General features: G+C 37.6%; 4 protein-coding genes and 1 long non-coding RNA gene across 11 annotated transcripts in view; 2 read left to right on the top strand and 3 right to left on the bottom strand.

Moving 5' to 3' along the window:
* FMN1 (formin 1) overlaps window positions 1-49441 on the top strand; it is a 143882-nt gene extending 94441 nt beyond the window's left edge. Inside the window, exons 13-17 of the mRNA XM_082059382.1 lie at window positions 4757-4849; window positions 24230-24281; window positions 27430-27579; window positions 39417-39501; window positions 40570-49441. Coding sequence (XP_081915508.1) covers window positions 4757-4849; window positions 24230-24281; window positions 27430-27579; window positions 39417-39501; window positions 40570-40614 — 425 coding nt within the window. The 3' untranslated portion in view covers window positions 40615-49441. The remainder of the gene's footprint in view (window positions 1-4756; window positions 4850-24229; window positions 24282-27429; window positions 27580-39416; window positions 39502-40569) is intronic.
* Window positions 49442-62577: 13136 nt separating this feature from the next.
* Window positions 62578-73264, bottom strand: GREM1 (gremlin 1, DAN family BMP antagonist). Of its 3 annotated transcripts, none has more exons than XM_082058203.1 (2): window positions 73059-73264; window positions 62578-66273 (listed from the first exon to the last, which is right to left on the bottom strand). In XM_082058203.1, exon 2 carries the CDS (start codon window positions 66270-66272, stop codon window positions 65718-65720), a length of 555 nt encoding a protein of 184 aa, XP_081914329.1. In that variant the 5' UTR covers window position 66273; window positions 73059-73264; the 3' UTR covers window positions 62578-65717. The 3 variants fall into 3 exon arrangements, with proteins under 3 accessions (XP_081914329.1, XP_081914330.1, XP_081914331.1); XM_082058204.1 differs by lacking the exon at window positions 73059-73264 and adding an exon at window positions 71278-72175; XM_082058205.1 differs by lacking the exon at window positions 73059-73264 and adding an exon at window positions 71993-72031.
* On the top strand, window positions 72801-93088 carry LOC309442387. The gene is made up of 5 exons (XR_014184597.1): window positions 72801-72948; window positions 76284-76412; window positions 77498-77695; window positions 81858-81989; window positions 90664-93088. It is a non-coding gene; the product is annotated as an uncharacterized lncRNA (long non-coding RNA).
* On the bottom strand, window positions 89851-119465 carry SCG5 (secretogranin V). 4 transcript variants are annotated; one of them, XM_082058200.1, is made up of 7 exons: window positions 119286-119316; window positions 118698-118795; window positions 117800-118032; window positions 103043-103192; window positions 100098-100210; window positions 94398-94451; window positions 89851-90751 (listed from the first exon to the last, which is right to left on the bottom strand). In XM_082058200.1, the coding sequence occupies exons 3-7, from the start codon at window positions 118011-118013 to the stop codon at window positions 90656-90658; spliced, it is 627 nt and encodes a 208-aa protein (XP_081914326.1). In that variant the 5' UTR covers window positions 118014-118032; window positions 118698-118795; window positions 119286-119316; the 3' UTR covers window positions 89851-90655. The 4 variants fall into 4 exon arrangements, with proteins under 4 accessions (XP_081914326.1, XP_081914328.1, XP_081914325.1 ...); XM_082058202.1 differs by lacking the exon at window positions 118698-118795 and having other exon boundaries at window positions 119286-119465; XM_082058199.1 differs by lacking the exon at window positions 119286-119316 and having other exon boundaries at window positions 118698-118963.
* A 1650-nt stretch (window positions 119466-121115) lies between these two features.
* ARHGAP11A (Rho GTPase activating protein 11A) lies at window positions 121116-134194 on the bottom strand. Of its 2 annotated transcripts, XM_082058197.1 has the most exons (12): window positions 134053-134194; window positions 131419-131489; window positions 130982-131078; window positions 130205-130455; window positions 129545-129705; window positions 129294-129440; window positions 127550-127624; window positions 126808-126975; window positions 125491-125626; window positions 125023-125131; window positions 124115-124262; window positions 121116-123720 (listed from the first exon to the last, which is right to left on the bottom strand). In XM_082058197.1, the coding sequence occupies exons 1-12, from the start codon at window positions 134179-134181 to the stop codon at window positions 122144-122146; spliced, it is 3069 nt and encodes a 1022-aa protein (XP_081914323.1). In that variant the 5' UTR covers window positions 134182-134194; the 3' UTR covers window positions 121116-122143. The 2 variants fall into 2 exon arrangements, with proteins under 2 accessions (XP_081914323.1, XP_081914324.1); XM_082058198.1 differs by lacking the exon at window positions 127550-127624.
* Between the last annotated feature and the right edge of the window lie 9985 nt (window positions 134195-144179).

Raw genomic sequence — 144179 nt, 5'->3', positions numbered from 1 at the left:
CTGTTCTACATTTTTGTCAGATACTTTTGTCTCAGAAAACCTCACACCCCACTTCATGGCACTTCCGTCTCTGTTTGGTTCAAAGGCTTCTGTATTAGTCAACCCAGCTCTGGCTAAGGTGTTAGTGCTTGAACCTTCGTGTGCTGCAGTCATTGATACATGTACAGATTATCAATGTGTGTCCAAAAATGCAAATAAAATACTGCGTCTGAAACTTTTCTGGGTCCGTAGCAGCATAAGCACTTGCAGTTAGACACAATCAAAATTCTTATACTGTATTCCAAAGAAATCAAGATAAATCTCTTCCCTTCTTCTCCACATTTATTTAAAATTCTATCTGAAAAGAAACATTTCCTTGCAAGGTTATAGAAAAGTACAAGAGGTATAGATGACACAGATATAGTGGATTGTCATAAAGCTACTACTGTCATGTGCACACTTGCAGTAAATGTGTATGTAAGCTGCATGTAATAACAAGAGAATATAAGCAAATCCTGCAACAGTGCCCAACGGGCAAACATGTATCTCCTGTAACTTTTTGTTTAACTTGTGAAGTTGTTTGCAAGTAAGAAAATGTATCAAAGCAAAATGAAACAAGCTAAATCATGCAGAAGTTACATAGCACTTGCTGAATAATTTTAATTTGTGGATTTTATCTGAAGTTTATCAGATTCTTACTTGGATATATGAGCCCAAATGCAGTAACGGCCTTCTGCACCGTAAAAAATCACGGATCCTCTCAAACATAAATTTGGGGTTATTTAGTCATACATTGAATTCATTTGCATTATCGTTTCGAATTCCCATTGAAACAGAAAAGGTAAGGGTTCTAGAAAAGAATTATCAAATAGGAACCCTCCTGTCAAAGATACTCCTGCATTATAACAAGAAGATAAAATAGCAATCCTGGCAGTATAACCTGCCACGCTCTGAACAGCCAAGAGGAGGGGGTAGGTTTTAGCAGCTTTCACAGCGGCATAACTCACAGGGGATAGTGTCAGTGACAGGTTTATAGGAATTAATGGTGCTGATACTTGGTTTTGCTGTCAGGATGATTCCTGTAAATGCTACTGGTGGGTTCTGGCGAGTAAATAGTTAGTAATTTACTGTGATCAACACTAAACTATTTCTGATTTTGCATTCACTTTAAAAATAGTGCTCAAAAAATTCCAAATCCTGTCTGATTGACACTGAAATGCTCTTTACGTGAAAGTTTGTTTATGGGCACTGATTCTTTTGACAGATTTACAAGTGTCTGTGGACTTTTAAAGGAATATTGCCCAATAGGCATTAAGTGAGAGACATTCTATTTTGTAAATATTTTCACTTATATTGGGGATTTTTAAAGAACTTCTTGAGCCAAGTACTGCATTAAATCTGAAGACAGTGGCAAACTGATAATCAGCAGTTTCCAGTCTTGTTTTAATGTTTTGCTAATGGTTTCCATTTCTGTGGCCAAGATTTCCAGTGGGTGAAGTCTGATGTACATCCAAAAATTTGTAAGGGCTTTAAAATACTATTGCACACTTGCATTTTCTTTTTTTTCTTCTTCTTTCTTTTTTTTTTTTTTTTGTAATAGCTCATTTGGAAATAAACAATTTTCAAAGTAGCATATTACATTTAATTTCACTAACATACAATAGATACCAAGAAAATGAACCAAAAGTTTATTACAGTAATGGAGAATTTGCATCTGTTTGAACTCACTATTGCTGAAACAGGTTGTTTATTTTCTCAAATGATTATTTTGGAATGAAATGGGGAGAGAAGTGTACGTGTGGTGTGCTAGCTGTCAGATTCCTCAGAATTCCTTCAGATTTCTGAGAATTTCAAATTTATTCAAATATTCCATTTATCAAAATATTTCAGTGCAGTTGACTTTAAACAGAGTTAGTTAACCTTCAATTGCCCAGATACTTTTTTGCCTGTTTGTCAACCAAAAGTATAGGTTATTGAGTGAAGTATGACCTAAATTCAGAGTCAATTAAAGGAGGATTAAGCAGTACAGGGCAAATACATTACTCTTGTGATTTTCACTTCTTCACCCTTGGCCTTGACTCCTTTAGCTCAAAGCTATAACTTTCCCAGAGCCCTTCAGTCTATTTTGGCAGTTATCGAAAGAACTTCTGGAAGTAAACGGATAGATTTTAGTTTTAGATAGATATCATATAGATAAATATCAGCAGAGAGAATCATCCAAAGGTCTCTTTTTAAGGCTTTCCAATAACATAAATTCTTAGCATCTGCCAGCATTTACTTGACTTCTTTTGTCATTTTGCAAACTGGTGTCTTATTTCAGGTCATCTCAAACTTGAAGTTTCAAGCAGCACCCTGCTTCACTTATTCTATGGCATCTGCCTCATTTGCTTTTCTTCTCTGTGCCTGCCTTCCTACTCTTCCTCTCCCTTCATGACAATTGTTGATCTTCTTGTTAAGGATGTTAGGATTCTTCCTAAGAATTTATTACCCAAATGAGCTTTTTCTCTGTATGCTGGCACTTCTTGTTGTCCATATTTTGTTGTAGTTTTTCTCATCTGATTAAGGATAATGTTAGTTGTCTTGATTTAAAACAAAACAAAAAACAAAAACAAAAACAAAACAAAATCAAACAAACAAACAAACAAACAGGTTTTACATGTGCTAGTCATGGTCATTTAAATGCTTACATGGGACATATCTGAGTAGCCTTTCTAAACCTTGTGTTGCTAAAGCTTGTAGGAAGCTTTCATTACACCAGACAATGCATCAACAACACTATATGTTTGGGAAAACACCTTTCTAGACTATATTAGAGTATGTTTAGATAGAAATCTACTTCTGGATAGATTTATACAAAACTGATTATTATAAAATAATTATTGGATTGCAATTGGTGCAACCTTACCTGATTGTGATAATCATGTGCATTCTATAGTCATTTTGTACCAAATGCCTGGACAAAATATGTGTACTAATGCTTTTACATCCTTGTCATTTTATATTTATCTAAACTAATTTCTAAATATTGTCTTATATAATTTTCTGTAGATTTTTTTAAACACAAAAGAACCCACAAGCCTGTAGCTGCTACTTTGTTGAAACCTCCACTCAGAAAGTTAACAATACTGTCTCACTTATTTTGCTAGATTTTTTCCCCATACAATTCTAATATGTCCATCTTCTTCCAAAGTAAAGTGTTTCAATTTGCTTGAATAACTGTAGAGATCTCCTAATTCTACAAACATAAATGTGAAGGATACATAAATTTAGTTCAGTGTGTGAGAACAGTTGTGGAAAGTTCAGATTTTTAATTAAAAGAGGCACATATCGTAATATAATAATCTTTAAAAGTCATAAATATTTATCTGATTTCTGCTTTGTTTTGCTTCATTTATTAAAGATACATAACTGTGCAGATACTAAAAGACTGTCCCAATCTGTTATGTTTAAATTAATGCTTCATCCCACCTATTGTCTCGCATACAAACGAATATCCATTGACTTTACTCTGAACAGTTTCAAAGGTCTGCCTTATGCTACAGGTTGAAAGACTAGAGATTAATAATAAACTTAAGCTGTAGCCCAGGCCATTTTACATAAGTTCTGGAGCTCCCCAACAATGTCATAGTCAACAACGTACATAAATTGCGGAGGGGTGCTAAATGAAAATATACTGTGGGAACAGTTATATATTCAGTTTTTTTCTGTAGCAACTGTCCAAATGTATTTCTGTTCTCAATTAATTGAAAAGCTGTCTTTTTTAGTAAGTCCTGGTGGTCTAAGAGTATTATAGGCACACTACTAGTTGTACAATGAAACGTATGCATCTGTTTTCAACCTTCCATTGACTTTTTTCACTGCACTGCAAACTTACATTAATAGGACATTTTCATTTCATATTCTCAACTTCTGTTTCTGCAGTTTTGTATTATTTTAGCTGCAGTAAGTTGAATTATATAATGGTGGTAGCAATATTATGTGAATATGTTTCCTGCAGCCAAGCTGTAACTCTTGGATTTAACTCCAAAATACATTTCCATCTAAATTTAGCTTCCTGAGAACAAAGAGTTGTGGAAGAAAAAATCTTATAATAGTTCATAAATTCATTTTCTAAATGGAAGATAATTGCATTTGGATTTCTAGCAGTCTCATTTCATCTTAATATGGAACACTACAAAGTTTATTAGAATTTCTAGGAATGTTAAAATTCATTGGCAAATAATCTGGAGTTTTTAGAAACTGGCATGGCATCAGGTCTTGAGATGACAGATAGATTAAATAGTAAACAAATTGCAGTTAGATGTAAGTTAATTTTTTTAAAGACTTCTACTATTTCACATCATTGCCTGGAATTTGAATACTTAAGTAAAGCTGAATTCCTGCATCTTTGTTAGGAAAAATGGTTGAGTATAGGATGCCTGGCTCTGGTTGATTACAATCAGTCCAGATGTAATGCACCCTCCACTCAGCACAGAAAGAAAGCTTAGAGCTTTAAATACCATCTAGAATTTGTGTGTGAGGTACGCTCTGTTAGTAGTGAGTCTCCGCATGCAGCTGGATTTTTAGGACAAAGTCATTACTGAAGACAAATCCCACTCTTTAAACATGTATAGAATTTTCTATTTCTTATGCTAGACTGGTATTGGTATTTTTTATTTTAATGTAATTGCTAGATTCCTTAGGGCTTCTTTATTTCCATTTCCTCTAAACTAAAATGTTGACATCTACTTCCCGTAGACGAATTCTGCCACAAATGTCTCTCCACTTCTTTTTGTAGCCTCTGAAAAGCAGATGAAGTTAGTTTGCAGAGAGTCTTCTGAGGAGCATCTCCAGCCCTTCAAGGAGAAGTTAGAGGAATTCTTCCAGAAAGGTAACCGTACTTAACAAAACCAAAAACAAAACAAAACAAAACCCTTGGCTAATAGTGCAGTGGTTTACGAAGTTATATATAATGCAGGCTGCATTAAATATCTGTTGCCTCTGAAAATTTGAAAATTCCTTCTATCTGTTATGGGTTATGTTCCTAATGTGCCTTGTATATGTTAGAATAATGGTTATACAGATCTTGTACATCACTTTTCAAAGATAATTGTTCCTTTGATCTTACTCATTTCCTATTGATTATTTTCTGCTTTGTTCTTGATCATTATTTGTAGGCAAAATGAAAAAGATACTCATCATAGACCAAATTTGTCAGAAGGAATATAAAGCTTCAAGTTTATAAAAGACAAGAACGAAAAATACCCTTCTAGAGAAAGTCTATATATATATATATATATACAGGAAGTAATAGCCTCTTTTATCAAAAGTGTGGGCTTATGAACTGACTACTTCAGATTTAAAGATTTAGTTTTGTGTGAGACAGAAAGAGGCGTAAGGAACTGATTTACCACTGTAGAGTCTGGAGACAACCAGGGTGAGATCCAAGATACAATTCAATCATCAGTTCAAGAAAATGTAGCCGCAGGTTGCTGGCGTTGAATGGATCAGTCCAGCTCCATCCTCTTTCTCAGGCTGTGTGTTTTCTCACTACTGGCCAGAAAAGCACCAGAGCAGAGTAGTCAAAATTATAGACTTGTGTATCGATCTGGGTCATAACTCAATTTTGCCCAGGTCTTGCCAAGACTGTAACTGAATGGTGTCCCCCATGATTATATCACAGATTCTGTAATTCTTATTACACCTTGGATCTCCTGAGGAGTGTTGCGGTTATTCCAATAGGCAGCTAAGCACCACACAGATGCTCACTCACACCCCCTTGGTGGGGTTGGAACAAGGGTCAGAAAGGTAAAAGAGAGAAGACTCATGGGTTGAGATAAAGGCAATTCAATAGGGGAAAGCAAAAGCTGCATGCAGAAGCAAAGCAAAACAAGGGATTCATTCCCTACTTCCCATGGGCAGGCAGGTGTTCAGCCATCTCCAGGAAAACTGGGCTCCATCATGTGCAGCCACTACTTGGAAAGACAAATACCATGACTCTGAACTTCGCCCCTTACTCCTTCTTTCCCAAGATTTATTGTTGAGCATGAAGTCATATGGTATGGGTTATCCCTTTGGTCAATTTGGCCAACTGTCCCGGCTGTGGACCCTCCCAACCTCTTGTGCCTCCCCCAGCCTACTTTCTGGGGGTCACTATTAAAAATGGAGAAGGCCTTGATGTTGTGCAAGCACAGCTGAGCAATAGCTGAAACGTGGGTGGGTTATCAACACTGTTTAGGTCACAAACCCAATACACAGGACCATTCAAGCTGCTATGGAGAAAGTTAACTCCACCCCAGCTAAAATCAGCAGAAGGAACAGCAAAAGCATATTGTGACAGTCCCAAAAAATAAAGGCAACACAGCATCTAGTTCCTCCTGCACAAATGAGCTACCCTTCTTTCTGATGAAGGGAATATGATAAAAATGCCCAACCGATCTTGAAAGAAGAATAGTTCTGCTTTAGACAAAATCGTAATTCAAGTTTGCATTATCATTTCAAATAGAAAAACATATTCCTTCAACATTTGCCCTGTTTATGCCCATTGATGTGGAAACCGAGATATATTTATCATCGTCAACGTAGCAGAAAATTTTATCCTTCTGTGTGTGAATAACATATATTAAAAAAAAAAAAAAAAGAGCGGATATGTTTCTGCATGGTGTTTTGGGACAACGAGTTCTTTATAGAAATGAAATCTATTTGACCCTTTTTGGTGTTTCAGGTTTTTTGTGTTCTAGAATGAGCAAAACCACAGAGGTTACATACTTGTCCAATTTCTTATGTTCTCTTGTTCTCCTTTTGATTTATAGTATTATGTTTTATGGTGTCTAATCATATACATTTAATTTTGTCTAATTTCTCATCTTTTGACATTTCTGTTTTATCTAACTTTTTCTGAGATGACTTGGCTTTTTTTGTCTTATCCTCTAATTACTGACTCTTCAGAAATCCTTCAGAATTATTGACCCTATTTCTCCTTCAGTCACTTGATTGATTTGAATGTTTGTAATTGGTGACTGGTACTTTCTAAGGCGTTAGAATGGAAATCCTGTAAAATTCTACACTGAAGATAGCTAAAAATAACACAGAAACCCATCGTGATTTATGGTACTAGAATAGGCATCAGACAAATGTCAAGCTCAGATGTTCAGTTTAGGTAAGTGTCTGGAAACTCAGCTGCTTCTCTGAAGTCAGGAGTTAACCGATAATATTGTGCGTCCGTTAAGCATCTGCTTTCAGTTTTGTTTGTTTAAAAAACAGTTGTGGCTTGTTTAAGCAAATGTAAGAAAAAATTGTCTGTCATCTTTCTGCCAGCTCACAGCAAGTATCCAAAGCTCAGATGCTTTTCTGAAACTTCTGGCTTGAAGATAGGGCTGGAACTCATAGATATTCAGGTTTTTCTCACACACACAATTTCCCATCATTTCTAGTCAATGCTAAGTTGGAAATACTATAAGAAAAGAAAAAAAAAAAAACCAAACAACCAAAAAAAAACCAAAAAACACCACAACATATTGATTTGCTTAAACTGAACTGTTTACATTTCCTAATTACAATTAATAGCAATTAAATCTAATACTTGCTGTGTTGTAACAAAAAACATAGAGAGTGTTATGGAGACTGACATTCTAAAATGCTAGAGGGGATAAACTGTACTTCTGCTGATGTCAGTGCTGTTTTGTATAACTGGATGTTGGATGTAATGTAGCCTAATGCCTTCAACAGGGGATTAGGTGCCAGAACCTTTAGGTTCTCTTCCCAGTTTAGCTGCCTGACATGTGATGCTAGAGTAGTTGGTTAATCCTTTTTTCAGAGAGCACTTCACTTTTCTGGTACACAAAATGTTAAATAATTATTCTTGCTATTTTTTGTAGTGAAAGATAATCTTTATCAAGTACTTTGTGATTCCCACATGAAAGACATTATGTGTAAACTGTGTTAATACTTCATTAGCTGTATTTGATATGTCTGTGCCTTTTGAAAAGGGCTTAGATTATTCTCAAGGTGGAAATAATCTTTAGTAGATTTAATTATATTATATGCAACATATTATATTAGTTTTACTATGACACGGAGGCCTAAAAATTGCTGTAAATTAATACACACGTACTATATTTCTCATGGAATAACTGTATTTTTTTTCAGAAATATCTTCTTAATATTTTCCATTTAATTTCCCATGGTATGCAAAAAGAAGTTTGAAATTATGAAATTAATGGTTGGCTTGGATTGATCCTTAACGTATGAAATTCTTGCTCAGAATTGCTTAGAAGAAAACTCCTCTTTTGATACGAAGCTATTTCACACCAGAAAAATCAGAATAGTTGGATGAATATGAGAAAGATGCAAAATACTCTATATTGAAAAGGAGAAAACAAATTTTGGTTACTGCAGCTATGAAGCTCATTAGAAAGCATGCTGGCCAGTAGCCATTTATGTTAGTTTTTCATGACATTTTTTATTCTCCTGGTGCATTCTCTCAAGAATAATACAAACAAGAAAGAAAATTACATACAGGAGTAGGCAACTAGCCTTAATAAAATTTATTTCTTATTTTGCTGCTTGAGTATTTCATATTGTTTGTCTATTTTAATAAATGTAGAAATGCATAATACAGATTCATGAAGATGGTCTGGTCCCAAATTCCCCTTCATTGGTTCCAGGTCAGAAAGTATGTAAAAACTTTAATCTGGGCTCAATTTCCTCCCTCATATACTGGAATGTGCAAATCAAAAGGTCTTTCTGCTTCATAAGAGTTAACGTCGGAAGACCATAGCTGCCTCTCTTTATTTTTCTAAGAATAAAGAGGCATCTTGACAATGAAGACTTTGCTATTAAAGGAATTCTTTAGTTTACAGCAGAGTCTGGGAAGCAAGTTGTCTGATGTCAAGACAGCCTAGTTTTTGAAAATCATTAATAGTGGAAAGCAAAGCTGTCTGGGAAAGGCACGTGATACACGGAAGCGTCCAAAGTAATAAGCAGATGGAGAGGGAGGTATTTGTCAAATAGAGTAGATCTTTTGAGATTAATCTCATAGTAAAAGGAATTATTCTGTGTTTAGAATTCTAGCCTGGCACTTAGGAAGCATTGGTGAAGTTCATTGCTTTGCTACAACTGCTGTATGTTGTATACAACTTAAAAGATAAACGCTGTGTAGTCATGGGACTGCACAATAGAAAAACAGAGTCATAGACCAAGCTACTCACTGCAGCATTGTGTCAGGAGGTAGTGCATTTTTCAGAGAAGGTTAGCAACCACATGGAAAATGTCAGTAGATCTGATTCTGACTGCTGAGTAATTTCTTCTTGATAGTTTTAGCCAAGCTGCAGTAGCTACCTGGGCATGCATCCAGTCTATTGTTCTTTTTAATGTATTTCTGGTGCAGAACAGGAGCTTTGATCCACATTTCCTCATTTGCCTGTTGGAATGCACCATAGAGGATTGCTGAGTTAGTCCAGTGGGACAGAAAATAAGAAATAAACTCTAGTAAGCTAGCCCCCTTCACTTCTATGTTAACTACTTTCTGGTTTGTATCATTCTTGGGGGGATTATACCAAGAAATTAAGAAATGTTATGAAAAAACAATTACCTAGTGTACTGGCCAGAAACTCTGATCAAAACTGCTACAGTCTCAGGCATGAGAGTAGACAGGATAAAGAGGGGGACTTGTGTGATTCTGTAACATCCCTGGCTGCCAGAAAGGCAGAGAGCTTGTTCCTGGCCTTCTGAAACGTATGAATCTATTTCACATGAATTGTTTGATCCAGGTTACTACAACTACGTAAATAATCATTCCTTCCTTTCTCATGCATGTCCCCATGCCTTCATGCCTTTTTATCAGTTCCATCTTCCTAACTTTATTTCCAGAAAAATTATTTATTCTGTTTAAGTAACAAATTCTCGTTGAATTCTGTATTTTCTTACAAATGTTTTCAGAAGTAAGAAGCTGAAATGGTGATTCTTTATTGGGAATCACTGGTTTTTAGATGGCAGAGTTTTAAATGAAACCTTGTTGAAGTATATTTGACTTCTTTTAAACAAATAATTGAAAGCCTGAATCATTTAGATCAGGCGTGTCAAATTCATTTTCACCAGGGGCCACATCAGCCTTGCAGTTGCCTTAAAAGGGTCAAATGCAATTTTAGGACTGTATAAATATAACTACTCCCATGTAACTCCTCCTAAAATTATATTTGGCCCTTTGAAGGCAACTGCAAGGCTGATGTGGCCCCTGGTGGAAAATGAGTTTGACACCCCTCATTTAGATCTTAATTTCAAGCTAGTGTCCAGGAAGATACCTTATTTTTGTTGGTTTTCATTCCTGATATCCCTACTCAAATAATTCTGTTTTCATATTACTTGTTACCATCTTAGATTTATTTTCACCCAACTTTACTTGCTTCCATTTTCTTCCTCAACAATACACAAAATACCATTTCATAATAACTTTAATATAAGAAATTTATGCCACTGACTTTAACTATACTGTAATATATTTCAGCTGGCAGACTTCCAGTTTCCTGTTGATTATTTCCTGCTTGTTCCTGGGTATATAAACATTTCATCTTAAATTTTGTTGCACTATAGATGCTCATACTAGGTGATTTATTAACCCAGGGAAAGCAACCTTCATTTCTTAGTCTATAAGCATGTATTTTAAGTGTAGGAGGATGATAACATAATTTATTATATTACAGCAAAAAAAAAAAATGTATTTCCACTCCAAACTCTACTGCTTTTCGATCAAACCAGTCTATGAAGTACAAAGCAGGATGCTGGCACCATTTAGTAGTAGTCAATCAGAAGTCAAGAATACCTCAAGCCACTATTATCAGTACCGTTTTCACAATACAATAATATTTCTAATTTCTCTCTTACTGTCAACAGGATATACCTTTATAAATTTCAATGCAGTTGAAGATTAGGAATAAATTTACATTGGTACTTATTTCCTTTGAGAGTCTGCCACCATTATATTGTTGTTTTTAAAACAGATATAAAGATTATGTTTTAAGTCCCTGTTCATAGAAGTTTGGTAGAGCTTGCCTGTAATGACTTCCCAAAATATCAGCAACCCCCAAGAAATATTTAAAATTCTTGCTTCTCTGCAGTAAAAATATAGCTTTTCTCTCCAAGAAGAATACTAACAGAAAGGAAGAAAAATATTCTAAAACTGCATATGAAACTAAGTCATATACTTGTCTTTCCATTAGTGTTGTACTCCTCTACCTTAGTTTACATATCAGATTATGGTACTTGTGTTCCATTTTATTTGTCAAGCTCTTGAACATTTTAATGCTGAGTAAGTGCATCAAGAAAATAAAGAATAGTTTTTAAGAGCAGCGAATATCAGTAACAGCTGCCTTTTAAAATATGTAAACAACAGCAGAAGAGCAATAGCACTTACAAAGATCTTATAGTTGCCCTGATTTTCTGTTACCTGCAATTATGAAGCTGCTTCGGTCAGCCAAAAATATATCTCCATAAAGATAATCAGTTCTACAGGATGTCAGACTCTCTTGCAGATTCTGTGACTATCCAGTCTGTATATCAAATAGTTTCTTACTTTTGTGAATAAACTGTACAAATATGAAGACTTTTAACTTCAAAGCTTTATTTTCTGTTCTATTTATCATAACTGGTTTTTTTTTTTTCCCCTTCATTTTTTTTCACTGAGATGTTTTATTATCTCTGCCACACATATGCAGTTCTCACATTAAACAGTGTGGGAGGATATTTACGTCCAGTGTCAAACATGAAAAATATGTCATACTTCCTTGCAGTGATAATGTTTGCTTAAAACTTTTTATCCTTCCCAGCAATGACATTACAAACCAGGCAAAGTTTGTGTTTAGATGTGGAACGCTGTTTTATATGCCAGCAGCAGAATTACTTTAATCTTTCAAACTGTTTGTGACAGTCATAACTGTTTTCATCACTCAAAGATCGTTGTATTTAAACAGATGAAAGAGTGATTTACATAAATTGGCATGAGTCTGCAAAGCACAGAACCTTATGGTTGGTACTCTGAGATTGTATAGTTAGACAATAGCGTCAGTCCGTAAGACACCAAATAAGGTGTCCTGGAATGTAATTGCATCCATATGTCCCTAACTGATGCAATATTGACAGTGAACTGATTCAAAGAACAAGAATTTGCTCTGAAATGAATGTTTCCTCCTACACTACCAGAAGAATTACCAGCATCAAAGTCCTGAAAATTGATGTTAATTAAAACTATGACTTTTCAGGAAACCTTAAATTGATTATTTTTAAAACAGATACACATCAAATTGCCATAATCTGCTAAAAACTGCTAAAAAATCAGTTCCACTACATCATGACTTACTATCAAATTAGAGGGTTACACTCCCTTAGAATATGTAATATGAATGTAATTTAGAAGGACTTGTAATTAAAAATTCAGTGTCATCTTCTCTCGGAAGACAAGGAAAGAATCTTTTAGAGACAACAGTTCCTTCTATCTTCTTTTCAATTTGATTGTGTTATACTGAATTACTGTGGCTGCTGCAAAGTGACTGGCATTATATGAGAAATATTTCCTGTTAATAGCAACTGTGTGACATAATGAATGTCAGTTTGATACACTTTATTTAGTACAAAAAAATATGATATATATTGTAGTTATAAAATCTATACCTAGAATTATGAATACCTTTAGAATAACCACTATCAGCTGTCTGGAGTCTAACATTCTCTTTACATTCTCATTGAAACCCTCATTTTCTGTTCAATTCCACTAAATTTCTTCCAGTGCCTATATCACAGGTTTATAAGTAAACAGAGCCATAGATTATATATGTTGTTTTTTCACAGGGATCCTATTAGCCTATAATTTTAGACCAGCTGCTTTCTTCTTCTTTACTGTATTCTTATGAATTTCCTGTATGATTTCCTATTTATCTACTTATCTTCTTATGTCACTATTCTCTGTACTACGGTCAATGCCACTAGCAAGCAGTTTATCCGAATTTGCTTTGCTGTTTACATCCTTGTCTTGACCTATTTCTGCTGATATTTAAGGTCAGCAAACTAATAGAATTTAAATATTTGTCAAAGCTTTCCTTGGCAAGAAAACAGGATGCTCACCGATCAATTACTTTATATATTATATATCCAATGAGCAAGTGCTTACATATATGGAAGCTATTACTGGAAGGGAAGAGCAGAGTCAAGAACTGGAAAAAGATTAGATAGAAGAGATTAATGCGCTAAGCAAATACTGAAAAGCCTAAGCGCAGAAGATATTTTAATACCTACTGTCACACTGGTCACTCTCACCTTATGTTTGGTCCCCTGTATTCTGTAATTTCACACCATAGTCTTTGGATTAAGCTTTAAAATACCTTTCACTGCTACCTTAATACAAATCTATTATGACAAGAACATGCTTAATCTGATCTGCACTTATGTAGAATTTCTATGTAGACTTTTGTAATTTTGGTTAATTGATAATTTTTCTCAATAGTGTTTTGTACCTGTGCAAACACATGAATATCGTGTTTTAATGCTTTTAAGCATGATTGATAAAAATACTAGATGCTGAAAATTTCAGCAGGAAATTGGAGCTCTCTGGCTTAGGTTCTGTTATGGTATAAACTGTGTTTTCATTTTTTAAGCAATGATAACAGGCAAAATCTGTAGGCCAGACAGGAAATAGTCATCGGAAGGAAGCTTCTTTCTAAGAAAAAAATTGACACACAAATTTGTTAAAGAGGTTGTAGTAGAATCATTTGTTTTGAGAACAAAAGTAATCACAATGTTCATAGGGCAATCCTTAGAAATTTGAAGCTAGTTAAAAGACAAAGCACCAGGTTGCTACTAAGCTCTCAAAATTGGAGAATGACACAGTAAAAACACATGGATGATACAGTGTTGTAAGATTACAGTTATGATAAAAACCAGACTTCTCCTAAATGTAAGAAAAGCCTGATTTCAGGTCATCATTCAAACTCTCCTGCAACAACTTCTGTGATATCTTTGTGCCTAAATAGTCAGATGCCAGGGCAAGATATTTAAAGTTGCACCTTTGTCCTGAGAAAAGCCCTCATAGTGCTGCTTTGTGAACACCCTGACAGAGGTGGAGAAATCAGTAGTTGTCAGTATATCTTAAGATATATATGTATGGAGTTCATTGGAACAGTACTTCTTTCATGGCATGTAAATCAATTTAAGCTTTTTAGCATCAGCATTTTTCAGCTATCTAAACTTTGTCTCAAGTCAGCTATTTTGAAAGCATCTAAAAACTGTTTCTTAAAGGACTTCTGTGCAGCATATTTTAGGATACAACTATTTGTACAAAGCCTGTGTATAAAGTCTTTCATCTTGAGGATGCCTTACAATCTGAAAATTCCCTCCACAAACTGTTGCCAAAGTGTTGGTATCTGAGAGGGTCTAGTGCACTAGGATCAGCAGGGATACATGACTGGACACAACAGTGTAGCTTCTGTGGCCAAACAGAAAACTGTAAACATTAAATAATATGATGCTAAAGGAAAAACTGCCGTATAAAATGTATTTGGTTTTATTATCTTTACAATTATCAGTACAGTTTATCAGCAAATGTTTATAATATATTTCCTTACCTTGAGTTTTGCATAAAGGGTCTGACCCAGCATTGACTTAGAGTTGAGTGGGAATTGGAGAGGCATATTTACATTTCCCTAGATGTATTTGGGCAGTTCCTAGGACAGAGAATCCCCGAGCTTAATTAGGAGAGCTGATTCTACATTTCTGTTTGAAATAATGGTAGGGGAACTTTGACTTTTCTACCTTTTAAAAGCCAGTCATTTTCAGTGTAATGTAATTTGATATTGGTTTGCTTTTGATATGAGTTAAATTGTCTCAAGAGTTAAAATTTATCTTCAAATTTAAAAAAATATTTCCAGACTTTCAATAACAGTTCCAAATGTTTACATGCACTGGCAGGAGGGGGAAATCTGGATACTTCCAGCATAGAGTTCAACAGAAAATAAGCAAGGTGTAAAAAAAAGAAATAGATCAGGTAGATGCAGTAATAATTCTTGTTGTTTTCCCAGTCTTAGGCTGAGATAAAATGGGATTTTTTTTTTTTTTGTATACACGTTCATTTCTGTCATCATGGCAGTATCTGGTGCTTTCTAGGAATGAATTAAATGGCCTGGCTAACGTGTCACATACACTTCACTTTTCCCATCATCTTTTCCCATAAGGAGAATAGAAAGTACTTTATTTAGAAATTGAGATTTAAAAAAATATATATATTCTTCTATGTGTTTATTACAGAGAAGGCAAACTCAGAAAAAATGTATGCCTTTTACTTAAGTATAGTTTGGTGTTTCTTGTAAAAACATTGATTAATAGAATCCAAACAAAATACTTCTTAAAGTTAGTATCCTGTATTTCTGGGAAGAAGCAGAACTATTGCACGTCCAAGTTTGCCTCTTTTGCATTTTGTTTCAAATTGCAAATCTTTCAGACTAGTAGCTAGATACATTTTCCTGCACAAACCTAAGTTGTAGAACTTTGAATTAAAAACAATAATTAAATATAATGGTAGTATGAAATAATTTGTCAAGTATTTGTGATTTTATAGAGGAAATTCCTACATTTTTGTTTGGGAAATTATTGAGCCTATATTGTGATATATATATTTTTAACAATCTAACTATTTGTGTAGAATGTACGTTGTCCAAGAGAGGGGATTTTTCTATGGATGTGTTCTTAAAGTAGAAGTTAAATAAGACACACATGCTTTTTCATAAAGACATATGTGATTTTTGAGCAATATAATTTGTTTATTTCATACTTGTTCTGTCTTGTTTAACTCCCCCTATTTAAATTTCATGTTTCTCAAGCTTAAGGTTCCATACTAAATATGAATCTTTATAAACAGGAAGGTTGTTGGTTAAAAATTCAGAGTTTTATTGAAGAATTGTTTCTCTTTAGTATGGGGCATACACTTTTTTTTTCATAAACAAGGTCCTGATAGTTCTCCAAATTCAGTTTTGATTCAGTTATGATAAATACCGAACTTTAGAAACCAAACTATATCTGTTTCAGTGATGTTACTAGATAGATCTGGAGAAGTTTGCTGTATACTTTGTTATACTGATCTGTAGTTTTATAAGAAATTTTCAAAACAAGGAGTGTTCATTTGGCACATTTCACATCTCAAAAATGCAGTTATGGATGCTAAAAAATAAAATAATATGCAAAATCTTACTTTTAAATGTGAATATCTGATATCAACACTTAGATTTTATTGGGTTTTCATTTTTATTTGATTTACCCTTGAGTATGGTTAGCTGTGAGAATCAGTTTGCGCTTGTAATTCTCCTCCCCCATCCAGTGTATATGGCTGAACAAAAAGGGAAAGATGACTGTCATACTTCTAAGCAGCACATTTTTAGAAGGTCAGGATAATTTAATTCATTCTCAATAATGTAGTTTTTCTGTTCATGCTTTTTATTGACAGTCTTTGTTTTTTAAAGAACCTTCATTGCTTTCTTATTTAAACAAAAACGTAGCAAAGAAACAGATGTGTCCCATATAAAATATGCAATAAATCTTGTCTCACAAATTCTTTGCTCTGAACTTTCTGACAGAAACTGTCAAATATCCACTTTAATTCTAGTATAAAATGTTCACTTTGTGTCATGGCGCCAACCACCATATGCTGGAATAAAGTCAGTAACCAGCAATAAAAAAGGTAACATACGCACCTTTGAAACAGTACAAGCAATCAACAGTAAGAAAGGTCTATATAAATCTATGGAGAACTAATCTCAGCTTTGCCACTATCCTGCTGTGCATTTACAATGAGACTTTGCTCCCGACCACCAGAAGTGGCTTACTTTGCAGGAGAAGTGTATCCTAATGAGGGGAAAATGGATGGAAAACAAAGCCGCAGCTTTGAACCCCCCCACCCCCATCCTTTGGATCACCTAGAAGAGCATGTCCTAGTGTGTTCAAACATGTGGGGCCACTACGCTTCACGTCTTGCTGTACTTTAGCTATTCATGTGAAACCAATCTCGACTGAGCTCAATCAGCAGAAATGACTTTAGCTTCATAAATCATTGTTATCATTCCACAGGAGGAGGCAATGCTACGGCTTTTCTTTCCTGAAAGTTTTCAGGCCGCAAATTTCACAAGCTTTTCTGAAATTAGTTTCATTATATTTCTTTAATTATTCATTCTTTACTCACCAGGTTAGCTGCTGGTTCACTTTTTGTTTTTATATACTTCTTATGGTTTTGAGATGACCGCCTGCTCAATATTGCTTTTAATAATCATTCAACTGTTTTAAAGTGTTGTCCTTGGTATAAAAATGGGCTGATCCTTAAAGTTTTTACTTCTGCTTACAACAGGAGACTGTAGTTACAGATAATCTGGATAGTTGGTTTTCCCAAACACAGAACAGATTGGATTTACCCTTGTTCTGTTTGAAAGGATTAGAACTAATTTTTCAGTTCCATAAGCTGTTTAGATACATTTAGTCATCTCAAAAATTAATCTTGGAATTAGACCATAACATTATAAGAGTTTATGAAAAAGAAATTAGAATATATTTCTATAGTGTTTAAGTCTCAGTAGGCTTTAGAAAATATTTATTATTTGGAACTATGAGTGTGGGAGAATGAGGGATTAATGATTCTCAGTTGCATTTTAACAGAATGCAGTTTCAAATAATTTAATTGGAATAAATTGAAAAATGTAATGCTAATTTGTGCTTTGTTATTAATAACTCCAGAACACAGGAGAGTAAGACTAGTGTTAGTCCTAATATTAATGAAACTATTACCTTCTTAAGTAGAAGCTAACTGAAAAAATAGCTTTAATTTAACAATCCAGTCCCACAGAACATAATAGAAGCATCGTATAAAGAAACATATGTTTTCAGAAATATGGGACTTTGTGAAAATAATTATGAAAATTCTTTTCTTCACAGTTGGTTCTAATGTTCTGGTAAAATGATCTCCAACACTTTTTCTGGCACGTTTATGGACAGCATTATCACTTTAAAAAGAAAACATAATTTCCTAGGTTTTTTATTACCTATGATAATAAACACTTTCTTGAATGTGTTGCTTGAGTGTTGTGTGCCTCTGTATGTGTACAAATGTCTACAATGTGTTACGGCTATGTAATATTAAAAACACGGAATCTTTTTATAATATTTAACAATTTCTGTATGGTAAAAATTAATTAATCCTTACGCAGTACCTAAGACACAGATTGGTAACTAATATTCCTGATTAGTTGTGGAGAAATGTGTTTCTTAAGCAGGTTTCAGAGACTGCATGGAGACTCTTTGTACAATAGAAACATTGGTACATCTTCATTGCTGGATGTAGATTTCTTAGTTAAAACATAATTTTTATACCACTGCAAAGGAAAATAAACTTGTAAGGACTGTTTCAGGGAAGCGTGATTAAGACCTCATGGCAGCAAGTGTTCTGAAGATTGTTTTGAAAGGATTTAAAATGTCTATACCCATATTTAAACCATCTAAAAAATTGCATAGCCAAATCCCATGTTAAAAATGTGACATTTTCTAATTTCAAGAGGAGGTAAAGGAAGTGAGGCTTATGTGATCACGCTGCCCATTGATTGTTCCCCTGCAAATAATTTTTAATGCATGGCCAATTTTGACCAAATGTGTCAGAGTTAGAGCTCCTAAGATACTAAGCTCCTAAAATCCCATAAAAATATGTGGCAAAATAGACAAGAGTGACCCTATTAGCCTTCCAGGGAGAGAAAGACTGTATCATGAACTCAACCCTAATTAAACATTAATGAATCCATCTGGGAACTAACTTGAAAATACAGATCCACAGTAGGCCAAGTTTCATTGATTCCATTGCTCCCAGGCCTTCTTGCTTAACTGATACCATAGAAGAAACATCTCTTGATGGGCGCAGGTTTGTTTGTTTTGGGGAGTTTTGCATTCTAATATACTGGAATAGGAAAACTATGTTAGACACACAATGAAACATTTTCATTTCATTTCCAGGCTGTCTGTTGAATTCCATGAGTTTGAAAGGCCTACCAATTAGGAGTTAGTAACTAGTGGAAGAAAGTTAATCAAGTCATACAGATTAGAAAAATTAGTTTTTAGGAATATGTACGTTGAACACTTAAGATTTTTTTATAATTTCTGAAATATAAAATTTTAATAAGACAAAAAAGCTACTGCATGAGAATGGTGGATGGTAGCCACATGAAATAATTTGCAGTCATATTAAGTATGTATTTTTCAAATTTGAAGGTGAATACAATACAATGAAAAAAAGAGGAAAATGTTTCACACTTGTGTATTACCTCCTGTTCACTATGTTTATATCTTAAGTAATAAGAATCCTTTTATATAGTCTAACTTAAAAGTAATACTGTTTCTCAAAAGATATTTATGTTAAAAGTAACTCAATATAGTAAGGTAGAAACAGCAGAAAATTCAGGTTTTATGTATAGCTCTAGATAGATAGATTTTTTTATTGAGTATATCTCTTCCTAGAACAGGGTACAAGCCTCCTTTAGAATCTCTGAAACTTCATACTTTGCTAAAAATCTTTAAGGCTAATGAGAAAGCCTATTCAATAATTGGAATGTAAAGCATAAATGTCTGAAACGATGAAATTAATTTTTACTGTGACTAATTTCTGATAACTTTTATACCTTCTGTTACTATGTGCTTTATTATAGGATGTGTTTTCAGAAAATAAAACAGTTCTAAAATTGGATTTGATATTTATTAAATGTAAAACTTTATCCCAGTAGCATATAATACTAAATTAGAATTTAAATTTCCATGTCTTTAACAATTCCAAACCCCCAATTTCCATACTCAATGCCATACTTATTCTTGGTAGTCAAGCCATGTTTTCAAAATACAGTATATTCCAGTTTGATAATGGGGGGGAGGATAAGAAAAATTGAAATGAACAATTTTCTGTTTTTTACATTCTCTTGCATTCATATATGTATTTTTATTAATACTTTTTTAATTTGTGCTTGACATTCGTTAATTTGTTTAAAGGATTATTTTAATTTGATTTCCATTCCTTTAAAATTCACATTTCAAGAAAGCAGATTCTGGCAGTGTCAAGTAATGAACTAAACCTTTATGTATACAAATTGTTCATTTACAGCATTTGCAATGTATTCTATTTATGAGCTTCTTATGCAGGGCCTTATCTTTTTTCCAGACAGTAAGATAACACTAATAATATTAAATGGATGTAGATTATATGTTTGAACACTTTGCATAAATTGTTAGCCACATGCAATTGGCTTTGCTATCATCAGCTAAACGATAAAACCTCATACTACATTGAAAACTACAGATTGTTTAACATGATAAATTAAGTGGCTGGACACCTTATCTATAGTTAAAAAAATAACTATAGACTTGATTTTTATGCATAAAAACTGTCCAAATTATCCAATTGATCTGAATCTTAGGATTCATCTGAAATAATTTTTCTATATGGCTATGTGCTGTTGTACAGCATCTGGCTGGCATGGAGTTAATATTCTTCATAGCAGCTGGTATGGGGATGTGTTTTGGATATGTGGCTAAAAGAGCATTGATAACAGAGGAGTGTTTTGGCTATTGCTGAGCAACACTTGCACAGTGTCAAAGGTTTCTCTTTTTCTCATTCTGTCCCCACAGCAAGTAGGCCAGGGGTGGGCAAGATTTGGAAGGGAACCTGGGTAGCTGAATCAAACTGACCAGAGGGATATTCCGTGCATGTAATGTCATGTTCAGCAATAAAAAGGGCGGTGAAAGGAGTTTGGCAGAGGTAGTGATTGCTCCAGTGATGGCTGGGTATCAGTCTGCTTGTGGGAGGTGGTGAGTGATTGCCCTTGCATTACTTATTTTTTTTATTCCCCTTTGCTTCACTTATTGAACTGTTTTTATCTTGACCCACAAGTTTTTCTCACTTTTGCACTTCTTATTCTCTCCCCTGTTCCACTGTGGGGGAAGGAGGACAAATGAGCAGGTGGTTGTGTGGTACATAACACTGTCCAGGGTCAACCCACAATGACACTAAAACAACAATCCTCAGTAAAGCACACTTTCATTAGATTGTTCATGATAGTTATTTGCAGCTCAAAGAACTGCCATTTGCTAGCAAGCACACTTGCATGAAAAATTTGTTTTCCATCTTATTCCTTGTAGTCCAGTAAGTCTTGAGTAAATTATTTCCTAAAAATTAAGTCTATTTTAGAAAGTTTCACTTGTAACAGATCTAATGAAACTCAAACCAAAGAAGGCTAAATTCATCTTGCTGTTGTTCCTGCTGTTCTTTGTACTACTATAGTGTCTAGGAGTTTAAGCATGTCCAGAATTTTTTACAAAACCAGAGAACATCTATATTGCTTTTTATGATCCTCTCTAGTCTTTTTGCCCACCTAGAAGGTTTTGAGCTTTTTCTTCCATTCTGCATAGTCTGCATAGTTATTAAAAAGTTTCCCTTGTAGGCCAATTGTGCTTGAGGGTGGAGATTATATGTAGTATACTTTTAGCCATAGAGTCTTCTGAGTTCAGCTTCTGATACCCAAGTGTATCAGCAATGAATAGTTTCTAAGAGATTTGGGTCTTTGTTATCAAATGCTGGTATGTCTTCATTCTTAAAAAAGATTAAGAAAATATGATCTATTGATGCTTGTTCTCCTTACTCAGTAATGTCATAGAATTTGCCATTTGGCACACTGGAAAAAAAAAACCCAACTGAACCTCTCTGGGGATATACTTTTCTTCTTCAACTCTTGACTAAGGGGCTGGTATGTTTCTAGGATGGGTTTCATCTTTTGGCTACCTTTCAGCATGACTACTTAAGAGGTTTGAGTCTTGACTAATAAGGAAGGTGAGTTCTAGTGAGCCTAGAAAATATGGTAATAACCTTTTGTCACTGTTTTAACAGCCTCTGTCCAGGCTCTGTGAAGTTCAGAGAGAAATTTCATGAGGGGGTTTGTTTTGGTTTTGCATGTTCTGTTTTGTTGGGGGGTTTGTTTGTTTTTGTTTGTTGGGGTTTTTTCTTCATTTGTTTGTTTTTGTCCATGTCTTATCCTAGACTCTGTCTTAACTGTGGTTGGTTGGAAGACACGAGTCAGAAAACACCGATTTCCTTCCTTGTTGAGGAAAATACAATGTTTCATTGAAACTTCTAATGACATCGTTGATAGTTATTGCAGCTTGTAGACAGGGAGAAAAAGAGCAGGATATTACAAATTCTGAGTGGAGAATTACTTAGAAATTGCATGGAAGATTAGAGAATTGCCGTGGTTTCTTCTCTTACACATTATGTAGTATTTGTAACTCCTATTTACTTTGCCATTTGTTGCATAGAGTTGTTCATTTGTTTTCTTAACATGTTTCAACATTGAAATTTTAAATAAATGCTTTAAATAGTTCCTTGTTAGACATGCTTTGCCTAAATATGTAGAAAATACCATTTGTCATATACAGTTATTTTCTTCCTTCATCTTTTCCCTTCTATTGGTACATAAACACACACACTGTTATATTAATGTAAATGTAAACTTTGTATGTTTCTTCCTAGAAATCACACCTTTTCTTCTACTTTCTATTACAAATTAGAATTTCTTTCCTCTATATTCCCTTATTCTGTTCCTACAAAATTAAAAAACAGTAAATCAGGTCTTAGCACCTAACTATAAATATAGAAGCATGTTGTTCTTGTTATTTATTGTGTTCTTGTTCATGTGCAGAGATTTGAGGATATTCAATTTCTGTTATAGCTATGTTGGGAAATCTACCTTGCTTAACATTTTTTCATTTCCTTAAAAAACAAGAAAGAAATTATTAATGTCATCATAAAGTGTACAATTTTATACATAGTTCAGCTTTTATCCATCTTTACTTTTCTGTATGTAACTAAATTAGTATCATGATGAACCACCAGAACTCCAACCTCTGTTCCCTACTTTAATGCTATCATATGAAAGAGCTGTGGAAATAATTAATTAGTATAGTAGGCTAAATTTAGCAGAATTTCTCAGGAGCCTGAGATGAATACAACAAAGCAGAGCTGCCCTGTCTATTTTGATTGCAGCTATCTTGCCACCAAGATTCGAGGCAGAGAATTTAATGGTATAGAATTAATTGTTTTCCCTTCAAAGGGCACACAACATTGTTTCTGGCTTTTGCCAAACTGAAATAATCTGAATAAGAATTTCCAACAGACTTGCCCAATATAGGTAAGCATATGAGTTGAAATGAATTTGTTTTCTTAACAGCAAATGTTCTGAAGTAATCCAGTTTTTAAATTATTTTAACTGTCTTTGTACAAACCTCTGTTTCGGTAGCCTTATAATGAAATGGAATAATTCAGGATCAGTTTCTCAGTGACCTTGTCTGTGAACTCAAGTTTGTAACTGTATTTCAACAAGCCAATACACTCCTATAGACAGAGCAGCAGAAAATCCAGATCTTTGTATAAAGAAGTGTCTGAATTCTGTTTATATTAACATTTGCACTTATAGGATTATTCTAAGGTGGAATAGGAATAACATTTCCACGTTAGTCTTGTTTTACATATAGGGTATTCTTCTGCAGCTAAAGTTTCTCCACTGTATTAAGAAGAATTGATGAACATTTTGTGAAAAAACTAGGGCTTTTGCTTGAGTATCCAGCTTAGGAAACATTTTCAAAAATAGAGAATGCCCATCCTTTGAAAATTAAATCCTTTAAGTAGTTTGTGTGAGCATTCTGTAACAGGGGGACTCAGGTTCACTAGCCATATTTCACACTCTTGGCTGCTTTTTCCAAAAAATCATGTACATACCATACATTTAAAACTTAGTACATGTGTTTTCACTTTCCAGCTTCCTGAACAAAATGTGATAGTGGTGTGGAACAGTTGGTGTTAACTATGTTTGGTACCTGTTCAATTGCAATTGAACTTCCAATTATTTGCATCGCAAAAACAGATTTAAATTTGTAAGTTCTGGTCTGCAACAATAAAGAACCATATACAACAGTTTAATTATTTACTTTTTATTCAGATTAATGTCTACCACTATATATTATAGTATGGATTTTAAATGACTTTTCAAATCTAATAAATTGTATTGTACATCAGAAGCATTCATTTAGGTTCAAGAAATAAATAAAAATCTAAAATTAGCATATTTAGTGTACAACCTATCCAATTTTGAATGTATAAGATGTTTAATCTGTGGAAGCTCTAAAACAGTAAGGCAATAATTTGTCTCTTTGAAATGTTTTTCATTGGCAGCTAAAGAAGAATGTAAAAAAGAAGAGAGCAGTTTGGAAAATGCACAAAAATGGTAAGGTTTTTGCTAGAGTTTTCTAACAGTTTATTTTGGTCAAAGATGTTACTGATCTTAGGAATTACACTAAATAGGAAAAAGAATCTGTACTTCAAAGAAGTAATATGCTTTCTGAAAAAATTTTATGTAGTCTTCCAGGAAACATTTGAGTTGAATTTTTAGCCAAATGATGTACGGTGTTTGAGGTTTTAACTACTGTCAACATTGAATTGAATCAGTGTTTTACAGAATATTGTAATAATTGATTAACTACTTAATGTATTTCATCACTGAACATCTTCAGCACTCAGGCTATTGAACACAGTGTACTAAGGAACTAATGAAATCCTAATGTTTTTATTGCCTGAATATCTCTGCCTTACTTAAGCCAAAGGAGGCACAACAGGGGAAGAAGTGGCAGAAATATATTTTTAGATGGATAGTATAATATTTTATGTTAGTATTTCTAATAAACTTTGTTTACCGAATGACAGTTTTGTGAGAGTGAAGGATCTGTCTTTAACCTTGTTCACGTTACTTATGGAACTGCTATAAATCAATCAATAAATCAATATTCTTCATGGGCACCAAAGCCAGATCTGTGCTAATCTGGGTTTTTATGTTACTTTTCTGAGCCCAGAGTCACTCCAGCTAGCTGAGGCACGTAGGTTAGTCTTCCCAGGCAGCCAAGAAAAGAGAGGTGGCCACCTCCCAAATGCAGTTCAAGTCTCAGGTGAACTGCTTCCTTTTGCTTGCAGAAGATGTCTGAATTGGCTGAAGCAGTGGCTGACATCAGCTGGGGCTTTACCTCTTAATTTCATTTGTCAAGGGTGGCTAGCTTGTTTGCTTTCTATCTAGCTACAAACCTACCTTTTGTAGTGCAGTCTCTTTCATATTCTACCTGCTTTGTAGCCTTTCTGGAGCAGAGTAGACTCTCCAGGGTGTGGATGGACACTTAATTTGCAGTTGGCATAGGGCATTAGCTGCTTGATATGAACTTTGGGTTTTTCAGTTGCTAACTAAACATCCATTTAAATTACTGCTAAAAAGATGTGTAACATTTGAAAGTCAGAAAGCAGCCTGGGAAGCTGGATTAAGCTGGGTGCAAGCAAAACAGTGCTACTGGGGGAGGGCTGAAGATGAAACATGAAGAGGGGGTCAGGAGTAAGTGTCAGGATGAAGGCACAGTGGGAGAGAGGGTGCAGAAATTCAGGATCTCAGAGCATTCGGAGACAACTGTATCAGCTGCAAGCTTGGATGGAGAAGGGTTCTGTTAGGAAGGAGTGAGCACGATGTTACTGGGGCTGCTGTTACATGAAGAGAACCTGAGAAGAGAGTTTCTGGTCTTGCAGTTCCTGGCTCAGCTGTCCTGGTCAAGGGCTGTGAGCAGCTGAGGAATATTAAGCCCCAGTGAATGTGATGGAAATTATATTGCCCAGTAGATATAAACTGTTTTAACCATGTGATTATGACTAGGATAATTTAGTATTTTTAGGGTTTGAAATCCCAGAATGTTTTACACAAATATTTAAAGCTGTATTAGTTTTTTCTTTATTTATTTATTTTCTCTTTGTAGTGTCACTACAGGGCTCTTCGACTCTGAATGTTATGGGCTTATTCATATTTCCTTGTGATTCCTTTACCATGGATCACCAAATAACTTGAAATATAGTCACATGTTTCATACAAAACCTATGTAAGAAATTTAAAAAGTTAAGGTTATCATATATGAGGATTTTAAAAGCTATTATATTACTAGCTCACCTTGAGCAATGTGTGATATCCTTCAGCATGTCCTAGAAGGTGTATCCATCTTTAAAGTATCAAAAAAACAGAGCATACTGGCTCATGTGGCTAAAATCCAAGCTTCTCTACTTTGAGGGTAACTGTATTTTTCAATGGTTACTTTATATTCTTCAAGCCTAGCGAAATGCTTGAATCTCAACCTAAGGCACAAACCTTGACCCTAACCTTGACAATTTCATACAAAAAAATGTAATGTGTACTATGCAAATGCAAGTATAAGTTAAGAAAGGAATATTTGATGAAGCTACATCTGTTGCTCAAGTAACATCTGTTGAATAGTTGGGAACTCCTTACAAGTCTTTAAAATACCTCGCATTGATTTTATTTTCAAGATTTACTCCTCCCCTGTTCTAGTTTTAGGACCTATTGCCAACTATAAAGAAAAATATACCTCTGTTTTGCTTAAATAAAATCAATATTTTAAGAAAAATCGGTTATTTTGAAATATGTTGTTACCTTTCTCTTTAAATTACAGTATTATTTTTCATAAGTAGCACCGAATATTTCAGGACTTTTGCATCTACTTTACAGAGAAAAGTGATTCAACCTTTACAAAAGTAAACGTACTTTTGTTTTGCTTAGATAAGTCTTCATGTACTTAGTCATGTGAATCATTCCATTTTACCTATGCAAAGCAGTGTCATAAAGGTTAAAAATGCCCAATCAGTTAAAATGCTATCAGAATTATTGTCTATAATAAAAAAAAGACTTTGTAAATATCTGTATAGCTGTATAGCAATTCAGTGGCCACATTATAAAATAAAAAAAAAAAAAATTAAGATATTGGCAATGTATTTTCACAAAATTAATTATCTGCTAATTGACATACGTGGAAGAAGATTATTTATTTTCAGTAAAAACTTTGCAAACTGACTATTGGCACTGTTTGGCTTTTTTGTTGCTACTCCCAGTTGTCCCTAAGTACTTGAAGGTTATCTTTAACCAAACCTGGAGACCTTTTCCTGACTTGGCATGTAACACCTCCATAGCCCTTCAATAAAGACAATTGGGAGAATAAGATCTTCATGGAGTATTGCAGAATAAAATTAGAGAAATAGATATAGCATTTCCTGAAATGCAAGAAGTCAAGTTTTTCTCATTAAGATTGAATGGCCACGATTTGCCTGTATGATATCTCCCTATGATGACTCATGACACTGTAAGTCCTCCCCCTGGGAATAGGGTACATGTTGAAAGGTTACTTGTACTCAGCATGAATTGCTGCTATGATTTCCAAGGCTAAGGGGAAGTTATGGTATTATAATTACCAGCCTTGACTACTGAATCAGGAACCAACCCTCAGAGAAACTGTTTCCCCAGTGGGGTCATGTGTTGACAGTTTTTTCCCCCTCCTTTGTAGCTTTGAAGAAACAGTGGGATACTTTGGGATAAAGCCAAAGCCTGGAGAGAAGGAGATCTCACCAAACTATGTTTTCATGGTGTGGTACGAATTCTGCAGTGACTTCAAGACCATTTGGAAACGAGAGAGCAAAAGCATTTCCAAGGAACGGTAAGGTTCTAATAAAGTCATTAATACCATTTCAGATGTCTGGGAAACTGTTCCTTCTCAAACCCAACAAATTATACTCCTATATTTCACAGGCGTCATTGTTTTCTTTCAGAACTAATGGACATCAAGGAAAGATTATTCCCTCAGGGTGCGTAGGAAAATTCACCAAAGGCATGCTGTCCCACAAAAAGATAAACACATATAATCTGATAAATTACACTTTTGTAACCCTTTCCAATTACTAGCTAGTAAAATGAAAGGGGAGCTGTGCTAATTTGTAACAGATTGCTTCTCTGTGCATTTTCATGTTGAACTAGCCTAAATGAGGCGATATTGCTGTCGCAGACAGTACAGACAAATAAAAGTGAATGCTTTTCCAGTTAATATACTGCACTTGCATCAAAGGGAAGCCCCAGAGATTCAGGCCACACTTAGCACAGTGTCGAAGCCCCACACTGAATTTACAGCACTACTTCTGACTTCTGGTGTCCTGCTGAGGACATCAAACTGCTTGCTGCTAAATCTCACCACAGTCTCCTGATTTTATTAGCTAGAGTGAAAAAAAAAAAAAAATCACACCCAAACCCTTCAATTTACTTGATTTTCTTAAAGAAGCTTAATATCTTTTACAAAGAAAAAGCAATTCCATTACAAGTGCATCGTGCTTACCATATCTCAATTCATTCTAAAAGACCCAGAGAGTGGTAATGTGGTCATGCTTTGGAAAAAAAATTGATTAATCATTTCCAGCATGAAATATAAATCCAGGTGCTTATTACAAATTGACACAGATTTAGAGAAAAATGCCTTTAAAAGTGTCAGCAAAAGTATTATACTCCTTTTACATTTTCCACTTTTCTCCAAATCAGTGCGTCTTTTAGATTCATGTAGAAGTAGATTTTTAAAGGACAAGATGTAGAAGTTATATATCCCCAATTATCAACTTTATCAACATCGTTTTACAGATATTACAGATTTTAAACACTTGAAAGTGGTAGCTTTTTTATCATCTGTGCTAGGATTAGATTGATTGTAGAAGCCAACAGCTGCGAACATTTACAAAGACTCTTTCGCGTCTCAATCAATACGCAGATTTGTTTTGAAATAAGGAGTCAATAGCAGATTGCTATAATCATGATAAGGATCATCTCAGGGATATATTTTCTGCTGAATCATTACTTACTTTTGTTCTCAAAGCAGTTAGGAGGCATAGAAATTAACTATCCAAGGAAAAAAATATCTAGACCATGCATCCATTCCTTTTTATTTAATTAACACCTTGCTGATGGCATACAATGATCTCTTCTAACAAACTGATTTTAAATGCCTTGTAAATGTTTTAACAGTGCATAACTTCTTAAACTTTCTTAATACAATACTCAAGAAATCTTTGTCCATAAACAGCTATACGCTTTCCTAGTGGGCTGAGGTGAGAACTTCTCATGGTTTAATAAATATATAGATAAAATTACAAATGAAAATACAGCACAGATATATCATCAGCTCCTTTGATGGATACATTTATTCCTATTCATAGATGCAAAGCAATAGAAGTGGCATGAAGATACCCAGTTACTATAACACTTCAAAGCACTGACACTTGCTTTTTACAAAGTTTCATTAATCTCAAAAGGACAATTCATTGTCCTTTACATTCAGAATTTGGGCAATTCTTCAAGGAAATGAGCTGCTAAGATGAGGAGCCTTGTGTAATAAGTAAATTAGAATGAAAGAAGAACTGTATACATCATCCTAAATTGTTTTGTAATAGGCTATTGAAAAGAACATCACAAAATCAGTAGATTCGAATGATGGAAAAGACATTTTAATCACCTGAAAATGTCCTGTAAAGACATGACCATTTAAGGGTTCTGTTTTACAAAATATGAGACGAACAGTTGACGTGCTGATGCACTTGTTTGAAAACAAGTAGAGAGTCATTGTGCACATTGGTAACTAAAACCCCTAGTATGTCAGGAATGGACAGCTGTCTTCCTTAACTGGCTAATTAATTGGATGCACTATTTGTTTTGCATTTTTAAAGATTGTAATTTAATTAAGAAAAACTGTTTATCATGAACCAGTTCTTTTGTTTTGAAGGAAATTTTAAAGAGGAAGAATTGGAAGCACAAGTCAATATTTCCAAACTTGGGTTCTGAAACTGAGGCATTGATATCTTTATGTGAACATGTTTACAATTGGATTACGCTTCAGACTTCAGGAAGAACTGCAGAAATTCAGCATAAAATGTGTCTGAATTAGCTAGGCACAAAGATACCCCAAAATGGATTTCATTGTTTGCATTTATATAGGAATGTTAATAATGGATTTTAATTTATCTCTCAAGAAATATGGCTCAGAAAATTCAAACTTTAATGATGATATGCAGAATTATCATTATGAAAAAGTATAATTAAAACGTATTAGCTTAAAATTAATAGTAGAAAAACAGGTCAAAAGACCTACGATTCCAAAATTAAAATGTTATACTCAAAACTAACTTCTTTGCATTGTATAACAGACAACTTTAAAATCTCTGAATTTCAGAAGTAAATGACAGCCTCAGCTGCAAGAGCCTGTTTTGTCTAAAACCTACTTGGCTCCCAATTGTAGCACAATTGCAGACATCTAGTTAAATTTCTGTGAGACTTTTTCTTAAAGTAAAGGAAACACTTTAACTGAGCTGCCCTGTGTTTAACCTACCGTGAAAATAAATTAGCTGCTTGCAAAATATAGTTGAATCATTGTCTCTTTCCTGGACAAAATTTGCACACCATTTAGGAGAGCAAGACAGAGTTACAGATAGATAACTAACCATGATATGATGAAATGTTACGATATTATTGATATGATATGATATGATATGATATGATATGATATGATATGATATGATATGATAGATATGATATGATATGATATGATATGATATGATATGATATGATATGATATGATATGATATGATATGATATGATATGATGAATGAATGACTATAGACATTAAATGCAGAGAATTTTCAAAATCATATTCCTGGTAGGAATATGATGACAATTTTCTTTCAGACATAGTATTCCCTTCAATACAAGAATGCAACTACAGTATGATAAAATTTGCATTAACAATCACTTCTTCATCCCTGGCAAACAGCTTAATGTAAATACACCATAATATTCACCAAACATTGGAAATTTTTGTTTCGTTTTGCCTCAAAACTCAGTTTTGTTGTTGACAGCTTTATAATCTAGTGTGTCTGTGCATCCAGGTACATCAACTAATATTATGATCTCTTCTGTTTTTAAAATACTGGGATGATAACTGAATTGAAGACTAAAACAAAGGTTTGGGGGGGTTTTGGCAACAAGGCACTTTTACCATGGTAGTTTACATATAATTCCAATCTCACTTCCTTTTCTTAGACTACTGCAGTGGCCATGTCTATGAATTCAGAATCAAAACAAATATTAATTTATAACAGCTTAAATACCTTAAATACATATGATTGTCTATCTATAAATCTAATAAAGCATTTACCCTCTGTCAAAGTACAATTTAAGAGGTTATCCTAGCCAACTCTGAATACAGGAAAATAGAATAAAACCAGCAAAAATACTAAAAGTTTGCAGTGAGTAGTTTCATCACAAACTGTGTGTTTTACAACAGAAATGTGACAAGAATTATCATTATGTGTTTATGGGTTGTACCCTTTTAATATGAAATAATTAGATCTAAAGGGATTTATTGCTGTTAATTTGACCCACTGCTTACACTGCAAGGATTGCTACAATAATTACTGTACTGAATTAGGCCATATTTTTCAGATTGAACATACATAGAAATCTTATAGGTCAGAATTTGGAAAAGAAAAAGAGAACTGAAGTTTCAATAGCTGGAGAAGACATGATCATTATTCAATGAACAGAATTATATACTTTATCTTAAAACAACAGGAAAAAAGTCTGGGACTAATAGGACCTTTTATGAAAGGTCCTTTTTCATAAATGCTGTCTTTATTCTTGAATTTCATCTCTAGCACAAAACACGGTGATGATTTTAGCTTAGTCTTGTGATTATTTTTTTTTTGCCACAAGGGCAATAACAGGTTCAAAAAGCAGAAGCTCTGACTGTAGCAGTGTAGGTGGCTAATGACAAAGATGAAAGTGTCCTAACAAAAGAAAAAACACTGAACAGTGTCCAGTTAATTTTTGTTTATCTTAGTAAATTGGAGTTGGCTATAGCTTTCTGTCCAACTCTTCCATTTATTAAATACAGAACAAATTTTATTCATTGTACCTGTATTTCTGCACAGGAAAAGAGTAAGTCTGAGGAGTCTTTGTTTGGTCATAAGACATAGAATATAAATTGCAAAATCTCTTAGCAATGCTGGCCAATACAATATTTAATACTTTTAACCACTGATTAAGCTAATTATGGCACTACCTTTCACTTAACAAATGGCTGAAATTTGCCAGTAGCACTTGCTGCAGAGGAACTAGTGAATTATACTTTCATTTTCAGTATCACAGCAAGCAAGGAGAAGAAATAATCTTTGGTTCAAGACATTAAATCTATCTTAGAAGATGAGGTTTATTTTATAGTTTGGTTTAAAAAATGAGTTTCTCTTTCAACTATTGTATGTCATGTATGTGTCACCTCAGACAATGGGAGTCAGTAAAAGTCTATATTTGCAGACATTTTGATTGATTTGTACCATGATAGAATAGTCTGAGCATTAGTCAAACACTCCAACATAGGGTATCATCCAGGTATCATACATCTGCATGTATTATAAAAGATGAGTGTAACAGATGTTGTTTATTTCATTTGATATTAAACTTGTGGTCTAATAAGGCCAGCTGACACAACAACACAAATGAGTTTTAAGGAAATATTTGAAAAGGCAACGTATTTTTGAGAAAATTTGATCGATGAGTCCTACAGCATTACCAGGCTAATCGTTCACTGTTACAGAAAAGCTTTTGGAATGAGTTTAAGCTAATTGTAATTGAGTGAAGAAAGAGAAGGTGACATTCCACACGTCCACATCCCACATGCATTTTGAGTAGATTTGAGGTGGCCAGTTTAGCCTTTGTCTGTAACAGAAAGATAAGGTACCTTATACATGAAAACTAATGAAGGGTTGTACCAAATTGTTAAGCAATGCAGAAAGAGAAAAAAGGCAGGATTTTTACACGTTTATGAGGTTAAGGTGTAGCTATGGGGCAAATTGAGGAAATAATTTGAAATTACAGTCTCGGGCTGTGAAACAGAGATGGCTATTTCCCATATAGCATACAAAAGATTTGGCAAAGTGCTATATCAAGGCCCTTGCTCTTGGAAAGAAAAACAGTGTTTATTTTTAGATGTTATTAGGAAAGCACCATATGACAAAACAGAAAACATCACTGAATCATTAAATGAATCCATGGTTATCCATGGTTCTTCTCCAAAAGGATGTGGTAGAGCTAGGAGAGGTAAGCATAAGAGCGCTCAGGTACAGAACAGCTTCTTCATAAGGAACGGTTTAAGTCAGGGGGAAATCTTTGTCTTCAAAGGACCCTACTGAAAAGGACACTATGGGGATCTGTACAAACATGAAGGGTGAATGACAAATAGTCCTTACATACCACATCTATAACAACAGTTGAAGAACATCATATGAGATTAGCAAGTGGCTGGTTCAAGCCCAAGGCAGTGATGCCTCTTTACAGTCGGAATACTTAAGCTGTTGAACACTTTGCCACAAGATGTCACAGATGCCAAAAGCTTGCATTATATCAGAATGGTGACAGTACAAACTCATATTAGAAAAATCTGTGAATGTTACATATGAAGAGAGTTTTCATCTGCGAAAGTATGCTGGGGATTATCACTGTATACTTTGGTTGTCCTTATGTGCTCCTAGGTATCTGCCAGTGGACAGCTCAGATGGACTGAAGCATATTTTGTATCTGAATTGGTGTAGCCTTTTTCTTCCTATTGGCTTTTCTTATGCACCAGCTTCCCTAAAGGCACAAAAATAGATATATTTTTTTTCTTGTGACTACAGAACTAAAACTTCTCACACACTTTATAGAAACATCAAAACACTGCCAGTAGATCCAGAAAAATAGAGTAAACAACCCTAAAAATTCTGTGATTCTGTGAAATCAAGCTTATTAGCAATTTGAGATTCAGAGACAAATTCCACTGATAATATACGTTTTACTGTATTTATACAGATTTAGTTAGTGAACATTTATTCTAAATGTAATCTAAAGACTTGATATCTAACGACCAAGTTCTTTCCAGAAGATTTAAACCTGAAGGCTTGGTCAGGCAATTGTATAGAAGTGGAGAATGTTCAAACTTAGTAGTCCGTTATATGATTCCTAATTGTGAAGGTAACAAATAAATCTATAAAATCATCTGTGAGGTCAGGTAATACACAGGCATCTGTCTTCTGAAACATTGAGACTGAAATGTAGCCTGTTGTATTGCGTGGGCTAACAGTGTTTTCAGGAAATGGTGCTGTTACTTAAGGATTAGATTTTGGGCTGCAAATCCAAATTATGACTAAGAGCAGTAAGGCATGTAACACATGAAAGGAATTTGAGCTATGGGGATGTATCTTAGTCTGTCAAGGGGAGTCACTGTTCAGCTGTGTTAAGGATCTGGCAGCTTGGCTTTAGTTTGAACAGTTGATGTTGACTGTAGCTTCCCTTGCTTGTTTATCTCCACCCATATCTGAAGATCCGGGTTGCACAACAATTCCTATGCCAACACAGTCTTATGGGAGAAGTTTGAACTTAAAGTCATGGAAAACTCAGGTGGCACAGAATTGTCATTCCAAGCTATTTCATAACCCACAGCTACCCACTTAACCCACCAGCTGCATGGAAGGAGCTGTAGAAGCGCAGAGAATGGATTATTCCAGAGTATCAAGAGGCTGAGAGAGAACCAGAAAATTTGGTCTCTGTGTTTGCAGACCAGCAGAACGTGAACATACATGAGTAGCAACTGGCTTGATTAGAAGGGATTCTGGTTTTCCTAACTGGGGGCTTTAGGGCATGGAGCGTGCCAGCTCACACCTTCTTCTGCCTGACTTGAATGGGAATCAGGGGTGAAAATTATAATGAGTTTAACTGGTTAGTCACTGGCTTGATAATATCTTTTCCTGTAAGGAGAAAAAGTGTTTTCATGAGCTTATGAAGGATACTTTTAATAAATATGGGCTTATGTTCAGATTTTGATTCTGTGTCCCTAGTTACAATATAAAAATAACAATTTTTAATAAAAATGTCTTTATTTTTCACTAATATCTTTTAAATTAAGAGGCCTGGATTGTGCATCCAATTTAAAGAGGAACTCAACACCTGCCACGTAGAGGCAGGAAAAATCCAATTATATTCCCATTGCTTACAGTAAAGATCCATATGTGGTATTGGAGTCACAGTTCCCCTATTTAAAAATACATTGTTGTGATAATTTAATTCAATTTTGTTTTCCATATTGTGTGGTAAGATGCAACAAGATCTGTGGTGTGATTCAGTTATTTGACCATAATTTCTGGTCTCTTTGTCCTCTGTCCTCTGTTCAAAAGTGTCCTTGTCACTATTTTTCTAGCCTGATTTACTACACTCTTCTATCCCTTCTTGCTTTTCTGTTTTAGATATACTTTTGTTGATTTTTCTGTTCCACTTTCTTCCTTCTTGATTTCACATCTATTAGATTCAATTCCAGTTTCTCTTCCATGAGATCTCTAAAATATGACTAGACCACTGTGTCCATCCATGCTATTTTATACTGATACAGGACAAAAAACATTTCATCAAGTCCACTTCTTTGCACATCTCCAAACTCCCCCTCATGGTCATGTCTCTGCAAGTGTCCAGTTCATGTGAGCTGCTTCCCTGTACATTAATTCACACTACAAATCTCGGAAGAAAGGGGTCTAGAGTGCCTGGTAGGATGCTTAGTTCATGTTGTCCAGCCAACACCTGTGAGTTGTAAATTGTGGAGTTCTGTCTCAGGTCTTGATTCTGCTACTGTTTCCCCAGGATAAGGTTATTGAGGTTATTGAACTCTCTGAATGGTTTCCCTGCCTCTCTAGGGAGCCCTTTTGCTATGTAAGATTTTGCATCGTCTCCCAACTTCTACTTGGTGGCCCATGTAACACTCAGGTAACAAATGAGCTTAAGTAACAAGACTGAGTACGCATTCTAAGCCCATATTTCGTAAATCTCACCACCTAAGTAGCATTGCTACAATATTACTTAGTCTAGTAAATCTACAGCAAATGTTTTAGTAGTGTTTTTCGAAGTCCTCTTTAGATGTTTTGTTGGCCCTTACACTGAACACAAGTCTTAAGTGGATTTCACATATCCTGAAGTGTTTTTTCCTGTACCTATTATCCCCACTCACAATGGAACAACAGTAATAACAAAGTCATTAAATAAGATTACAATGGCTGTTTCTCCATCTGTACAGTAATTACAATTTAGATGTCTAAAATTCTTTTCTATTCCACCTGATTTCTATAAAATATAAATGTTAAAATTAGCCACCTTCATTATCATCTAATATAACTGCAGTTACAAGGAAGAAGGGAAATTTAACAGAATATTTGTTTACCTTACACTTTGACATTCTATTACTTAGTTTTTGTTTTACTTCAAACAGACTTTGAACAAGTAATTAATGAACAATTAAAAATAGTCGAGGAAGTTTATACTTTTATAAGGAGAAGTTAAACAATTTACATCTATATAAATTCTCATAAACTGCAATTAATGCCTTAACCTTATAACAGATGTAATAGTTTATTTTAAGGTAACTAAAACGGATAGTAGGTTGTGTGGTATATCTGCAGATTGGTTAATAATATATATGGGCCTAAGGAAAGATCACAAGATAATTACTAGTTTAGTTCTATAATTTTGAATATGTTTTATTTGTAGTTTTCTTTCCGTACCTTATTAATCTCCAATTTTACTTCTAATTTTAATATTCTTCTAATTTTTGCTATTTAAATGAAAACTGTTCAGAGAAAGTTATTGTATGATTTATTGAAAAGGGAAATTATTTCTGTTTGTGCTAAGGACAAGTGTTAGAACATTACAGAGTGAACAGAATAGAAGCATACCTTTGAATTAACAGAGTTTGTCTAGTCACTAGCTAATCATTCTTTCTGTAAGTGGTCTGTTTGGTTTTACTTATCAGTAAAATGTGCATACTCAGTCAAATGTGCATACATTCAACTTTAAATGCAGGTGAAGAATATAGGAGGTGTTGAAAGTTTTGATGGAAGACTGTCAAAGCTTTAATGGAGAATTAAAATAATGTGTTCATATCTAGGGTGTTTTTAATGGAAGTAAAATAATCTAAAAATATGAAGATTAGACTTCTGCTATTAGCCATTTTTTTTCTTTAATGTAATAGTTTTCGTGCGATTTCATTTTTCTCCTTTCAAAGATAGTGCTTCCATACACATTAGCCAGTTTTAGTGTCCTGTCCATGTTTAACAAAGAATTGTTTTAATTTATAAGGCACCTGTACAACCTCGGTGCCATGTGATTTTAAAAAGTCCCAAAGAATCACATACCTTTTAAATTATGCACTTATGTTTCTGATAATACCTGCTAATCTTGTCAGTCATATATTAGCAAAATGATGTATTTTTCCCTAGGTGACTAAAGTGTAATATATAATTAATCTGTCATTTTTATGAGCCAAATATCACATGATTAAAATGATGTTTGTGAGCTGCTTTATTTTTATTTTGTATACCAAATTATGCGTTCAATTTTTTTTAAATCCAGGTTTCCTGGAAACTGTGCAAATATGGAATCAGATACACAGAACCAGGCCTAAATCAGTGACAGGCATAATTTCCTTTTCAAATCTAAAAGTTTATAAACCCTAGAATTCTCCCTTCAGATAAAAACAGGGCTCTAAGCATTTAAATAACTATTTGGAAAACAATCCCAGGATGAAAGAGAGTATGATCGAAAATGTGCTCAAAACAGGGAAATATTTAGAAGCTGATCCCTCAATGTGATTCTGCTGAACCTGAATACTCTCAGTTGAAATGTCATCATCTTTGCATAAACTTTGTAGCTGTGAGGAATAGCCTGCTGTCCATTGGCTGCCCTCGTCCATCATTAAGAAGTAAACTGTGCTGATTAATGGAAAATTGTAAAAAACATGGAACGGTGTGTTGTCACTTAGTTGCTTGCCTGTAGAAAAAGGGAACACTAATTAAGTTTTTAAAAGACTTCAAATATTATTCAAATTTTAAAATGTACAGAATAATAATTCTATATTTGTGTATTTAAGGGTGTACTTACAGCTTGACTCGATGGTGTAGCTAAGCAGTTTTGAAAATAGGTTTACTTAAAAGTAGTTTAACTGTTTCCTCTTGTTCTAAAGCACTGGAAATAGAGAACACCAATAACCACTCAGTAGATGCTTCTAAAATGCATAGCTTGGAGAAAGACTTCTAGTTTCCAACACTGAGCATTGATAAACACAACAATGAACCTATGAATATGTTCCATATTTTTAAAATAATCTAATTTGCTGCTAGTATTACAGCAAGGAAGAACACATCAGTAATTACAGCTATAATCCACTTTCCTTTTTGCTTTTTTTCCAAAATTCCTCAAAAATTGAGTGTGTCGAAAGCGGTTTGAACTGGGCATGGTATTTTAAATACTTTTTAACTGGACATAGCAATTATTTCTGCCAGTGGGAAAAAATAAATAGAAGAAAGTAGAATTTTTCAGTTCAAGAGTGCCAAGAAATGTCGTGTTTATAGTAATAGACTGATTTGGTGTGCATTAGCGAAAAATGTTTTGCTGAGTTCTCCTTGCTTGTAAAAATTCTCTCACAACTCCTTTCCCTCTGCATTTTGCATATAGAATTGTGAAGTAGGTGTTTATAGCATCAGCATTTTAAAGTCACTGATATCTGGGCAGATCCTGTCTTAGGAGTGCAAAGAATTTTCTTTCCCCTTTATCACTGTTTAGCACGTAATTTCTCCTGCCCTTTCCACTGCTTGTAATAGGAGAGTCAAGTCCTTTTTGGTTAAATTCTCTGTTTCTCCTCTTCCTCCTGATTAAACTGCTGAATGTGTTCTTCTTGTTAAATTCCCACAGAAACAAGGGTTCTGTACAGAAGACCGTAAGAGCAGAAGGCAAGAAACTGAGGAATCAGATCCATGTTCTTCTTTCCCTTTATCTCAATAGTGCTTTTAGTAAACTGGTCTGGAGTTGCACAGAAGCCAGCTTTATGCCTAGACAAACCCCTTTTCTAATTTGCCTCTCCTCCTATCACATCAGTGAGGCTGATCAGTCCATTCCATGTAAAACAATGGGGAAAACATTAAGGAGAAACTGGCAGATGCTTCCATTTCAAGGTTTTCAGAGGAAATACAATGTGTAGCCTGGCAAATGGCCTACTAAAATAGTACATTCTATATACACAAGAGATTGAGCCAACTAGCTTTTGTTTTCTTTTCAGAGGACTATCTTCTGGCCTTGACACTGCAGTATTTTTGGTAGGAAATATACACTATAAAGCCCAGACCCTGCAAGAATAGAGAAATGGTTTGCCTGGTGACATTTTCAGTGAGCAATACTGACAGACTGTCCTTTTGCTTTTGTTTTTCTCTATTTTAAAATGTACTCTGATCTACTTTGGTACTTTCTTAAGTACCTTTGAATAGTATAGCAGTCCATTAGACTAATGTGGCTAAAATGTTGGGGTGATGGTTCTTACAGATGGAGCATATACCAAGCAGAGCCAACACAGCTTTAATTTCTTTGAATCTAACAATGTCTTTTCTATGTATTTTGTTTCAGAATTAAAGTGGCTCAACAATCAGTAAGCAAGTTAACTGCAGAGAAGAAAGTTGAAACGAAGAAAATAAATCCTACGGCTAGCCTGGTATGATGTGTTTCTCAGTATGACATTCAGAAGGATTTTTGTGACACTATTCTTGTCATTGAGAATGATGATGTGTTTCTGCTGTTTCTGAAGTGTAACATAACATGTTTAGTTTGGGCATAGCTGAGTGGTTTTCTTCCCAAGGAGAAATTTTTAAGCTTATGCTGTATGGCAGTCCAACAGATAAGTTTAAAACTTAGTTTAGGTATGCCTAAGCGTGGCTGTGCTATTTTATACAGCAAAATACGGTAAGAGCTGCTTTTCTGGTTTCTTCTATGCTTCCACTGAAGGTTCTTGTATTTTCTTCCATGCTGTGTAGGCTGCATACATTTGCCCAATGGCCAAGTGTCTTGTTTTTTTCAAAAGCTTACGAAATCTTGTTTGCTGTCTCGAATAATGGTAGAAGGGATTAAATCCCCATTTTGTTTCTTGCTGTTTCCCAGGTTTTTTTATATGACAGAAAAAGAAGACTAATAATTTGCACTGTAGATAAAACCTTTTCTGTCTCTGTGCAAGGCACACAGGTTAGATCAGTATTTCTTAAACTGTAGGAAGCAAGAGACTAAAGGAAGAAAATGTGCATGAAGGAATCAAGATATTTCCATTCCCAGCAGGGCATATCAGTTGCAGGGCAGGCAGCAGAGATATGAAGGACTACACTTGTTTGGGTCACTAAAAACATAATCTAGCTAATGTTAAATTAGAGCCTTTATGTCAGCACAAATCATTCCAGACAAGAGAAGGTATTAGACTCACCTGAATTGGAAATGTATCTGGTTTTCTGTGGCTCCAGTGGTCTTCACGGAGCTGCATATTTTTAATGGTACACAGTATTTGACAAGTGTATAATTAAAGAAAGCTCAGTTTCTCTACAGTAAGTAATGACCTGGTTCTGAGCTTTTCATGGATGCTTCAGACATTAATTTCTTTTTAATTAAAGAAAACTCTAATGTACTTTGATTCATTTAGTACTTCTCAGTCTTCTAGACCAAATGCTCATGGCAACTTGAGAGGAGGTAGAAATTATAGACAAGAATGATAGTAAAACTCTTTCTTTTTCATTCACAGAAAGAAAGATTACGTCAAAAGGAAGCCAGCGTGACGGCCAACTGAAAGAAGAAAGATAAAAATGATAGTGTACTTCATACCTTGCATGTTGCTTTACTACATCCATGGCCCAGGGAGCACCTTATATTAGATACTGAATTGTGCTTTTCTAATCTGTTCCAAGACAATCCACTAAAGACTTTTCAGTTCCTTCAGAGGAGTTTGTATATTCAGTGGAGGGAATTCTAAGAAGGTTTTTACATGGGAACTAAAAGTTATTTTCTGTAACTCTTCCTTACATTGCTTAAAATGCATCTGGTTGTTAATGCTTATTTAAAGTACTCTGTGAATAATGCATTAATGTGGAAGAGCTAAAATGAGCATCGTGGATGCTAAATAATGACTAACAACCTGTAGGTTATTTAAAGGGCTTTAGGTAGATGAAAGCAAATATGCCATTCAGCTCACAAAAGACTATTATATCATACTTTTTGTTACTTCAGCAGTAACTGAGGTAAAATTGACTGATTCTAAATAATTTCACAGTGTCTAAGTATTGGATGCATCTTTCTAAAACTGATTAAAAGTAATTATAGATTTATGCTGTATTTTACTATAAATATTTTTATAGAAGCTTGAGCTTATGCCATACTTTAAAATGGAAGCAATATTTTGCACATGAAAAGGAATAGCTTCAAATTATTTAGTTTTATGATTGATGGCATGACTGATTCATTATTTTTTATGGTTTTAACCTAACATTTCCTAAATTTTGCGCTTCAAAAGAAAAATGTATGTTTTTATTACCGTATATATTGAAAATATCAGTTCCATAAAATGATGGTTTTATTAGTCATTATTCATTGAACTGAAATACAATATGTCTCCATGAAGCTACACATTTGCCATTAAATCTCTAGCTTTCCATTCTATTGAAAGCTTTCTTTTAAACAGTGAATATCTCCCTCCAAAATATATTATGCAGTCTGCTTTTGTCCCCTTATATTTGTATGAAGAATGTGTCCAGCATACATACACACACACATATATATATAATTTTAAAAGTAAAATGAGGAAGAAATAAGAGTCTCACCGTCCTCTTGTAACATTATAACCTTTGCACATAAAGTAGCATAGCCTGAAAAAAAAACTAAATAATATCCACAGTTACTTGAGGATCCTTGCTGTATTTTAGGGATTCGGACTCTTACACAGAGACCTTGAATCAGTGGCTAATTTAAGGTAAAACAGAAAAGTGATTTTTCAATACGAACAGGTAATGGCCTGTACATAGGCACAACAAACTAGAGAAAGCATGGTTCTATTTGCCGTCCATAAGAGAGACATCCCCTTCTTTATGTTAATGGTGTTTGAAGTTGGTTAAGAATGTAGGTAAAGCAAAAAGTACAAAAAGGTTATGGGGGAAGGTATTAGTCCTTAAGTTAAAGATTTCATATATTGCAGGTTTCTTAAATGAGTACCTCTCTCATTCCTGCATAAATAAAAATAAGGGAAGCAAGATTCCTTGTATCTTTTGGAGTTTCTAGCCACTGCAGATATCCCTTACACTCAAGATTGTAAGCATAATTCTTATGAAAGCAGACAACCATATATCAGCAAAAGTAATTTGTAGTTTGACTATTCCCATTGCAGAGAAATAAATTCTAAATATTTAAGTTTTCCTTCTTCCACCAAATAGGTAAAGTACATTTGTTTCCAATATTATTAGTGATAATAATAACAGGAGCAATCATGCTTATAGAAGCCAAAGAACAGCAACAAGCAAGGCAATTCTGATGAGTGTTTAAGCAAACAAATGTTGAGTTTCATATGGCTTTCCACCTATCATGAAGATAGTGTATATTGCCATTTGACTTGATTGGGAATTTTTCGATGAAACGTTTTGCTTGAAATATTGATCAACAAGAGTAGAACTCTTTGTGAAAAAAAGATTGGTTTTGGAAATTCTCATTAGAAATATATTATGGAAATAGTTTTTAAATTATTGAAGTATCTTGTTTCAAAATTTTTAAATGTAAAGTTTTGTTTTTGAGTTCAAATTGACTTTTCATTTTGAAATGTTGAAAAGTGTATGTAAAAAGGGATTAAAATTATTGATGTAAAGCATTCCTTGATCAGATTTATAATTCCTTTTTCAGATTATAATTTTTCCAAAGTGTTGAGAATTTAGGCTACTTTTTCAGAAGATTCAAAAATGTAGCACCGAGACATTGTTTCTTCCTCATCTTCAAATCTACTGATTTTCCTTTCAAGATAGACATTATTATTCCAGCTTCACCCATGACTTAAATCCTCTACTGCTAGTTGAACTATTTTTAAGTGAAGAAAAGAATTCACCCATACTCTTTTACTCATTCTCACGACTTTAAGACTCTCTGATGGAATTCATCAGATAAATATCACATTTACACCCCTAGTGATACCCAGAAATGTCTTCAGACAGTGATCGAAGTGACAATGGTACACCTGCTGACCTTAACTGAAATGTTGCATTAGAGAAGAGATATTAACCGATAATATATTTCCATGTAAGCTGTGTAATTATAAATTATGTAGATACTATAGATATAACAAGCGAGCATCAACCAGCATTCATCTTGGGTCACCAAGTGGCACCAAAAGTTTTGGTTTAAGCTTGCATTTAGCTTGGTACCTGACTTTACCATGAGCTTTCTAGTCTAGGTGGAATAAAAGGAGAGAAGGAGAAAAGAAAGAAAATAAAAAGATGGAATGGAAGTCTCTGGTACATGTCTACATTGCTGTTAATGAAGTAAAAGTAAAGAGTGGACTAAATGAAGCCAAACAGCAATAGCAAGACAGTTAGAATTTTCTGGGATATGTATTTTAAAATATGTCTACACTGCATAGAAGTCACTCTGTGACTACAAAGTAGATGTGGCTTAAGAGAATGTTTTCCTGTTTTCTGTTTTGTTTTCAACTCATCTGTTATTGCCAAGCTCTCAAAGACTCTAAAGCAAAGCACTATTAAACTCCGTATTATTCAGTAGGTGCATATTACTCAGGAAAACTATATACTTTACTGATTTACAAATCGAAGTACTAGGACGAATTCAGTTTCAATGAGTAAATATCAATAATTTGTGAAGTGCTCTTTACCTTATTTACATTATCACTTACTGATTTAAAAATTAAAGACCTTTTAGCATCTCTGAGATATTTTGACTATATAAGTTATATTTTCACTATGTTCTTATTAATCTGTGAAAACTGGCCAGGTGTTATTCCATGACTAACCCATGTAAATATTTAATCATGTGCTTTATTATAGGGTTGTAACTGTCTAGATTGAATAGTATTATACTTTGGTATAATTTCTGTACATACAGAAGATTAAAGTAGAATGGATGGCATATTCAAAAAGCAGAGAGGAAAATAATTGAACATCTCAAGAGATTCTAGGAAGGATAAAGTTTACATAGGATTTCAACCCTTCTGAATTGCTGAGGATATCTGCTCCAACAAGATATAAACAGCCAGGGTATCTCTGAGCAGTCAAATTTTTTTCTACATGAAAAATGAATAAAATATTTTGTTTTCCATATGAGGTACAGGGTTCTTATTGCCCTGATTTTCCAGTAAATTGTTAGCAATTTCTTTCTTAGATCTAAACATCTTTCCTAGCTGATGAATATGAGGCAGTGGAAGACTCTGCATTTACTCATTTAATAATACTATTTCTTCACTGTTTCAGGTCAATATCTTAAAAATAGATGCCTTAATCTTGTGTGGGTGTGAAATTTCAGAAACATCCAAGCAAGTTAGAACTATTCACCTCATTACAGCATTTATGTGCTTTTGAAAATCCACCTTCTTAATCTGTGTTTAGGCACCTGTGTAAACATATTTTCAGAAAATCATATCCACCTAGTTTATGCTCATTCTTGGCCTTGTTTTGATTTTGTTCAATATTGTTATGGATCTCACTCTTTCTTTGTCCCTCCCACCTCTCCCCACCCTTTCTTTTTTTTTTTTTTTTAAATACCTTTAGAATTTATTAATGTTAGTTAGTGAATTTCAGGATTTGCAGTCTGGAGGGTTCTCTTTGGTATTCTTCTTCTGAAGATAAGCCTATGTATTTGCACATAAATGTAAATAAAAATAAAAAGCAAGTTAAGAGGTAATGACTATAGTCAATAAGTTGCTTCAAAGAGAGAAAATGCTAGGGACTAAATGGTTCCTTGAGCCAGCAAGGAAGAATATATTAAAAAACAAACAAACAAACAAAAAACAACAACAAACAAACAAACAAAAAAAAGGCAAACAAAAAAAACCCAACTAAACAAAAAGCCACTTAAAATGAGATAAATTAAACTTAGAAATAAATTCCAAACTATTAGTAATGAGGCCAGGTAACCACTGGAAGAAGTTAGCAAAGATAGTTGTGGTTCCCCTATTTTCTGATGCTTTCAAAACAGGATGGAACATCTTTTTGACAGGTTTATGTAGTCTAATACAACTTATTGGACTCAGTTCGGATGTACTTCAGTGGCATCCCATATCCATTGATTCAACAGTTCAAATAGTTTCTTTAGACAGAAAAATGTAAGAATAAGTATGTCAAAAGACCTAGTAAAGTATTTTTGTCTCAGCTGTAATGAAATGTTCTTATTCAAGCCAGAAGAGTTCTTTGTTGTGATTTTAAATTTAAAATATGACAGATAGGGTGGTGTAGAACAACACAATGCAGGAAAAACATTGTCAAATTACAAACATTCATATTTCAAATGATTAATTGATTAATATCTGTCTGATGCATTTTGTGGTATTTACAAAGTAGCAAATTTATATCCTCAGGAATTCAGCACTGTTTTAGAGATTCCCAAGCTAGGTCTGAGAAAACCAGCATTTTGGATTGTGCAATGTGAAATCCCAGAATTACGGAAGCACTAGTTCCTTAGTATTTGTCAAAGTTTTGAGGATATGGAAGGGAGTTTACCTTGTGTGCAGCTAACATGATGCAAAATTTAAGTAACGGTTACTCCTTTTAGTGAATTATCACATTTGACCTGTTAATATCATTAGCAAACATTTCCACTGCTCAATAGGGTTTGAACCATACCAATTTTATGCAATTGTTTTGGAGATCTAAATTTTAAAAGTTGTGCAAGCAAAACTGGTAGAACTCTTCAAAAGTACTTGGTTTTCCAAGTTTTTATCAAAATGCCTGCAAGAACTTTTCTTCTTGTTTGTTTGTTTTGTTTTTTTTCATTTTTTTCAATTAAATAATGTCTTAGAAACATTACTGTTAAGATGGATGATAGGTTTTTTCCAACTTGTTTAAAATACGATACACCTAAACTCTGTAATATTTTCAGTAAATTTGGCAAGCTTCAACTGGCTTTGAATAGTTTTTATTTGATACCTCATAGAATTCAAACTTTTAAATTAGGGCCTCTTTGTAAAATGTAAGCACTGAGTATAAGAGAACATTTGTTTTAAGAAACAATGAAATAAAAATGTCAAACAGATCGCTGATAACTGTACCACCTTCCTGGGAGGACATTATCAAGCAGCACAAGGTTTCCGATAGTGTAGAACAGCATTGTATTTCCTGTGGCTGGTTTCTGCCAGATGTCATCTTAGAGTAAATTAAAGGCAATGATTATATATATATATATATATATATATATATTTCTGTTTAATTTCATTTCATACTTTGTCACCTTAGTGCCATCTTCAAGAATCTAATATTGAGGTAACATGAAGCCTTTCCATAGAGGCTGATAGTGTAAGTGCTTATATATGCAAGTAGTTTTATTTATATAAGTTTTCCTGTGGCCCACACAGTAAATAATATCCATAGAAGACATTATGGAACCAAATAAAATCTCTTTTAGAATCCTGTTATGAAAATTATCCTGAACTATCCCAATATGAGACAAGGATTTCTTTTCTGTGGTAGGATCTGCTTCAAAAGGTTTTGGTGCTCTGAGAGCTTTTGAAGGATGGAGGATAAGCTCAAAGGCCTAAAGAGCACTATCTGAGATTCATGTACTGTGTTGACTCTGACACACAGCATCCTTATAGGTTAAGCTCAAGTGACTTAAGTGGCTTAAGCTCCTCCTCAAGAGGAGCTGTAAAGCCTGTTCACTGGTCAATAGCATTTCTTTAATATTTTTTTGAATCTGAACAAGATTGTATTTATCAATCTGAATTACATATTAGAAAAATTGAAATGGTACATTTTCTCTGACTTCCCCCAGAGAAACCAAGCTTGTAGTTCCGTATTTTTACTTTCTCATTTGGCATGCTCTAAATGCATTCCACTGTAGTTGGACAAATGCTCATCCTGGGCAACTATCCACAGATAATATGTTATAGAAAACTGTGTGGATGTCAAATAATATAGCACTATTTCCTACTGTTGGAGCATCAATAGTCAGCAAATGAACTTGTATATCACCTGATGTGTATTTCTTAGTTGTAAAGTAGTTTAAGGAATGTATTGCCATTAGCAATTAATCACTATAAACTGGAGAAAAGCCATGTTCTTCTTATAGTTCTTTTTTTTTTTCTCTTACTATAATGAAGTTTTGTGTTGTGGTTATCTATCTTCGAGATTTTAGGGGGAAGGTACCATTTTGTAATGAATCAAAAATAGAAAAAAGTCACAGTTCTGTTCTATACTTCTTCAAATCTGACAGGAAGGTGAATGAACAAAACTGTTTTCATTCCACATAAAAAAATACTTTTTTTTCTGATTCCTTTTCATATGGTTATTCATTTTGTGATACAGTCTGGTGAAGGGCTGTAAAGAAATTAGAAGGTTCAGCTGTGAATCTCATTCCTTCAAGATTCTCTGCAATGTTCAAATTCAGCAAACTGCCAGGGGAAACTGCTCCTCATCACTGTTTTTATTCAGCAATTCATAGAATTCCCCACTCTCCTCCTTTTATTAAAAGTAAAGTCACATCCTTGCCAAACTGGTTGCTAAAGATCCAAGAACAACTCAACTATTGGGTGAGGAGAAGTTGATTAACTTCCAAACCATAATGAAGACTTACGCAGCTTTACTGAGCACGAGTTCAACCCTCTTAATTCACCTAAGTTGAACACAACTCAGTTTCAAGGGGTTAGGCAATTGATAGAGCATTTTCATGGATTTCTGTTACTTACCATTTTACATCAGGAAAGCCTGTCTCTGGGTAGGGGGCAGAACTTACGCATTTAGTTGGGCGATCGACCTCTGTGCTATTCCAGACCAGAAGTATGTGTGATACACATATCTGAGTATTTTGCCATTACATTTATACATATTTTCCACCAATTATGCAGGGACTGAGTACAGAGACTCTGTAATGTATCCAAAATGGAAATGTTGGTAAAAAAAAAAAAATATATATATATATATATATATATATATATATGAGCCATATAAATCTCACTATTTGTTTCTAGCCAATTTTCATTTGAAGATGTGCATCCTCACATAAGTTCCTGTTGAAGTGTTGGGTTTTGTTTGTTTTAATTAAGAGATTATATTATCTCAGAAAATCAATCCAGCTTGTCTTGGACAGGGGCTTGAGTAATAGTCAGACAAAATAGCCTGTGTACTGGCTCAAAAGGTCAGTTTGGTAACTACTGTAGGCTCAACAACACAGTTTCATCTGCATATATCTCAGTATAGAGACACTCTTGAGAGAATGTCAAGTTCAGAAAAGATATGTCAGATGAAATGCATCCTTGTCACATTGCTCTGGTTTTGAAGCATCAATGCTAACTGCTGCAAAGGACAAGAAGACTCATGTTCCATGTCAGATGGGATTGAATAGGGGCTTTTTACAGAGAGTTAGTAAAAGTACTCCTAAAAGGAGCTCTCAGCAAAGCCGTGAATGCCCAGCTGATGACTGGCAATGTGTTGCCCAGGAGCAAAAGAATTAGTTTTATAGGTTTTTTTAAATCTATATTTATTATAATGACACTTTATTTTTTGGGGGTATATCAGCCTCAAGAAGAAAAGTTGCCCCTCTCATTGTACTGAGCCTTCAGTCTCTGAAGTACAAATCTTAAAGCTTCACCATGTTCAGAAGTTATAGGAAGCAAAAATGGAAAAATATTTTGAGAGGAATCAGAGTTGGCCTCTGGAAAGTAGGATTATAGTATGATTTTCAACTTTCATTTAGTTATTTTGGATTTTTTCTTTGTTTTCCTTTCCAGTAATTTTGAGTTGAATAGTTGCACTGTTGAACATTATTGTTGTTGGTTCTCTTCCCTCTCTCGCTATTACCCAAAGCTCTCAAAATACAGGCCTCTTTGGCTGGTTAACTTCTCTTTGAAGATGTAGCAAAACAGCAAATTCTCTCACATTGCTATTTATATGCTCTATGTACCTAGCAAGTTTCACAGACATAACAGGGTTTAAGTCTCTCATGTCCATATGGGATTTGCTTTAATAAAAATCTGGTTTGCTTGAATGTTCACACATGTACTCAGCAGCTATATATTTGTTGTCTTTTGAATTAATCTCAACTTTGCATTTTTCATGCCACAGAATGTACAGCAAAAATAATGGAATATTAGTATAGTTTAGGTTTTTTGGTTTTCAGGAGTCAAACTCCTTTGGGTAATTCTTGACTAAATATGTTATAATTGTCCAAAAAGAATAAGCTAAATAGATTCAGGTGGTTTTTTTCCCCTCCTTCTCATTGTAATTATATGTGTGTGTGTGTGTGTGTGTGTGTGTGTGTGTGTGTGTTTCTACTATGCATCTGAAAGTTTAATTTTCTCAAAAACAGTATGTGCACATGATTAACTTTGTAAAAGTTACAGTAGTCGTATGGAGTATTTATTTTTAAACTAAATTCTTAAGGAACCATTGACTGTAAATAAAAGACTATTTTTTCCTCCTCAGTATTTTTGTTCATCTTATCAGTTGTATTTTTGTATGCAAAATCTATTTTGAGATACTGTGGGTTTCTCTGTTTAAATAATTCTGTCTAAATAATGTTTTATATTTACACTGCTTTACTGATCTAGTTAATATTCTAGGTTCAGTGTGCTTGTTAAAAAGATACACAATATTTTGGGGATCTGCAATGAACTCAAATATGTAGTTTACTGATTTAAATTTCATGAAGGTATTTTAATAAATGTTGGGAGGGGTTTGCATCTGGAACAATTTGTACACACGTCTGGGGATCTGGATATTCTTTTAGTTCTCATGCCACTTCTGGCAACTTGTCACATTTCCAAGTACATAATATTGAAAAGCTCTTCAACGCTTTTCAGTAACTCAGAGCATACTGCCCACAAAATTATACTAAAATAGTATCTCAAAGGTAAGTATCATTCATGTCTCCAGACACTAATATTTAGGTTTCATTATCTAAGGGGAAAAAAAAATTCTATGTTACATTGTAATTTTATCAATATTTTACGGCTACTTTTATTACTCTAGACTGATAGCCTAGGAAACCACACTGTAGATCGTTAGAGATTTTGTTTTTCAGCTTCTCTACAGCCAGCATACAAAGCAATTACCATTTAAGTATAAAATTACAGAGTAAATTCATCCAGCAACTGACCATTAGGAGAGTACAGAAACTGGAAGCATCTTCACCAGAATGGTCAACCACTCTCTAAACACTGGTGTATTTTAGCTAGTTTTGAGGGGGTTTAGTCATCACACATCACATAACGCTAAAATAGAAAGAATGTTATTTGGTTTTAGATGTTTCTGAGAATGGTGTTAGTGTGTTTGTTTGGAAATCATTATCTGTAGCAAATCAGAGGCTGGAGTCCTCATGTCAACAGAGAATAAGAGCAAAGATATTCTGTGAAGCACCTTGAAAATCATAGCTACTCAGATTAAAAGACAGAGTCAGTGTAAATACTCAACAAATCTAGAGCAACATGATCAAACCAATGGTTTTTGATTTGAAAAGTTTCATTTCTCATCACAGAAAATACTACTGCATTGAGAGTGGAGAAGACAAGGATCTGAGCAAGAATTTCAGCCATGCAATGAATTGAAGATGCCAGATTGAAATAATCATCAAGACGTAGACATTAACCAAATGTGAAGAACTGTTTGCTATCAGTTTTCTGTAGAGAAGAAGGAGACATGTAGATCTTGGGAAGACATGCTAGGTGCTTAAATACCACGATGATGCACATGGTAGAAATATTGAGATAGACGCCAAACAGTTAAGCACGTATGTAATGAGTTAGATGATCCTAATTAAAATTAGCTAAGCCAAAGCAATCCAACATAGACACAGTTGCTCTCTTTTCCTTCTCTTATTATTTATTGTCTAGTTTCTTTATCCTTTAAGACAGTAAAATAGTGTGCTGTTGGCTGAAAAGACAGATGTTTTAAGCTTTTTTGCTTGGAATCTTACTGATATGCCAAGATGTCATATGACAGCTTGTGTTTCTTTCTCAACATGAACAACTGGTTTAGTGTTCATTAGGAACGTAAATTTGACCCTCAGGTCCAAGAGAAGTGTTGGAGTCCTGAAGTTCTTGAACTGTCTTTTGCCTTCTTGAAATGCAAGATTTTTTCAGCAACTCACATGACATAGCCAAAGAGCAGTATTTGCCATAGTGCTATGCTAGTTATTCTGAGGGATAAATACCACATGCAGGGAAGAAAATATGTCAGATCAAGTGAATTTATTTCCAAGAATAAACCTACATACTAACACCAAAACTGAACAAAATCCAAAATAGTGAGACTAATCCTAAAATAAATGCTACTCTTCTGAACATACAAAGCTCTCATCACACATAAACCCGTTTTTTTATGCTGTCGATATCTTCATTATATAATTGTTAGTGTATTTCAGTTCTAGAGTTATTGAAAGGTACTATTTAATAAATACAGAATGAATTTATGATAGACTGCTGTTAAGTACTTTAAGACGAAATGTCTGCTTCTAGTTAACAGGCAGATGAGATTAATATGATTAAATAAATCCAGAGCTGCACTGTTACATGTCTGTAAATACTACAACTATTTATCCGTGGGTTAAAGTTGGAGATAAAACCAGGCAATTACTCCTAAGTACTTTTGTTTATAAATATGCAGATACATATATATATATGCATGTGTATATTATTATGTATATATACACACACATCTCTAATAGAAGCTAAGCTATTTATATGACAAAATAAGTTTATTCTGTCATAGGTTTAATATCTATATTTCAGAAATATATGATGAAATTTTCATACATCCATTAGTTCAGGAAAGGATAGTTAGCAAAAGTCAATATTAAAAGCTGGAATACTCTAGTTATTGAAATAATTTAAACGCAAATGTGCTGATGACAGTAGTGTTTGAGACGTGCTTATCAGAAAACTTTAATTAAAGCAGACTGGAGATTTCTATGTATAACCTCTTTCATGAGACACATCCCAAGGTGCTTTGCAAAATAATGAAATTAACAATGCAAATATTGATGAATACACTAGGTCAAATACACTAGCAGTCCTTGGTCTTGGGAGTGCCACTACCTGAGTCAACAAACCAAGGGATTCCAGATGCAAAAAAAGTACAAACCACAAAGCCAGACAAATGGGATATCTGCCTTTCCCTCCCCGCTGTGTTTTTGGGAAGGATGAAAAAACATTGCAAGTTTGCAAGTCTTAGTTTTACTTTCTGCATAACCATTGCATTTCATTCCATCTCTTTGCTCTAGGTTTTTTGCATCTTGCATATTATCTGTGACATTCATAAATGTGCTGTATCTTTTCTGTAAGATGGTGGATGAACAGGTATATGAGCTTCAGAAGTTTCTGGTTTCCATACAGGCTATCAACTGTACTGGCTACTGCTGAAGAAATACTGTTCTTACAAAGTTAATTCACACACACTTAAGAAGAGTTAGGATTTTTCAAGCTTGGTCTCATACTACTGTGTTATATACAAGAGAAACTAAAGCTCCACAGATCACAGCTGAAGACAGGCTCAAAAGAAATGAGTGGTGATTTAACTTTTACAACTTATTCTTTCCAAGTGAAACTTGTTTAGGCATGCTGGGCCTTCATGAAAACCCTCTGCAGCTTCTTAAAAAGGAGGTAAGGGATGAGTGAGGAATTATTTTTTTCAATCACAGTATGTTGTAAGGCTTCTCCTTTCTTTTCTTTTTTTTTTCTTTTGCATTGTTTCCTCTTTGTAATTTTTTCTGTCTTCCTCATTCTTCCACCCTGTTTAAGAAACCATTGCTAGTTTCATGTGCATTTATCCAGCTCCAACGTTTGTTCATTGCTAATAATGAAATTTATTCAAACTGTGAATTCCAGGACTGCCATGATTAAGCTATTTGAAATGGGTCCATTAATTCATCTCCAAATTTCTCAGCCAGATTACTGGTCATACTTCACGTATTTGTACTAATACTTACAAATTTTTATTTTAGACTCTATTAGTCACAGAGTCAGGCACAAAAACCTACCACACAATTCATAACTAATCCAAGTAGTGCCAATCGACCACTGAGAATTTACAATTATGTAATTAGCTGAGCACTGAAATTTGAAATTAATTTGTTATGAAAGGCTTGACCCAGAAATGGCCACATAAAGGACCATGTGTGTGAGTTAAGGGACACATTTTTAAATTTTGATGTCTATATTTTTTATCTTTTGCTTCTCTTATTAGCCTCAAAAAATAGCAGTATGACGATGCTTGAAAGTTTTCTTTGCCAGTCTCACTTGCAGCATCTATAGCAGTATTTTGCACTGTTGATTTGTTATGACTCAGACAGAAATGTGACATGCCTCATTGTGTTTTCCCTGAGTGTCTTTGATTTCCGTTGAAGTATTGATGAAGACTGGCAGTGCTAGTTTGATATGTGATTTGAAACAGCCGTAACAACCCTGTCTTTGAGAGATGCAATGGTATCATGCAAATGTTCTGAGGAGGCTGTGCATTCATGACGTGGCATAATAGGCTTTTAATTCTAGATCACAAAAGGCTTTCAGATGTTTGAGGTGTATGCATTCCCAAAACATTTCTCCTCTTAGGGTCTGAAGTTCAGTGACCTTAAAGATTTGCAAGATTTTTAAAGAGCTCGGAATTTTAAAGTAAAGTATGATGTGACATGTTTTCTCTGACTACAGAAATTAGTTCCTAGAGGAAGAAGAAGAGACGAGAGAGGGAGGAATGGAGGAATGGAGGGAGGGAGGGAGGGAGGGAGGGAGGAAGGAAGGAAGGAAGGAAGGAAGGAAGGAAGGAAGGAAGGAAGGAAGGAAGGAAGGAAGGAAGGAAGGAAGGAAGGAAGGAAGGAAGGATGGAAGGAAGGAAGGAAGGAAGGAAGGAAGGAAGGAAGGAAGGAAGGAAGGAAGGAAGGAAGGAAGGAAGGAAGGAAGGAAGGAAGGAAGGAAGGAAGGAAGGAAGGAGACTTTTACCACCTGAATTTTGCCCTCTCTTTTTTCCTGATTTAAAGTCAACATCAGAAACTCTCATATAATGATCTCCCCACACCACACTTTGTCAATGCATTCCAATACTTGACAATAATGATGCAAATCCAAGATAGATTTCTGAGAAGGCTTCATGCACACACTTCTGAAGTTGTCATCTTTATTGCTTACATACAGTAGTATTTTTTTTAAGTTTTCACACTATCACAAGAATATGTCTTCTTTCTACTCATTGCTCTCTGTTTGGCGATACTGCCACAGAAAGCAAGTTATGGCACCATACATCATGCCCTGACAACAAAAAGAACACTGAGATTTTAAAAGAAGTTTCCTATCTCTTCTGTTCTTAAGTGTCTTCTAAAATATCAAACCAAATCCATCTGCAAGCCTACTGTGAAACTATTTCATTAATAAAAAATGTGAAAGGAAATCAGAGTTTCCAGAAGCTGAGAAGAGTTAAGCTTCTTAAAAAGAGAACAAGTTGCATATGAAACTAAAGATCCTATTCCAAGCCAGGCAGAAAATCTAGGTACTTTCCAAAGGTAAAATTCAACATATACTTGCATTATACTCTGATACTAGCATGTCCTTTCCTTTAAGCAGCATTGAACAGCTGAGAATCATTCACCTTACTTTAGCAGATATATTTTGAGAGAAAAGGGGCAAAGGCGATATTAATTTTTAAGTAATGTCAGCACAAGAAATCTGATGCCAAACTGCCCTTTTTGCTCCTGGGATTGTATTGAGCTAATTCCCAAGGCATCCTTCTGAAAACGTATCCTTTATATTAAGGAAAAAAAAAAAAGGCAAAATCCACCCTCTTGGACCCTACTGCTTTAGTTCCCTGTGTGAATCTTCTGGTTTGATTTAGGAATGTGCTGCTCGGTTCCCATGTGCATTGTTGTTGTAGTATTTACTTTGGAAGGAAAAGTGAGTATATGGTTCACGCCTTAACCTTGTCAAGCTTACCAAGCTTACCCTTGCCAACTTGAACTGAAACCATACAAATTCTGAAAGGAAAGGCCACAGCCAAAATTAATCATAAACATTAACCATAAAATATTACTCTTGACCCTACCAAGGGGCAGACCTCTAGGAATAACATCCTGCTCCTTAAGAAAATAACATCCCTCTCCAACCGAGAGGAGCAGACGGTCTCATCTATGCGTGACGGACGTGCTGACCTGTGCCTCAGGGAGTGACATCCGATTTCAGCTCAGAGGGTAATCAGCACTCCAGGCCTTACATTATGGAAGTCCTGCCCCAAACACAGCCCTACCTAGAAGCTTTGGCAGCTTGCGCTGTACACATAAAAGAAATCCTGGCCAACGTTGTTCTATAAGGTTAGGTTTTTATCTAAAGCCAAACAGACTAAGGTTGAAGCTGGAAAAATTAGAGCTGCCATCCCAGCTTCTAGACTGTTTCGACCTGGATGAAAACTGTATATATATATATATATATATATATATATATATATATATATATATATATATGTTTCACATTGTTGTACGAATAGTGAGCCCTGAGAAAAGGCTACAGTCTGTAGTTCCCCTGTAACATTTCATTTGAACAGACTGTGCTTAATTTATTCTAATAGACACAATCCACAGATTGGAGAACCTCTTTCCATAGCTATCAGGCAGTATCTTGTTCAACAGCAACTTCAATTAATTAAGCCTCAGAAATCTGAAAAATCCAGAACCAAAACATGTTGTCCAATAACAATTTTAACTGGAAATAATAGATCAAAGATGAGATGAAACTTAGGTGCCTAAATCAAGCAAGACCTGCAACACTGAATTAAGTATATCCTAAATATCACAAGAAATCTGGGCATGGAGCAATAAACAAGATTGCTTCCCAGGAGATGTTGGCTGTACTGGCACTATCAGAGAGAAATTCCAGCAGCAAGCTGTTGGACTTGCATCAAGGATGCCCTGCAGATATTTTTCTGATATTGCCAACAAGAACAAGATGAAGTAGCACCAAACCCCTCAGCATAAAAATCTTCTTCTTGGTGTCACCTCACCAAATGATTTTGGTCTTCCTTTTCCCAATGTGTCAGCTCCAGACAGAAGCCAGCCAAGCTGCTGTTGCGACAGGCAGGTTAAGTGGGAAGAGAACCAGGAAGAGGATGGAACATCATTCCTAAATATTGATGTGCTCAGCAATAACATTATGTAATTGCTATAGAAGATCAAAGGAAAATTTCCCTGATAACCCTTGTTTTTCTGTGTGCTGGGACAGAAAGCAGAGTTTGCCTCACCCATTGAAAGATGCTAAGTAAAGAATAAACCTCAGGCTTTCGCAAATAAATTGTTGCTGGTGGCCATGTTTGTAAGGTTAAAAATTATTTGGGATTTCTATGGTGCACTGGAGTGCAGCTATGCCCCCAGTGAGTGAATGTGACAGATTTGATAGAGATAGAGGGTACTGCAGTGTCATCTGCTGAATAAATGCCTTTGGGTGAGTGAGTATTTTCACAGGAATTGATCTGTCCTTGATTTGTACTTGCATAGTCTCTTCATATCTGACAAATATAAACTGTACTTTCCCCAAATGGCTATTTCTGACAACACAATACAAACTGAGTACACTCCTCCTTTCACACTAATGTCAATGCATCTCTCCTGTTATTAATAAGCTATTTATACACATTCTGACAGCAGACTAGACCTCATCTTTGAGATCAGTACCTGATGCCCACATTTCTTCCCTCTTGCCCTCTGTTTCTTTCCACCATCCATCACACTGACTGTTACTTCCTACCCTCTCCTGTGAAATAGACACTCCCTTCTTTTTTCACCAACAGTAAAACAGAACAAGGTGGTTTTATGTGTTGGTAAAGATAAATATTGAAGCTACAATCTTTCCCTGTGTGGCTTCCATTAAATTTCATTGGGTACCATTTTACACACCTTTCAACTATAATGCACAAAGGCTAGTGTCGCAAAAGATTTTTGGAGTCTCATAACATCATGCCTTTTTAGGAAACCAGTGCTTCTTCACTCCTTTTAATTGAAATCAAATGCCATTTAAAATTCCCTATATTTTATGACCTAGTTGTCCAGTCTTTTCAAACAGCCACTTCTCTAATGGTACAGGTGGTATATTATGTCAAGGAGAGGACCAACAAAACATGTCTTGGAATAGTGCAAACAGTATTTAAATGTAATTGTGACAAATAAAGATAGTAGATTACATTGAAGATCTTTTAGCTTTTGAGATGTAGCAAAAATAAGGAAGAAACCTAAGGCAATTCTCATTGGAAAAGTTTTTTGCTTTACTCAGCTTCTCCCTTAGGGTGAGGTAAGGGGAAATCTACTCACTTGTCATCGCTATTGTGATAGGAAGAGAAGAATATTTATTACTGTGTCTGTGTGTGCAATGTTTCATTCTTGGTAATAAACTAAAATACACTCATTTCTGAAGAAAGGAATTTTTCTTTTGGTTTACAAAGAAGCTTTTTGCAAGAACGAAACTTGATGGTAGGGAAGTAGGGAGGCTGCTAATTTCTGCTACTGCTTCGACACTGCCAGTTTGAAAAGACCTGCCAGGGTAGCTGTTCTCTCAGCTGGCTGAGCGATGGCACTGTCACCATTAGACAAATTTCAGAATTTCCTTCAGAGGAAAACTGACTCTGACTTTTTGAACTTTCAGACTACTGGGCTGAGCAGAGTGAAAACAGTTGTTTAGAGACATCATGCATGGATCTAAGGGACAGATGGCTTTGAACTATGCCAGAGAGTTATGATAAGACTTTCAGGCTGAAAACCAGGATGTTTTTTCTATTTGTTTCTTTTTAATCATTGTTCTTGCTCTACCATTTGCTCTCAGTCTCTCTTTTTGTTGCTTCTCAGTAACAGTGAATATATGAGATACTCTGCTAGAAACCCGAGGCGACTTAATAAGCAGCTATAAGCTGAGTTCAATTCATGTTCACAGAACAGTGATCTCCTTGAATGTGAAGGTCCAAGCTGACAGCAAGTTGGATGCCTCTTGGATGTCATGGTTTCTCAGAGGCTTTCACTGGTGTCTGTTCAGTGGCAGCTCTCCATTTAAAGGATATTCTGTACTAAAGGAATCCTAAAACCAACTTAACAGTGAAATTAAAGATCTACATAGATTACACTCTCAATGCAATGGAATGGATTAATTTTTCTTTCAACTCCTGTTGCTTAATGTTGATTTAATATATTGTCTTGACTTTTAATAAGGTTATTGAAAGATAAAAGCATGTAAGGAGCTGTGCCACAGATGCGACAGTCAGAGCTTCATATGCAAAATAAAAGGACACATTATAATGAAAAGAAAATTGAATGTTGCTTGTATAAAATCTGGCTTTGTTTTGATGCATAAAACAGCAAACACTGTTCCACACTGAGGTTTTCAAGAATGTCTTAAGTATACAATGCTTCTGATGCCACCCCAGTTGCCTATATATAGATCTGTCTTGTGTAAAGAATTTAAAAAGCATTAGAATGGAGAAATCAAAGAGACAATAAATTTTAAACCAATCTTATTGTCTACAGCCTAAAGTGTTATTAAGATCAAAGTGGAGCAAACATCTGGCATTTGCCTTTCTGCAAAAATTAGATCAAATTACCTACCATAGGATTTAGATCCATTCAGTAAGTTAACGCCATTGAACAGACAGTTTTCTTTCTCCTTTTTATTTGCTAGATTTAGCTTAACACCCACATTTTGGACTCTTCATTCATTTGGAGTGGAAGAAAATTAACAACAAAAATGGAAATACATGTTCCTCATGAACATCTGTTTCCTAAGGAACATTCAAAGTCCTTCAGATCCTAAGGACAGAGGTTCAGCTAGCCTTCATCTTTGCCATTAAGTGTAATTGTCTAGAAAGAAACTCTACAGAGTACGTACAACCCTGTCCCCTCCTTGAAAAAAAATTTCTTCATGCCTACTGTTGTAATTATTGTCATTGTTGATTTATACTAATCCCTCGTAAAGTATGTCATTAAGAAGCTTGGCACACTGGCCCATACTTTTATCTATAAATTTATCAAATGACCATTTTTCAGACTTGTAAATATATCTGATGCATTTCTGGGCTTTTTATACCTTTGTTTAGAGAGATAAATATACGTATGTTACATCTATATAGCACAGTTTTTTAATTACCTGAATAGAAGAATACATTGATACAAAGCTAAGATTGGGAATGTCTCTTAAATACAAAAAAGGCTGTGCCTTTATACTTCAACAAACTAATTATAAAACATAGAAATTCAGTAAATTATAATTTAAAGGAAAAACAATATTAAGGTCTGCAAATTAGTCATTAATCAAGCAAACTTAACAGTTCTCTGTTGTGATGCCATGCAGTAACTATAAAATTATGATTAATGAATTTGAGTGTTGCTGTCCCAGATGAGCTGTAGCTGATACATTAATTCTTTCCAATTGTTTTTTTGCTGGAATTCATATTGATATTACTAGGCAGAAGGATAACACATTTCTCAATTATTCTAGAGCAAGATGGAGTTATTATTTTAACCTTCGTTCTTTTGATCTCTTGTAATATGAATTGGAATACAGTTGTTTCCATAAGGCCTTCTTTAAAAAAAGAAATACAAAAATGGCCATTTTGAATTTTATTTGCAGAACTTTTATTTGGAGTCAATATAACTTCTCCATTTGATTCATCCCCAAGCTATGTGATTTACATCTGTATCAGAGCAAGGAGGAGTTATTGCTTATTGCAACTCAAAAGTTTATTTTCTTAATGCGATCCCGGACATTCTTCTTTTATGTCAGATATAATTTGGTCCTCATATTTTGCTCCTTGATCATTCAAATATAGCAGATTATGAATTTTATTTGCAATACTTTTAGACAATATAGGAAAGGGAGTAAGTGACAGTTAAAATTTCCGTGCTCCTCCCCCCAGACCCACAAAAGCAAGGGGAGGAATTCAGGCAGCCAGAAGCCACACATTGTCAAAGGGCACCTTAAAGTCATCACCTACATTCCCAGGCAGGCAGTGCAGACAGGCTTCTGATGTTTTTATGAATCTGCATTACAAGGCATCATCAAAAATCTACACTCGGATTCACGGTGATACCTGCGTGTTGCTGGGTATGCCTGTTTTCAGTCTCAGCTGATAAAAAAAGATAAAGCAAGGTGTCTGAATCTTATTATGGTTATTTTTTTTTATATCTTAAGGCCAAGATCTGATAGTTATTTAAAAACATCTTTCAGTGATACCTCCAGTGTTTTGAATAAATCCAAATACACATTATTTTTTTCACTCCCTGTAATTTTAAATGATGCAGCTCTCCCCTTCAGAAGCCTTCAGTTAGTCCAGTCATCTAGGTAACCAGAAAGACTAAGAAAAAAGTTTAGACCTTCTTCTGTCTACGTTAACTGCTGTATTTCAGTAATTAATGAAGTGGTTTATAAAGCAGGTTTGTGTTACATGGAACGAATGAGATGAACATTTTTTTAAAAAGTGAAGGAAGAGTGTGTAAGGGGATCATTGGGTTAAGCAAACCAGTATTCTCATCTTGGTCTTCTACCAGGTACTTGATGCTTCTTCTTCAGGAAACCTTTTGAAATTGAGAACTCTGGGGTCATTCCTGCACACTGGACAGCACAAAGAAACATCAGTCCCTGGTTCTCCAGTACTTCTTTGTTTGTTTGTTTGTTTTCTGTTGTTGTTGTTGTTTGGGTTTGTTTTTTGTTTGTTTGTTTGGGTTTTCTGTGTATGTTTTTTGTTTTGGTTTTGTTTTTCCCACTGAAGAGAAGGTAAATTACTGCATCACTTTTGCAAACACAATGTCCCTCTTCCCAGCCAGGCACTGTCACTGACAGGCAGCTGGCATGGGGCCACGACACTCTCTCTTCCACTGACCCGTCCAGGACACACCATACCTACTGTGCACATGTGTTGCTCAGATGTCTTGCACATGCTTGGTAAAACTGACATGCTCTTGATGCCTCAGTCCTACAATGTGTGTGCAAATCAACTGTGCAGCACATGGACAACAGAGCACACACAGAAATCCCAAACAGAAATCTAGCCTACCTCACTGGGGAGAAACAAAAAAATCATCTTATTTCTATCTGTGTCCCTGAAAGATGATTAAAGTATGTGAATTCTCTCATATATTTTGCTTATATTCATATATTCTTTTGTTCAGGAACTATCTATAAAGCACACAGGATTTCACAGTGGAGGTATCTGCAATTCAAAGCTGGTATGTAGGCCAAATGCAAATTATAATGAATATCTGAGCTTGTTAGCATATAAATACTAAGGCTATGGTGCTACCAGCTATTAAAAAGGTCAGTCCAGGAGGTTTTTCTCTATTTTTTTTTAATACTCAAATAAAGATACATATGCACATCTTTTCAAGGAAACTTATTCTGTCAAATTGTGCCCATATCTCAGACCAGAAAAAGTAAACTGCCTTCTAAAAATAATAATAATGTTGTTAGCCTTTCAGTAAGTTTTAGAATCACAAAAATCTAGAAGAGAAGGAAGACTAAACCAAAAAGCCTTTAAAAAATTCCAAACAACCTGCTCAGCTCCATTATCACATGAAAGAAGAAGACACCAGATCCTACCAGCTTTTCAGAGCTTGAAATGGGACATCCGACCCTATTCTCTGGTTATGCCACAGGAAAGCACTACATGTTGTTGTTTCATAAGATTGTATATCTGACTATGTCTTTGTCAATGTCAGTTCTTTGAATTAAAAGGTGTATATCTGAAACAGGTCTGTGTTACTGCTCAGAGGGTTATGTGAAATCAAAGGCAGTTCTTGGTCTGGTTCAGCGAGATGGCGGTGCCAGTCAGAGCCACTCTCTGCATGAGAGCAGGCAATGCCACAGCTACTGCACACAGCAGGGTTGCTCAGGGGTCTACAATGACCAGCCGGGTCCCTCACACCTCTGACAGGGTGGCAGGTTGGAAAGGTAAAATGTCTACTGCTACTGCCCATCTCCCACAGGCAGGGTGGAAAGTTCAACTAAACCTCTTCTCTGTGGCTGCAGGTCCTTCCTCAACACTGATCTTGCTCAAGTACCACCAGCAGGGACAGAGGAGGTAAAAGGAAATGAGATATTTCTGTTCTCTTTTATAATTATTTTTCATCTCCTCTGTCCCTATTTACAGCTTGTAATGAGCTCTATTGTAAAGGTGGTTTCTCACTCTTTTTTTCTAAAAGTGGGAGTAAACTGCTAGCTAGAAATAAAACTGAGATAAGGTGTAAGGCAGGCATGCCAACTCCAACTCTACAACAATTCAAGGCTGATTTATATTTTGAACTGTCACTACATGGTTTACAAGGGGAAAAGTGTGAGGAAAGATATTGAGATTTTCCTTCTATAAATTGTGGAAGGGTGAGGGGGAAGTGACAGATCTCATTTAAAAATCTTATTGAAGTAGCCGTGTTGAATGATGGTGCCATTGCTTGTCTCTGTGTCTCATTGTCATAATGTAAGCTCTTTTATAATTAGAAGAAACCACAGAAGTCAGAGTAAAGTACAACATATCCAGAAAGAGCTGGAAACTTGAGGAAGAAATAAAAGAAAAAGCGGGGGGAAAAAAAAAAGAATGAAAAAAAAAACACAATAGACATGGGCTGGAGAAGATATTTTATTTATTTATTACTAGTAGTTAAAATGACGTACAAAATGCTGGGAAGAAAAAACTCCAATTCTATTCAGTTACAAAATAATTAAAACTTCATTTTAAACCAAGTTTTGCTTTGTGAGACCGAGCTTGAAAACACTGCAGCCTTAGGTTATATAGTCCATTGTTTTTAGAATAAAGCAGACATTTAAATACATATTGTGGTTGATATTAAATATCTCATATAATTGTAAGTTAGCAGAACTTTCTTACTCTCAGGCAATAACTAGCAATTCATAAAAGTCCTTTGTATAAAATTTACATATGGGGGGGGGGGGCGGGAAATCTGTCTCAAGGGGAGTTCCATCATGATCTATGCACAGGCTGTTTTGGAACATAAAGATTTGTAAAACTTTACTCAATTTTCCTTCAGAATCTTAAATAAAAGAGTCAGTAATGTCTGATGTTTTGCTTAATGGCTAAGGGTTTAGGGACATAGCAGTCACTGTAAAAGACAATAGGAATTTTGCTGTCAACTTCACATGAAGAAAAAAAATCATTCTTAAGGTGTGCCCATATCTTGAACAGAAATCCTAGCTAGTACAGAACTTTCAGCAACGAATGAAATTGGCCCTTTTACCTGCAAACCAACTCAAAAAGTATTTTAAATGAAAACAACCCTTGCCTATTTTCAGTGAAAGAGGATTTGTATTAATAATAACATTAAATATCCATATCTTTCTGTTTAACTATTCACATTCCACACAGTGGAAATCTAACTTCTGTAATTCCAGATTTTAAAAATGGATTTTAAAATCCATGAAGAAACGTGTCAAACCTGCTGAGTGAGAGTACACCAGATGAAATGCATTTTAATAACATCAATCAATGAGTTGCAGTCTCTTAATCTTACAAATGCAGACCTCACAGCAGTGGATTTTACCGTAAAAATACATTAATTGCAGAGATGCAGGATATCGCCAATAACTGTGTGATGTATTGTGTAACAACTGGGGCATCTAATGTAATGGGGGCACACTGGATGCCTCTGTGGCATGCCACTCACTGTGTATTTTTCCATTTGGACATGTTTAGTAAGAGCAGAACTGTCTTCCTCAGTGCTCAATAGACAGAAATTCCATCAAGATAATCACCTTGCAGCTGAGAGAGGTGTGAGAAAGAGCAGTTACACTGAGAGTGGATACGAGAGAGTATTGCTGCTGAAGAGGGCAGCTGAGTCCTGGACTACCCAAGCCCCATCACACAATTCACGTGGACCTAACTCACATGTCACTGGTCTCACTGATGTCTAGATTGCTTTCAGGCCTAGTACTGACTCTGGCATAGGAATATGCCTTTCCTTTGGTCCCCACCAGACAGGACCAGCTGTCAGGACCCAGCTGGAAGGTGTCCCTGCAAAGGCAGCACCCAGGACAGTGTGGCTCACTGGCATGCCACGTGGTATGAGATGCAGCCAGTGAGATAGCCCCCAGGCTTCCCATCAGACCCCCAGGAAAGCAAGGGCAATGTGCAAGGAAGGGGTTCTCCTGGGTCCAATGGCCCAGCATCCACCTAGCTAAAATGTCTTTTCCAGGATCTTCTGTGCTCTTGCCAAATCCCACAGCCCTGGTCAAGTTTAAGCTCCTAATCCTGAAGGAAAGAAAAGGCAGGATAACCTCACAGGTGAGATTCATCAAGCTGTTGGAAGTAGTGTGTCCCCTTTTATGTTTGTTCCTCCCCATATGAGAGGGGCAGTTAGCCCTTAATTTTCAGGAAATTCTCTTTACTTCATCCAAATCCAGTTTAAATTCAAGTCTGCGGTAAAAGATATAAAAAGAGGATTATTGCTGGCAAAGTTCTGCATCTCTTTTTCAACAAACTGCATGCCTGTGGCAAAGCTAAAATAACAATAACAATGCAATGTTTACTAGTCATGAATGTCGTGTCTTTTGTCTCTTGTGTGGTTATTGCATTTGCAGTCACATGATGCTTGTTTTAATTTTTGCTTTGCTCTTCATGTACTAAATTACTGCCATACTGTACTTGATCTTGGTTAGCAAGATTTTTGTGCTGTGGTTATGTATGTTTTTATGTATGTGTGTGAAAAAGAGAAGGAGAGAGTTTGGATACACACAACGGAGTACGCATACTTGTTGTATGTACGTATAGATACCCATGGCTAAAAGATACTGCATATACATATACATGTAGATATGAAGAATAACTGATATCAGAAATAAAAAACATCAAATGGATCTTGTGGCAAAAAAATGAGTTTTGATTGATTTAGAGAGCCATTAGAATTCAGAAGTATATTTATAGCCTTGTATATAGTTTCTTTTTAATTTACGTAATATATGACTAAGTATATAAATTAAAGCAAAACATAAACAGAAGACAGTATCTCTTTCTCTGTGTCTTCCTATTTATGTATCTTTCCTTTTTCTACTCCCTTTCGTACTCCCCTTGTCTACTTACTTTGACCTTTTGCTTTTGAACTTGCTGTAGTTCTGTTTTCCATCCACCTATAGTGACTTTTCAACACTCTCACATACCCCCATTGTTCTCCAGACATGGCTTTTGGATTACAGTAATTTTTTTTTAAGAAGCATGTTACAAAGTTTTGATAGAGCTGCTATTTTTCAGTGATGGTTTTGTTACACTTTAAACTGCTTTTTGCCTACTTCGTATTTCAGAATAGATTCATGCTTTCAAATATATTGTCCTCTCACTTTGATCTTTCTCTTAATACAGTAAAAGGAAATAGCATGGCAGGTGAACATCAGCAAATGCCACAGCTCCACTTTCCCAGCAAGCGGCAAAAATGTGAATCTACACTAGGAAACCTAATTCATGACTGCAGGTAAATAGATTTTTTTAATAATTCACACTCCTGCTAAAATTTTTTGTCATAGCGAACACTCAAATATTTTCTTGTACACATCCATTTTCTCTCTTACACACAAACACATGCATGCCCTTCCCTTAAAACTTTTGTTTTGTTTTGTTGTTGATATTTGTTTGTTTTGCTTGTCTTAGGTAATTCACAATATTGTCCAGCCCCAAAGGTATGCTAGTTCATGCCACTCACTCTCATGCTGGCAATGATTGCGTACAGTCAGAGTGCAATCGGTACAACATTTTTCTCAGTTTAGTCCAAGTCGATAGATATACACCGGCATTCCTTAACTCGGGTGATTCTTTTCTTCTTTCTTGGGGGCTGAAGCTCAGGGCAATTGAGTGTAACAGTCATGGTGGTGAATTTCTTAGGCTTGCAGAAGGAACAAGATTGGAAGGAGCCTTCCTCTTTACGGACATGCCTGGGGATGTAGAAGGAATTGCACTGGCCATAGCAGAATCTGTTGATAATAGTACGACTGTTGCAGCCTTCTTCGTGGATAGTTTGTTTGAGAGGTTGAGTTTTACACCAATCCCGCTTTAGGTATTTGCGCTCAGTGATGTGCAATGCCTCCTGACTAGACTCCAGCACCTCTTCAGCAGGCATAGAGGTGCCTTTTCCTCGTTCCCGATGCCTAGAGCCCGACTGCTGCTGTGTCTGCATTTGCTCTGAATCATTAGGCTGATCTTTGTCAGGAGGAGGGATAGCACCTTGAGATCCACGATTCCTCTTTCTCCCTTCTGCTGCCAGTAGCAGAAATCCCGTCAGAAGAAACACAGCGCCGATGGCATACAGTGTGCGGACCATCCTATATGGAAGAAGTTGAGGGAATAAAGCACAGTTGTGGATTTCAGATATCAGCAGATCGGGTATGCAGTAAATATCCAGTTCCATTAAATAAATGTGTGTGTGCGTGTGCACTTATAAAAGATAAGCATTTAGCCTTTATCAGCTGCAAGCCTTTACCAAGTAATAAAAGCTTTAATGTATGGTGATTACAAGTCAGAGGCTAAATACAACCAGAATTTCATTTTGTGTGGCATGCATCTTTTCCCAGCCCTTTTCTCCATGAATATTACCCCAGTTAAGAGTTCTCATTCTGTTCTTGTAGCTCACTGATGTTAGGAAGGTTGCTCCTGATTTACACTAGTGGAAGAACAGATTTTATGCTACACAAGGTTTATATGGCATAGCTGTCTACAATACCAGAGGCTAAACTCTTTGACTCAGGAGATGCAGTCTAGCTATGTGTTCCTTAGTCAGACACAGAAGCTTTGTAGAGCTTCTTGCACTATATACATCTAGAATATAATGTGCATACTATATCCACCTGTTATCTGAATTACAGCATCCCGAGCTCTGTCGCATTGTCCCTCTGAATTGGTCTAATGTATCTGACTGTAATGATGCTTAAGGTAAGAGATGTGCAACAGGACAGGCAACTAACATAAAAGAATATTTAGGGACAGGTTAAAAGAGATGCATCTCTAATTTCAAATTACACCTTCTCGCACATTATTCTGAATCCTTCACAGAAGCTATACAGATGCAGACACAGTGTTAAGAAATTTCAGATCTCTGAATTGTATTCAGTAGATATATTATATAGTCATTATATATTCAGCATGACATTGAAAGGACATATGAGGACAGCAGGGTTTCATATACAACTTTAAATATCATGTAGTTTGTGCACACACAAAATACTTCAAGAAGTGCAGTAAGTGGAGACTATCAGGTTCTTCAAAATTTGGCTGCAAACCTAAGTAATAGCATAAGAACAGCCTTTCTTGCCTCCCTTCTTCCACTATTTCTGCTGCTTCCCAAAGCTCTGAACTCTTTTGGCTGTCCAGTCAGCTCAAGACACCAACCAGCTGGGAAGAAACTCATCAGCTGTCACATTTTTCCCCCTTCCAGAAGTACCATGGTCCCCATGTTGTCCTGGAAAACAAGGGATGTGGCAGCAAGACAGGCAGATCAGAGAATGATGGTGTTAGAGGACCCTCTATGTGGGGAGCTTGGAAGAAACCACCAGAAAGGAGAGAATGCTTGCAAAAAAACCCATAAACTGAGAGAACTGCAAAGTAGTACATCCATAAAAAAAAAAAAAAAAAAAAGGGTGGGGGGGAAGGGGGAGGAAGAATTGTGAAGAAAACCTGAGGATGTTCTACCTGCTTGGAGTGGTGCAGCTTTATCCCTTATTTGATCTGTTTTATCAGCAAGGTACAAATTAGTGCTCGAACTGAAAAGTCCTGCTGGTATTACTACCCAAGAAACAAGCGGGAAAACAAGGGCACCGTCCTGGACAGCTTTATCCGCTCTGCCTGAGACCACACAACTAGGCAGGAAAGCAGCCAAATGCCAATGCTGTGAGGGCCACCTAGAGACTCAGTAGAGGCTCAGGGTAAGTGCCATTTGCTATAAAAGATGACTGTTAATTTCTCGGTTACTAGGTCTTCCCAGTCACATGGAGAAAGTAAATGTTACATTACACTGTTCAAGAAGTGTTTCTCACCAAATGGACTGAGAAAGGAACTACTGGAGTGGAAAAGTATCGAAGGGAGATTCCATTGTATTCAGGGATTTGTTTGTGGATTTAATATTTTAAGTGTTTGTCTAAAGATTGTTAGATGACCTAGAGTTTATAAGATGTATGATAGATATATACACTTGTTTTATTCATTTATGTTTATGCACCAATATGCTCTATGTTTGGAGGAAGCTTCAGACTTCAAGTGAGGTATGTAAGAATGACATTATTGCTGACTCCAGCAGACAACTTGGAAGGGCTGCTTTTAATATCTAAACAAAGTATGGTACAGAACATGCAATTTTAATAACCTTAAGGCTCTGACAGAACCCCCCAAAAAGCTGAGAATTCTAATTGAATACTAATACACCATAATTTCAAGTGTCTGCTTGGACTTCACATTTTCCTTTTTTTCCCATTTCTATTACAACCTGAATGTTATTTAAACATGTTTCTTCTTAAATTTACTTTTTTCTTTAAAATATTTCTTAAAAGAGTTACAAACCACTGATTATTTCCTCAAGAGACCAGAATGACTCCTTCCAAAACTATTCCTATTTCTCCTGCAACCGTATGCCCATGCTGTATTTAGACAGTATTTTAATATGCAGTTTATTTACTCAATATGGTGCCAGAGCCTTAAAAGGGAAAAAAAAAATACATAAATAATTGCATGCAATTGAAAAATATATTGCTAGTTTATAAGCAGTGACAGGAAACTTCAGGTGTTTGTTTAGTGTCTAATAACTGAGCTGAAGTTCCATCAACATGCATATTCCTGGACTACTTTTATTTCTAAACCTGACGACTTGCACATTGCTTCACTTTTTTCTTTTTTTCATCAATGTGCAATTGATGACACAGTAAGATCTAGTCATGTGAAAATGAGGTGTACGTTGGGATGAAAATCTGGGGAAAATTTAATGGTAATGTTCACTATTGTGAGGCGGCTGTCCCAGATTCATGCATTTTTATTAACCAAAGGAAAAACAAGCATGTGTTTCAATATAGTCCTAAACTAGGTGAAGAAAGGTAATATTTTTCACTTAGTTGGTTTACAGCCTTAAAGGCAGAAGCTATATTACATGTTCATAAGATAAATTGTGATTCAAATGAAAATTAGTAACTTGGCAAAAACATTTGTTATGGTCACTTACAAAACACACATCTAAAAACAAAAGTAATCCAAACATTTAGGGCTAAATTCACTTTAAACATAGGCCCACTGAAGAGACTCTCTGAACTTCATGACCCTCACAGCAGCTCAAGCAGAACCTTCTTTTAATAGAAATTTATTAAATATTTATTAAAAAATAAGATTTTATTAAAATGAAAATACAAAGGAAAATGAGAAACGCAAGCAAAATATGGTGTCAGCATTCTGCACCACCTCTGGTCCCAAGGCAGTGCATTTGTGTATGAGAGAAGACGACACCTGTATTTGTTTATGTTAGGAACTAGAGTGGTTCATCCATCTATGAGTTAGTTTGTGAATGTTTCCTTCACAGATTTTGTTTTTTTTAATTACTGCAAAAAAAATAGAACATGGAAGAGTACAAGTGTTATCATACCCAAAGTTTTACAAAAAAAAAAAAAAACCACACAAAAATACTCTCCTGAAGTATTTTTTTTTCTTTCCCTGTCACAGACATAACTCTGCAGGTTGGGTAGGATCTGTGAGGAATCAGGCTGTAAAATCTTATATTCCAAATTTCTGCAAAATTTTCAGTACTTGATGCTGGCTGTTATGCTGGCATAACCAGAAATTATTTGGAGAATCCATATGAGAAGCCTTTGAACAAACAGATGACTATAACCAAAATGGTCAGTTCCCATTTATTTCGTTCAGATCCAGAGAGATCAGATAGCATTGATATTTATTTCTTAAAAGTAACAAAATCCTTCAGAAATCTATTCCTTCCATATTTCACTGCTAAACTGAGCTCTACTTTTCATCATCTGTGAGCTCTTAGTCCTAAAGCCAAAAGAAGTTTTATTGCTGACTTCAAACAGGAGCAGAATTGGGCCCTAACATTCATATCATCTCATATGTGGTTCATCTAGAGCCTGGGATCTCATCATCTAAAACAGATTAGGAATTTTGTGGATTAATACTAGCAACCATTCGTACAGAAGTGTAAATGCTTTCAGGTTTATTACCTCATACAATTAAGCCATAATTTTTTCATGTATACATTTTCTGCTCTAGATTAAGGATCTCCACATGTCAGTTCATAAACAGCACTTCCCTGTGAGTTCCCAAGCAGAATTAGAAAGTTATTACTGAATTTTTTTAGCACAAAGCAACTTGTTTAAAACAACCGGATGGAATCCTGGTTCTGTTGAAATACACAGCAAAATTCTCACAGACCTCAGCAGGCCCATAATTTCATCTGTGAACCATATTTACTAGGAAAGTATTATGATGAGCCATGGATTCATGTGCTTCACAGAAAACATGAAAAGTAATCTGACAATGACCTAAAAAAATATTTAATGGTATTTGATGGGCAAAAGAGGCAAAACACAACCCTTTGACTACTGGGAAAATGGAAGTGGTTTATGTCCCAAAGGATCAGAATAATTTTATGCCTGGCTTATTATATATGAATTACAGAAATAGTCCTACATAATGTTTTCATAGTTCATAGATCTGTATTTTTAAATATACAAAAAGTCATAGCAATGGCAGTTCCCAGAGAACCGTATTTTTTGTTTCTGAGATCAAGATAGCAAAACTAACATCTCTGTTTGGTACAATTAGGGTAGATTTACATTTCAGGTAATTTCTTCTTTTGAGTCATGAAGATGGCTTTTTTTTTGAGACATAATGAATGGAGGTGGCAAACAAACAAAAAACAACAAACAAACAAACAAAAAACTTTGAGAATCCCCCCTTTAGAAAGCATAGCTCTGTAGAACATTCTACGGGACTACATGAAGTTGAACATCATGGTGGGCACGGCTAGTACCAAACCTCAGTTAAACTCGCCCCGAAGACGCCCACGTAGCCTGATAGCTCTGCTCCCCTGAGCGAAGCTCCCTTCAGACAGATTTGCTCACTGAGCCCTAAAACCACCAAATAGTTTTCCTCCTGCGCACAGCCATGCGTACTGAAAATGAGAAAGGCTTCAGAAGAAGTTATGCGTTTCCGAGTGACCTCGCCGAGAGAAAAAGAAACGTTCTGGCACAGCTTGGGACTGAATCTTAAAGAGGAGCAGAAAGATTGGCGCCTTTTATCGCCCATACACAGTTTCCACCGCAAGCTAGTTGGTTACTCACAGGTTTTTTCGGGGCAGTGAGGAGCGGAGACAGGAGAGCAGCGGTTCGCCAGCTCATGAACCCCCGGGCATTGCGCAGAGGCAGCTGTGCTTTGGGGGTCACTAGCACTGCACCAAAAGATCTGTGCGCATCTCACAAAACGGGCAACTAAACCCCGCGTCGTTTCGAGCCAAACGCCTGGTGGTATTTCAGAGCCCTTTTCCATGCAGGTTTCCCCGGCACAGGATCTCAGCGCTGATGAGCGAAACGGGCTTCACTCGCGATATGTTCATCGAGAGGAGACACGAGCGGGAAACCAGGAGCGAGGCCGCAGGCGAGAGGGATGTCAGGGTTCAGAGGAGCGGGCCGGGCAGCGCACCCGCGAGGATGCTGGGGCCGCGAACCTCCCCAGCCTGCCGGGATGCGGGGGAGTCACGCAACTTCCCAGACCGCCGCCCGGGCGGCCCTGCACCGGACAGAGCGGCCTCGCCCGGGACGAGACGGCTCCGCCGCACCGCCCAACCCGCCGAGGTAAAACGGGACTGTCCCTGAGCGCAGCTTGGGTGCGGTCCGCGATCGCCGGCGGCCGTCGGGGCGGAGACCCCACCAGCTTAGCTTGGCTCGGCTCGGCCGGGGGTGGCTCACCCGGGTCCCTGTGGGTGCGGATAGTTTTCGCGGCGGCTGGCGACACCGCCCGGGCCTCCTCCCGTGGGGAGTAGCCGCCTTCTAGGCTTACCCAGCGGAGGACGAGCTCCCTAGAAGTGACTCCGGAATCCCCGGGAGATCTCATTAAAACGGTCAGGACGAGTAAACAAGCGTCCTCCCGGAGGGAAAAACCCAGCGTTAGATCGCGCCACGGGCCAGGGGCCGAGAGGAGCTGGGCCAGGCCGCGGGGCCGCACCGGGCTGGCGCGCTGCGGACTGGGCTCCGGCCAGATCGAGCCAAGCCTGGGGCCTGTTAGCGCGGGGAAGAGGAGCGATATCCGACGGATGCACGGAGCCGTCGGGGCGTCAAAACGCCCTTGGCCCCGAGTCAGGTGGGAGGGTTGGGCGGGGAGGCGGCGGAGGGGAGGGCGGAGGGGCGCCGAGCGCAGCGGCGGAGCCGCCGTCCGTCCAACCCGACGGCGCCCGAGGACACACGGTTGCGGGACACGCGGCGCTGCCCGCGGGCGCGCTACCGGTGCAGACCGTGCGCTCCGCGGCGCCTGACCCCACCGGCACCAACTGACTCCCCCCGGCGGTACAACCCCCGGCCCGGGGAAGTCCTGGAAGCCCAGGCGCACGGTCCGCGGAGGAGCAGAGGTTTGCAAAGGCGGGCCGGGGCAGAGCCGGGTGCTGAGCAGTATCGTAGAGGGCAGCTCGGCGGGAGGGGACAGGGCTGGCACCTGGGGACCTGCCCCCGCCCCGCTCCGCGCAGAGGCCAGGCCGGGATTTTGCCGTGTGTCGGGTGGGCGCCGAATCCAATTTGTCGGGAGTGATGCTGTAGGCGGAGATGAGAGGCAGAGCTAACGGGGCTTTTGCAATCCCTGTGCTTGTCAGGGGACAGAGATGTAACGGCGCCCTAATCCCCGACACTGCAGAGGAAATGTCGCTGTGCGCCTCACTCACGCTGACGGGAGGGACGGATGTCACCCTCTGCAAAACCGAGGCGCCCTGGAGTTTTGCTAGCTCCTCCCTTCCCCCCTTCCCGAAGGTAAGATAGAGAGATTAAAATTTTGCCTCCCACAGGGACTGCCCGAATTTCGCAGTTGCCGGACCCCTTTGCGACCCCGCTGTGAGTGCGCGCACCGCGTCCCGGCTCACCTGCGCGGCGGCGGCTATTCCTCGGCGGGGTCCGACTCGGCGGCGGTGGCTCCTGGCGAGGCTGGGGCTCTCTGGGGCTCTGCCCGGCGGGTCACTCTGCGGAGTGGGTGGCGTGGGAGCCCGGAGCTGCCCGGGAGTCCATAGAGAGAGAGTCTCGGAGCCTGCCTACAAATTGCAGCAGCGCCGAGCTGTCTCCCATTTAAATGTCTGCCAGCTGAGATCTGCTCTCCAAGCCCCTCCAGATCATTGGACAAGCGCCTCCAAAGCCCGTGTTATCCGCCCCCTTTAACACTTCCATAAACTTCCACCAGGGAAAGCTTTCAGTCATCCAGATAAACATTCGACTACTTTCCTCTCTTAAGAGAATCGGTGCTAAAGGTCACCACCCCAAGGAATTGTTCCTGGAATGCACAGAAAATTCACATTTTCCATCCCCATTAAAGTATGACATTTAAGAAGAGTTAAATCCCTCCTCTCCGCCCCCCGCCGCCGCTGCCCTTCCGTTCACGCTGCCCAGGGCCGCGAGCTGGGCCGCTGGGGCACTTCCCTGCCCAAAAGCCACCCGGGCGAGCGGTCCCACAGCGGAGCCGCCGCGGGGAGCCCCTTACCATGGCCCGGAGGGAGGCAGCCACCTTTCCGGCCCTCCCTGTTAAAATTGAACATTGATGAGGTTTGCCTTCTGCAAATATGCTGCGAATTACGCAGCTTTGGCAAAAAAGCCCTGTGTGTATGTGTGTGTCGGGGGGGTGTTAAACCGTGGCTCCCGATTCGCAGCCGCGCTCATAGCTCTTTATCAGTGAGAGTTTTTTTGTTGGTTTGGTTTTGTTTTTGTCCAACGAGAGGCGGGACACCTCGGGTGGCTTTTCCCCCTCCCGTCACTGCGTTTTTCAGAGAGCTGCGGGCTCCCCAGGCATCCCGCGAAGGGCAGAGACGGGGAAGGAGCGGTTCGTCCCGCCTGGGCTAAGCGCCGAGGCAGCCGGAGCCGCCCGCCCGTCGAGGCGGCCGCGGGGGGAGTCACCGAGCCTCTCGCCGGCCGCTCGCAGGTTGCTGCTCCGGAGTCCGTAGGCAAGGCGGCCGCGATGCCCGGACCAGCCCCCATGGAATCACAGAAGTCGCTCGGAGTTGGGCAAAAACGAGCGAGGGACTGAGCGCCTTCGTGATCTGAGCCCTTCGCAGCTGTAACCGAGGATGCCCGCTCCGCGGCTGCCCGAAGCTTACTCCGACTCTGCAGCCAGTTGGGAGATCCGGGGGGCAGAGCCCTGGGGGGCGAGGGCGCCTGCCAGCCCCGCAGCGGGCGCCTGCCAGCCCCGCAGCGGTAGCCCGCATCTCGCCCGGTGCCGCCCGGTCTCCAGGCGCTCCAGCACTCGCGCTCGCGTCCTATGGACTTTTTAGCACGAAGGGTTGCAACGCTACCGAGCGACGGTGTTAGTACGAGCAGGAGCAGCCTCTGAAACACGGGGTTTGGGTTTGCTAAATAAACTGAGATGTTTGTCAGCTGCCGCTTCCAGTGGTGGGCATCACCCAGCAGAAGGCGAAGCACAGAGAAATGCCCTGCAACGGACCCAGGCAGTGCAGACGGTGCTGCATGCATTGTCTGGTTTGTTCTGACTGCCAGACACGAATTACTGACTGCGAAACAAATCAGCCCCGCACCTCAGTGACCCAGCCCTGGTAGTCAGCACTCACCTGGGGCCTCAGAGAGGCCTGTATCTCACCTGACAAATAGAGATTTTCGTTGTCCCTGGTTTTGCAGGTGGGGAACATGAATTGCATTTAAATGAAAGGATCTGCTACATTAGTGATGCCAGGTTTCTGATTTTTCACAGTAATTAGCAGCAGCTTGCTCTTCACTAAGGCCAAAGCATGGCTCCACTTAGGGCCAGTTACATGGGTGAGTGCTCAGCAAGGTAGTGAATTAGGCTTGTTGCTGTAGCTTACACGTACATTTAGTAATAACTTGTTGAAAATGAATCACTTTAATTACTTTACCAACAGCATGCAGAAATGTTGCAGAAGCAACAGGGCAAGCAACCATAGTGCAGTAGTAGGTGGCAGCATGAGAGAGAAAATGTGTTGGTGTGCAGGGGTCACTGAAATTCAAATACAATGAATGGGGGAAGGATTATTGGCAAAGAATCACAGCAGATGACATCTAGATGGATGGAAGGAGAGGCCTAGGGAATTTTTAGGATTTTTTGTTATTTTACTCAAAAAACTGCGGTTAAAATTAATAGATGTTTTTAATTAACTGGGGTCCTTCCTTTGTGGATCCGGAGAAAAAGTCACAATTCCCACCTCGCAGTATGCTGACAGAATTTATGCTCCTTTTTCTTCTGCTAAGTAGTTGTACTGATGTGTAGGGATGGGGTCTATTGACCTCCCTTCCATGGTCTGTCTCTCACTCTGATTACCTGCCCTGGAGCCAGGTTGATGGGCTGGGAGTCTGCCTCTTTCTCAGGGCCATCGTCCAGCCATTTGGTGCTGGAGGAAGTGTTCCTGTGGTTGCTTTGAGCTCCTGTTGGTGCCCGGCAATGGCGCTGGCAGTGCTTGCACTTCCAGGCATTGCTGCAAGCCTGCAGGCAAGCTACTTCTCTGCTGTATTTTTCTGGGATTAGTTTAGATGCCCCTCTGACATTGACCTTTCTAGATGAAGGTACTTCTGGGCATCTGGTTTGCAGAGCAGTCATCCCCATTCAGTACCTCACTGCACTTGATCACCTAGCCAGAGTGACTAATCTGGAGTAGACCTCAGTCTGATTTAAAGCAAACTAAGAAACCCTTTAGGGTGCATCTCCAGGTCTGGGAGATGTGTTTCCTCCTCAAGACTTCTCTCCATTTCTTGTGGCTGAATGTTCTGCATCATATTTTCCCATCTGTTTTCCTTCACTCAGTTTAACCCACAGAGTTTCAAGTAGGCACTACCGTCCTAGGTCCAGCAAGACAATTTGTCAGACTTCTCTGATCATTGCAAAGTAGAATTTGCATGTAAGAGTTTGCCTGCTTATTCAGAAAAACAAAAGAAAACAAAACCAACCAAACAAAACTTGTTGGGTACCAACAAGGAAAATAATTGTAGGTGTATCTGCTTCCTTGGACTAAAGGAGCAATATTTTTTTTAAAAAAAAAAAGTCCTGTCAAAAAGCAAGAAACATTTGTGTCTATTTCTTTGTGGCTGAGGGAGGTGGGGGGAAGATGTCTTTTTCCTCATTGTTTTTTTAACATCAGGTATCCAGGTAATTTCCAGTGTGGAAGTTTGTGTTATTTTAATTGCTGGATTCTTTAAGAAAATACTCCCTGAGTTTACTCCAGAGGTTCAGCTGTGCTGGTCACATCCCAACCAAAGATGACGTTCTGGTATGTTCTGGCTTTAAAAGCCCCCACTGCTTAACAGAAAATATCTCCCCTTCCTCCCACCTTACTCACGCTTGAAATTCTGTTGGTGCTCACCAGTGCTGCTAATTGAAGCTGGAATACTGCTGGGAAATTTTATATAATTATTTAGTATAAAAGAAACCTACAGGAATATGCGTATTTTTGTGGCATACATTTGAGACGAAGAGCTTCAATGTCGCAGGGTGGTAAGAGCATTTACTGTGAACCTGGCTGGATTCAACTATCCACTCGCTGTTGCTTTGTTGGAATTTTTTTTTTTTTTTTTTTTTTTTTTTAAATTTCAAATTTCCTCTCCCATTTCTTGCTGGTATTCACTGTGTGACTGGTCCTTTGTTTTAGTGGAACAGTAAGAATTGTTTTAAGCTTAAAAGAAGTGCTGTACTTAATTCTTGCAAAGAAAAACGTTACTGGACTGAGGTCCTGTCTGCTACTGCTAACTTACAGCACTACTCAATATATCCTCACTGCCAGGACAGTTGGCGCCTTATTAAAAGCTTTTGCAGAGAAGCCAAAGACTGACAAGGGCCAGATCCTCCTCTTGAGTAAATCAGAATAGCTTATAATAACTTCAGGGAGATGTAACTGATTTATGCCAGCTGAGAATCTGGCCCTAATATACCTAGAAATCCAATGTCTCTCACCCCTAGACATGTTCCTCCAGGTCAGAAGTAAGGTAAGACGTTCGGGAGAGACACAGCACATCTGAACTGCTTTACTTGATATTTTGAACTGTTCTGCTACGGAGAGGAAAGAGCATGGTTTACAGGGCTCTGAATCTGGCACTAATTTGCAGAGGAAGAACTAAAAGGATACACAGCATCCAGTGACTGATGACAAAATCTCTCATGTTTTCAGTGCTTTTTGTATGGCAGCGATGAGATGTTTACTTTCTGTTGGTAACATTCAAGAAGAGTAAAGCCAAACCACTCAATGTATTTTAAAGCAGAAAAGACAAACCTATGCAACTACATACTTAACTACCAGCATGCCTCAACCTCTTGTTAATACAGATGTTGTGATGCTTTGTTGTGCTTTTTGCCTTTCAGAATTCCAATGGCAGTCATGAAAAACTTGTGAAAATAAGGGAATGAAGTGTTAAGGAAGAATCTGTATCACTGACACAACTGTAACTTTACTTATAGGACTTGTAACAAGGCCATAAGCAAGCACTGACTTCCACCACAGTCTGCTGCCATCCTGGGGGGGGATTTGAAGCTGATCAGCAAAGGCATGACGTGATGAAGGTTGGCACAGTTGTTATCTGATGCAAATTTTGCAGGACATGGTCTCAGATATCAGAGCTATCTCCATGTTATGGTGATTCTTGAGCTTCTAGTGGTGTACACTGCTGATCTTCCTGATTTGATGGGCAAGACGAGCAGTGTCTCAGAAGTAATTAACGACTTGGTGCATAAGCAAGGTCATAGGTAGTGTGTGTTGGATGGGCTGTGGATGGAAATGATCCACTGTTACATTCTTGCCCAGGTGTGGGATCTTCTTTTCTTTACATAGGAAAACAAACAAAAAAAACCCCACCAGCAACAAAAAACCAAACATATTTTGTCATACAGAAGAAGTGATACTCAAAGAATCCAGTTCTCTGTGGGGTTTAGGTACATCCAAAAGTAACGGACAAAAAGTCTTATGATAAACCAAGAAGGAAAATGAGTTTTCACTTATTTCAAACCTAACTAGGTGGACAGTAATAAATGGCATAAGATGAGAGAAGGAGATGTTTTGAGCTTCAGTTTCAGGATACTCTATTAACACACCAGTCCTATGGTTCTTGTTCATGTACTCCACTATTTATTCTATTGCACATTATTGTATGAAAAGTCCCTCATTTAAATAGCATTGTACTTCACATCAAGCCGTATAAAGTAATACCAGAAAAGGCTGAAGTTAGTCTTAACTGAGTTAAATTTCTCATAAACTTTTAAATTTTCTCATAAACTAGAAAAATCAAGCTTAAGACTGTGTTTCACTTCAGTAAAATTCTGTTTAATTAAAGAATTTTAATCTTTCTCTTATTTGAGTTTGAGAATTAATGTCCATGTGGCAGAATTTCCACCCCACAGACTGACAAGAAAGATTTGGATAATGTTGTACTCATTGAAAAAGCAGTATTTAAGTGGACAGAACATAAACATTTTAATGTATAGGTTTCCATCAGCTGAATGAGAGAAAATTAAGTAAGGGAATAGGTTTATTTTGAGATTGGATTTTTTTTTTAGTGAAATATTTTTATTTTTTTAATTTCTAAATATTACTTCATCTAGCAATAATTTGCTAATGTTCAGAAAGAGGACACAGGAAATCAAAAGAATAAGTGGGTTCAAAACAAAACCTTTAAGCATCTAAATACTTTAAAAGTCTGGGATCCCACTCTGAAAAGTATGGTGTCGTGGTATGTCTGAAAAGCTTTCTTTTTTAGCATATATTACATACAGAGTCAGGCTGTGGGCTTGTAATGATCTCTGCACCTATGAGCCATGGTCACCCACCAGCATTCCACTCTGCTATGTGTTGCAGACATAGAACAAAAAATATGTTTTCTGGCCTCAAAACACCTACATATATAATACAATCCATATGTGACTAGTTTTCAAAAGTGATTTAGAAAAGCTTATTTTATTAAGATGACGTTTGACTGCTGGACAAATATAAACTTTCATGCCAAATGAGGAAATATCATTTGTCAAGCTAACCTTTTTATAACTCTTTCCACAATTTTTTTTTTTTTGATGCATCTTATATATTTGATGGCTATAGAGGAATTTGCCAAGAAAATGAAAGCCATAAAATACCCATGAAAAATTCCTCTGCCCTCATGCATTTGCTTTTCTTTTTCTTCTGTCTCATGAAGCTGTAGGAGGTGTTTGCTGACATGCTTTGCTTTCGGGGCAGCTCTGGAGCAATGTGATACAAGAAGCAAATCAGCTAAGCAAACTAAGTCTGTGTGAGCATAAGAAACCCTTATAGTCTGAAGTTGTAACCGGGAATTAGGAAAGGAGGCATCTAAGGAGCTCGATGTGTTATTTGCTTACATATTTCACTCCAGGGATACAACAGCTATTAAATGTAGTTTCCAGTTATACTGCAAAACTGAAAGACTCCCTTCCCACACCTTACTGTGTCCTGACATCTTAGATTACATACACTTTTAAGACAGGTATAGATATCTCATACATAGTTCTGGCAAAACAGTCATTTTTACTCCTTTCTTGTTATGATGAAAGACAGTTTGTTGTTGTGTAACTGCCTGTAACTCGGGATATAGCCTGGAAGAGGAGAGCTTTCTCCTCCTTGCAGTGTGGGGGCTTCTGTGCAACACCTATAGAGCATCTGATGTCAGCCTAGTATGTAAGGTAGACAGCTGGAAGTTCAGAATTTTAGGCTTTTTTCCTGACTTTGCCACTTACTGCCTGCAATGAAATAGAAAAAGAATAGGAGAGCAAGGTAAACTATCTTATTACGTAAGAAGATTTGTAAGGCACTTTTTTTTTTTCCCCCTCTTTTCAAATTTGAAATCTTATCTGTTCTTTTTGTTTTTCCTGGCAATATCTGGGTAAAAGTGGAGTACTAGATAAAAAAAGTAGCTTTGCAGGAAAGAAAGAGCTGAAGCCCTTTTTTGGCTAAGACAACAACTTCTTTAGATTTTGTAGAAGTTTTGCATGTTGTGTTTGAAATCCAGTGCCACACAAATGGCGGCTGTGTTATGGGAAGAAAAGAACTCTGTTGAACAGTTGTACTGCTCCAGGATGGGTTCATCCACTTCTCAGGTGGGAAGAAACAGAACTCTTCCTCACTGACATTTTTTATTTATTACAGATGGCATCTATGTCAAGAAGAAGAAGTGTAAGAGGCACAAGTGTACCTCAGCGCCCCCCTTCATCCGTTATACTGTTTCATACACACTGATTTTCTCTTGACACCATTTCCCCACCTACAAAACTGCAATAGGGAGCAGAGTTTTCAAAGGAGCCAGAATAATTTTGGCCTAAATCCTTAAAGCTGGTTTTGTACCAAACTTCCCATTAAATAAATAGTTAATAAGAGGAGTTGAGAGTTTGAGTTAATCTGGCAAGATAAATCATAGCTTTTTTAATTTTCACCTATTTTATGTCTACGTGCTCAAATGCATCCATTTTGAAATTTTTAAAAGCTTTTAAGGGGGAAGAAGGCCTTTTAACTTTTGTAATTCTTCATGATAAAAAAAAAAATAAAACAAAACAAAACAAAAAAAAACAAAACCAAAACAAAACCAAACATATTTCCAGTGAAAAAGCCAAGTTTTCACTGTGGTGGACAAAAAAATCTAAAGGCAGACAAAGAAGTGTTTAACCAGTTGTGGTTATCTAAAAGAACTCCTGAAGATAAGGCTCAATTTAGCAGTCTTTGTTGATTTGAATAGGATTTTAACTATAACCATAAATGCAAACAGTTAAGTGCTTTGGTAAGAAAGGTGGACTTGTCCACGTCCTTCATTTTTTTACTAAACTTAGATTTGGAACTGAATCCTTCAGGGACTTGCCAGATGTTTGACTTTGTTTTCAGTGGGGCTATTTGAAGCATATAAAATGAAGCGCACACAACAATCCAAGAGGCTTGAGTCACATGAGCCTTTCTAAAAGACCCAAAAATAATTTATATATACATCTTTCCTCTGTTAAAGGGCATTCTATTTTATGTGCATATTAGAATGCTGAACTTTATGAACTTAAGAATTAAAAGTACAATCAATAATAATAAAATACAAAAATAATCTAGTTTTTATCTGTATGGTTACCAAAAATTTACTCTTTCAAAAATTGCCAAAAAAAATCACTTCTGGGAAACTACACAGGCGAGCCTAGGGCCAAATCTCTTGTCTTGATATTGCCAGCTGCTCTGTTTTGCTTCTTCTGTTTCCTTGTCAAAAGTATCCTGTTTAGCATGTTTGGCTAAGGGTAGTTGGATATTTATTCATTGATCTTTCCCTTTCTTACAGTATCTTGAATTCTAATTAACGTTTTTCAAGTCATTTTACTTTGTTCTCCAAATATAGCTACAACAGACATCATTCTTCCCTGGTTTGTGGATCTCTTCAGAGCCACAGAAGAGCTGTCATCTTATGTTTGGGACTAACCACAGTGCCCAGCTATTCTGCACTGGTTGTTTGCTTTTGCAGCTCAATTAAATAATCTTTTTTTTTTTTTTTTCCCTACAAATAATGTGCAATTCAAAATGCCTGGAAAAGTGTAAAATTGCTTGTGTAAAATTGCTTGATATTAGGAGAGATTCTGAAAATAGGCTCGGAAGCAATCTTCTAGGTGTTTGTAATTAATCAGGCACCAAACACTTGGAGATTTTGGATACACTTTTAAAAAGTTTAAAAATGTAAACAGTTTTCTTTCCCCTCTCCAGGAAGTTTTAATGCAGTAAAGACGTAAACGAAGAAGTTAAATCACGAGTGACCAAATCAGTTACATCTGAGATCGGACTGTGGCTGGGCTCTTTGGTTGTCAACCAGATGGAACTAGCGTCCTTGTTAAGGAGGTATTATTTCTTGTCAAGGTTTCAAAATGAACATATGAATTCACAGTAAAAGTTACATATTTTTCCTTTTTGAAAAATGTAATAGAACATTTAGAGGAAAGAATCTTTGGGAGATGGCGTCATCAAAAGCTGTCAGACATGCACCAAAAAAAACCCCAACCTTGTTCCTCTGATCTGACCAAAGAGAAAACAGAAATTAACAGGATATTTTTTTTTCCTGTGTTGTGAGGCAGAGAAGAAATCCTCCTTTTTAATAAAGCAAATTCTTGGATTCAGAGTTAATTGCTTCTTTTGGCTATGCCTTTTCTGTAGGCTAAAGTTTTTGCACGGAGACAGCTATCATCATGTAAAAATGTACCAGAGACACGGTACAGTTGTTTTTAGCTTGATGTAATTAGTTGAGATAAATCCAGGTGAGGGCACAAGCTATCTGGAGGCAGAAAGCACTTTTCTATCCAACAAAGATGGGACAATTTGTTTAGAAAGCCCCTGTACATTAGTGGGGAGGTAACTACTGTAATCAAGCATAACAAAAATAGTTTCCTAAACACAGAAAAAATACCATAACCAAATGGGACTTTTTCATTTCTAATTTAGACAAGTGCTTTGAAAGACCAAATACTTTTATGTTTTCGTATTTCATATCAAATTGTTTGCTTTATCTGGGGTCCAGATCCCTCTTGGTTTCAGTATAATACCACCAGCTTCTGGAAAAGCTTTGAAAACCCCTTCAGTACGTGGCTCTGCATATTTTAACAGGAGAATTCCACCTGAAATCACCTTGAAAGGGATTTCTGCTGGTATGGAGAAGACTGTGACTTAGCTTCAACACTGAAAATGCTTATAACAAGACATGTCTTGCTGTGATGATATGTCCCGTTACAAACACTAACAGCGTCCCTTAGGGTCACTGGAGCCCTTGGTCAACAAACCCGATGGATGACAATGATTGCAAAATCAAATTTGTCACTAGAATTCTAACCGAGAGTAAGAAAGTGGGGCTTAAAATGCTTTCTTTTCAACAGATGCAAAGTGATCTAAAGATATTTTTTAAGTTATTAGAACAGTCAGGTAAACGAACACTTGCTAATTTGTCTTGCTAAATCTAACATTCTTCCAATTATTTGAGTAGCAGCTAAATACATCTATATTTCCTGCAAAAATAGTACATAAAAAAATGAGGAAAAGAAGGGCAGTATTGTTTCAGAAATCAGAAAAGATTGTGGCCTCTATCTCCTCACAGGAAGGGTTCAGACCTGCACCTTCTACACCTCAGAGGTGTAGCCTTGTAGCTGTGAGGCAGGAGCCTGTTTGGACAGGAGGATCTGTACCTCCCCCCGCTGAGGCCATTCAACAATTCAGGAAACAATTAAATAAAGACAGGAAGCCAAAAGAAGCCATCTAGTGGGGAGGGTCGGGGAGGGGGGGTTGGCTCATTTTCTCTAAGACAGGGCTGTCAAACTCATTTTCACCGAGGGCCACATCAGCCTCGCAATTGTGTTCAAAGGGCCGAATGTAGTTTTAAGACTGCTCTAAGACTACTTCCGTATTTTTATCCAGCGTCTGCTGGTTACCCAAACACCCCTTGAGGATTAGCTAGAGCCCAGGTGTTACCTTGGCCTTCCTCATGTTCACCCAGCCCTACGAAGAGTAGAGATGACAAATTTGTGTTCATTCCTAGTATTCCCTTCTTTGCCACCATTAGAGCTTTGATTCTTCAGCCATACCTCTTCCAGACACTTCACCATTTCAAACAGTCCTAGGCATACACAGAAGCAGAAGTTTAGCTGCCTGAGATACTTCATGGATAAAAAAAAAAAAAACCCTCATAGTTATCTATAGACTTTAGCTGCCTAAGGAATCAGGCGAGGGAGACAGGGCTTGAGGATCATGTGCTTGGACTTTGGTATTTGTATTGCACAGAAGTCCAGCTGTGGGCACTTAAGCCTTTAGTGGAGCCAGCTCTCAACCTCTTTGCAAGTGTTCATCCATCTGTTAATTGGCAATAATTTCCAGTTTTGTAAACCTCCAGATACACAAAAAACCAGACACAAAGTGTTTTTAATAAGCAACCAATATTTTAGGGGCAGTCTATGAAGGTCTTACCTTCAGTTTGCAGATAATTCTTGTCCTTTTAAGGGCTTATAGGTTGGTGCTGAGACCTAGGAAATAGCCAGTATAGTTAGAAATTAGAAGATAACCTTGACTACTAAAGCAGAAAATGATTAATGTATTTTAAACTGAAAGAAACGCATGTTATTCTGACACACATGCTTGCATGCTGGGTAACTTGCACTTATGACATCCCCTGAAAACAAGTCTCCCAAGACCACCTAATGTCAGACCCATAACAAACAGAAAGTCTGCAGCAAAACTGGAGACACTGTGGGGATAGCAAGAAGAAGCTATAAGGAAACAGGCTGAACTTTTCTGTTTTGTTTTGTGTTTTTTTTACCTGTGTGCACAGCTGCAAATATACAAACCACCCTGTGAAGTGAGTTGTAGTGTTGTATAAGAATTAAAGGGCTAGCCAGGGTCTATGCACGAATTAGGATAGCAATGCTTATCTGTTATAACAATGACTTTTAAAGAACTTACTTTAAGAAAGACTCTTAAAGAAATTACTTAAATCAGCTATGACTATTTTTTTAAATTGATAAATGGTTTATGAAGCAGTAAAAGTAGGTTTCTTGCTTCAATTGCAGTAACACAGCTTTAAAGCCCATAAATCTTATAGCCATTGCACTAACCATTGGAGTCACTTAAAGTTTTGCAATTGACTTAGTCACTGGTTGCAGCATTGTTTAAAAAAAAATAAAAAAGGGAAAAATTTAACTAATGGCAAATTATGAGTGATTCTCTGGATGACCTGACTTGTTCTTTCATAAGTCTGTTTTGTCCATTTGGAAATATAAAATGCCACAATGTGATATTTTATTTCCCAGTGTAGAAAGGTGTTCTGTTAGGATGAGGAACCAGGACCACATTTCCCCATAGGGGCTATCCCACTTTAATTTCAGCCACTTTAGAGGACTTTGAGGCATTAGAACACAGATAATGAGCTGAAGAACTGTAAGGATTTTTTGTTTGTTTGTTTCTCAGAGTAAAGAATTATTTGAAAGAGGCTAAGACTGAATTCAACATCAAAGCCATATGCCCCTTCTGCAATATAACAAATATGCAGATGTCCAAACATAAAAACAGTATCATCTCTAACGGAGATCTTCGGTGTCCCCAGAAAGTAACATTGTCATATGGTGGTTAGGTTCAGAACAAAGACCAGGAAGAAAAGTAGTCAGTGTTTATACATTTAAAATCAGAGCTTAATGGTCTGTAAATGAATGACACTGGCTAGGGAACACAGGAGAGTTTGAGGATAGTAGCAAATAACACATTATTTTTCTTTGTGCTTTCTCCTTTGTCTCACTCAGTTTACAATGAAATTTAGCCACTGACTCCCACCACTGTTTTTCTTGGAGACCAGAGCAGAATGAAGAAACATGGCAATTAAGTGTAAAAGACACCCATGCAGTGCAACAGGAGCTGGGTTCCATGTGTTTGGTAACATGAACTATAGGAAAAAATAAAAAGAGATGACTCAGGTCTACCTAAACTTTAAAGACTGAAGCCATTCTCAATTCCTGTTATCTCTGATTCCTTCCCCACCTCTGGCCCATGTATAAAAATAGACCTTGTTAGTAAAACAGGATTTTTTTAAGCTCTTTTAGTTCCAATTGGTAATGCTGCTGCCATGACGCTCACATCATTTAAAGTTTGTTATGCTCCCATGTGTTGAACACATGGCTAGCAGCTCTTCCAGCCATCAGGATCCATGTAATCACAGCAAAGCAGTTAGCGTCATAAATAAAGCAAACATGAACTGATACTACATATTTCCTTCTCATGGTGAATTAGGATGATGAACTGGAATTTGACACCATTCTTCATCTAAGAGCAAAAAGCTTCAGTATGGTACACCTGGACCATGTATGTACCTGCAAAATAATTCATTTAACCTTTTAATTGTCTCATATTTGGAAATCTTGGCTTTGGACCCAGTCCTGTGCCAATCAGTCATATTTGTGATTCATGGTGCCCTTCATGATGTTAATTGCACCCTCTTCCTCTCCATTCCTTGTTAGTTTTTATTTGGTTTGAGTCTAAGCAGGTCATTATCAGGGGCTGAGCACTTTGAGTTTGTCATCTTTCCTCAAGTATTCCTCAAGCACATAGCAATTCTGTATTTTAAAGACATATTATCTGAGATAATTCCTGAACATGATACTTATTTATGAGTATTGAAGGTAATTGCATGACTTCAAACAAAACTGATTTTTTAACTGTGTGCATATGTATACATGTGGCAATGGATTCGATATGTTCTGTTTGTTTTTTGTTGCTGTTGTCTTTTCTTTAAGGCATATGAGATTTCCATCCTTTTTGTATCAGGACTGGTGGGAATATAATTCAATCTAATTGTCAGCTCCAGTAGCTTGAAACCTTCAATTCAGATGTCTCAAAATTGGGAGGTATTATTCTTGGATTTCCTCACAGCCTTGATAGCTTCTGACTTGGATGGAAAGGTACCTTAAAGTGCCTTTAGCTATTAAAACGGTGAACACACTCACCTGCCTTATGGGTCATATGAAACAGTACTTTCCTTGTACATTTTAATTTTTTTGTGTGGTCATGGTAGCATCTTCTGAATCTGCCTACCTTCCCTTTCTCCTTCCATAAATCTGAGTCTTTGACTTCAACTGAAAAGTTGTATCTTTGAACTCCTTGTCTTAGCGATGCAGACATTCCAGACTTGCCTGTGGTACTTGCATAAAAAATAATTCACAGGACAAGTGTTGCAGCATTACAAATGAGGTAAGAGTTGGTTTGGTGAATTCACCAGCAAAAAGGCTGGAAGATTCCAAGTTTGTTTTGGTTTGGTGTTTTTTATGGGCTTACTCTCAAGAAATTTAAATGTTTCAAAAACTAGGTTTTGTACAGCATGAAAATTAAAACAAAGTCTTTTCAACAGTTTCACCCAGCTATTGGTTAGAGGCCTGATTTGAGGGCATGGACTCAAGTCTCCGCTTCATTGTCAAAAAAACACCTTTCCTTATTCTGCAACTCCTGACACTTGGAAACAAAAGAGCTTGAATTTTACTTTGTAGGCAACGAAGCCAAAAACTTAATCGACTTGGTAGTCATCTTTCTGCCTGTGTTCTTAGTTCAACTGATGAAGGTATGCTTCATCATATTTTTTATAAAATAAGCTTCAGATCAGCTTTAATTACAATCCTGTAACTGATTCTCAAGACTCTGATACCATATTCCCAGGAATTCCTTCCAAATTTCTTTGGTTTGCTCATGCGTTGCTGAGCAGCTTAGTGGCATGGTTTTGTTAGGTGAATGCAAATGTGCCAATAAAAAGAAGCATATCACTATATCCCCTCCTAAATAATTCACTAAGCCTTTTTATATTCCTTTCTTCTTTGAGTTGATAGTTTTATATTCTTTACTACTGAGTTTATTATGACTATATTATCTTTTAAATAGTGTTAGTATGTGAATATGTGTCTATATATATATATGCACCCCCACAGTAAGTTTTGTGTCACAGATCAAATACTATAATTTACTCAGTTACACAGTGCTTTTTTTAAGCTAAGGTCATAAATATTTCTTTACCAGACAAAAGCGATGTTGCATAGCAATACACTTTATTTTGTATAGCTTCTTTCAAGCGCATTGTGTTTCAAATATGTTAGAGGTAATTAAAACACTCACAGATTTTAAAATAATCTAAAAAAGTTTTAATTTAATGAAAATTCTAAACAATAGCAGTATCCATGCTCCTTAATTTACATGCATCATAAATGTAAAAGGGTGATTACACCTATAAGAGCTGAGCAGCTATTTACATTCTCATAAATACTGGTTTGGTGGAGTGAGCTTCTAATGAGGAGGATACTTGGTAATTTTATTAATTGATTCTAAAAGGTTAGAACAATGATGATTCTTTATAAAAAAACTATGTATATATGTTTGGACTGTTGTTGGAGTAGTAGGAAAGACAACTTTTTTTTTTTTTAAATTATTATGGGATTACCAATCCCAGTACAGAAATGCAGCTCTACTATGAAACTGAAATTAGAGTAAGTAATCTCATTATCACAGTGTAATAGCTATATTTTATTAGAATTTCACAATAGTGCTGTTGAGTCTTCCCGGTGAAACACTCAAGCTGGCTGATGGGCTCAGCAGATGGCTGCTCACCACCATGTGCTTCATTTCTTCCAGCAGACAGTTCCTGTAAGATGCATCATTGCATTGTGCAGTGTAAAGGTTGGGGTTTTTTTTGCTTGCCTTTAAAGACAAAAACATCTCTAAATAGTGTAATTTTTCCTTCGCCTGCTCTGTGGAGATCGATCATAGGCAGAAGGGCAGCTCCTCAGGCCCCAGGCAGCCACCAGGGCTGTCAGCTCTGGTCAACTGGAGGTGCTGGATTATCACATACCCATGCAGGGGGTGCAGTGAGCTAAAGTGCTTCAAGAAATCAGACATGGGACTCCTGATAGTGTTAAGCAAGCAATACTTTGCTTCTCCCTTCTAAAGCCCCCCATTTACTGCACACACAGCCTTTTATTAGGTGCTGGTCCTTACTAATAGCTTAAAAAATGGTTGCTTTGTTTTGTGATTAAAATGGATTTTATTTGAGCTAATGAGGACAGAATGTAGTTCAGATTACTTCAGAAGTATTGATAAGACAGCTGGCTATCTGAAGAAACAGAAGTTTCTTACGCAGGGAAATCAAACCTCTGACCAACTGGAAACCTTGTGGCTGGTGGTGGGGTGGAAGGAATCACCATTTCACATCCTCTGGGCCACTGGGCATCAGTGGGCTCTGATTGCAAATTCAAGCCATGATATATAGGGTTTTTTTCTGGTTTTGGAGACAACCTTTGCAACTCTGAGACTCCCAATACCTGTGTGAAGACTAAGCAGGAGTGCAGATCAAAAGATTAATCTTAAGAAGCAGAGAACACACGTTCTCCCATGAGCAGCTGGGTTTCTCCCATCACATTCAAGGCACTAGAAGTTGAAGGAGCTCTGTGATTCATAGAAACTCTTCAATTTCGTGTCACGTGTGAGTATAAACTTCACTGCCATTACGCTACTTAGTTTGCTTTTCTGGGATTTTTTTTAAAGAGGAAATATGATGAAAGACGTGATAGTTTGGCCTAGAACATTAGAGAGTTTTGCAATCTACCCATAAATGACGTGAGAGGACTGACTCTGCACACACGATTTATTACAGATTACTAAGTACTAGGATGGAAAAAGCAAATGCCATACAGAGTCATATTTGTGCCATCCTGTTATCTTTAATCCTACATAGTTAGGACCTTTAGTTTCTGTTAGTTTCTTAAATATATTTATTTATTTATTTATTTATTTTTCCCCCTAAGGGGTTGTCATTATTTTACTGTCTTTCTGTAGGACAGGGAAGGAAATTAGGAAATTACCTTTTTTTTTTTTTTTTCCCTCTCCATAAATGTGAAGTTCAAAAGTGTAAGCTAATGCTGTTTTCCATAATTCCAATGGCAATGCACATGGCTTGAAATTTTTCGGTAATTTTGTATTCTCATCTTTCAGAAAGGGACAGCTCAGTTTGCTGCAATATAAAGTTCTTCAATCTCCTAGAGGCAAAAAGGCAATTTAAGCTTCCCGGAGCAACTTCAAAAGCAGTGATAGCTACCACTGTTATGACAGCATAATATTTGTTCTGAAGATCTTAAACTGTAATGACCTTTATATCCTGGATTTAGATTCAGAGGATGTTGACACAACGTTATTAACACAGAGAAATGTCTCCATCTTCACTTATAATATCACAGAGATACATAATTTAAGGACATTATAATACACCAATGCTGCTGTTACTAAGAGAAAGAACAGCGGGGGAGATGAATTTCCACACAACAATAGCATAGATAAGGAAGAACGATGTGCAAGTGATCAGAAAAGCTGTGGACATGGAATAATTAAAACTAACAGAAAAATATTCCAGTGGATAGAGTCAAAAAGCAGTTCTTTAATTTTTAAATTTGCACAGCTATAACTGAGACAAACGAGCCTCTGAAATATTTTGGAAAATGTCACTTTGCAAACCTTGTAGATTGCTTAAATGTTTATTAAAATGGACCAAAAGCCAAAATTCTCTGGGTAAAATAAATACTTCGTCTTTGCTAAGTAACAATATTTGTGAACAAAACATAAAACTATAATTTTCATGTGTCAAACATAGTAACATTTAAGATTAAATGTTGGAGCCAGACCGGGCATTTTTTTACATCTTCCTATTTACAAGCTGCTCATTAAGACCATTTACCTCACGTTAGCTATTAAAATGACTAACATTTTTAGAGTTTGCTCCATGGCTAAAATAAAAACAACAGAAATGTCCTTTTACCATAACTTAACAAAAAGCAGAACCATATTTTTGTTATCTAGGAGAACATACTGTTACAAATACAGCTGCTTTTCATCTACAATTATATAAATAATAAACATGCTGCCATTCACAAGGATTTTAATAGATGATTATATATAAGCAATATTACGATCTAGCAGAGGATGGCATGAGTTTTCATCATTCATTTTTATTGTACTTATTCAGGACTCTTCTCTTCATCTGAAAAATGTGGAACAGACTTCTTTGCTACAACATTATCCAGTCGCTGTCCTTGCAGATACGGGTTCACACTCTGAAATTAAAGTTTAAAATTATTCATACTTATTAGAAAGAGGGAAACATAAAAGGTAAGTAGGATTTAGGATGAGTGGATATATTTGTATATTTCCTATTTGTCAAATACTTGCAGACTCAAAAAAAAAAAAAAGTGAAGGAAGACTATTGAGAATATAGGACAGGCTGAATTAAACACTGCCTTTTTGCTCTGCTCCTCCTTTCCTCAGCTCAGCAGAGAAGCAGCAGCACATCTAACTCCCTAATTCTGGAGGCAGGACAGAACTTTTTTGAGCAGTACAGGTAAGCTTTAGCTTGAATCACTAGCCTCTGATGGATCTTGTGCTGGGAGAAAGTTAGATACTGCGATACCAGTTTTGACCAAAGCCTCTTCTTCAAGCCCATCTCCTCTGCAGGAAACCCCTCCTCTTTTCCTCTCGTGATGCTAAGATAAAAAACTGCTGGCACAGCAGCAGAGCCAAGCAAGTTTTGGCGTAGGCAAGGGCTCTCCTACCACTGCCAGAACAAGGGAATGCTGGAAAGAAGATCCCAGGAGATGCTTTAACTTCACTTTGTGCCATGTAAGCAGCACAACGTGAGACTGAAGATGAACAGATCCCATCTCAAAACTGTTTGGAGATCACAGTAATGTAGGCAGCCTATGCTTGATTTTTATCTATACCCATGGAATGAAATGTATTTACTGTATTTGCAATTATCAAGCAGTATAGAAGAGCTTCAGAATTGACTTAAATATTGTTAACACCCACTTTCTGGCCTCTTACAGTGTCAGTGTAAACAAAATTCAAGTATATACTTTTTCCTTCACAGATACAGACAAAAATTCTAGTGTGCTGTTTTTTGATGCCAATAAAAATTGTTTGCCTAAGGACAAACTTCGGAGGCATGCAAATTTTCCAGTATCTTCTGATTCTTGTCAGCCTGACTGTATCATATAAATTACTTTCGTGAGATATTTCTGTGCTTTTTTCACCAAAATGTAGAAGTTCAAAACTATCAAAAACCAAAACCAACCAACCAAACTTTTAAATAGGGCATGAAATATCTGTTTTCAAATATCCCAAATATTTGTCAAATCTCCGGAAAAGATTTGGGGTTTGTCTGTCTTCAAGTTTAAGACCTTGGGTTTCTCCAGATTTGTAGACGCTATCATTAATACTTAATCATAATGAAGAGCAGCCCTTTTGCTTTCTTCTATTTTTTTTTAAGTGCTTTGTCTGCCACAAGTGAAAACATAAAAATATTAAGAACCAGAAATGAGTGTAGAAAAATCTTTGAAAATAAAACTAACACTAATTTAATGCTTTAAATTGTTAAAAATAAGACACATGTAAATGATTTGTTCGTGTTTGTTTAAAGAAGTTCTGTTTAATGTTAATTTAGTGAAATTCGGCTGTTACATAAACTTCTAGGAATTATTTGAAGATTCTTAGGAAGATGGATTGGTCTTTTTTTTGGAATGGTATTTGCTTGCTACTTTTTGAAATAAAGTAGAAGAGAATGAGAATACATAAAATATTGAATCCTTCTCAACTGACAAAAGAAAACACAAAGTATAATGCAAAAATGTTTGGCCAATTTGACTAAAAAATGTTTAATCCTATACAGCTGTGCTGAATTCAAAGTAGTGTGGTTCCCGGGTACCTTTGTGCACAGCCCTGAGCCCAAGGCAATGTGACTCGGTGGTTACAGAAGCACTCCTGTCACATTGGGGATATTCGATTCTGGACTGGGCTATGCTCATGCATAGAAATTAGAAAAAGGGAGAACCGCTAGTTAAACTAGAGGTCACTGGAGAATTCCTTGTCTTGTACTGCAAAGGCTGCAGAAAAATAACACAGTAGCAGATGGTAAATCCATACTTTTACTATATATACTGATTATGTGTAGTGTGCTTGTATGTGTGTTTATAAGCATACCTACAAATATACAAATACATGCACATAGAATACATAGTTTTATAGACTCCAGTAGTGCCTCTGTGATGTACACTATGGCATCAGATAGACACAACACAGCTACTATGTGCACAGTTATACAGGACTTTCCTTAACCTAAAATAGGGACATTCTGACCCAAAAGACCAATCTGTTTCCAGAAGGTGTTCTCCCCAAACTCTCGGTCTGTGCAGAAGGGCATGGAGGAGCGGCAGGGACCACAGAAAGCAGGACGGGAACCCAGTGGGCTTTTTGGTTCTGAGAAAATAACCTCTGTTGCTGACAGCTCTAGGTTACTCTTCTGCTGATAAAAATTCTGAATTGTTCGTTAAAGCGTTAGTACTCATTAAAATATTACTATCAAAACAATCAAATATTTGAAATGATAATGAATTTACCATTAAGTGAGATGCCTGTGCTAAGAAAATAAATCTACTGCAAAGCAAGAAACTGAATCTTCACCTCCAAAATTCTGGGCTACCCATGGCCACGTGGCTGTTGTGTCTCTCCAGCCATTATTCCTTTTGTATCTGATTATGTCAGCAAACAGACAGAAAATGTTTTGGTTTTCCTCATGTATACATTGCACTAATTCTACTTTAACATGCTGTTCTAGCTATTAATAAATATTCCACATAACTATTTCCAGAGTACATTCTGCTTACTTTAGAGTTAAAACTGGGTGTCTAACCTTTATCCTTTTCCACTAGCAAACTCAAAAATCAAACGTAGGTGGGAGGCAGATACTAAGCTCAAGACAGAGCATTAACTTATTGTTGAACAGTGTTTATTACCAGTGATGTGTGAATTGGTAAGAAATCAACTCATCTTCTCCCTTTCTAGGAAAAACGTTAGGTTTGAGACCCAAATAAATAAATAAGTCATCTTCACTTACGCTTCAGTTATTTTAAACCCAATTTACTTCATTTACAATATAAACTGTGCTGTCATATTTTGAAAAGCTACTTTCTGGCAGAGACCTAGACTTTTTCTTCTTTTAAAAATATACCCTAGCAGCAAAGCTAAAGACTTCGACTCTGTTTGCAAGTGATTTTTTGATAAAAGAAAGGCTGACACTACAAAAAAAAAAAAAAAAAAAAGACGATAGTGAGGTGGACTGCGCAGAGGTTCTCTGTGATATGTGATTGCCTTCCTTGTTTCAGGGGTAGAAAGATGAGAAGCCATTCATCTTTGTCTTTCAAGCAAGTCGGACACAGAGACAGGAGTTTAATCTGAGGTAAATCTAAGCAGGTAAGTGGATCAATTTCCATCAGCTATAGAACCAGGTCTACTGTCATTTTCACCTTAAAACATATCAATGTGCATGGATAGCGGTAATTCATTTTACCAATATTTTTAGTAGTTCTAAAGTTCTAAATTCAGTTTTAAAGACATATAAATTTTTCTAAATGGTTTTATGCAAATAGAATATATTTTAAAACACAGATAATATAAAGTTTTTAAATTAATGCTCTGCATTGAAGTGCATCTTCTGAAAGCAACAGGCTATTTAGAGAAATACATCTTGTACTCAGTGGACAGTCCTGAAGCCTGCTGTAGTAGTTTATCACAGAGATTCCCTGACTTTACACATTCTCTAAGGTATAATACTGATGCATTAGGTTAACTCTTCATTTCACCAGTATGATTTTGATTCTGATTAGCTCTCTAGGTTTTACAGATGCTATAAAGTATTCTGATAGTTACCCTCTTTCTTCTTTTTGGACCACCATTAATCTTCTCAAAGAGTAAATTCTTGCTCTGGAAGAGGAAAAAAAAATGCAGCCATCAAATTCATTACACTCTTCTTTTGAAACACTACTTTTGCTGTTAAAAATTAGCAAGTTTAGAGGGGTGTGTGGTTTTATGGGAAAGATAAACCACAAATGAATACTTGGATATTCCTGCTAACATTTTACAGTTCTTCAGCAGCAGTCGCAATCTTATCAACAATTAAAAAGCCTGTCATTTTCCACTGTGTTGCATTATATTATCATCCATGTTTAGGCAATAAGTGCTTCAAGTACATGCTGGTATAATGATATAAATTGGATGTTCCCCTTCATGTGTTAAATCATATAAGTATGTATATATTCAAAAAAAAAAAAAAAAAAAAAGAAAGAAAAATAAGAGTGGGAGGGAGATGAAGCAGGAATCCTGCCTCTGGTACATCTTTCTATACATTTTAGGTGACATAAGAACAGGAGCAAAAAAAAAAAAAAAAAAAATATTTGCTTTACAAGGCATTTTCTAATTCCTTTTTAAAACGGCAATCGGCGTCATTCCTACTGTTTTGTTGTCTTTGCTCATTCCCTTCCAGATATCAACACTTCCCAGTGCAAAGTTCTGCTGAAAGGAGTTCAGCGCCAACTCTTCCTTTGTTTAAGTAGTGTCCTCAATAAAGTTTCTAAAAACCATTTGGTCTATAACATTTTTAATGGTGAACCTTTTAAAAACTGCCAAAAACATCTTGGCAGAAGAGAAAGTTATGATGAGGAAAAAATAAAGAAAAAAAAAAAAGGGAAAAAAAAAAAGCGCAAACCCAAAACACAACACAAAACCATAGTTTACATAAGTGCATCCACATATTGTTGTATTTCATACAAGTAGTGGATTCTAATAAAGTCTGGAATAACACACACATGCTCAACACATTTTGTTTCAATTGTGTATTATGAAGAAAAACAAAACCAAATCCTAACCTGAAAATGGAAGGAGAGAAGAATCACATGTATAAAAGCAGAACACTGTATAAACAAGGCCATTAATTCTGCTATAAACAACTGACCTAACATTGATTATATAAATAGAAAGTGTAATTCTAGTGCGAGACAAATTCACCAAACACTTCTACCCTCTCTGCAGCCTTGATATGAGAAAAAACAAACATTTTCAAGTGTTACAATGAAATCTGCCAAAATTGTCTGTTTTGTACTTCTCATGTTCATTAAACCCCAAATTCACAAGGCCTATCTCTTGCCCAACCTCAGTTATTTTGTCTGAGCTGTGCCAAAAGGGAACAGAGATGAAGTTGGCCAAGGGAGACATTCTTGGCTAGTCATTTATGCAAACTCACTTCAGGAAAACTTAAATTTAACATTTTAAAGAAACCCACGGATGCGTAAACTATTCTCTTTAGGAAACAAACCACCGCTGAAATCTCTCTCCATAAACTATTTGACCCTTTACTTCTCATGAGAGGAAAAATAGTGTTTCTGAAATACAAAGAATTTTTATTAATATGAAATATAAAAAAATATAATAAATATTTTATTTACTGGGGCTAACATTTCTGTCACTCAGGAGAATTCCATACAATTGAAATGTTCCTGCCCAGGAAGATTGCCTTTTGTTTAGTCTGTTTGGGAAAGTTTTAGGACCATAACCACTACTTAAGCATTATGTGGAGTACAAAGCCAGTGAAGTTACGGAGCACGAGCTGAGAGTGTGCTTGTATGGTAACAGCCATCCTGAAAATATGTTCCACTGCATAAGGTCCTGAGCTCATCAGCCACCCAGATTTGCCTGTGAAACACTCACCATTCTCATTCCTCACCTAGGAGCTGATAGGAATGAAGTCACAGAGTTTCTCTAGTTAAAGATACCCATCATATGGAGACATGCTGCACATGAATTGTTACTTTCCCCTTACTCCTGGAGCTTCCTTCGCACCCTCCTGGCTTCTTGGATTAGTCTACTACAGGTTGGTATTTGGGTGGGAAAAGCTTAGAAGGTAAAATGCTTACAATCAACTAACTAATGCCAGAGAGATTCACCCTTAAATATTTCAAGCTTCACTGAAACTGCTTTAAGCCAGTAATAATCAGCAGCTCTGTAATCTGGACTGGCACAATTATTAAGCAAAACTGAAAAGGAAAATTGCATTAGCAAGGTTGCATCCTTTCAGGAGGGCTTCTTTTTCCAGTCAATTTACAGTCTTACCAGGAATACTGAGCATGACAATTTCTATTACACCAAGCATACTACACCAAATCAAACTATCTGTGCTATCTAAAATTGAAGAGAGAGACCAGACCTACCATAACTCATCCTAATAATCACCATTTCCACCCAGATATTTAGTGTAATAACATCAGTTGGTAAAGAAAGAAGCACTTAAATTTGCTAACTATAATTGGAGTTGGAATAAAATAAAATCTGAGTGACTAGTTTCAGGTTTCCATTAAAATTAAGAAGCCAGAGATGGTAACTTCTTTAACAAGGAGTTCAAATTTGTTGAATATTTTTATTCTTGCTTCCCATTTTCCTTTTTTCCTACTATCTTGGATCCCTGCACTATAGCTGATAAGCAAAACTGGCAGTATTTTTACCCTTAAAGTGAAATGTTATCCATTGCTTCAGTAAAAAGAACTGCTGCTGAAAAACAGAGTTGCTTTTCATTTTCTATTTGTACTGACACTGGTGTCAGGAAACACAGCTGAACTTCCCTTCTCTTTTTAACCCCTACAGGTGATAGTGGTTAACACTTTGGGTTTCAATAAATAACAGCTTATATATAAGTGGGTTTTAGATTTGTATTGTAAATTGTGTACTGTAAACTATCTTTGTGCAAGTATTTCTGGATGCCAAGAGTACTTCTTCAGATCATCTGAAGGGTCAAGTTGCAAGATGCAGAAAAAGCAGGCTCAAATGGAAAGTACCTGTCTCCTGCAAGGAAGAGTCTGAAATGAGGGGGGAAAACAAACCAACCAACCAACCAGAAATCACAGAAATCTTAGAAACTGCAGTTGTACATTAGGGTGGAAACCTCCAATAGTCCCTCATGTCCCTATTCCAACTGTTCCTTCTACATTTTCCACATGAGGAGAAAAACAGAGTCTCCAGTGCTGGGGAAGAGAGTACAATCTGTGTATCTTACCCTATAAAGAGAGTTTGTTCCTGAGACTTCCCACAGGTTGGCATAGTGATATATGGAGAGTTGTCCCAAAGACAGGAAAATTCTTCCTCTTTTTTCCCTCTCCTAACTCAGCATACATTCATCATGATTTATATATTTGTATCTTCATATTTATTAGCAGTATTTACAAATAATGTTTAGCACTTACATGGAATCATACACTATGCTGTAGCAGATAGCTTCTAGGCTTGTTTTCCCCGTATAAAAGTGCTATTCACAGGGTGCTGCAGAGGCCCCACAGCTTTGCAAGCATGAGCTTCTATCACCAAAACAAACCATCCAACCTGTTTCTTTCTCATTATTCATGAACAAGCAGGTCATTTTTTTTTTTTCTCCTGACCTGCTAATGCAATTTGGGTTTTACTGTGGTTACGCTAAGGAATGCGTGCTGGCTCCTTGAAAGGACAAGTCAGTGGGAACTGTGACGCTACCTCCGTGGCAGGAGGAGGCCGGGGAGAAGCTCCTCCGAGAGCCGCCAGCACAGGCCAGCTCGCCTGGCTCCAGGAGACACACTGGCTCCGAGGGCTTCAGACAGTGGTGACAGCCCAGCGCCTTCCCAGCACGCAGGAGCTGGTGGAAACGCAGTCTGTAAATGCACAGCGGCTGCAGCCCTTGGGGCATTTGGTCCTGGGCTCTTCCACAGGAGGAGGAGGAAGGGGCTGCAGGCGGGCAGAGGGGATTTGGGTGGCTGGGGGCAGCGGGAGGATGAGGACACACACACAACTGGTGGGCAGCCCACAGACGGCTCTGTCAGTCATTTATGACCTAATCCAGATGACAGTAAGTGACCTAGAAGACCTCATCTACTTTATCTCTCCTTTATGAAGTCTCAAACTGCTAATTTTTAGAGTGCTTTCTGCTCTTATTTTTCCAGAGAGATAAAAATAACAAAACTAGCCATAAAACCAGATACTGCTGTTATTTATCTTTTTAATGTGTGGTAATATACAATGAGGAGGCAATCGGGGTAATTCTGGATCTCGACGGAACATTTGCTCATGCACATTACCAGCTGTTTCATCTCTAATTAAAAAGATCTGGAGTTGGCTACGCTGCAGCTAGATATAATTTCTGTTTAGTACCTAACAGTCTGGTTTAATCCTGCATGAGCAGTTTTTTCCCCTGAATTAGTAGTGATGGATGGAGAAATGAAAAAAGGAGAGTATTCACTAATGATTACCTACCATTTGTTAAATATATATGTTGCTGATGACAGCTCAGTATGTATGCTTGATTCTGAGTTATTGCTAGAGGCCAAAGATTTACAGAAGTGCTTTTGTAGTCTTCAAAATGGTATTATGAAAGTAAATTACTTATGAATAATAAGAAAACTAACAGCATTATCTGGCATAAATAAGAAAGTTCACCATCTGGTGTTTTTAAAATAAAAACCTTTGATGGTAATTACTTAGAACGCAACAAGAGTTTCCAAAATTTTGATTTTTGGCATGATTCTTTCTAGAAATTTAGCACTCACATAAGTAATTAAGACTATAAATCTTACACTGGTCTGATTATGAACGATGAATCATTGTCCCAGAATTACAGCAGGAGAAGAGGCTGCCAAACATGTCTATTTATCGATACATGCTCACAGAGCATTGGTTTAGGGTGGTCTTAAGTAAAGTGTCATAACAATATAAAATGAGATTTCATTATTTGCTCTAGATGCATAAATTACAATCATAGTTTTTGTTTTCCTGGCGCCTGAAGATGGATTTGGGATTGGACATTTAACTCATGTAATCTAAGATTAAGAAGCAGAGCTCTCTTTTGAGACTCTAGCCTGCAGAAATAGTCTAGCTGGAGTTATTAAAGTCCTTGTATGCTCAGCGCAACATAGTCCTTAGTGTAGCTCACTCTATTTATTACATACAACGTGTAAAAGAGGCTTCCAATATAATATAGTGCACAACCTGACTAGAAGAAGGAGCATCAAGTCCTCCAAAATCCTTAAACCAGAGAGAATTCCTTAGAGCAAGTTGTCTGGACTTAGATTTTTTTATTATTATTATTTATTTTTTTAAGGTGTTAAGGCACTACTGCAGCACTGCTGCACTCTCTCTCTATATATATATATACACATATATTTTGGCATATAAGCAGCCAAGCTGAATAATCACTGAACCTGGGAAATCTTTCAAATTAGGGCCCTGTTATTTTTTTGAAATCTTGTGCTAAAATCTGCACTAATTCTGGTTACATGTTTACTGTACTTTGAAATGTGGTTTGTTGCATTTATCAAGCACATACATAGCTGTCATGCTTTGGGACAGGTAATAAGATGAGGATTTCTACTTTCTGTTTTTATGAGCTTTTCATCAATCACAGGTATTATTTCAATATTTTTAAGAGCAAGTTCACCTTCTTGAGTAGTTTCCCTTAAGGTGAATAAGGATATTATTCTCCTTGTGATTTCATAGTATCCCTCACAATAGACAATACCCAGCTTCACATGCAACAAGAATAAGCGAGAAGCATGTACTCACCCACTTGCCCATGTTGGGATAGTCGTGCTCTGGATCAAACAGGTGTTGGTGCAGCTGGTATTCCTTGCTGAACTCTGCTGTGTCTGGGGTGTTTTCTAGACACCCATCATCAACTGCAAAAGCATGTTAGAAAGCACTAAGTGCTTAGTAGCTTTGAAACACACAATATGTACCACATTAACTGGCAAACTTCTCAAATCCAATCAAAAAACAACAATAAACATTTAAAGAACAGTGTGGCTGGAAAAATATCTGGTGGGTTTTTTTGTTTTTTCATTTAGTGATTGAGTTTGATTTTACATAGAACTGCATATTATTCTGATTCAGAAGGGATCCTCTTTCCATTTTTAAATGCCCAAAGGAAGTTGTAGAAATTGTTTCGGCAATACTTTTGAGGCTCATATTAAAATGATGCTGTGAGGAAGGACAGTTTCCTTCACTGAGCAGCTTCCCATAGAAGTCCATTTCTGGTTTGCTACTTTGTTCAAAATGGCTGAAAATCATTTATGCATCATAAGATCTCATAAAAATGCAATGTGGTAGAAGTCTGATGCTGAAGACATTTCTGCAGCTTGGTAACTAATCTGATGGGCTCAGAAACCTCATTTAATCACAATGTATGGTTTTGAAGACAGTGTCACATCAAGGATAATACCCGTTTAAAAAACAGCTCATGGAGTTTTTACCAAAAGAAATTATCTTTAGATTAAACAAAGATTCAGCAACTTAAGGCCAGAGCAGCTCTTTGGATAATCTGCTCCTGGAGCTCCCTCTGCTTTGTCAGAGCAGGGGAAGCTTGCAGCCCAGGCTCTTCTCAGACATACCCAAGTAGATCCTGTCACCCAGGGCATGATGCTGGGCATCCAAGCAGCTACATCTGCAAGAACACAGGAACCACAGAGGACACACCTGTGGACTTTGCCTTCTGTCCTTGTGCAACCATCAGGTAAAAAGATTTGTCTTTTTCCCTTAGATGTTAGAAACAGTAAAGACTTGACATAAAAATTAGTTGATTCAATGACCTGGGGAGGTTATTCTCAGTCCAACACATCATGCTTTCTCTCTTTCCTCCTTAGAATGGGGGAAAGAAAATGAAGTGGCCAATAGGAAACAAAGGAAACTAACCATACTGGCTAAGTAACTCAGAAAGCATTGAAGTTAACTACAAGCACTTAAAAATTACTTCAGTCTCATGAGGAACAGACTCATCTCAAGAGAGAAGCAGGTGACAACAGAAATGTGGTAGACCTTCTCACAGCACCTGTGTCTTTTGGTAGAAAACACAAAGGGCAGCTGGACATGTGTGTGCCCTCTGCAACTGCTGTTCCAAAAGTCTTCAAGCTCAAGTACTTCAGGCTTATGTATTCCCTCTGTGGAATGTGCATATGTAGACAGTGACTGGAAAAATTGTTTTCCATTAAGTGAATCCACAGACCTGATTGAGGAAGGCCTCCAGTAATTTGTATGCATAATACAGTCACCACTTGAATTTCCATTTAAGGCTCTGAAAAACATTTTACTCTAATCCTAGTAGATACTATCTTCACTAACAGCGTACCTATGACAGGGCCATTTGTCTGAGCAGGCAACACTTCCCTAAAATTTCTCCCTGTGTTCAGATCTGACTGTATTAGCTTAGCTAACAAATTTTATTTCGCCTAAGAAAGAAAAATTAAAGGGATTTCTCAAAGGCATTTCTCTGGATGCCAGGTTTTTAATACATTTATCTAATCACTAACAGAAGTCTAATAGGCAAGGATAGAAGATAGACAGTCTGTGTGTGTGCTTTTGTGTGTGAGAAAACCTTAAACCCATCATTTGCAACCTGTCAGGCAACAGCTATATTGAACAAAACGTAAGATTAGGTATTATTTCAGAAAAGCTGCAGGCTACAATGGAAAACAGTAAGGGAGGACTATTCAAAATGTTGTCATATTTTTGAATGAAATTTAAAACACTGTTTGCAAAATTTTCATGACAAATATTTATTTTTTGATCAACTCTAAGATAGACCATTTCATTAAGAAATACAGACAACTGGTTTGCATTACCCAAATAACATAAAAGAAGACTAAACAGAAAAGATTTTAAAAGAATCTCTTAGCTCACAAATAAAAAATGAGAGAAAAATAGAGTGTTCATTCCCAGTTCCAGCTCTCAAGGTAGCCAGTGGGTGTTTTACTACTACTTTCTATACTGGAAGTCATTCCTTGGCTCAAGTAAGAGGGAAAAGATTGATTCCCTTAGAGTACATCTATATCATGCACATGCAGAGCTGCTTTACCCATCCTTCAGCACCGGCCACCCGCATGGTTTGGTACACATTCAGCCAACAAGCTGAAGGGGGTATCGGGGGTCTCAGGCACCCTATGGCTCTGGCACCCCGAGGCTGCATGGCTCCTCTGGCAGAGCAAGCCTGCATGCAGCGTGTTGGGGTATGTCCATGTACTTCTCCATTTCTTGGCACAGATGCACCCTCAGTGAGCTATAAAGCCAAATGGACTGGAGCCAAGGTATCTTAAATATTGACTCATGGTCTGAGTTGGAGATCAGGGCAGACAGTTTCATTCTTCTTGGCACAATGAAAGTCTCTAAAAGAAGGGTAAATCTCATCTGTACAGAACGATAACTTTTTTTCAGGGGCCAGCCTAAAAATGAACTCCCTCAGGAACAAGACACTACCATAAATCTCAGTATCTTCTACTCCAAGGTCAAGATGATTTCTTCCCCCTGACCTTCTCTAGCAGTCACATAGCAATAGAGAAGGCACACACATTAAAAAACAAACAAACAAACAAAAAAACCACTCATCTAAACCACCTGATCACTCAACAGTTCTGCTCCTGCAGTAGTGAACAAAAGAAAACAGCCACTGCTGATCATATGTCATATTGCCTGAAAGACGTACAGTGAAGACAGCGGTGCGAAGGCTACAGCAGCGTTACCTGTTTTTCCAATAGGGCAGGGATTTGGAGGGTCAGGATATCCTTGATCTTCACTGAAATCCTTTGGTACATTATCTCCTGTCAGCTCAGCCACAATGTTTGGGATATTGCCATAAGGACCCAAGTGCTGGAGACCCTCATGCGCACCACCTAGCAAAGATGATTTACACATACTGTCTTTTCACACAATTAAAACTGTAAGTTCTTTAGTTGCCTCAAGTAATGCAGACTTAGATTTAAAATACATATATAATTGTTATGAAGACAGATCCAAGTTTAGATTTCAAACATCTTTTTTAGAAACATAAACCTGTGTCCTAAATCAGATAACTTAGGTAACGAAAAATGAAACTAGGAAACAAAATCAGCCACTTATTATTAATCTTAGTGTTGCTTTTTCCTTAACTATGTAGGTTAAAGGTAAGAAAGTAAAAAGAAACATAGGGCAGCAATGGAACTTAATACATTTACTGCCCAATCTTCAGTCACTGATACTGTTCATTGTGGCAAATAGTAATTGAAGATACGGCAAGATAGCATCATGGCAAGAAGACAAAGTTAATGACACTGTAGAAAGAAATAAGACTATTTGCACAGCCTAGAAATACGTTAATAAATTAAGTCAAATGAGGGGACCCAAGGTGTTATAGCAAGTTTGTTTCTATACAGCTAGCAAAATTATTTTTAAATCAAACCATTTCTTCAATGCAAATGTGAGTTTCCTGCAGTAATGGTGAAAAGTGATTAAGAGTCCATATTGTTGATGGGAATTCTTGTGCATGTACACCTATACAGTCATCATTATGATATGAAACATCACATTCAGTGACTTTGGCACCTTTATTTAATGGATCAGTTCTAGATGCAGACTTCATATTGCCCTGCAGGACTCAGAACAGAATCACTGCAGGGTTACAACAGCAGGGTGCAGTAGCTTCTATAATTATGATAAGCTCCTTGTTCGTGGGCAAACACACCCAGAAATGATGCACTACAGCCTTCTTCCACACATCTTGGCTTGGGCGCCTTGCCTTTGCCAAGTAGGGTCTTCCACGAAAGGTTTGGGAACCAAGCTCAGGCCATTCTCTCCATTTGCCTCTTTCCAAATATTTATCTGCTCCAGATCTTTTCTGCACACATTACTGGCCAAATGCATCTACGGGCTAAAGCCCAATTGCTTGCGGAGTTTTCTAAATACCATGGTACAGTGTTCTTATGAATTTCACACAAATAAAAACTTAGTTTCAAGCATGTTCTTTTTCGCTGCCATAAGACAGCCACCACACACACTGCAGCAACAGCAAATATTGTTATTAAGTACTGGGATGGTTGTGTGACAGCAGAGCAACATTTTTTAAAACCTTATATAATGAGGGATAACAACATACAGTCAACATATAAATTCCATTAACAATGAATGAGAGGAAAAGGAATTTGAATGATTGCAAATGTGAGTTAAAGAGTGAATGCAGGCACAACTTTTTGGGTAAATAGCGTGATCCCCATATTATGACCAAATGGTCTTATTTTCAATTTCTGTAATTTTCGTAGATCCAAAAGATTGGAATAAAGCTTCTGAACATGAAAGCTGCTCCAGAAGAATCAATCAAGTACTCCTGTCCCAATTTACAAATAAATATTACCAGCCTAAATAATCTTTTATACAGCTAGACATCGTAAGCTAATATCATCACTTCAAAAATTGCTAACATAAGGCAGACTTGACAAATTTTGTATTCATTTCTACATTTAGAAGTGGCAGTCGAGTCAAATTTTCTATATTTTGCCAAGAAGTAGTTGGAAGCTGGTATTATAGCACCAGAAGCAAATTAGTCTATAATCGTATATTTCAATTTTATTTGCATGATGGACTAAAAATCTAATCAAAATGTTAATTTACCCCATCAGGTACTAGCTTCTTAATCTGTAATGCAATGTTGAAGGAAAGTTTTATAGATATGTAACGAACATAAAAGTGGCCCTATTAAAAATCTGCATCTCTGTTATACAGGGTTTTCCCTTGTAGCTGACCACAAGACCCAGTACCAAAACCAGAATAGCATTATCACACAATGAACTTTATTATATATTTACAGTCCATAGTCAACTCAAAGCTGAGGCTTCTCAGATCTGTACAGATTCATGACAATGCAATGGTAATGAGGTTAAAAAATGTGTAACACATTTAATCTAATGTCATTTAATCTAATGTCTGAGGTATATAGTAAGATATTTTGTACTGAGCTCCTTCACATGAAGATTGATTGCATATATGTACTTAAAAGCATCAGGTTATGATTCTGCTGTAAACTACAGAACCACATAATCAATAAGTGTTTGAACATCCTGTATACACTGGTTCACTATGGGACAATCCATCAGATGGAAGCACATCTACGCTTGCATGTGGTGCAGACCTCTTGGCACCAAAGCTCCATCCATAAAGAAAACAGAGGTACTTAGCAGGCTCCAGTGTGCTATATATACACGTAAGTTTAAACCGACTGCCAAGAATTCCCTTGACTGAGTAGAAAACAATCTTTTTATATTAATGTAAAGGATTGTTTCCTGTAAGTATAAGTGTCCAGGATCATTTAAAGGTTTTTCCTTTCTTTCCAAAAGAGCTGGAGACAATAGCACCTGCTCTGGTGCCATAATTTAGCACACTTGAGTGATTTAATAGCATTAGCAAAGGTCATTCCTTATAAATTCTGACAAATAGTGCACTCAGTAAAGACTGCAATAATAAAGATGAAATGCTATGAATATACCAAATGGAGGTATTATGTAGAGTAATTCACAAGCTGCATTAGTTTTTGTATTTTAATGTTACTGATTTGAAGAAACATTAGAATTAAATACACTACAGCTACTAAGGCAAAACACTGTGATACAAATATATACAGTCAACTACAAAAATAGCACAGGATGCATCTCTTGAATCCTGAGGCAGAGACTGAAATAAAAGACTACTCAATATGAAGGAACTTTTCTTAATTTCTTATCCAAGGGAAGCACAAGAGAGACACCATTGTTAAATTATTTGAACCTGGGCTAGCAAAGATCCAGAATAGTACAGAGAACATCCTTGTACTGAGAAAAGATGGGCTAGATAAGTCTGGTGTTCCCATCTCTCCTTACTTCTTGCATGAACAGGCTTCTGTGTGCCACACACTAGCAAAAATCCCACCAAAACACTCGTCTCCCTCTGATGTACAGGATTTCTCTGTGAGCATGTAGTTATTTTACATCCCTACAGGATAAACTAGAAATTTAGGTCTTTTGGATTGAGGCCAGTATTGTCATAAGTAAGCTTTGGATTTCATTTAAAATATATGCATATACGTATGAAGATATGCATCTTCTGGTACTGGTCCTGGACTGTTGCAGGTTAGAAAACAAAAATGGAACAATGTGTCTCTCCCCTGTCCTATAATTCTGGAAAAGCCTTTAATCATGTCACCAACTGCTGGTATAATCTAAATTAGAGATACTTGGAATTACTAAAAATTTCAAGTGCACACATTTTAGTTGTTTTCTTTGTAAGCAAATACTGTCTCTATGGGTGGGAGGATAACACAACAACAACAGAAAATACAAAGAACAAGTAGTTTCCTGAGAGTACTCAATATTCCCCTGATCAAACACATCCAATGGAAATGCTGTTAGTCCACCAAAGTTCTAGGTGCTGCTACCTATCTGTTGCTAGTGCAAAGCACAACTGAAACCAATCTACTCTCAGAAGAAATGCTCCACATCAAATACAAACAGGCAGTGCTGCCCCTCAGAAGAGTAATTTTAGGAAAATCAGTGAGAATGCATTTTAAGAAGTGTAAAATTATTGCAGAACATTTAAAGGCATATAAAGGGACAAATCTGCCTGTATTGGAACAGTTTCCCATGTCACAGCGTAGATAGGGTTACCCCAGTTCCAAATTCAGAGAAGAGGTGGTTTGGCCAATCTTAGCGAGGAGATACAAATTAGAATGGATCATGAGGATTTGTTGTAAATAAATCCGAGATCCCAAACTAGAGCCCTCTACTTAAAGAGTCATGCTAGATGCCTTAGTTTTCATTATTTTGCTCTTAAACATCATGAAGCAGATTCTTAAAACATCCAAGCCCTTCCCAGATGCAGAGAGGATTCCTCCCCCTGAGTAAGAACTGCACCTCTTACCATCTTGAGCTGTACAACCTCCAAGCAAATATGAGCTGCAAGGGAAGCCCAGTATACCTTATCCCATTTGTGTAAGATTCCTGAAGGAGTAAATAGATATTAATCAGAGATGCAATAACATCTTTGCTACATTGCAAAAGCTTCTGTTAATCTAGACTTTTAGTTCTTATCACTAGTAAAAATCTTCAAAATTTTTTTCCGGTGTGTCCTCTCTGATACAGAAGTAGCTCTTTTTCCTTTCACTGTGACAGTTTTCCATACTACACTGCACTTCCCTCCCCAGTCATCTTGCCATATCTATCTTTGCTGTGTCATTGCCACATTCAAAAGCAATGTCTCATCTCTAATCAAAGGCAAGTTTGGCAGAATGCTTTCTGTTGCTTTTGTATCTTAAAACTGGACACCATCTGCTAGCTTCCTTTTTCCTTCCCTTTATTATCTGCAAGACTACCCATGATGTAACCTGATTAATTCAAACTGCTCAAAAAAATCCTGAATGCAAAAAATGCATTTTCATTTTCCTTACGCTTTATAACATCACTAAAAGCTTTACAGTCCCAAAGCCATTTCCTCTGTGTGCCTTCAGCTAGCTTCATCCTAGAGAGTCTTATCCTAGTTGATGAGATTTATTGAGATCAGGAAATGAGAGGCAGTGAAAAAAAATTATAAAAAATAAATTATCACATTCTCTCTATTCCACAGAAGCTGCTAAATAAAAGAACAGAGAAGGAGAAAGAGCACAGTAGAACCAAGAACAGAAAAATGCAAACCTAGCTGAATTCCTCAACCATTGAAGAGCGTTGTCTCAGGAAACCCAAGAAAACTACAACTACACATATTCAAGCATCCCAGATTCCAGAGTCAGCTTGTCTTCTCCTTAATGACACAAAGTTTCTTAAAACTATAAAGATTAATTTTATTTTTCTTTGCAGAGGGACAGATTAATTTCGATATGTTTTCTAAAGGCCTGAGTACACATATCACACAATTACTGACCCTGCCCTTCAAGAAATAATTCCATTTTAGCCCATATTTTAATTACAAACAGTATAAACATTTAAGATACGAAATGTTTTTATTGTGAAATGGTTAGGACCACAGTAATCCTCATGCCCGTCTCACAATAAATTTATAGCAGTAGCTTATATGCTGTTATTATTCATTATTCAAATTGTGCACACACAAAAAAAATCCAGTAGCTGACTTGCTGACAGAGCGCAAAAGCAATCTCTGATGCTTCCCTTGGTTGAACAGTCCTCTAATGGACTATATTAATTTGCCCTTTGGTCTGAACAGAAAGCTTTTGCGCTGTATGGTGTGGATGAGCTCACCCTTTGTATAAACACGGTGCAACCTGCAGCATGCAGCGACAGTCCCCCCTGCCACGCTGGCTCCTAGCTACCGCAGATCAGCAGAGCGAGGGGACACACCACCACCTTGCTGACAGCCATGTGCACAGCGCACGGCTCTGTGAAATGGGGAAACAAAAGGAAGCTGGTGCCCTACTTAATCCCATGAGGGACAGGATGCTATTTCAATCCTATAAATGTAAATATGCCAATGAAAGATCAGAGCACTTTTTTCCACTGGCATTTACATCAGCTGCACAAGAAGCCCAGATGCTCCATCACTGTCAACACTGATAGAAAGATACTTCCTTTGCTCCTGTAATGTGAAGCATGGAGGCACCAGAATTGCCCAGAATGGGACCATGTTTTTTGTCTATTGCTCCACTGAACTTCAGTTTTCCTGTTCATTTTCCCATCCATATTAATTCAATTCCATTTTTCATGGAATTCGAGGTCCCAGCTGGTTCTTCAACAGAAACGTTTAAAAGCTTCACATGCCTGTGTGACAGCTGCCACCAGGGTAGGTTTTCTAACTCCCCCAAATAACCTCACAGTGAACACCAGTGTGGGGTTACAGAAATCCCAAGTCTCTGGTTTGGTGAGGTGGTACAACCTGACAGCTCCAAAAGTAGACTCATTTCTATTCAAAACTTCTGCCAACATGGCCTGAGTCAGGAGGAGGTTTCTTTTGCACTTGAATAAAAGCATTGGCACATGATGAGGAGCAGGAGAGAAGTGAGATGAAGAGCCCTGCCAGGTAAGATCTGGCCCACTGCTGCTCTTTGGTGCTACAAGAGGGACTCGGGCCAGCTAACCTGTTGTACTAGAGCATCCAAAAGGGAGAAACCAGCATTTTCCTCTCTCCTGTTCAGTGCTGAGAAAGTTCATCTTCCTCATTCATGCCTGCAGCAGCTGTGAGAGCACTGCTGAAAGCACACATGACATGAAGTGCAGAGGAAAACTCTGGAAACCTCCAGAGAGAGCCAGAGATCCTATCTATCTCCTGCACATGACACCACCATCAAGAAAAGCAAGAATCTCTTCTTCACCTAGGCTTCTAAAACACCTTTTCATTATGTTCAGAACCAAATAAATTTAAAAAGCTTTTCTTACTGCAAGTTAATTTAAAATTCAGATGGGAGCAAGGGAAATGCACATGACTCCGAGAACAATTACAAAAAGGTATCAATCCTAACTGATGTGACTAAGGATTTATTTCATGCATGTGAAAGACAAGCACGGAAAAAATTCTTTGAAAACAAGAGCTTTGCGATCTTCACTGGCAGATTTTTAAATACTTCCATTGCTGGATAAAATTTCAGTTTCACATTAAATTTCTAAATACCATCTACCAACACTAGAAAACAGAAGTAATATAACACATCAGACAATACAGAAGCTATCACATTCCTTCTCCTCAAGTTTATTTCCTCTCTTATTGGATTATTACCCTCTAGTAACATGTACCAAAAAAAAAAAAAAAAAAGTGGCTACAAATCCCATTCTAGTTGATTAATTACCTTTAGGTACATGAGAATCTACTTTATTCTAAACCCCTACAGACCCACCACCTTTCTTCCCAGAAGAAAACTGCTTTCTCCTTCAGTGGCACCTTTTAAAGATGACTTTATGAAGAGCAGCAGTAGCCTATACCACATAACAGTAGTTAGGGTTCCTCAGAAGAGGGATGTGAAACCTGCACTTCCCTCTGCAGCCATGGGAAGAGGACTGCTACGCACACTTTGAACCTTTTCTTGAAACAAAGCCTCAAAATATAAATGGGTCCCTTAGTTAGACACACATGCAGATAACAAAGATCTGGAGAAAAGCAGCAATTAATACACTTTTCTTCCTGTGTTCCCCACTGACTGACTTCTCTGAGGAGCACCCTAGTTTTGAGAATTTTCCCTGCCTCTCCCCAGACATACCAGGGAGACAAGAGAAGGGCCATTGCACCTCCTGCAGCACGTGGGCATCCGGGAAGGACAGTTCCCCAAATTCAGAAGTGGCAGATTCCACAGTGGTAACAGCCCCAGCCTTCCCTTGCCCATCAAGAAGGAAACTTGTCACATTGAGGTAACGAGACACTACCTCCACAGAGCAATACAAACACCAATTTTGCTTTCTTATTATTCATGGTTTGCCATGGCTTATAAATTCATATAGAAGCAAGGATATTATGGGACAAGTTTCCAAACACTTGTCTTTAATAAAAAAACAAAGTCGTATCACCTCATTAGTTTCCTGTTTGTGGAGTTACAGGTATAATCATTCTACATGCAATTTCTTCAAAGAGTTGTGCCATATCATTTACTCAGATAAAGAAAATCCATTGTAAGCCACAGCTGTCATTTGGCACTGTCATTAGCATTTAAATTCAGGAACTGGCATTCTAAACTGCCTCTCTTATGACATGCACCACTGCCTGATACTCAAATTCTGGTTACATTTGACATCACAATTCAGAGAATAAAGTACAAAGAAAACAATAGGTATTTTTAGTCAGATCTATACAAATCCAGATATTTACTATCTTCATGTATAAAAAAATTGTAGTTTTACCATTTTCATTTTATGTTAAAAATTTGAGATGTCCATATTAAATTTTGAAATAACATTTCCTGAGTTATTTCAGTAATTTGCAAAAAACAAAAACAAAAAACCACCACAACAAACAACAAAAACCAAACCAAAATTAAAAAAAACCCCCACACCTGAAAGCAGAGACGAGTAGAGTAATGATGGGGTTTGATTTTGTTTGTTAAATGTCAGGCCTATAATGAAGCATTCAACTAAATTCACGTGTGCTTCTGCAAAAGAAGTCCCAATGTGAGCGTAACTTTGTCTGAACTGCAGCAGGACTTTCTCTATAGAACAGATAAAATAATGCACATCCCAAATGATTGTGTGGTCTCATTGCACTAAACTGACACTACAGAGCTCTGTCCCAGCCCTGCTGCCAGCCCAGGGCCTCCAGCACAGTGACCCCGGCTGCTGGCACAGAGGCCGCAAACCAGAGCGAAGAGGATTAAGCCAACACATCGCCATGGTTGCTGACCCCCAGATATCACACACCCATGTGTCAATGGTTATTGCTTCTAGTCACCCAAGAAAGTCCAAATATATTTGGATATAAGCATAGCACACACTAGCCCAAAAGCCCACAAGTGCAAAGGTGATTCCTGCACTGGTTTCACCGAGTGCATTCACACGCAAAACAACTTTTCCAGCTTTATAATACGATGATTTTACTGCATTTGTCAGAAACAAGTAGCAGTCTTTAAGGTATTTTACAGGCTAGAAAGCAATGTAATCCAGCACTGTCTGTCATAGTTTTCTTATTAGGAAAATGTAAACAAAATAGATACTGCTAGCATGCATGAGTAATCTGCATAATTTTGCAGACAGTAGATTTCATGCAAAGTGCTATTTGTACAGAGTCTGTGCTGACAAGTCATTAACTACCAGTTGTTAGTAGAAATATTGGCATAATGTTCCAGACTCCTTTGAGTTTTATCATCTCAATCAGGCAAACAGTAACTACTATCTAAAACAAGAAACAGGTATTTATTTTCTTTCAAACTAATCAGATAAACCCCAGCCTTTTCTCAGTAGCTACAAGCAGTCTCTGCAGGAGAGTAAAAATCTTCTCAAAGAGGCATCATATTTTCTTATTCCTACAAGCAATCAGGATTTAAGAGATATCATTTAATGTTATCACTGAGGCTGACAGAATTATGCCTTTTTTGCAGACTGATTGAAAACTTCAGAATCTCTGGGCTGTCGTGCCAGCACCTTTTCTCATTTTAAGTGTTTTTGAGAAATAAAAAAAACCCCAATCAAATCAAACACAAACAAACCACCCATGAGGCTGTCTGTTCTATTGAATTGTACAGGAAGCAATGAAAATGCAAATGAAAATAGGACTTTGCATTTCCCATTAAGAAGTTAAGTGCTATAAACCACCCGAGCTGAGCTACTGGTGCCCCCATGTGTTTAACTGATTTTACTGTTCTCCTATGCACGGTATATTAGCCCTAAAATTTGCATTATACACATATTGCCTTCCCCTCCCTCAAAAAAAACCCCTTAAATATTGTCACAAACTTATAAGCATGCAAGGAAAAAAAAAAAAAACAAAAACAAAACCAACACAGGTGGTCTCTTACTTCATGAACTCCCTTCCAGGCAGAAAAAAATTACTTCTGTGTTTTTGAAATGTTGAAGGCATTTCTTTATTTGATTCTTTGTCCTTTAGTAACACAGATACAGCCCCCTCTTGTCTATAGAAAAACTGAATATAGTCCAGTGGTATTGTACAGTATTTTAGTGATAAACAGCAACTAGAGAAACACAGCTACTCATTAAAAATTCCTATTTTGCTTTTCTATGTTTTTTTCTCTTTTTATATAGACTGCTAAATGACTCTAAGGTAGCTTTCTGAGAAGATGAATTAGCAAGAAGACCAAATATTATTAGAGAAATTAAAGTAGCTAATATGGCTTTATTACTCTTAGAAATAGGGGTGGGAGCAGAAAGAAAATCTGCTCAGCAAAAAACAGCTGCTTCTAAGATACCACCTCAGATGTCAAAAACATCTTTGCTTGATACTCGTCACGTGGGACCTGCTTGGCTTCTGCCGCACTGACACGATACGCACCATCTGGGGTACACAAGCACAGTGCATCAGCCAGTAAACTCCCATTTTTGTGACGTATTTATCCTATGAACCGCTTCCACTGAGCTAACAGAGCCCTAGGAAAGGAGGGGAGTTAACGCTGCTTCCCCACCTCCCTGGGGGCTTGGTGGGGAGAAGCCACCCTCCCCAGCTGGCTCATGCTATCACAGAGAGAAGCACCACCGCATCACAGGCCTCTGGACCTGCAAGCTCTCCTTGGCTTACACACAGCTTGAACTGCACAGTTATTTCTTAGTAGGTGAAACTCTTTGTCAGGCATTTTCTAGACTCTACTCCTATTTTAGCAGTTTGGCCTGATTGAACAGGTAAATTGGCAAATGCAAAGGGAAGGAGAAGAAAACAAACAAACAAACAACTAAACCCATGCATTTATGGATTTCAACATAAGGCAGTAATTTCTTCCAATTAACAAGCTGTACTCATTTTTTTTTCCCCTATCCATCAACAAGAAAACTATATGGTCACTTAGGAGAGAAAACACATGCTGCTAAATGTATTTTCTGGAAAGTGCCCATCTTTTAGTCATCTTTGGTACAGACCAAGTTTGTGACTTAACTACAGCCAAGGTGGTCCTAAGCTTTTTTTAGACTGGGGGGGAAGACCATGTATAGTTCCTTGCAACACATCCACCCTCTGTTTTTTAGCATTTTAAAGTCAAACTATGATGATTAATACTGGAAAAAATGTAGATAGTTGAGATGGAAAGTGGGCATAATTAGGAAAACTGCTTATGAGCTAACAGTAATAGTATTTTTGTTACATATAAAATTACTAAGATCTTATTCAGCTGGAGAAGGTTATTCTATTAATCACTCAAATTTGCAAACATTTCATAACAATCAGGCTGCTAGTATAAAGCAATCGGTATTATGGCAGCCTAAATTTGTTTCCAAATTCCAAAGCCACAGAAATTAATTTTTACTGATAGCACCTTGCCTGCAAGTGCACACATATAAAGGGTAAAATCCTGGCCTTCTGAAAATTAGTGGTACTTCTGGAATCCCAGTTCAACTGAAGCTGACAGCATCCTCAGCTGCCAACACTGCTGCAGGTCTGCACTACTGGGGTAATTTTTGACAAAAATATCTGGCAAGTAAAACAATTTTATGTAGGAACACACTAAATTTATTAAGCTCCGACTGATAAAAGTTTTTTATGCTGAGATGCAATACCTGGTGAAAATGAGAGACAGATGCACTCCATAGCAGCAGGTTGATGATGAGGATGCTGGGATGGGATGAACCAGGTTTTAAAATGTCTGTGTTGGTCACTGCAACCTACAGTCTGAAAAATGGCTGGAAGTCAACACTCCTGGCAGCTCAGAATTTCTCATAAATAATAAGAGTTTCATACCTAATTCTACCTTACATTTCTTTAAGGCAAAAATTACCCATTGAAGACAGCACCTCAGGAGAGTAGTTAGTGAATTACCACTTTGCCATTATGGCATTTAGGATGAAAACCCTATTTTTCTGTGACATATTCCAACTATTGTTAAACCTCCTTCTTCCCTTCCCCCTTAGTTTTCCCTTCTATTATATTGTAGCTTTTTTAAGCATTTCCACACAGAATTATTAGCCAGGGACTACAGAGTAACTATGTTGCGGAAAACTCATAGGTGAATCCTTCAAAATCTGAAACCTCGTACTGATGCACTCTAAAACCAAATGCAGTTATTTTTTCTGTACCTCAACCATAAATTACTTACTGTTTATACAGATACCACTGGGAACATCAATCACAAGTCCTCTTTCCATCCTCCTCAATACTCATCAGCTGACACCTGTACTACAGGCACAGGGGTTTTGCTTAAGCATTACAACCCATGACACTGTTCCTTGCACTGCTCAGTTTACCTCCTTGCACATTGGTCAAGAAGTACCTGAGACACAAGCAAGCTGTAAGAGATGACCAACATCAGAAATATATGTGTAACATCCAGCCTGTCCCACAACCAAACCGAAGAAAACTCAGTTCAGAAAGGTCACAATCTTTTTACTATATTGAGTATTACACTTTGTCTGCCCACAGCAGGTCAATGCCTGATGGAGCCCTTGTTCAAATGCTTCCTGTCCTCACTCCCTGACAGAGGACAAGGTCCTTGCCTGAATCCAGTTCCTGTTCTGTTTTGTTCAGAAAACATTGGCTGACTGGAGCCACTGGGATGTCAGGAATGTCAGTCCCCTGGCAATAACCCAGTAGTGGGCAGACTGTGGATAAAATGCTAAAACTGCAGTTTTTCAGGCAGATACTGCATGTGGAAGCATTATATATGGAATCTCTTACAGAACTAGACTGCTTTGAATAAATACCCTACCAGGCCATTTTAGCAGTTCTGTTTCCGAAGCAGACACCTAACAGAAAGTCACACGCGTTGCACAGGTTTTATCTCAAATTACAGAAAAATAAATATTCAAAGAGGATGAAACAGAGCACTGTTAACTGATTAGTAACTGGTATATTAAATTCTGAAATCTTTTACAAGGTAATAGTTAAAAGTCGCTGGTACAGAATGAAATGCAAGTTTTGTTGGATTAGTTATCCTGTAGTTCATGTTCTGTATTTAAAGATAAACTCATTGCGAAAAATTACTGAATTATATGTACTTAAAAAAAAAAAAGGCAGTACGAGAAAATAATGTGTAGAATGACAAAAAACATGTTAATCTTGTAACTGGAACCAATGCTTTCAGAACACTTTCTTAAGTTGAAGTTTCTAATCAGACACTTAAAAGAGAGATCTATCTATAGACACATTACCACAAGAAAGCAAAAGAGTGATTACTATCTGAAAAACATACGAAAACACTATGAAAAGCAACGTTTGATATGAAGGTCTGGTTTGCATGTCTCTTTCTACACTGATTGATATTGTTCACCTCACAAGGCTTTTTTGCTTTTGCAGAAATTTCTCAGTAGGCTGTTAAACATCCATGCTAGACTTGAAAAATGAGTCAGGCTCATCTGATCAAGATGGAAATGTTAAATATTATAAATAAACTGGATTTATCGCCTTTTGGTTTTACTCTGTTATATACATAAAAGGTAATTTTATTTAAAACTAGGGAAAAAAAAAAAACAGACCAACCTGCTTTTGCAGAAGACTGTATAGATCACTGGAAAACTAGTGTCACTCAAGTCTCACAAGCACCAAAAAAGTTTCAATACTTAAAATAAGAGATTATTAATCTGGTTTGGCAAACCTTGTAATTACAAAGTAATGGCAAAGAGCTGAGATGAAATTATTGTCAGAGATCCAGACTTGCTTATTTTTCCTAAGATTAAAAAAAAAAAAAGGAAAAAGTCTGGGCAAAAGGGAGATGAAGAATCAAATTACTCTCTTCTACCAGTCTGTCCCAATTGATACACATACAAACACTCATAGAAGAGGAAAAAAGGGCACAGGCCAAATTTTGATCCTTTAGTCTAATCTCAGTCATTTAAGTTTGCAGAAAAACATATGTCAATCAAAGATTCTTTAGAAAATATATAAATTTAGGTCTTCAATTATCTGGTAGAAATGCCTCTTCAGCTTTAATCCTTTCGTCAGCCACCATTATGGCAACTGTATCTCTGTGGCTGACATAGGCTGGAGATCTGAATAGGGACAAATGAACAGCACAGACTTATGAACTGTGAATACTTGCTACACTGCATCAAATTGGTTTAATTCCCAAAGAAGGCTTGAGTGTTTCTTCTCTGGTTTGGGGCTCACACATGAACTACAATATTTGGAGTTGCATACTGTCAACATTTTGCTGTAATCCCAAAATAAAAGCTAGTTTATTACAATTCAAACAGCAATAAATTGCAACATTATCCTAACACCCTAACATTTGAGCCAGATATTTCAGATGGTTTGCATAGCTATAAAAGACTGATTCCAAGGAAAATTTACTCATACTGGCCAAAAAAATGGACCTGAGCCAAGAGCATTCACCACGGCACTAGTGTTGAGGGGGTACTTGGGGGACAGGGAGGGGGGGCTCCCCATCCTTTCCAGTCCTGCAGCTGGAGCCCTGGCACCCCCCCACCTGCAACCTGCATGCCCCAGCATCAACCCTGTCCTATGGGGTTCTGCAGCACATAGGGAGAACCCCTCATGTAAGATTTCTCCATTTACCTCTCACACCACAAACATTTGATCTCTTCTGGTCTGCAAATGTTTTTAAAAATCCATGAGATTTGGGTACTACAGGTCACATCTGTTTCATGTGAAATGTATATGTGATACGTGCACTACTGGGAAAGAATTCAGTAAACCTGTTGTTTAGAGGTACTAGAGACCAGACACATCTAAAACACGATCTTTTACTACAAAGCCTGTACATTAAAAAACCCCAGTACTACTTCTGCCAAAATCATTACATTAAGTAAAAGACAGATGATGATTTTAAAACAAAGATCAGGCAACAACCTGGTGAAGAAATCCATGATTTTAAGCTCAGTGCATTCTGCATCTATATGCAAAGCATTAATTACTTTGAAAGGATACTAATAAATTCATCATAGCTCAAAGTCGAAATTAGCTACCTTCAATGCTCTGTGGACCAACCAGATTCATAGCCTGGTGCGCTGGATATTCTACCCGGGGTCTAGCAATGCCCAATTGCTCCATAACCCCATGGAGGAGCCTTTGAATATCTGCTTCGGAAACCCTGTCAGGGGTCCTAGGGCTGTGGCTGAAAGCTGAAGCCAATCCAAATGCCAGCAGAAAGATCAGGTTATAAAGCAAGGAAGTTGTCATTCTGGTAGTCACTTTTATCCTGCGAAAAAGAAAGGAATTTGATTATAAATGACAGTGGGGAAAAAAGTCCATTGGGCATGCTAGAAATAACTTCTGATCTTACTACTGCACACTACAGTTCAGTACTACAGCTTCTAGGAGCAGCTTAAAATCTAGCCAGTTGAAAACTGGGTTGAGGGGTTGAAACAGGAATATAGTGGATATGTTCTCCTCTTCTGAAAAAAATTGTTAAGTAGCAAACTGCAGAAATCAGTTTTCTGAATTGCATTTGCTCATAACATTCATTAACAGTCACTGCAAACAAAATGGACCCACTGTTCCATTTAATGAGAAAACATTTCCCCACCCCCTCTATGTTTATTATGTTGTTTTATAAAGCTCTAGGTTAAAAGCAAAAAATTCTTCAGCCGGGAACTGTGTTTTCTAAGCTCTGTTCTTGCACTGCCTGAAAAATGAGTCACCAGAAACTACTGAACAACCTGGATTATATTTTAGTACTACCTTAAGACAAGAGGCTTCCTACTTCATATGCATCATCTTCCCAACCTGAAGTAAATAGGCTTCATTTGTTTCACTGAATCCATTTATCCATTTCACTAAATGGCTACTCAGTGTAGGAATTAGGGGAGGGGGGAAGAAAAAAAAAAAAAAAGAAAGAAAGAAAAAAAAAAGCACACCACTTACTTTCCTCTTCTAGAGGCTGAATTTTAATCAGAAGGCTTGTTTCTTAAAGCTCTTTTTTCCCCTTTCAAATAATACTTCAAATGCAACACTTCCAATCCCTTGAATAAACAACAACAAAAACCTCAGGTCCTCCTTGCCTTCCTTAAAACACACCCAGCTGTCTGCTTTCTCCACGCCAGACGTTTAAATATGTTCCACTGCTCCAACAGCCCCACATAAGGCACCTGGAAACGTCTTGGAGGCAAAAATGGCTGAAAAAAACCCATGATGAACATATTTCCTGCTACGCCTGTGCGAGGCTCCACCGCCCCCCGCACCATCCACCATCGCTGCACCCGCCTCTGCAGGAGAGAGCCGCACATACGGCGAGCGCCTTTCTTCTTCTGAGAGAAAAAGCCTGCTTTGTGCACAATATTCCCCGCTAACGTGCACACACGCAGCGCTGCCGCTCGGCTGCCGCTGCCGCCACCGCCCCGCACCTCCGTGTTGCCCCCATGGAGAACTGGACCGCGACCCCCCGCCCTTCCCCCGGCGCCCTGGGCAGCGGCTCGGAGCCCCCTGCACCAGACCGGGCCCCGCCGCACTCACCTCCCACTCCCGCAGCTGCTCTGACAGTGCGGCGGCTCCGCGGCCGCGCATCCTCCGTGCGCAGCCGCGGCCCCTCGCCCCCCTTCCTCCCGCAGCCGGGATCCACCAGCCGCTCGTAGGTACCTGCAGCGCCCGTGTGCTTGCTGCAGGGATTTGTGCAATTGAGAACATGACACGAAGCTTGGAGGGAATAGTCAAGATCTCCCTTTTCAGCTAAACAAGTCTAAAAATAAACAGAAGGTTTTTGGATGGATTAACAGTTACAGAAATAAGGTATTACGTATTCCTGGGATCACATCTATCTTCCTGCTGTGATTTATCTCCCTGGAATAATACAATCAGAGGCTTGCTTACAGAATGATAGTATTACCTTGCTGCAGGTGTACAAGGTAACAACATGGCAACCATCTCTGAGCACTTGCAGGTAAAGGTCTCCAGGTTAAGCAAATCTATACACACCATCCACAGCAGAGGTTAACAAAAGCAACTGGAAAAGGATCTTGCTAAATTAAGTTCATAGTTTAATAGCACTTGGCAAAATGGTAATTTCTAAAGGCTACTTTCAGTAATACATTTCCACTGCTACTGATACGAATGTGACATGTTCCATTTCAGGTTAATAATCTACAGAACAATTCTGAGATTATAGTCCAAACTGCAACAGATCCACAAAGACACTTTCAAATGGAGATTACTCTCACATTTTGCTGCTTTCTAATATGTTGCACATCTGTAATTCACAGGATTAAGTAGCAGGGACCTTCATTGGGCATCTGATGTTTCTAATCTCCAAATCACAATCAACTCAATGCAAATAGATGTGTGCATAAACTGTTCTGCAAAACCACTGAAAGCAGAGGCTACTTCCTTTGACTACCTTTCCTGGTGTTCACAGGTTTGTCTGTCATTCTGTCATGCCTCTACCAAAATCTCCCTTTTTGGCATTTAAATCTACCTGTTCACAACCAGCTCGCATTGATGATCAAAAATAGTTTAGTGCTCCATCCACAACACATTTTCAATGCTACATTAATATGTACCAAATATTTGGAATAGTAACAGGAAAAATCAGGTCTTGCTCTTTCAAACACAAATTGATGTGACAGCTCACTATTACAGAAGGAATCAGATCTCATTTTCTTCCTCATTACATTGGCTTTATCTTCTGTCCTATTTCCATCTCCTACCTCCTTGCATCCGCTGTGACAGCTGGCAGTGGCTCTGCTGAGCCTTATTTACATCAGTGAAATGGCGCAAAACATGGTGCTCTGGTTTCCATGTTCAGTCCCCTGAGGGATCTGCCACCACCAGTGGAGGCAGAGGGCAGGAGCACACAGCTGAAAGGGGGGAGAAGTAGCATCCTGAAGCGCTACATTGGCTCCCTTATTTCATGGAAGCAAAGCTTCCAGTATTTCACCACACCACCAAGAAATCCTGTTAAGCTCCTCTCCTGGCCGTTTCCCAGGTGTTAAATCTTAACAGCAACATAGCAAGAGCATGAGGCAGCTCAGCTGGGCTGATGGGAGTAGATTACCCAGTTCAGTTAGTAAATCAGTGCATATGTGGGGAAGCAGGTAGGGAACAGGCATAAAGCAAGCAGTACTAGTCCTTTCATTAACATCTCATTTAAGAAGCTGAAAAGTCTCTTCCTGCTAAATGACATTACGCCATGCCTTTAGCTAGCTCTGAGAATCACCAACATGAATCTAAGATGAACAAAAAGGAGTAAGAATAACTTTTGACTTCAGTATTTTCACACTTAACTCATTTTTGACATCCAGTCTGCATATGACAACCTAATTTAAGTCATTATAGAAGAACAGTCTCAGAAAAGGGACAAAACCAATGGTTTTAATAAAACCAAAAGTATCCAGTGCTTTCAGCTTTTACATTTTGCCTAGAAGCAATTTTCATACAGAAAACTAATTAACAGTTTCAAGTATTTTAAATAATTTCACAACTGATGACAAACAGTTTTAATTCCAAATGATGTAAACATTTGCTTGTGCAAATCAACTTAAAACACACTATGGCTTCTCACATTCGTCTCTTGCAACATTACCAGCATCTAAACCTGCATTCACACCATCTAGTTAACACTATTCTATTGCTTTAAAAATAAGTTAAAATGATCCTTTCATATTAAGATAAAACACTTTACTGATCACAACTGAAAATACTTGGTACCTATTGCAGAACACTTTGCTGGATGAAGTTTTAAGACTTTTCACTTCTTGATAAAACTGCACATTTATTTTCCACATGTTCTAATAACTCTCCAGTGTATATATAATTGATTTACCTACTCAAAAAGGAAAAAATACTCCCAATTTACTCCAATAGAAACCATTGTCTGAGAAGCAGCACTCATGTAAGGTCCAACTTAAATATCAAAGTAGTGCTATGATACACTTGAAACTAAGTAGTAAATATAGCTACCAGTGCTTGGCATCAAGACATTTTCTTTCACATGTCTGTTAGTTTTGCTTTAAATGTCTGAGATTTTTTTTTTTAAGTTGGTACTTACTCTAAATACTGCAAAAATGTTTTAGGAGATGTAGCCTGTTTTTAAAAGCTAAGGTAATCCAGTAGATCTAACAAACATCTGTAAAAACAAGTTTGTTTTAGAAGTCAAATTAATTTGGATGAACTGACTAGCATTTACAAAAGTTTCAGTAAATGAAGAAAACCTCAACATAAAACAAATTGTTATCTGTACAAGGCCATGACTCATCCAATTAAAATATAAATCAAAATCAAAAATAATTAGAGCTAAAAAAATCCCCCAAACATACAAATTTAGTTTTTCCAAAGGTTAACCAAGTTACAATAAGCCCATTTAGTCATCATATTTGATCTTATAAGTCCACTGGTTTTGCAGTTGGTAGCAGTTTCACACGAGTTATTGGATTCTTCGGTGAGCCTCTATAGCGAACTCTCTCTTTTCCTGAAGCACTTCTTGTGATTGTAGATTTTTCTTGGGCAGCACCTGGAATACTTACATTTGCATTAACTTTTAAACTAGATTTCACTGTTTCATGATTAGTTAGGTCTTCTAGAACAGACTTCGATGGATGAAGAGTTGCTTTCTGTTCGTGGATTCCAGTAGTTCTGACAGAAACATCAGGCTTGTCTGATGGATTTAAGGGCCTGCAACATGATTTGGATGTTAAGTCTAGCTGCTTATGAGCTACAGAAACTTGGTCATACATACTTTCGCTCCTGAGCAGCCAAGCCATGGAATTCTTTGAGGGCTTTTCTGTGCAGGAGAATAGCGCAGAATCATAGCTTGAAGATTTAACAAGCTGTGAACCAACATCACCTGTTTTAAACTGCTGGGAGCTTACAGACCTTCTGTTAGCCTCCAATAAGGAATTAATTCTTCTTACAGACTGTCGAACAGGAGTACGTTGAAACTTAAGAGGCGGTTTAGTTTTGCTTGCAGAACTTGGATCATTTAGTGAAAGCTTGTTGAACCATTGTATGTGGTCAGAAACCTTTCCATGGTCAGAAACAGCTGATGTTTTAGTTAAAGTTTTACCAGAATTTTCAGCCTGCACATATTGGTTGTCTACTTCATTTTGTGATCTAGGTAACTGTGAAGTAGGAAGCTGTCCTGACACACAAAGATTAGCAGTGTCCTCTGCTGAATTATAACACTCTACCATACAGTTTTCAGCTGCTTGTGAGTATGTTAATTCTATTTCCTCTTTCCTTCCAGAGGAATCCAATTTGTTTAAGTCATCTTTTGATGAACTGCTCTGAATAGTCAGCTTGTCTTCCCTGGCCAGTACTTGAGGCACAGGAAGTTCTGTTACATTTTTTATATCTGGTTTGGGGACCTGAAGTTCAATTTCAATAGAAGTTTTGAAGTTTCTTTTCTCCAAAACTTTCATTTCATCTTTTTTTGATTGCTGTTTATCAATAGCATAAGATTGATTAAATTGGTACGGCACTTCTCCGGATTTTGTACTTGCTAGATTTTCAGAAATTTCTTCAGCTAACAATTCTTTTTCTGGGCTGAGTCCTGTGAGACACAGAGTTTCACCTGCTACATCCAAGAAGGAAGATTTTGTATCACCTGTCAAATTATGACAATTCCTTCCAGACACAGAGAAGGCTTGCTTAACTTTCAGTAATGTTTCTGCAGTTGAATCACTTTCAGCTTCACAAAGCAAAAGTTTCAAGCTGTTGTCTTGTTTGCTTACAGTTGTGGATTTGAATTCATCTGGAACAACTGCTGGCTTTCCAAACATCAAAACAGATTCTGAAAAAACAGCTCCTGTTTCAGGGTGTCCTGGTAGAACTCCCTCATTCTTGTTGATCGCTTGAGGATGCGTAACAGTAGCGCTATTCCATGACATTCGGTGAACCACTTTATCACTACACTTTGGAGTTAACAAGTTTTCTTCTGACTTGCTCATGTTCTTTGAACCTTAAAATAAACATCAGTGTTTAAGAATAATATCTTGTGACACTACAATTTATAGGCAAAATTCTTGATAAACTAATTATCAAAGCAACACTGGATTTAAAGATGCCATAACTCCTTGAGTATCATAGATATGAAAACTGGTTGTAATATTAAGAACTGAAATCACATCTCATCTTGTTTAACAAAAGAGAACTATTAAAATACAATAGAAACACAAGCCTGTCCTAAACCAATTATTCTTCCCTAGGAGCCACTAACATTCAAGTAACTTTCATCCTACGAGCCAGAAACACTTATAATCCAATTCCTTTTATACCTTTATCAATAAAGTTACTTTTGCTTTACAAAAGCAAAAGGTTTCCCCACCTTCTAATATATTCTGTTAGATACTTACCTTTCTTAGGGAATTTTTCATTGATGCATGGGCTGAAGAGGACACCTCTTTTTCCACATTCAATTCTGCTTTCCAAACCTTGTTGACTTGCAAGACGTCTTCCAATATTTTCCAATCTATTACCAACTGCACAGCCTGATACAATATTCTTGAACAAACAAAAGGTGTTGATTACTTTTATGTAAACTTGTAATTTAGAATCTCATTTACAAAGGAACCTCCAGGAAAAGGCTATGCAGATGAGCTATTGCAGCCTTTTCTTGGCCATACTGTTGATTCTCTGTAGACCTACACAGGTAACAACCCACCCACAGTAAGGTGCGCTCAACCCACTTTGAACATAGCAATTCTGTGCATAAGCTCTGTAATATCAGTTTTTTAGGAACTGTAAGATGTACTGACCACAAGCATGGTGGGTTGACCCCAGCTGGCAGGTAAGTTCCCATCCAGCCCCTTGCTCACACCCCAGGGGAAGAGAAAGAATTGGAAAGGCAAAGGAGTAGAGCACAAAAAATACCCCAAACCCAGGAGTGATGCAAAAGCATCACTCAGGACACATTGACCAGTGCCCAGCCAGCCCCTGAGGAATGGTTACTTTGCCAAAAACTCCCTGCATCCCAGTTTTATTGGCAAGCATGTAATTCTATAGCATGGAATAATCCCTTGGTCAATTCAGGTCAGCTGTCCCCTCGTCCAGCCTCTCGCCCCATCCCAGCCAAACCCAGTACAAGCTGATCCATTACTGCTATGAAAGCAAACCTAGAGCTTCTTGTACTTGATAGCAGGTCCAGTTATGCTAGGATCCCTCCATTACCAAATAAGTCCTTCCTGCTACTGAAAAACAGTGCCCAAAACTTCAGATTAAAATTCACACAGTAACAAGACTGAATTAGAAGCAGAATCCTTACCATTTCTCTGTTGCTTTTCCCCAAGCCAAACTTCAAGCGTAACGACCTACGAACCATTTCTTTTCGGCTAATCTTTGGAGAAAAACAACCTGTCTTTCCTGATTCAGCCCTGAGAGGACGGAGGGGAAGACATAACAAGTAAGAAATTCTTTAGCAGGGCAATGAAAACATCCTGACACTTATTTATGGTCATGCCCTCTAATTTTATTTCTTCTAGTGCCTTCTTGCTAAGCTTTTTTTAATAGGCACAGGAGGCTATATCAGCTATCAGATCTATATTTGTTTTGAGCTCCATTGTGCCACATTGGAAGATCTTGTGATTTTAAGATTACTGTAAAACTTTTGTATGTTTTGAACACCAAAGAAGAAAATTTTAAAGACAGATTCAGATTTTACATGTCATTAGTCAAGGAATCTAGACCAATCTTTCCAAATTATCTTTAGTTTCTGAGAGTTAAGGCAAATTACCTGTATAATTTTTTGCTTGCATGTCTTTTACCTCTTCTGTTCCCTGTACTAGGCAGATGATTTTCACCACCAGTTGAAGGAGACAGTGAGGTTTGTGATGATTCAAGAGACACAGAAGGGCTTGCTCCAAACTGAACTATAGAAACCAAATCATATTTACATGACCTTAAAATAGGCACATTTTTTCAGATAAAGATTTCACAGTTAATGCAATAAAGAACATGTTTTTAAACATCACAGATTTGTTTGCTTATTTTGTAGAGTGCTGGTTGAAATTACTTTGACTTCAGCTTTTATTTAATATTAAATGAAGCTGGTGCTTGTAGCATCCATAGAAGAGGCTGGATTGCAATTAATTGCATGCTACTGATATCGCTACCTCAATTAAGTTTTCACACTGCTATCATCAGATCAGTTCCTCAAATTTAAAAGCTTTATAATAAAAATTAGATTCATTCTTAATATTATTTGCAGTGTGCTTTTTTCATACCCAGCCAGAACAGTCACAACAAATGTGAGTTGCTATCCTACTACTATTTCATGACACAAATGCATTATTGTCTTCAGAAAACATCATTGTTTTCATTTGCTAATCCACAAAACAAGGACTTCATGGTAGCATGAAATTATTTAATAAACAGAGGCAAGAAGTTTATACCTCTCAGTTGAGGGAAAAAATACTTTCAGGCATAACAAACAGAATAAAAAGGAACTTCTAGACTGGCTAACTTCAGTTGGCAGCACATTAAAGAATAAAACAAAAATAAAATAGGACTGGCGAAAGAGCCTGACAAAAGCACTCTAGTAGAATGAAGTGGTACTAAAGCATTGTCAAGCAATACTAAAACCTTTTCTATAGAATTTTGAGATTATTTAGCATCTAGAGAAAACAAGAGGTGATTGGATTCTTGAATCTTTATCATAGCAATTTCACATAGAGCTAAGGCCAGCTATGTAAGTACTTAGGAGACAGAAGAAGGCTACAGCTTTCAAAGAGTTGGAAGCACAGGCAGTCTTCATGGATTTATATGCTAAAACAGAAACATGAATCTGAGCTAGGTGATACAGAGGGACTGAAAAAGATAAAGATTGCAAGCTTGAGAGATTATTGCAACAGAAAAACAATTTTGCTTTTGCTTAGTACGTGTAACATGACATTCATTGATGAACACGAACAGATTTTTATTAAGACAGGGAAGCAGGACAAGGAACACTTAAGTGAAGACTAATGACTACTTAACAAGAAAAAACTCTATATTTAAATTAAAAGCCATAAATGACAACTTCAAGCAGCAAGGAAAAATGAAGGCACTGTACCTGATGCTGGTGTTGAGCTGCTGTTAAAAATGCTACTTGGTAGCAACTCAAAAGCAAAACTATGCTTGAAAGATCGTCTCTTCTTGCTGGACAAGCCCTGAGAGCAATCAGGTGGAAGTTTACGCTTGGTACTTGGAGTAAGAACCACTGGAGTCATCGATGAAAGGACTGAAATTAAGAAAATAAAATTTGCAATAACAGCTTAAAAGGTTGAGAGTATATTAAAAACAAACAAAACATCTGTTTATATTTTACAACTCTGAAAGAAAATTGTTGTGAAAGCTTAGCTAAAGTACATGCATTTTGAGCAGGCAAAGCAACCAGTATAGCTTAGAGGTTTTCTATTTTGTTGGGGTATTTTTGCAAGTTAAGAGTACTGGAAAGGAATATCCAAACCCACAAATTAATACAATAACATACATATTAGGAGGAAAAAAAATATAGTAACATTCTCTAAGTTTAAAAGAGTAATTACAGTCCTGGCAAATTCATTCCCAATATGATAAAAAGCTTCACTGATGCACTGAAAGCTTAGTGTGCGTTAGATAAAAAGCGCAAGTTCAGTTGCATAATCCTAGAACTGCACAGCCCACTGCCACAGTGATGGTAGCTGCTCTAAGAACTACAGTAAATGCAGTATCCTAGGCTTTAGTTCTTCAGTTAAAAATATTTGTGGAATATAGCTCACAAATCCTGAAGACACTGCATGGCCTTTATTTAGTACAAATACACCAATACCTACCGCTTCTGTCTTGTTGAGGTGTAGTGGAGGGTGTTCTGTTAGATTTAAATTTATTCAATGCTCCACTAACAATATCTGAAATGCAAGACACATTGAGCAATCAAATTTAAATATGAAGTTTGTCTTGCTTTATTTTCAACTGAAGTTTAACTTGCATTCTTTCAGAGAGAAATAAAGCAAATCAGTTTAAATAGTTGTTTTATGTAAAGAAAACTATAGCCCAGATTTTCTCATCAACATAGTTTTGTTGCTTTCACAATAGCTGAAAAAAAACTACTTAAAAAAATGCATAGACAACAGAAGTTTCTTGTAGAAAATCCTACTGATCATTATAAAATTATATTTCTTCTGCTTTCTTGTAGGCAAACCTAGAAGGTATCTGTTGAAGTCTCTCACACACTTTCTCACTTTACTGGACAGTTGTCTTGAAGATTAAAGCTCCTACAGCTCTGAAATTAGGCCCAAACAGAAGTATGACATTTTGGTCTTGCAAAGAAGTAACATAAAACCGTTTTTGTAAAATACATGTTTTCATTTGGGGTGTGTTGTTTTGGTTTTTTATTTTTTTAAAGGCAGAATTAAACCCAGAAGAGTAAATGCATAAAGTTTTAATATTTTTCCTGCTTTAAAAGTGTAACAAAGTATTTTTATTAAGTGCTATTGCAAACTACAGTGGTATTTTCACATGTTCATAGCAAAGCTTAGCAAACTACAAGCCTGCAGTACATCTTTTATGGTGTCTAGTAGATATCTGGTAGTTTTTTAAAAAACTCATTTGAAAATGGATAAAGTGTAGTAAGTAATATTATGTTTTACCACACCTGGAGAAAATAGAAGCTGCCTAGTACCAGAACCTATTTCACAGAATTAAATTCTAACTGCTTCTCCTCAAAATTTTAAACATTCACAAACATTTATCACTTTGCAACTCCAGAATGATCTCCCTTCTTCAGAGTGGAAAACTATACTGCACAAAGAAACCCAAAAGCCTTGGCTAAACATACACAACAATAAAGCCTTAATTGAAGTTGCTGTCAGGCTTAATATTCCAGGGACATAAACTGAATACATATCCATATTTTTATAGCAATACATACAAGATCAGTGTTATAATGGATAGTTGAATCAAGCCAAGCATACGTATTTCATTGTATTTCCTCAAAGAGGTTGCAGAAGAACAGAGAACATTTGATTGTCCATATGTAGCAACCCCCACCCCCACTAAAGAGCTAAACTGCAAAAAATCCACAATATCAGAGCATGAAGTATCCAATAAAACCCAATTCAGAGTCACACTTCAAAACAAACTAGTTGCTCTAATTCAAAACACACATGCCATTTATATCCTTGCCTTCTCATGACCTGACTTAAAGTACACAAGATCTTCAAGTCCTCAAGTATAATTTCAAAACTAGCAAAAAAAAAAAAAATCTTTATCAGTGTTCTGCAACTGGATCTGAAGTTGACTCAAAAAAAAGCTGCAACATAATTCCGGCTTCATAAATCTGAAAAAAGGCAAAATAGCTTAACTGGTAGACAATACACACACTAGAATAAACTTAGAGTAAATATATAATGAAGTGATGTGATTACTGAAGTCTAGTGCAGATTTTGCAAATTAAACCCAATAAACCTCACAGGCATCTATTCTGCTTATGGAATAGGCAAGTGCTTAGGATCAGCATATCTGAAATCTGAAAATAATTCTGTTTTAGTTGCTGAAGATTTCACACAACATACCTACCCCCAACACTTCGGTGCCTTCTCTTCTTACATTCACTGGGAGATTCATTTTCACTGTCTTCATGCCCCCACAGTGAGGGAGTAGATTGAAAGGCATCAACACCTAACATTGCAGGAAGCTTTTCCAAGATAAATTCTGGTACTTGTCCTGAAATAGTTGTGATTTTTTTTAAGTTAATTAAAAATTTGGAAAGAAAAGCTGTGTACAAGTATGTGCAATATAGACATTTTGATAAATATTTTTCATCTTACCAATTTCTGCTGCATGGTCAATAAGTGTTTGCACAACAGCAGCTTGCAAGCGAATTTTTTTCTCTGTACTGGCTGACATCCTTTCATTTTCATTCAAGTGCAAGAGGTTGGGAGCAAAAATCACTGCCAGATTACTGCTATCCATTCTGTTTTCATTGGACCTTAACAAGAAAAGTTTTCCAAATCAGTGGAAAGAGAAAAGACCAAATACGACAAATGCAGTTGGAAAAAAAAAGTACATAATCATTCACAAGTGCTCACATATTGAGATTATTGTGTAGACTTACACACCCCAGGCTTGGTAACTGCACAACTATTTTATTGAAATCAAGAGGTTATAGATCCCAGTTTTGGAGAATGCAAGGTATTAGATTATGTTCATTTTATCAATCATTCCTTTATCTTTCCAAAGAAGAAAGAGAAACACAGCTATTAATATGATAGAATGGAATAAAGTCAAGTCTCCAGCAAAATAAGGCTTCATAAAGAACACACTTTTGATTTATGAAAGAAAAGACCATGTCTGAATTCTAGCGAATGACTACAGATAAGAAAGCTTATAGAGTCACAAAAACTCATGGAAAGCTACAGCAGTTGCCTGGAAAGAGAAGCCGTTAAAGGAATTGAGAGCTGTTTACAAGCCCTGTCCTCTACACTGACCTTAGAGACACACTTTTCAGAAAGTTGAAAAAGTATCTCAAAGCTTCAATTGTTCCATCAGCCATCAAACAGGACAGTAACACTGTTGCAGTTTTCTTCTCATTTCCTAGCTGCTGCGCTTTGAAAAGGCCTTCCTGCAGGTGAGGTGGGAGAATGGGTTCTGGCAGCTCTCTGAAAAACTGTTTAAGGAGCCCTGCAACATCACATGGCAGTGCAGCTGAGAGGCAGTTTTCACCTTGATCCAGTTTACCCTGAAATTGTTTATAAGAAACATGATTTGAAGTCTTCAACATACTGACAGCTTTCTAAATTTAGGCATCAGTCCTCTGGCCTGTATCATAAAAGACAGACACATCTTCCCCATTTTTAGTTTCAGCCTTGTCATTTACCTAACTACAGTATCTACAAAGAGACACAGACATTGTTGTCAGACCACATGTGTTAATTTACAGGTTTCCTATGAATGCATCCTTCTGTGATAACATTGATAAACAAACATCCTCACAGTATCTAGTGTGCAAGACTGCTAGCAAGTTTGTTCAGTCACATATGTATTCTCACTATCTGTAAAGCCGGAAAATTCCCCAGGGAAAAAAAAAAAAAAAAAGGTGAACTTGGACTGCTTCTGGACTAGATCTCTTTTCATTTCTAAAGCAGGCAATGTTACCAGTCTACTTCCAATATTAAAAGTCAAATAGGACTGAAAAGAGTCCAGAAACTACAACATGCAGACAATCAAGTGAAATGCAGCTTATTAAAAGAGGATTTACAGGATACCTTTAGAGCTTTTAAACGAGCAAGAGATCCAGACTTCCTGAAGAGTCCCTCAGTATGAATATGTTCTTCCAAATATTCACATGTATCAACAAGAAAGCTGAGGAAAGAACAGTAACATCCTTCTGACACTCAGAATAAAGCTTGCTTATTGATTTTTCTCCAAAAAAAAATATTCCATGATAAAAAGATAAAACTTACTGTATAGTATAGCTTTACCCAATGACACAAACCACAAAGAAATACAAATGAATGATAACTGTAGCTCTGAATTCCCCATCTAACTTTCACATCTCTCCTTCCTCAATTGAAGCTATTCTCTATTTCCCCATAAGCTTTAGCAGGCCTAGAATAAACACTACATTCCCTTTTCTGACAAGAGTTCAACACTATAAAGAGAGCAATGTAGACGCAAATCTAAATATACAGTGTTAACTTACCTTGGAATATAACCATATCCTGGCACAAGTGATTGTGGTAGCTCATGAAAAGGTATTCCAAAGATCTTACCCTAAAATACACAATTTAATTAAATGTTATTCAAAAGTTAATAGGATTACCAACTACATACTACAGAAAGGCACGTATTCCACAAAGTACAAACACAAAGTACAAACATGAGTGCAGTTAAGACAAAAACCAAAGTCTTTCAGATAAGACATAATAGGTATTGTCAGGAAAAGTACTATTGTCTCTAGATATCTAAGCCTGTGCTGATTCTAGTTACTAGTAACACCCTAGATTATTGTGAAAGAATAAAAAAAGTTTTCTGCAGTATGTCTTGCACTTTTTATTTTACAAGGAGTCAGTTTTCCTACATGGCCTCCCAAATCAGTAAAGGTAATTAAATGAAATCTCACCTTTTACAAATCAAATACATCCTAATTTTCTTAAAAATCAATACAATACATTACAAACTTTTTTTTTTTTGTAATTTTTTCTTCATCTGAGTTACTCAAAATTGTTGTTTCCGGGAGGGTTAAACTTGATCTAGTCTAGAAAAATCAAACAGCCTAGAAAACTGTTCTGAACTCCCGTATTCAGCATCTGTACTTAAACTGTTATAACCCTATTGCCTTAAAGCAAGACAGACTATCTGCTAGGTATTAGAAAACAAGCAGTTTATTGAGTCATTACTACATCACCTACAGCACTTTAAAAAAATGTTTATCTGAGGTTACTGCACAATTGTTTCAGTTATAAAAGCCCACATTTCAAAGTAACAACTTGTACTTTTATTTCTTTGACCCACCCCTTTTCTATTTATATTTACAAAATACATAAGACAACCCCTCCTCCAACCAGATTAGGACTGGGATCATGCCTGATTTGTTATCAGAGATAAAGCAAACTCTTGCTCTTTTATACCTGAAATGCAAAGTGCTGACCATGTTGGGAAAAGAGTTAATCAATAACCAACCCAATTAAGCCACCTTAAGCCTATCTGTCCTACAGAAACACACCACATCTAGCAGGGTAAGGACAGAGAAGCAACATGTTTGTCATTGTATTCCAGGTCACTACAAAAAATACAAAAAGAAAATTAACACCAAGATATAATGATTTTCTGTATGTACAAGATTATGCAACAGAGAATTCCAGTGGCTTGTAACTCAACATTCCAAATTCATAACCAATATCATCCTCACTTCACTAGGCTTTCTTTGAAATATCAGAAGCTGTGATTTAAGTTCTTAAAGTTATGTCTGCTCCGTTACAATAGAAACAGAATACCCCTGGCAAAACGAATATTCTAAATATACCACTATTCTACCTTTTCCTACCTTGCTCAGTTTTTATTTAAGTACACATTTCTTGTATAAAATTTAAGCACTACAGACTACTATACAGACATCTTTTATGATGATATATGCATACTACTCACAGTTCTTATTACCTTCCCTTCAAACGAAAAAAAAAAAAAAGCCTAGAACCATGTGCTTGAGACTGACAAAGGGGAAGAAACTAATTCTAACTTCACTCTTGCTCTCTCCTTTTCCAAACAACGAAACTCAAGCACGTGTTTTCACAACTTCTTTGGTTTATATTGACCAAGGGTTACTGCAGCATTTTGTAATATCTTCTCAGCCTTACAGAAAGATCATTCTGACAATACTCAGTTCTGTACAATATCAGTTGTACATGGGTCTTGTTTACAACTCAATAGCAGCCAATACTTCATAAATTAAAGTCTACCAGAAGACCAGCATGATGAAATGGACTTCAGTGACTTACAAACTGGCATCCATTACAATACTTTAGTTTTAAATAAGAGTCCTGAGACAGAAAACACACTTTTTTCCTTCAACGAATTCAAAGTCAGTATTTAAGATAATGGGCCAGGTTTCATTCCTCAGAGTAGAGCTAAATCAAGGCCAGACCTGCCTGTATCAAAATACCCACAGTCACATCTTCCACTAAGAAGCCATGGAAACAAAGCCCTTCAAACCAAAGATCTAAGGAATGAAGTAAAATAAGAGACATAAAGGTTTAAAAACTACACAGTAGCCCTGTATTCCAATAAATAATGCCATGACTAAAATTTAAACGCCACAATGAGTGACATCAAGCACAGTAAAGCATAAGAAGCTTTTGCACAGATCAGAGACATGCACGTGTGTTTGAGAGAGTATCAACCACATTAACAAAACGAGGAACACATCTCGACCACCATCTGTTCTGCCTTGCAACATTCAGGTCCTAAACGTGCGGGAGGCGGGGGAATTCGGCACAACTAAACCATTGTCTCAGTCACCCATAACACGGCACTCTTGGCGGACGCTAAGGAGGAAGGAACGACTTTCCCCTCGCAGGGATTAAAACGTGCCCCCACGAGCGGAGGTGGTGCCCTGTCATGGACCAGCAGGAGCACCAGGGTTACGGTAAACTCACCGATACCAGAACCGGCGGCCGCCCGGCCTCATGGGGACGGAGCAGCTCCCGGACCTGCGTGCGCTTTTCTCTGACAGCGACAACCGCCCCGCTCCCCTACCTCACCGTAGCGCCGCCGCCGCTACCCGGCCCAAGAAGCGCGTGTCGCCCCAAGAGCGCTGCCCCGTCGCCGCCGCTCTCACCTCCGTAGCCACCGCTCCCGGCTGCTTGGCCACCTCCAGGCAGCTCCCGCTCTTCACCTTAATCCCATACGAGGCCCGGAGCTCCTCCAGGACCGCCAGCCGTACCAACTTTCGCCTCTGCTCCGCCATCCCAGCGCCCGCCGCCGCCTCCCCGACCTCTCGCCCCCAACTGCCACCCCTCAGACCCCGCTCAGCACCATCAGCCCCTCCCGCACCGCCGGTTACCGCCCAGCTCAAATACAGCGCCCTGCCCCGCCTGACCCTCTGATTGGGCCGCTTGCCATTCGAAATCAGGCCCCAGTCGCCCAACGGCCACCCGAGGCTGCCCCGCCAGCGCCTGATTTCTGCGCCGCCTCTCAGCCGCCCTTACCTCTGAGAGCTCCGCGCCTTGTCTTTAGGCGATTTCGACGGCTACCTAAAGGTCCTCCTCACGGGCCGCCGGGGGGTGTTGTGGAGGGGCTGTGGCCGTGGGGTAGGGAACGGCGGCAGCAGCTGCCGGGAGCTCTGGGGGGCTGCCCGGTCTCTGCCCGGTCTCTGGGCCGGGGGAGACGGATCGAGCCGGCCCCCGCGATGGAACGGGCGCAGCTAGCGGGAGGTTCCTTAAATACCAACCCCACCACTTGTCCGTTCCGGCAGCCCCAGCAAGTTTCAGGCCAACGTTACCAAGCTCGGGGTTCGTTTATTTCAGGCGTGTCAAACGCATTTTCACCGGGGGCCACATCAACCTCGCGGTTGCCTACAAAGGTCCTTTAAAGGCACCCCTGGTTTAGTTGGTCGCTTACTTGAAAATAAATATTTGCTTGTTTCTTTGAAAATAAATTTCAATTAAAATAGTAAATCACCGCAGTTTTGCGAATAAACTGATTTTTTCAGAACAAATACATAATGTCAACCTTGATGGTGTACATTGAGGTAGGATAAAGATGAAGGATCTTCAGTCAGTGGTGTTACTTTCTACTGCATTAGCTTTGGTGGGTGCAGATCCATATAAGACGATTAATCATTCTTTGTGGACAAAACCACAACACAATTTCAGTGGCTGTTAAACCATTAACACTGGGTGGGTTTGTACTTTCTAAACGTGGCTTTGCTCACCTAGTCCATGCTATCTTCTCATACACTTTCTGCAGGAGGGTCATTTGGGTGTTTGTACTGTGTTGTTACAGGAAGTTGGTTTTTGTTCTGTTTTGTTTTTAAGTTTTTATTCCAAAGTTAACTCTTCAAGTGCTTATAACAGTCAAATTAATGAAATGTAGAGTCAGAAATAAAGTGCTGTAGCAAAAAATAAGCTTTCCAGTACCAGTATTCTGGTACTATTTCTAAAGGGAGTCTTACTTCACTGAGAGAAAGAAAATACCACAAAGCATAGGCGCAAAATAATAATAACCACAGTATGGTGCTTTGAACGTCTACGGACACTAAAACCTGAGAAAAAAACTAAAGAACAGCTAGAGTTTTTCCAAAAGTTATCTAACTATAAGCAGGGAACAAACAAGCCAAGCCAAGCCAAACCACCAAACAAAACCTGAACGAACAACAACAAAAACAAAACAAACCAACAAACAAAACCAACACACACACACAAACAATCAAAAAACACAACAACAACGACAACAAAAAAGGCAAAACAACCTAGAAAGTTATGTAGAAAAAAGTCCCAGCAACAATAATAAACAGCAGATCAGACATGGGTTCGCTTAAGTCAAACGCCAGGATTTTGATTGTGGACATCAAAATCATGTCATTGAGCAACAGTAATATTCCTCTAAATGTAGTTTAGTGCAACTTTACTGTTAATATTATTATCTGTCCTCACATTGAAAGTACATGAAAGTACAAAATTTCAAAACCTAAAATATCACTGATGAGAAAAGTAAAAGTAAAGGAATAAAATAAATAGGTATTATAGAATTTAGTTTAAGCAATCTGTTTTCTGTAGTAATGATGAATTACACAAGGGGGAGCTGTGATCTGATAAATATCTCAAATCTTCTCATGTCAAGTATTGCCCAATCAGTATCCACATAACAAAGAACACATGGTGGTAGTATAGGCTGTATATTTTTTCCCCCAAAAAAGTGATGGGGTAATATTTTTACATTTTGCAGAAGATATTTAAAGCCACAATTATTTAGTAACTTCGTAAAAAAAGCTTTTGTCAAATATTTTAATTTCTTTTAGGTGAATATTTTAACACATTTCTGCTTTATTTACAGGTAGACACCAGAGGAGAAAAATTACTTTGCAAGTAAGAACTAGACATCTAATTTTGGAGCCAGTTGTAGCACTCCGACTCAAATCTATTACACTGTTTCAAATCTGAGTTAGGAAAAAAAGTAACAGCTATTTGGCTACTTCCCCCCCTTTAGCTCCCTCTCTCCCTTCACCCTCACCCCCTCCCCCTCCAAATTGTTTCAGTATTAATCTGCCACGCTTCTGGCATTTTAAAGAATTCTAATTTTCAGAAGCTATGGGTGAAATCTTGTCCTAAATTAAGTAAATGGCATAATTCTCTTTTGTCATCAGGAGGGACAGGCCTTTTCATATCCAGTATGTAATACATAAAGGTATTTGTACAGATACACTTTTGCACTATCCATAAATAGCTATATGTTTACATTTTGGGAGAAAAAAAGGCCATGAGTACCTACATTTAGTGTGGCATTTTGTGAAATTTGGAAGTTACTTCAGAAATCAGAGCTTTAAAAAAGAAGTCAAATGTTTACTTGTAGTCTCATTTCAGTAACCACTCAGAACAGTCAGTGGTCAAACCAACCAGAAACTCAGCCAGAGGAAGCAGAACAAACCACTTCAACAAGCAGAGTAACATCATGAGGAGCAGGGAAAACAGACCTTACTTCAAAGTTCCCTTCCCTGAGCAAGCTCAGAACCTGGTGGGAAAGAGCTTAAGTATCCCTCATTCTGGCAATACAAGGGAAAATTTTGCCTCACTTCTTCAACCAAACATGCTGAGGACAGAAAGATAATAAGGGCAGATCATGAAAAAAAGAAAGAGGGCAGAAAGCCAGAACATGCCATCCAGGAGAAACTCCGAAAAGTAGCTGCATGAGGGACATTTATGCATTTATGTCCTCAGAGTCTGACTGCTAGTACGGTTTATTCCGAACGTTCTTGTATCTCTTTCTTGTATCTTCCTGGCTTTCTCTCTTAATGAGGAATTATTTACTCCAATTCCCAGTTGTCATCTCTTTGTGCTGTTCCGCCAGCATTTACATTAGTTATGTCCCTTTTCCATATCCTACTCCCTCCGCTGCTTTGTCTTGTCTTCAGTAAACAACCCGGGACTGAAGGTGTTGGGAGGTATCAGTTTCATGCAATGGTGTCCCTACTTGCAACCATTCAGAATTATGTCAGAATTATGTCAGAAGCAAAACAATCTGGATACTCTGAATACCTTCGACATTTAAGGTTAGCTATATCCCCTACTTCTGTGATTAGCTTAATGAAAATTAATTCCCAATGAAGAAAATAGTAAGGAAGAAGATTTAAAGTGTATTTGAAGTAAGAAAAGAAGGTTGGAAAGCGTGTCTTCCAAACTGACATTCAACATGAATTTACTCTGAATCATGGTTTGAGGACAGAATAATTCTGTGTAACCCACGTTTCATTTGGAATACAAATTTGGTCTCAATTTATCATCTTGTCACTTCAGGGTTTTGAAGAGACTATTGCAGAAAATTAGATATTACAATCTTAAAACATAAGTATCAATTATAAAAAGTGTTAACTCTACACCTGAGCTTGCTGTTTCTTAATGCAGAATATTTGCTGGACCTCATCCTCACTAAAAAGGAGGGTCTGGTTGAACTGGTAAAGGTTGAGGGCTGCCCTGGTTGCAGCAACCATGAAATGGTGGAGTTCAGGATCTTGTGTGGCAGGAACAGAACAGCAAGCAGAATTGCAACCCTGGACTTCAGCAGGGCAAACTTTGGCCTTTTCAAACAATTGCTAGGGGAAATCCCATGGGCAAGGCTGCTTGAAGGTAAAGGGGCCCTATATAGTTGGTTAGTGTTCAGGGACTGCTTCTACCAGGCTCAAGATCAGAGCATCCCAACACTTCCTTGACAAGAAGTCAAGGAAGGGAGCCAGAAGACCTGTGTGGTTAAACAGGGAACTGCTGGGCAAGCTCAAGTGGAAGAGGAGAGTTTATAGATCATGGAAGGAGGAGCTGGCCACTTGGGAAGAATATAAGGCTGTTGTCAGAGGGTGTAGGGAGACAACTAGGAAAGCTAAGGTCTCCTTAGAATTAAACCTGGCAAGAGGGGTCAAGGATAACAGAAAGAGCTTCTTCAAATACATGGCAGATAAACCCAACACTAGAGGCAATGTAGGCCCACTGATGAACGAGGTGGGTGCCCTGATGACAGAAGATACAGAGAAGGCAGAGTTACTGAATGCCTTCTTTGTCTCTGTCTGCTCTGCCGGAGGCTGTCCTGGAGAGCCCTGTACCCTTGAGGCCCCAGAGGAAGTCAGGACAATAGAGAAGTTTGCCTCGGTTGATGAGGATTGGGTTAGGGAGCAATTAGGCAATCTGGACATCCATAAATCAATGGGTCCGGATGGGATGCACCCACAGGTGCTGAGGGAGTTGGCTGGGATCATTGCCAGACCACTCTCCATCATCTTTGCTAAGTTGTGAGAAAGAGGAGAGGTGCCTGAGGACTGGAGGAAAGCAAATGTCACTCCAGTCTTCAAAAAGGGCAAGAAGGAGGACCTCGGTAACTATAGACCTGTCAGCCTCACCTCCATCCCTGGGAAAGTGATGGAACAACTTATCCTTGGTGCCATCTCAAAGCATATGAAGGATAAGAGGGTCATTAGGAGCAGTCAGCATGGCTTCACCAAGGGGAAGTCGTGCTTGACCAACCTCATTGCCTTTTATGAGGACATAACGAGGTAGATGGCAGAGCGGTGGACGTGGTCTACCTTGACTTTAGTAAAGCATTTGACACAGTCTCCCACAGCATCCTTACAGCTAAACTGAGGGAGTGCAGTCTGGATGATTGGGTAGTGAGGTGGACTGTGAACTGACTGAAGGGAGGAAGCAAGAGTCGTGGTCAATGAGGCGGAGTCCAGTTGGAGGCCTGTAGCTGGTGGAGTCCCTCAAGGGTCAGCATTGGAGCCAGTATTATTCAATATATTCATCAGTTATTTGGATGAGGTAATAAAGCATACTATCAGCAAGTTTGCTGATGACACCAAGCTGGGAGGAGCAGCTGACACGCCAGAAGGCTGTGCTGCCATCCAGCGAGACCTGTACAGGCTGGAGAGTTGGGTGGGGAAAAATTTAATGAAATATAACAAGGACGAGTGTAGAGTATTGCATCTGGGCAGGAACAACCCCAGGTTCCAGTATAAGTTGGGGAATGACCTGTTAGAGAGCCGTGTAGGGAAAAGGGACCTGGGGGTCCTGGTGGACAGCAGGATGACCATGAGCCAGCACTGTGCCCTTGTGGCTAAGAAGGCCAGTGGCATCCTGGGGTGTATTAGAAGGGGGGTGGTTAGGAGGTCGAGAGAGGTTCTCCTTCCCCTCTACTCTGCCCTGGTGAGACCACACATCTGGAATATTCTGTCCAATTCTGGGCCCCTCAGTTCAAGAAGGACAGGGAACTGCTGGAAAGAGTCCAGTGCAGAGCCACAAAGATGATTAAGGGAGTGGGGCATCTCCCTTATGAGGAAAGGCTTAGGGAGCTGTGTCTCTTTAGCTTGGAGAAGAGGAGACATGGGGGTGACTTTATTAATGTTTACAATTTTGTAAAGGGTGAGTGTCACGAGCATGGAGCCAGGCTCTTCTTGGTGACAACCAACAGTAGGACAAGGGGTAATGGGTTCAAACTGGAACACAAGAGGTTCCACTTAAATTTGAGAAGAAACTTCTTCTCAGTAAGGGTAATGTAACACTGGAACAGGCTGCCCAGGGGAGTTGTGGAGTCTCCTTCTCTGGAGACATTCAAAACCCACCTGGACACATTCCTGTGTAGCCTCATCTAAGTGTTCCTGCTCCGGCAAGGGGATTGGACTAGATGATCTTTTGAGGTCCCTTCCAATCCCTACCGTTCTGTGATTCTGTGATCACTCAGCAATTATTCTTACAGGCAAAACAGACTCAACTTTGTCCCAGGCTCAACTTCACTCCTGATTTCTCTGTCTCCTCTCCCCAAGCAGTGCAGGGGGACAGGGCATGGGGGTTGTGGTCTTTCCATCACACATTGTCTCTGCTGCTCTTTCCTCCTCATACCTCTCACCCACAGGAGACAGTCCTCCATTAACTTCTCCAATGTGAGTCCTTCCCACAGGCTGCAGTTCTTCATGAACTGCTCCAATATGGGTCCCTTCCACAGGGTGCAGTCCTTCGGAAACAGACTGCTCCACCCTGGGTCCCCCATGGGGTCACAAGTCCTGCCAGCCAACCTGCTCCAGTGTGGGCTTCTCTCTCCATGGGAACACAGGTCCTGACAGGAGGCTGCTCCAGTGCAGGCTCTCCAGGAGGTCACAGCCTCCTCCAGGTATCCACTTGCTCCAGCGTAGGGTCCTCCACGGGCTACAGGTAGACCTCTGCTCCGCTGTGGACGTCTGCTCCACTGTGGACATCCTTGGGCTGCAGGGGACAGCCAGCCTCACCATGTTTTGCACCACAGGCTGCAGGGGAAATTCTGCTCTGGCACCTAGAGCACCTCCTGCCCTCCTTCTTCAGTGACCTTGGTGCCTGCAGGGTTGTTTCCCTCACATATTCTCATTCCTCTCTTCTGGCTGTTTTTCTGCGTCAGTATTTTCCCTTCTTATCTATGTTATTCCAGAAGCTCTATCACCATCACTGATGGGCCAGGCTTGGCCAGTGGTAGGACTGTCTTGGAGCTGACTGGCATTTGCTCTGTTGGATATAGAGGAAGCCTCTGGCATCTTCTTACAGAAGCCACCCGTGTAGCCCCCCCACTATGATAACCTTGCCACACAAACAGGTTTCTTCTCTGAAGAGATATGGTTTTGATCCACTGAAATAATAATGCTGAGAATGCAATTCTGAGACTATGCATTCATTCTGAAGACCCATGTTTGTAGAATTTAAGGGTTAATAAAACTTCCTTTGGAGAAAATAAAAGCTTCAGAATGATACAATTCTGTACACAGAAAGGAAATTCAGATCCCTCTTATATTACTACACTTTTATAGAATACCTGAGATCAGAAGTGCTTCACAAATTATACGTAGGACTCCGCTCACCTGCTGAAATCCTCGGTCAGTTGAAAGTATAAAGGCATTGACTTGGGCAAACGCCAAGGCAAAACTTAGATGGGACACGAAGCATCATGCCTAATGTCACAGAACTTGTCAGAAATATGCCAGAAGAACAAGATTTTAGTTTGTCATTGTTGCGATCCAAATTGTTATAATGTTATAAAAGTAGTGACTCAGAAGCAAAATGCCTTATTTATTTGTGGCAACACATTAATTTTCATAGATTATCATAGAGTTTAAAGCCAGAAATGATGCTTAGATTGTCTAGTCTGACCTCTTATATATCACCATACAGCAATTTATGTACCAAGGGTAATAACTGATGGTTAGATGTTTTTTCCAGTGGGACAATGGTGTGTTTGACTCTCTTGGGCACAAAAAAAATGAAAATTCCATTCCTTGGCAAATGCTATGACTGTTACGAAATTGTATAAAAGGTGGATATAAACCTCTCCTCCAGCTACCCTGATAATAAAGCAAGAATCTGAAACTCCATTTTATAGTCTCCTCGGTCCTATAGGTCTATTTTGAGGAAGCCTGTCACATCATTACTGGAGAGAGGTTTAGCCTAAGGAATTAATTTCTAGATTCAGACAACCTTTGATTTGAGGTAAAGTAGAAGGCAAATAAAAAGCCTCTTCTGGCACATCTTCTGGGCAGGTTCATATTTTAGATGCCTTGAGAATATAAAAATCAAAGAGCAGGAAGTTTAGATACTTCTAGTCCTGGGTGGGAGCTGAGTGAAGGTTTTAAAGTTGTGATTTCAGACTTGTGCTTACAGCAGGATCTCGAGTGGAATGCAGCTGCCCAAGTCTCACATGAGGCACCCAAGGCTTTAGTCAGTTATGCCACAGCGTGTTTGAAGTTGTTCTCAAATCTTTATAAGTTTAACTCCAGACCCAAATCTCAATGTTTTCTCTATTGACTTTTGATCTTTTCCTTTCATTTGGTGCAGGAAGAAGAGATGGTAAAGCAAGCTGTGTATAGGAAATTAAAATGAGAACAAAAGCCTGTCCAAATTATGCAACAAGGATCATTATGCTCTAAAATTGCTCTTCAAATGTGGCTGTCATTGAAAGATTCTAAGATTTCAACAGTTATTTTCTTGATGAAGACTTAATTTCTTGCATAAAAAGGTTTTTAAGCTTAAAGCTATGCCTACAGAATTAGCGTCCTTTGGTTTTTAGAATGTCTGAAGGGCACTAAAGGATTTGAATGTTACAGAAGTATTTTTCATCACTACAGATCAGTTGTCTAAGATGACTTTCACAATAGCTTTATAATTTAAACAACTTACAAATGTAACGTATCACTTGACACAAGGATCACTAAATTATTTTGCAATGGAATGTATGTAGTTCCAGGAACTCAGTGCAGGCTTGAGGGTCATGCTGCTGCATATAGGGCTAGAGTGCATATAGGGCTAGAGTTGGGGTTGGACAAAAACAAGCAGTAAATAAATTTCATCTGCCAATTCAAAGGAAAACTTTACCAGATCACAGCAGTGAACAGAAGCCACAGATTTCCTTTTTAAACCCCATTCTCTCTTTCTGTTATGGAATGGGCTTTTCCTGTGTGCAGTGAGGCAGAAATAAGCTGTCTTAACATAACAACAATGAGGGTGTTTGAAGAAATAAAATCTGTAGACAATATTCATTATGTTATTGTTTGGATCCATAGACTGCATAGTGATGTACACGTCACTGGAGGTCTCTGCTGTGCATATCTGTAATCAAAATTCACTCTTTGGCCTAGGAACAACAACCTGATATATAACTTTAAACAAGCTGATTTTGATGAGCACACACAGGCTCTTCTTTCTCAGCTTTCCTCGCAGTCATTCAATACTCATCAGTTACACAGTTGTTTGTTGTGGGTTTCTTACGATACTCCAGTGTTTAGGATGGGAAATCTGGCCTGTGTTTCTAACTCTTTCACCTGCTGCATGGTCCTGGGCTCCTCTTAAACCTCCATCTGTAACAGGCTGTCTGTTTACTGAGTGTTTAAAGGGCAGTAGAAAATTATTTTATGGATTTGTTGAATACATTTCCCTAATTCTTTTTCCATTCCTTTCTTCTGTGGAGTTGCTTTAATCTAATTTCTTTATACAATTTCACTTCTTATTTTCCTCCAGCAGAAAAGATAATTGCATATGAATGAAAATATTCACTATTATTTTTGTTACTTTCCTCCCCACTTCCCTTTTTGTTTTTTCCACACATTTATATTACAGATATGCCTGCTGGACGTAGCTAGCATTTTAATCTCCTCCCTGTGCTAGACGCTGCATAAATCCAGTAAGAGACAGAACATATTAGGAAAAACTTGGAATCCAAGACAGCACATATTATCAGGTAGAAGAGGCACAGATTGATGATATGGCTTGTCTAGGAAGGTTAGTGGCTAAGCTAAATATAGAATCCAGGTCTCCTGAAATTCAGTCCCACTAACCACCCACTGATGTACACAACCTCTTTTTTCATAAAGCATCAGTAACTAACTGGATAGAAATGGTGGTACTGTGTGACTTAGACATACAGTCCTCCTACAGGGCCTGATCCTGTTACATTTATAATAAATACAAAGACTTCTAATGGCTTTTGAGTCCAGATTATATTGAAGAGCAAATTGGTAAAAGGGAGCAAGCCTTCAAATGGGCTTAAGCAAAACAGTTCAACCAACGCACCAAGTACATTTTCACAAGTCAGGACTGGTTAGTAAATATGATGGAGAAAAAAAAAAAACAGACCTAGATTTAGACAATGGTGACTGTTTTAAGAGACCCATTATAACTTCTTTATAATCCATTTTTGCATCTGAATAGTCTATTGACAAAGTTTTAGAGAAAAACAGACACAACCATGCAGTAT

Source organism: Streptopelia decaocto (assembly GCF_964273445.1).
Source record: "Streptopelia decaocto genome assembly, chromosome: 7".
In the NCBI taxonomy this organism is placed as follows: domain Eukaryota; kingdom Metazoa; phylum Chordata; class Aves; order Columbiformes; family Columbidae; genus Streptopelia; species Streptopelia decaocto.
The sequence above is the reverse complement of the archived record's forward strand: the minus strand, read 5'-3'. Positions and strand labels throughout refer to the sequence as shown.

Coding starts and splice junctions, on each gene's coding strand:
- GREM1 (XM_082058203.1), bottom strand. CDS start 66,272: ATGGTCCGCACACTGTATGCCATCGGCGCTGTGTTTCTTCTGACGGGA.
- SCG5 (XM_082058202.1), bottom strand. CDS start 118,013: ATGACAACTTCCTTGCTTTATAACCTGATCTTTCTGCTGGCATTTGGA. Junction 103,193..117,799: donor TGGTCCACAGAGCATTGAAG/GTAGCTAATTTC, acceptor CATCTTTGCTAG/GTGGTGCGCATGAGGGTCTC. Junction 90,752..94,397: donor GTCCAAAAAGAAGAAAGAGG/GTAACTATCAGA, acceptor CTTTAATTTCAG/AGTGTGAACCCGTATCTGCA.
- ARHGAP11A (XM_082058197.1), bottom strand. CDS start 134,181: ATGGCGGAGCAGAGGCGAAAGTTGGTACGGCTGGCGGTCCTGGAGGAG. Junction 125,627..126,807: donor CAGCTCAACACCAGCATCAG/GTACAGTGCCTT, acceptor TGGTTTCTATAG/TTCAGTTTGGAGCAAGCCCT. Junction 125,132..125,490: donor GCAAGCAAAAAATTATACAG/GTAATTTGCCTT, acceptor CCGTCCTCTCAG/GGCTGAATCAGGAAAGACAG.